This window comes from Neolamprologus brichardi, chromosome 12 (assembly GCF_056152115.1).
Source record: "Neolamprologus brichardi isolate AB-2024 chromosome 12, ASM5615211v1, whole genome shotgun sequence".
NCBI lineage: Eukaryota > Metazoa > Chordata > Actinopteri > Cichliformes > Cichlidae > Neolamprologus > Neolamprologus brichardi.
The window spans coordinates 12,232,552-12,360,119 of record NC_142115.1 but is presented as its reverse complement, the minus strand read 5'-3'; the positions used below and the strand labels follow the sequence as shown (position 1 = coordinate 12,360,119).

The 127,568-nt window shown below is 41.5% G+C and overlaps 2 protein-coding genes across 5 annotated transcripts; one reads left to right on the top strand and one right to left on the bottom strand.

Moving 5' to 3' along the window:
- Positions 1–28,517: 28,517 nt before the first annotated feature.
- On the top strand, positions 28,518–117,283 carry ncor2 (nuclear receptor corepressor 2). 4 transcript variants are annotated; one of them, XM_035913089.2, is made up of 46 exons: positions 28,518–28,758; positions 46,307–46,502; positions 47,205–47,320; positions 53,790–53,967; positions 57,951–58,133; positions 62,677–62,790; positions 68,482–68,538; positions 70,347–70,399; positions 74,234–74,300; positions 75,325–75,497; positions 75,697–75,790; positions 79,130–79,308; positions 79,980–80,034; positions 80,125–80,223; positions 81,867–82,006; positions 84,334–84,494; positions 85,724–85,786; positions 90,853–90,995; positions 91,124–91,262; positions 91,850–92,273; positions 95,034–95,154; positions 95,733–95,997; positions 97,051–97,215; positions 97,357–97,484; positions 97,613–97,712; positions 97,898–98,005; positions 98,450–98,553; positions 102,068–102,218; positions 102,355–102,504; positions 102,603–102,695; positions 103,230–103,435; positions 103,529–103,865; positions 104,040–104,231; positions 104,373–104,618; positions 105,276–105,410; positions 105,509–105,787; positions 105,879–106,059; positions 106,178–106,560; positions 108,445–108,563; positions 108,773–108,942; positions 109,084–109,218; positions 110,090–110,235; positions 110,338–110,391; positions 113,127–113,315; positions 113,974–114,153; positions 114,242–117,283. In XM_035913089.2, exons 2-46 carry the CDS (start codon positions 46,398–46,400, stop codon positions 114,442–114,444), a joined length of 7,083 nt encoding a protein of 2,360 aa, XP_035768982.2. In that variant the 5' UTR covers positions 28,518–28,758; positions 46,307–46,397; the 3' UTR covers positions 114,445–117,283. The 4 variants fall into 4 exon arrangements, with proteins under 4 accessions (XP_035768982.2, XP_035768980.2, XP_035768981.2 ...); XM_035913087.2 differs by having other exon boundaries at positions 104,370–104,618; XM_035913088.2 differs by having other exon boundaries at positions 97,895–98,005.
- A 1,660-nt stretch (positions 117,284–118,943) lies between these two features.
- On the bottom strand, positions 118,944–127,136 carry rflna (refilin A). The gene is made up of 4 exons (XM_006803162.2): positions 126,901–127,136; positions 126,442–126,784; positions 122,199–122,308; positions 118,944–122,095 (listed from the first exon to the last, which is right to left on the bottom strand). The coding sequence occupies exons 2-4, from the start codon at positions 126,658–126,660 to the stop codon at positions 121,762–121,764; spliced, it is 663 nt and encodes a 220-aa protein (XP_006803225.1). The 5' UTR covers positions 126,661–126,784; positions 126,901–127,136; the 3' UTR covers positions 118,944–121,761.
- Between the last annotated feature and the right edge of the window lie 432 nt (positions 127,137–127,568).

The following is a 127,568-nucleotide window of genomic DNA, read 5'->3' as shown; positions in this document are numbered from 1 at the left end:
TTTAAACCTACAGCCCTTAATGTTGTTCAGTTTCATCCGTTTACACACACATGGCATTGGAGCAGCAAACCCAAGAACGCTTTAGGATGCAGAGGAGTCAGACATCAAGTCACTGAAACCACAGCTGACCCCCTCTGATGTGTGCATCAGCTTCAAGTTAAACCACCGTTACGCCGCCTCATTTTGGTCCATATTGACATGATGGCATGACACAGTTGCTGCAAATTTCCCAGCTGCACATCCATGATGTGAATCACCTGTTTCACCACATCCCAATGTGCTCTATTGAACTGAGATAAGGTGACTGTGGAAGCCATTCAAGTACAAAGAAGTATTGTCATGTTCAAGAAACCAGTTTGAGATGAGCTTTGTGACCAGGCGCATTATCCCGCTGGAACCAGTCAACAGATGATGAGTACACTGGTCATAAAGGGATGGACATGGCCAGCAACAATACTCGGGTAGGCTGTTACATTTGACTGCGCAAAACAAAATATACTCCACACCATTACACCACCAGTAGCTTCAACTATTGATCCATGCTTTCATGCTGTTCATGCCAAATTCTGACTCTGCCATCCAAATCTTATTAGACCAGGCAACACTTTTCCAATCTTCTTTTGTACGATTTTGAATGGTAGCTTCAGTTTCTTGTTCTTAGCTGACAGGTGTGGCACCGGGTGTGGTCTTCTGCTGCTTCAAGGTTTGATGCAGCAAGGTTTGATTGCCTTCCTCTTAGCTTGAAGCGGTCTGGTCGTGAACTCTGAGATCAACAAATCATTTTCACCCAGAGAACTGCTGCGCACTGTGGAGTGCTCCCAGCAGATGAGCAGTGTGTGAAATACTCAGAGCATTCTCCCCTTTCCTGATGCTCAGTTTAAACTTCAGCAGGTGGTCTTAACCTTGTGTACGTGCACTGACTGAACTGGGCTGAACTTTAAGTTGAAATGTTTACTGTAACAAACTCTTTTGTCACGCATCTATTAACAAAAAAAATATGTTACACTAAACCCCCCTGAGTACAAAGAGATGGATAAAAGTTTTGCTTCTTGGCATGAATTTGTGAGCAATCAGTGTTGGACTTCCTGCCTGTTTGCACGCCGACTTTCTGAATTAAGAAAATTGGAAGGTTGCTGCAAATTTGCTTCCAAAAGTGGTGCAAATGCAGATTTGTGATTGTCCAGAAGGGGTCGCTGGTGTATCAGAATCGCCTTGTCTGCTTTCCGAAGGAGGCCCCACTACTACTACAGATTTTCCAGCTCAGTGATATTTCCCATCTGCTCCTCAGTGCACGCCCTGCCTCTTTCACTGGCACTCGGTGGCCGGCCCGCATTCACCGCTAAACGAGTGAGACAAGAGAGGTGAGGTGGAAGAAAGGACTCAGAGATGAACAGATGGACAGAGCTGGTTTCTTTTGGCCAGGACGTCATTCCATCCCTGAGCCCCACCTCTGTCATTGATACTAGTAAAATGCGTCCTTTTTCTCGTATATCCGCGGTGTTTAAATACATGAATGCAGAAAAAGATCTGCTCACCTGTTATTTAAATGGCAGTTTACAGCAGACAGAGGCAGCAGTGAAACTTCATACCCCCCCCACAAAAAAAAAAAAAAAAAATGGAGAGCATTTCTACTGTGATTTTAAACCAAAGAAACAACAGGCGCTTTGTGATCCGGGCAATGAGAGTGACACATTTCCAGTAGCAGGCTGTGCTTCCAGAGAGCCCTCACAGCAGCAGGTTGTTGTTTTGATATTTTCATTCCCAATGAGAAAGTCATGCATTTAGGAGGAGGAGGGTGCGGTATAAGCAGTGTGGCGTAAAGGCTGCTGCGTGGTGTGAGTCGCTTTTATCTTCCTGCTCAGACACTAGCCGCCCACCAAGTGAGTGTTTACCTCAGCCGGGTCTTTAAAGCCTCTGAAGAGTGTCAAATACGCGAGGGAGAAATGAGGGCTGCTCTTGCACTATTGTGTGTGGCTCTCCCCTGAAGCATGTGGAAAAGCAGAGGAGCCCATTTGAGTGACAGCCTCTGGAAAACCGGGATGATACAACGATTACATGTGTTGACACAGCTCCAGTGAAGAGATCAACATGGCAAACGGCTTTGTTGTTGCCTAAGAAACAAGCAGAGCTGAAGGCAACGCGTGCACAAGCAAGCTCAGCAGGCCTGTACGGAGGGCCAAGGCTGCCTAAATAAATGGCCAAACGCTTAAATAAAAGGAGACATTACAAAGCTGCGTGAGCGTGAAACAACCCATCTTCAAATGATATTCTTGTTTGCTTTTGCCTACGATTGAGATACTTTCACATTTACTTTCCGATGTTATTGGTTTGATGAGTTGGTGTATTTATTTATATACTAGTTCCCCTTCCCCTCTCTCTCACACACATACGCACACACATACACAGACACACACTCGTATTCTTTTTACAGTTCTTCCGGTACGCAGCTGAGAACTGTCAGTCAAACTGGGTCATGGGTTCAGCTTTGCACCTGTTGGTTGATCAAAACAGGATCACAACACAAGCGGTTGCCTCATTGCGGGAAGTTGCTAAAGAAGCGAGGTTAAACAGCCCAACTGAAAATAACGCCGTCAATCAGTACAGTGGAACGGAAATGTAAGCTAATAGGGGAATTTTCGCAAAAGCCAATAAATAAATATACAAGAAAATGAAGACAGAGCTGACTCGTCTATTCGTTATGAGTGCACAGAGTGACAGATAAATAGAGAGAGTATGGCAGTTTCTGTCCTCTGTGAATGAGTGTGGGGATAAAAAAAAGAAAGAGATCAGGTATTAGGGAGTCCTTGGGAGCAAGCTCTGCCTCACCCTGCAGATGATAAAAGTCCAAATCCCCCCCCCTCTCTCTGATATGTTCTGGCCAGCCGCTGATCACACAGCCCCGGGGGCTCGGCGCTAATGATGCTCCTTCAATGATGCTGATGATCACCGCCGCTGGAAAAGAAGCAGGCCATCTATACTGAAAGGTTGCCATGGCAACCAACTGTGACCCCCTTTAGTGCAAATCACAGGGCTGGTGGAACAATGGTTTATGTAGCACACACTGGCAACGCAGCCCTCTAAGCTCCTCAGACACGTCTCGCTTCGGGCTTTTATTTTATTTATGCTTTTCCTTTAAATAGATGCATCACATTAGGAACATGTCAGACCGTGCTGTCCAAATGCTGCTCATGTGCCCTTGAGCATGGTATTTGACCTTTTGTCGCTGCTGCTGTGGAGCTTTTCGGCAAACGGTGGAACTTCGACACTTCGCAGGTTTAAAAAAAGAAAGCCTTTTAGCGTCTCATGAATAGCATTGAAAGCCAGCCGTTTCGATCCATACTAATAAACATTAAAGCTGATATCAGAGGTGATTTCTGTGAAGTCCTCCCCTCTGTAACGAGACAGCTTCACTCCGTTTAGTCATCTCCCCGTGCTCCTTAAGCCTCCTACAACCCGTGAGACTCCTGAGGCCAAAGCAGGACAGGCCTATTACTCTAACTGATGAGTCACAGGTCTGCTGGCTGATTTCACTGAATTGCAGTGAGGCGGTGGGGGTGGTGGTGTTGGAGGTGGTGGTGGTGGTGGGGGCGGGGGCATGTGCCGGTGGTAATTGCTCTGCATGTAAGATGCAGCGAGAGAGAGCTCACCGGAGCTGACACGCTCCACTTCCCTCACCACAGTGATAGGAAGTGTCATTCAGCACTTTGAAAACATACCACGTAGATCCACAATATAAGTCTGCCACTCTCTGCTCCCACCTCCCACTCATTTCCTCTGAATCTCTCCCTCTCTGTCTCCCTGGGCTTCTCTTTCTTACCTCCGTGCCTCTCGCCTCTTTCTCTCTGTCTGCTCCTGTCAGCCCACTACGCTCGGCTGCTCTCATCTTCCACGCAAATGTCTTGTGGCATGACAGTCATGTAAGCGAGTGGCTGTGAACCACAAAGATGATCTCTGTCTTCTCTCCGAGCCTCGGCGATAACCTTGGCTGAAGTGTGGCCCCTACCCTTCCTTTCCAGCTCCGGCATTTAATGCGCGAAATGCCTGCCATCTGCCTGTCGTTCCTGCGCGCGTGTGCGTACATGCGGCTTGCGTGCCACACCTAGGTCCGTACATTTCGGACGCTGCTGATACGATTATTGTTGTTTTATTTTTCAAGTAGACCCGAGACACATAGCATTTGCAAGTGACAGTTAAAGTACAGACTCTCGGCTTTAATTTGAGGTTATTCCCATCCAAATTGCAGGAAGGGTTTTGGAATTACAACTCTTTAATATGTGGCCCCGTCTTTTTCAAGAGCTCGAATGTAATTGAGCAATTTACTGAAAAGCTTTTTCCTGGAGTGAGGCTCTTTTTCTTTTAGAAATTTGCTCAGGAGCAGGACTCTTTGGACAGATAACACTAAAATTTAAGATACCAGAATGATGGAAGACAAAAAAATGTAGGAAAAGTAAAAGACGTGTAAAAAACATTAGTGGAGATATGATGCATTAGCAAGTGGAGTGACACTGGGTCACTGGTGTTTATAGATGATGTGACAGAAGACAGCAGCAGCTGGATCATTTCTGCAGTTTATAGATATTCACATTTAGTAAAAGATTACTAGTCAATCAGCTGATCTCAGTCCAGCTGATTAAGGCAAAACTAAATGCAGAAAGGCCCACGATCTGAAAGGTGGAAACCCATTCTCTGCTGATGTCCTGACCAAGTTTGAAATAAAACACCTAATTTCTGACTGTACAACTGCATTTGAGATCCTAAAAATAAAAGGAAAGTCTTCCAGTGTCATTTGCACTTTTACTTTGGAGTTTCTCATTTCCAGGCACGCTGGCAATGTCCACCTCCTCAATCAGAGCACAAAACATAATGTCCCCTGTCAGTATTCATGTGCAGAACCGTAGGCTGTCAGTTCTTCCATATCGTGATATAGTTTCTGAATTTCACGAGCAATGTGGAGGATTTAGCCTACAGCCTCTCATACTGAGAAATACAGCGTGTCATATTGGCCCATTTTTGATCACAGATTGTAACAGATTATACCCCAGCTATTAAGAATTTTATATTTAGAAGAAAGACAGGCTGAGTATTTTTAGTTTTAGCCTTGGCGTGCTTAAAATAATGTTTAAAAGACTATTTCCGCTAACATGAGTGAAACTGGCGAATGCTCGTACGACGGCTGCGAAGCCAGAAATGTAACTGGCTTCGAGGGGAACGGGGAGGACCGTATCCAGTCCGAGGGGAGACGACGAGCTCCTTCTCTTCTTCCTGGCCTCTGTGGAGCGCAGCCCAAAGCGGCTAATGTTTAAACCACCCAGTTGTCTTAGTGGAACCACAGCGCAGAGCCTCGTGGTGGTCTGGGATAGGGAGAGAGATAGAGCAGTGTTTGGGAGGGGGATGGGTGCATTGGAAAGGGAGATGATGTGAAGAACATCTACCACACACACACACACCATCCCTGCGTCTGCACCCCCTCTCATCCGCTCTGCATGAACCCCCTAAACAAACTCACACACATGCTGAAAGATGAATGTCCAACAAATGGAGGCAAGAGGTGAGTGAGGGCCGTATGAGAGGCAGCCCCCCCGTCTGAGAGCCAGTAATCAAGGGGGCCCAGTCGGCGGGGCCAAGGGGGTTATGGGTGGAACGGGGTGACTGCTGCTGAGGTGGGGGCAGTCGCTGTCTCACTAGGATGTTATTTATTGGCTTACTTTGAATCTCCTGCTGCCGCCTGCAGTCTCTGTCACACCCACTGATCTTGTCCCCCCACCCCCACCATGGATGGTCCTGTAGGTCGTTCTCTACCTCTCTTCCCCACATGAAGTATATTGTTCAAAAGCCTTCTGCTAAATACCAAGGAATCAAGAGTTATCTACCTTATGTGAACATAATTCCACCTCCACAGCAGCTGAGATCGAGTACCAGCCACCAGCGATGAAGATGGATGTATAAAGAGCATCACCTCTTACCGTGTAATATCCTTGGGTGAAAGTTTAGATACTTTTCAGCAACTCACAGAAACCTATCATCCGGAGAAATGCCATTAAAGATGGCATTTTGAAATAAACCGTCAAAACCACAGAGAAATGTAGAACACAATGCGCCCGCCTTAAGGTCAGACCTACGGGGAAATTACTCCCAGGAAAAAAACACTTTAAGGTTTGTCGTAACTCCAAAGACAGAGTAATATGCACTGCTGTGAAGAACTAAGTACCTCCCATGATTCAGTGGCTTGTTGCTTCAGTTCATTGACATTTGCAGGCATTTGTTTATGCACAGCTCTCTTAAGATCCCGCTACAGCATTTCAGTCCGGCTGACGTCAGTGAAACATCTTGACGCTATAGACTTGCTGCTGTGCTTGGGATCATTGTCCTGTTGCGTGACCCAATTTGGGCCAAGCTTTATCTGTGAGACAGCTGTCCTCACATTTGACCCTACATTATTTTGGTGTACAGAGGAGTCGACTCAATGACTGCACGGTGCTCCGGCAAAACAAGCCCAAATCCTCACCCGTCCACCGCCGTGCTGACAGCTGGTATGAGGCGCTTGCGCTACTTTGTTGTTTGTTCGTAGCTGAGCTGCAATGTTCCTCTTAGAAAGAAGAAGCTTCCTCCTGGCAACCCTTCCAAACAAGCCACACTTATTCAGCCTCTTTCTAATTTCACTGTCATGGAGTCTGTGATGTAGCTCTTGGGGTTTTTGTTTGGGTTTTTTTTGCATTTTCTGCGAGCATTGCACAGTCTGACCTCGGGGTCAGTTTGCTGGGACCTGCATTCCTGGAAAGATTGCGACACTGTCGTAGCACAAACCGTTTATTTATTTACATATTCTTTTTCTGTGGAGGAAGCAATAGAATGTGTGATCTATCTACAAATGTGAGTCACAGGAACTTTTTGAATATAAAGGACAAAAAAAAAGATTCAGTAATTTAATCTATTCCTTTACTTTTTGGGAAACCTTATGCGTTTCATTCTACCGCCGATGGCTCGATTTGTGTTTGTATAATTTATTTGTTCCATTTTTCCCTGAAGATTTTTTTTCAAGTTTACAAATCTTTTTTCTGCTTTCCAATTCTCCAGTGTGACTGGGCAAAGTGCTATGAACTCCAGCTGTGTTTACACACCTTGTATGACCCCTCCATTTGATCTGTACTTTGAGGAAAATACAAGACCACGTGAAAGGAAATAATCATCAAGAACTTCTTATTTCTGTGTTTTGTTCCCATGTTAAAAACCCAGTAAAATTAAGTTATCAGCTAAAACTTATAAATATGAGGTGCTCTGCAGAGGTTAGGGCTCTGATCATGAACCAGCTTCTCTGTTAAATGCATAAAACGCCCCTATATACACCCATTTGTATATTTGACCTGTTATCTGAACAACCAAAGTGCAAAGTACCACAAGTCACAAACAAGAGATCAGACATGGCAGCTTTTGTTTTAGAAAAAATAACCCTAACTGTGCTTTAGCTTTTCTTTCTGCCTCTCTGTTGGAGGCAGTGAATGTATATTAGAGGGATCCCAGAAGCTACAAAAATAATCTTCTCCCACACAGACGTGCCCAAGATGCTGGCACAGGAAACTGCAATTTGGCAGAAACGATCCCACGCAATTTGTTTGCCTCCTGTGGCTCTTAATCGCGGGAGGTGACTGTTAGCGCAGTCGCTTCACAGCACAGAAGGTTCAAACCTCCTGGTCAGCTTTCTCCTTACTGTGTGGAGTCTGCGTGTTCTGCTTTCAGCCTGTGTGGGTTTCCTCCAGCTGCTCTGGCTTCCTCCCACAATCCAAAGACACGCTCTCCAGGTCAACCGATGATTCTAAATTGACTTTAGGTGTGGATAAAGTGTCTGTGCTTGTCTGTCTCTCTGTGTTGGATGGAGGTAGTATTAGGGATGGGCAGGTGGTCACTGCGTTACTTTTGCTGATGTTTTCCGCTACAATCCTGCAGCACATTTTCTGCGTCTGCACAAAATCTTGCACCATCAGACGTATGAGGGAAAACCTGTAGACCGACTGATGGTGCAGGATAAAAAATCAGGAAATCACAATGAGTGTCTGTGCAAAAATGTGGTAATCAATCTGCACTCAACAGAGCAACAGACCAACTGATCAATACACCCACTGAAAAAAGCCACGCCACAAGCTGAAAACCACAGCACACAGCGTCAGTGTGCTGGTGTGAATGTGACCAGTAACCCACTGTAGGACTTTGGGGTGTCCTAAAACAAAGCATCATATTTATGGCATATTTCCTCCAAATATTCCAGATATTTGATAAAAATTACCCGTTTTATTTATTAGGGTTGCTATTTCAGCCAGGTAACGTCACTACTGGTTTCTTCATAGGCTGCTCGTTCATATAACCTGCACTACCTGTATTCATTTCTACATTAATTAAACTGAACAAATAAAATTAGCCATTCCTTTCCAGTTCCTGTGCTCGGTACATGACAGATCTTTTCTTTCAGTGGAATTTTTTGTGTGGAATGATTGGAATGCCCCCAGCGTGATAGGAAACATGTGTGTTAGATGAAGCAGTTGTCTGATTTTGGTTGTTGGGAGATAATGAGATAATGGGATTCACAGTCACGTGGAGCGTACAGTACAGTGGATTACGGATGCATGATCCAAAAACACACATTCCAGTCGCAAACACTTGTGAAACTTAACACAGCGAGTTTGAGCAATGCAAAGGAACAGGAGCTATTAATCTGAGGATTGTTATTCTGGTCTGGCAGGAGCCACAATCCCCCCTTCCACTGCCTCCACCCTCAACCTCCTGGACAGCTACCATACTGAGGATTTGGGAATCCAGACAAACTATACCTTATAACATTCCTGTTTCAAAATAGCTGCAAGCCTTGCACATGCAGCCAAAGTGCTTCAGGCTAGGGGGGAGGGGGGGTTGCCTTTAAGCTGCAACAGATTAACAACCAGCAGCGATTTTTTTAAGCCACACAGATGCAGGGACTCTAGTGATGGCAATTCCAGTCAGCTTTGGTCCAGACTGAAATATCTCAGCATAGAGTACCACATTTTTTTCCTTCTCTGTTTCTATTTATATCATTTCTCTTCCGCTGAGGATAAATTCCCTGGTGATCCCTGGATTTTTTTTTCTGGGACACCATTAGCAGATCCAGCTCAAGATCAATGAAATATCTCAAAGTACCAGATGGATGTGTTCTAAACGCATTCATGGTTATCAGATGGTGCATCCTGGTGATTTTGGAGCTAATAATCACTGATGAGAATTCATAAAAAGCAATAATGGCCATCACATCCTCACTTCTCCAGCTGCACGCACTCTGCTTGAATCATTGCACATCACCTCACTGCAGAGGTCCTTTTTGAGTTTAAACGTGCTGCTGTGTTCCAGTATTATAGCTGATCCATAATGCACTCGTTCATCACTCATTGCCGTTGTTGTGAGGCAGAGGCTGCACTGCTTCAGCAGGAACTGCTGCGGCGCCCGCAACTTCCAGCCTGCGAGCACGTCGATAACGAGCGGCGTGCCTCGCTGACAGAATCGTTTACTGCCCGGAGGGGTTGGAGACGAAAGTGGAGTGTGCATGCCTGCCTCTAACCTACTTAAAGCCTCTCGCTGCACAAATGGAAGTGTTGATAAGCAACATGAGATCTCCTGGTGAATTCCTCCCTGCAAGTAGACTGACCAGAATAAATGTGTGAGATTAATGCCAGAGGAAGCACTGATGCGGTTGCTGTGCATGGCTGTGTGTGTGTGTTTGCCTTTTTCTTTGCTTGTGTCAGCATGTAAGTGTAGGATAATATTTAGCAAGTGTATCATATTTCAGGGGTATTCAGTGCATCGCGCGGGCCAAAAGCTGTGCGCAGTTCCTCTCTCCACATATACGGACGGCTGTTATGTAAAACTAAAAAGTGTGCAGGTATGAGAAAGAAATAGAAACAGGGAGGGGGAATGCTGTCCGTCCAGGGCGTGTACTCCTGCTGTCAGCTGAGGAGCTATAGCATAGTTTCAGCTCCTTAATTCTATTTGCCTCTCAGGGGAACCTCCCCCCAAACCTCTGACACACATTTTTAAAGAGCTTTGTTGGGCAATTGGAGGAGGGAGATTGGAGGTGGTGTTTGTGGTGGTGGGTGGGGGAGGGGGGCAGTGTACTTCCAGCTCTTACTGAGCTGAGTCTGGAGAAGACATAAATCACACACGCACAGACACACGTACGTGCACGAGTCATGCTGCTTCATGAGGAGATGGAGTCCAGTATCTTGGTCAGGGGCCTCGTTCCTTGCCTGAAATGTTGGAAAGGGGTGGAAAGCAAAAAAAGGAAAAAGAAGAAGAAGAAGAAGAAGAAGAAGAGGGAATGGAGAGAAGAGCAAGACATCTTGTCATCTTCTGGGTGCTGTTACTGGGTGTTGTGGTTTCCAGGACTGGGTTACAGTTTTTCCTGTGTGTATAATTACAAGGACACGGTGATTACTATGCTTATGTATTTATCTCAATCATGCAGAGAGGGGGGTATATTTTGGTCGCTCCTTTTCTTCATCTTCTGTTTTTTTAAAGCTCAACTTGAACTTGGTTTTCTCGTGACTTTTATACAGTTAGCTGTTTCCCAACATCCACCCTGCTTTGATTCCCTGCCTGTAGATTTTAGTCAGGAATCTCAGATGTTCATTTAGTACAGTCCAAGTTTTTTTTTTTTTTAAATTTATCAAAGCTTCAATTTACAAAGCTGAAGCCAGCAGCTCTGTGGAGGACCCGTGACCTATACCAGCAGCAAAGCAAAACCAACACTAATCGGGTAATTGGCATCCTTTTATGCCCTGCTGCCGATGAGCCACACTTTGCTCATAACCTGCCAGAGTTGTTCCCACACTTTACAAAAAGACAATAGAGCATGTAAGCATGGTATTATTCTTCAGAATTAAAACTATTACCCAAAAGTGTCTATAAACCCTGTATTTACATTAAAAACATGTAACGCTACAAATCTCAAAGGATACCTAAAAACCCCAATCATGTTTCCCACCCAGCCTCCTCCTCAGTCTCTCCCAGAGCCTTTAAATAGTGTTCAGACCCACAGGGACACATTTGCCTGAACACCCTGGAGAAGACAAAGGAGAAAACAGGTGAGCGGTTGTGACACCACAAACCCACTTGCAGTAAATCAGCACCCATTTTTGCAATCATTGCACAAATAAATTGCCCTCATTTTTCTACGTGATAATCAGTTATAGTTGTGATTAATACTGTCTCGTTGTATTACAGCATCTGCTCACCATGCACTAAGCAGAGACAGAATCACACAATTTGTTAAACTTTACAGCAAATAAGCAATAAATATTTAAGAGTTTCTAAATGTGCAAATGTATTTCCAAACGTGCAAAGATCTCGTCATACCCGAGACAAAAATAGAAATTGCTGTAAATGAGTGATGAAGCGTCTTCATTACACCTATCTGAGAATAAGAGGGTCATGTTTTGGTCCTATAGAATTATATGCATGCAGCACTAAATCCATAACCTAAATCAGGTATAGAACTGACTGTATTAGCTCTGACTCTAATCTAACAAATGCTTTTAGAGTGTTTACCCTTCAGCGAGATAGTTGAGCTTCTTCTTCAGCAGACACAGAAGCTATTTACACACACCACCTATTTCCCTCCCACAGCCATTTCTGCGCTGCGCAGCGCCCCTCTTGTCTCGACACTCTGTCATAACTGTCAGCCTTGCATTACTAAGTGCACCTACACAACCACCGTGCGGGCGTTTCAGCATCACTTTGCTGAGAAATACTGATTATTACAAGCAGGGTATCCCAAAGTTTCAATGATTTAAGTGCCGAGGAGCTAGCACAGGACTGCGGGCCAGACAGGAAAAATGCACACGCAGACACCTGTCATTAGTGTTTGCAATGTTTCTGTTCAGGACGTTATGTTAGTAAGGGTGATAATTGTGCTTATTTAGTAATATATGTCTCAACGCCAGCTTTGTTTGGCAGTGTTAGGGAGGCTTATTATGCTGTGGAGGCTATAACAGGAGAGAAATGCTCCTGCAGGTCTCGTTCTGAGCTGCCAAATCATAGCATGACATGAACTGTGGCTATAATAAATTATTCTTTCTGTGTCATGCTCGAAGGCTTCATTAAAAAAAAAGAAGCGCGACTGCTCCTTAAACTATTTAAGGGGTGAACTAAGTTTATATCTTAAAAATCCTGCTACTGTGGATGACCGCTGTGTAATCTGGTGTGGCTTGCATGCACTGCATTAGGAATAACACTAAATTGAACTTTTTTCCCTTTATAGAGGCACAGCTAAATTTTTTATTGAAAGGACTAGAAGTGAGGACCTGTGTCCAAACCTCCAAATCTTAAAAAGCTTAAAAAGGACAAACGGTGATGGAGTAAATAATATGCCTCTTGAAGTACACAACAGTAGTTAAATACCTCAAGGCCACACAAGCGTGCAGGTCCATTATGTTTTTTTAAAAGGATATTTGCGGGTGATATCTAATTCCAGTGTGATACCGAGAACAAGCTTGAGGTAAGCCATTTTTCCAAACGTCTAGAAGGCAATAGAGGCCGACTTGGCCTCTCCTCGTTGTTTAAACAATCTAGTATCTGCTCAAATATTCATATTTAAATCTTAACTGGGCCTCATGATGTTTTATCGGTTTGGCACACTGTGGAAAAAGCTGCTCGTTCTCAGTTAACACGGCACACCCACAGTCCTACTTTTCATAATAGGGCGCTCATCGCTGGAGGAGTTCCTTTTACTTTCACTTTTCTTTAGTGGAGCAAAAAATGTAACCAGACTCTAACATCTGTGACGAGGGGGGGTCTTAGAGACATTCAGTCACTCGCCTATATAGTTTGAATTATCCTCCTCTTCGCTTTCCCTTTGCCCACAGGTTTGATCTTCCTTTCATGCTCGCTGCGTAGCCCAGGGGAATCCTTTATGCATCCTTGAGCTCCATGTTATAATAGATGTGGCTGCTCAGAGTTAGTGGTTTGGCCTAATATTGAACTTTTCTTGCGCTTCCCCCACGTGTGGGAAAGAAACCTTGACCATCACACTGGTGTAATGGATTGGTTTAATATTGGAGAAAACTAATTTCTTCTTTCTTTTTTTAATACAGACACTACATTTCAATCCTGGAAGATGCCACCTCAAGAGACTCGCACCTATTCAGATGAGAAAAAGAAACCACATGTGGTAAATATTTATTTGATGTTGGTGATCCAATCACAGCTGCGGAAAAGTGCTTTTCATGCTGTATTTTTCAAAAATTGATCGCATTGAGTCAATCCCTTTTTGAGTCATTTTTGGCAAAAGTGACTATTATATTTCCTTTATTTATCTGGGTAAAAAGTGTCACTGACATTAAAAATGAATTTTCAAGAGTGATGCGGCCAAGATGGCAGCAGAAATTGCAACAATAGTAACATCAGTGTTCTATAAAGATATTTTTTAATGGGCCAGAAAAGACTGATTTGATTCTAAAGTAGGTACAATGACACAGAGTCATAAAGATGCTGCAAAACAAGTCATTTTTCATTTTATATCTAATCACTTTATAAATTCTGTTGACTATAGCCTAGTTCTTATTATAAGGAAAAATATTGCACTAATAAAAACACATAGAAACATCAGAAATCCCTCTTTGGCAGTTGATAGCTTTTTGGCACAACACTGGCCCACTTGTCAACCAATCAGCATTCAACCAACGCACGGCGTCATCCACATCGAGCAATGTGCAGTTGGGACTTTGGAGGACTGCATGGCAGTTGGCTGAAAAACGCTTTCTGTAAGCTGTCCGTAGGCAGATACCTCTGCAAACACACACAATCACAGTACCATAAATGAAGCATCAGCCACAAGCCAACAGACCAGCCCTCTGAAACCACTGCGAAGAAACACTGGAGGGGAAAAGTGAAGCGACTATTGTGGGGGAGGTGAAGTGAGGAGGAGAAAGAGCATATTTGGTCTTAGCTGCAGTAGCTGATTCTAGACGGGTATAAATCACTGGTCTTTATATGTTAAGCTTTGATCTTTTTATTCAGTCTTTTTTTTTATAACTTATTCAGATTTACTCTTGGCGAACGGGGGATTTATTCTGATTGGGCTGGTTTCTTCCTGCCTCTAGTATTTTCATAGCAGTCCACACTTCACATTTATTACTAATATCACTCTGCAGTTGCCGAAACAGGATGTTAGTTATTCCATTATTCGGTTTACTGGATTAAATATCACATGAAATAACTTCACGGGGTGAAGTAAACACAATCCAAATGATTTCCTCAATTGCCGTTCAGTGTTTGCACACCAGTGGACTCATTTGTAACTGCGTAACCAAAACATTCATCTGCTCACTTCCAGCTCGGTTTATCACACTTACACAATTGTTAATTGTTGTTTGCTCACAGTGCTGGAGCCTCAGCAGAATCGTTAGCTCCTTTCAGCGCTGTGCTGAGCAGATACTTCAGCTCGTTTCAGCATTTAAACTTAAACTGATACTGTGTAGAGCTTTGCCAGATGTGACACAGGCATCAGTGGTGTCCAGAGGAGGAATCCTGCCGGTGAATTTACTCTTTTGAATGTTTTTTCTCTTTCTTTCAACAACTGTTGGATGGATTAATACAGCAATAATCAGTTGACAACAAACTTCAAGTTTTACAAACAAAAATACTAGATACTAGATTTTCTAAAAGGGTCAGAACTGGGGAATAGAAGCAATGGCTCAGTTCATAAGGTCTGACCAAATGCATAATGTGGGAGCCCATGTAAGACTTTAAAACTACTATGTTTTTAAAAGTATTCTTGCTTTTATTAGAACAGTGGAGAGCAGCGTGAAGGATGAAGAGGAAGGAGACATGCAACAGGGAGCCACAGGTCAGACTTGAACCCAGGCTGCTGTTATAAGGCATAGGAGCAGATGCTCAACCACTGAGCTAAACTAAGGTAGGCCCTAAAATAATACATACAGAGAAAAAACCCAACAATCATATTATCCCTATGAGCAGGCACTTGGGCGACAGTGGGAAGGAAAAACTCCCTTAACAGGAAGAAACCTCCAACAGAACCAGGCTCAGGGAGGGGCGGGGCCATCTGCCACAACCGGTTGGGGTGAGAGAAGGAAGACAGGATAAAAGACATGCTGTGAAAGAGAGACAGAGATTAAAAACAATATGATTCAGTGCAGAGAGGTCTATTAACACATAGTGAGTGAGAAAGGTGACTAAAGAAGAAACACTCATCATGGGAATCATGGGAATCCCCCAGCAGCCTACACCTATTGCAGCATAACTAAGGGAGTATTCAGGGTCACCTGATCCAGCCTTAATTATATGCTTTAGCAAAAAGGAAAGTTTTAAGCCAATTTGTCTCCTAAATCCAAACTAGAAGCTGGCTCCATAGAGAGGGGCCTCAAAACTGAAGGCTCTGCCTCCCATTCTACTTTTAAATATTCTAGGAACAACAACTAAGCCCGCAGTGTGAGAGAGAACTGCTCTAATGGAGTAATATGGTACTATAAGGTCATTAAGATAAGATGTGGTCTGATTATTCTAGACCTTGTATGTGAGGAGCAGGATTGTGAATCAAATTCTGGATTTAACAGGGAGCCAATGGAGGGAAATAAATATAGGAGAAATCTGCTCTCTCTTTCTAGTTCCTGTCAGTACTCTTGCTGCAGAATTTTGGATTAACTGAAGGTTTTGGGGGGAGTTTTTAGGACATCCTGATAATAATGAGTGACAGTAGTCCAGCCTAGAAGTATGCAAAAATGCATGCATTTCCTTCTAATGATGCTGCCTAGAGGAAACATGTATAATGTAAACAGATCGGGTCCTAGCAGGGAACCCTGTGGAACTCCATAATTAACCTTAGTCCGTGCAGATGAATCTCCATTCATATGGAGATTCATATCGGTTGTCATAACTCCCAAGGAGGCAAGAAAAACTTCAAATCAACCATTTTTCACACCTCAGTTTGTTTGCAGCCTTTAAACCTTAGGCATGGACTAAGAAGAATTTTAAAACATTTTTCTCCTTTACAGAGGAATTGTATAAATGATACCAAAATGTCAGAAAAAAGACACCGCCTGAGACAAAAAGATCACCCCAGCACTCCTCAGTGCGATTATTTTGAAGCTCTCAAAAGAGCATTTAAGCATTTTATCAAGGAAAAACAACATCTGGAGAACATGGTTGAACAAAAGCAAGCGGAGGAAACTCAAGTGACAGAGAAGCCCAGAGAAATGCAGTGCAAACTCCAAAACATGGAAGAAATACATCAAGAGACGCAGTGCAAGCTCCTCAACATGGAGAAGAAAAACAAAGGGCTGCAAGTTATGTTTAATGAAGCGCTCCCAAGAAATACACAACTGCAAAAAGAAAGGGAACAACAGGAGACAACAAACACAGAACTGTAGTGAAAGCTTAAAGAAAAACACCAAGGGATCCAGTGCAAGCTCATCACACGGAGAAGAAAAATGAAGACCTGCGAGGGATTTTTGATGATGTGCGCCAAAGAAATGCATCACTGCTGAAAGACAAGCAACAACTGGAAACATGTTCTCCAAGACTTTGAGAAGAAAAATACAGAATTACCAGTATTTTACAACAAAGCAAAAGACAAAAACACTGAAATTGATGACGAAAAACAAGAATATATCAACAAAAATGCAGAACAAAATCCAAGCAATGGTGAGCAAAAGACTTGCAAAGACTGTATAACCAAGTACAGCACACAAACACTGAAATGGAAGAGGAGAAGCAACAATAAAAGAAAAAACACAAAGACCTCCAGTGTACGTTTCACGAACTGCAGACATCAAGAGTTACTGGCCATCCATGACAAAGTAGAACAAAAAAAAACAACCAAATGCACAAGAAAAAGAAAGTTTAAGAAGAAAAATAGAAAAAAAAGAAAGAATAATTCACCTTAGTTGGACAATTGGACATAAATGGCGATTGTGGCTCAAGAGTTGGGAGTTCGCCTTGTAATCAGAAGGTTGCCGGTTCGAGCCCCGGCTCAGACAGTCTCGGTCGTTGTGTCCTTAGGCAAGACACTTCACCTACCGCCTACTGGTGGTGGCCAGAAGGGCCGATGGCGCGATATGGCAGCCTCGCTTCTGTCAGTCTGCCCCAGGGCAGCTGTGGCTACAACTGTAGCTTGCCTCCACCAGTGTGAGAGTGAATGGGTGGATGACTGGACGTGTAAAAGCGCTTTGGGGTCCCTAGGCGGGACTAGTAAAAGCGCTATACAAATACAGGCCATTTACCATAAATAAAGTTTCACTTTAACCATTTGCCTTCATTTTATGAAGAAATGTATGCGTTAGTGTTGACAAAAACAGGAAGGGGGTCAGTTGGAGCTACATATGAAGGCCTGCGATGTGTGGGGGGCTTTCACAATATGAGGAATAATTCCATAGATTGTGAAATTAATTCAGAATTAGTCTGTAGACCATGGATCTTTGAAACACGTACCATCGCATGCATAAGAAAACTATGGATAAGAAAACCCCAAACACACAAAATGGAAGAATTATTCAAAGTTGGCGTATATTAACTTAAAATCTGACGCACACCTCCAACACACTCTACATGTGTTAGAATGTTTTGGTTTGAGTGAACGTTTAAACACATTTTCTTGGTTGCAGCTGGTGGTTAAATGAGAATGAATAGAAATGCAGACGTAGACGGATGATGAAAAAATGACCCAAAGTGGATGTTTTTCACTGTAACTGAGCAAAAACCATGAAAAACAGGATTCGTCTCTAAAAGCTTCTACCTGACATCTGGGTGTCTCCTGAAAAGCAGTAAAAAATCAAAAAACAAAACAAAAAACATCATTGCCTCTTCATCTCAATGTCTAAAAAAACTCTCCTAATAGTACTTTTAGACCTAACAGAAGCTTTTGATACTGTCAATCATTCTATTCTTTTATCTTGTCTTGAACAGTGCGTGGGCATTAGAGTAGCTCTTGACTGGTTTAAATCCTCTCTGACTGACAGAAGTTTCTCTGTTAAAAGTGGTGAGCTTTCTTCTTCTGTGGCTTCTCTCTCCTGTGGCGTACCTCAGGGTTCCATTTTGGGCGCTTTTAGGTTTTCTTTTTTATATATTGCCCAGGCTGTCAAGTTTTTAGAAATTTTGATCTTTTCATTGTTTTGCTGATGACACCTAGATTTGTTTTCTATCAGGTAGCCGGCATAGTATAGCGAGGATGGGAGTGATGTGGAGTTTTGAAAGAGCTGAAGGTGAGAGATTGACTCCTGATTGAGACCAAATTATTGAGGAAATAGTCCAAATGTGACAAGATAAAGCCATGGTAGCTGTAGCTCAGGAGGTAGAGCAGGTCACCTACTGATCAGAAGGTCGGTGGTTCGATCCCTGGTTCCTCCTTCTGTCAAGTATCCTTGGGCAAGATACTAACCCCAACTTGCTCTCCGATGCATCCATCGGAGTATGAATGTCGTTAGAAAGCACTAACTGTAGATAAAGTGCTTGTGAGAATGGGTATGATTGGGTGAGTGAGGCATGTTGTATAGAGTGCTTTGAGTACTCCGTGAGAGTAGAAAAGCGCTATATAAGAATCAGTCCATTTACCATGGCTTCTTTAAACATCTGCTTGAAGAAAATTTAAACTTTTGCAACATTTCTTAATTGGGGAAAGCATGATTATCCAACCTTTGCAATTTGGAACTGCAGAAAATAACCCGCTGCTCTGCCTTTACCTGAATATGATATGTTTGGTAACCCTCTTGACTTTTCATCCATCCACTAAATTTCTTAACCATTTATCCAATTCAGGCTTATTGTGTGCTAGAGCCTATAGCAGTTTTTGTAGAGTGAAAGGAGGGCCACACCCCAGACAGGTTGCCAGTCTATTGAAGGGCTGAACAAAAACGCACACACACACAGATACACACACACACACACAGATGCACACACAGTTCTGCGGCCTCCCCTCCAAGGCGCACAGAGCCATAAATCCTGTCACAGTTCCCAGACAAGTCTGGCCTTTGCTTGTCTTCTCTGTCACTCTGACTCATCCAGTGTACACAAAACTGGGGAGCCCGGACTTCGGCAGCTCTGTCTTCTCCTAATGTCAGTGGGGAACGTGTGCAAGAGAATGTAAATATTTGATTAAATATGTATAAGCTGGGGCGATGACAGTCCTTTGGGTAGATCCTGTGCATCTGTGAATGCATTCAAGCGAGCAGCTTGATCAGAGCAATATGAGGAGAAAGGAGAGAGAACGGATTGACATTTCTCCTGCTAGAGCAAACACTGATGGGGCGATATGCGCGAGATAGCATATTTACATTTTACAGCCTTTGAGACTGAGTATAAAACGTCAGTCAACATTTAGTCACTGAGCCCGCTGATTCTCACTGAAGAAAATGTTTGCGCTCGGGAAATTATCTAATTTGCCCGTTGCACGACGGAGTCTTGTGCATGATATTCTTGGGATGACTTGAACATGTGCAAGGTGTTAACCAGTTCTTGGATCATCCAGCGGCGGCTGACACTACCTCAAAAGAGCGTCATTAATTAACATGCCATTATCAGAGCTGAATGCTGGCTGGGGGAGATTAATGCTGAAAGGAGCTGCTAGTGGATTAAAGGTCACATCCTGTATGTTAATCAGCCAGCACCCCTGACCCCTGGAAGGAAACACAGTAGAATGGGCACATTATTGCCACCTGGCTGGGCACCAATCATTACCGGGATCAAAATGGGGGCCGTTGCTCTGGGCAGACACAGACAGTGAATGGATGGGATGTAGAGGTGCAAAAGAAAGGCTTTGTCATTATTAGGCCCTTTGCCCAATAATGACAGGAGAGATACAAATCTGCAAGTGTGAGATTATGGTTGAAATGTTGCACTTGCAGTGGTTGAGTCAATCCTTTATGTAGAGCAAAGGTCACAGAGTGCAGTGCTGCTCCCAGGCAGCAAGTAGAACTGGTGTTGTGAAGTTACACAGCTGCACTGAGGCATGAGTTCAAGTTTAGGATATCACTATCACAGAGTTTTGGTTTTCTTTTCTCCAAACAATAGAATCAGTGTGCATCTTACACATAATCTTTGGTGTATATGGCGTAGTTTTTTTCCCCACTCCTTTACAGTCTCTATGGACACAAACACACAAAGACCCTGTTCAAGTCTGCTACTAACACATTGCATCCTCAGTGTGAAAAAGCCTTGAGGACTTTCCAAGGTGGATGGATTAATTTCTGGGTGTTCAAGAGAGAACGCCAGCAGGCTGGATTGGCTCTTCTATATCATATTTCTGCAGCCCACACACACACACACGCACACCTCCCACTCTCCCACATCTGACACGAATCTCTCAGATCGGATGTGACTCACTAGCTCTGGCAGTGTAAGACTAAATTCTTCTTCTGTTACTCTCTCCTATAATGTCCACTCAGCTCTTTCCACTGCCTTTATTTTATTTTTTTACTCTTGTAGTCACCCACAGCAGACTTCGCATAGTTTTACAGGAATTTACACACAGTCAAAGCGAGGCCTTCACTATATTTGTATGAATGCCATTCAAAGAAGCTGTGGTGTATTTCATTATATCATCAAATCCCTAAATCTATTAAATCCCTTTTCATTTACCAGAAGATGACAAAAGGCGTTTCGGCAGAAAGACACTTGAGGGTCTTTGCTAAAGGACAAAAATTCAGGTCATGTGGAAAAAGGAATACTCGAAGTGGATGCTCAGGGAGCGACGTAGATGCTTACAGAGCAGCAGCTATTCTCAGAGGACCCGGTATTCCTGCATCAACGCTTTCCACGATGCAAGGCTTGGTTCAATGCTCGTTTGATGGACTATTTTCCCTCCTTCCTAAGCAGGGCTGTGTACATTTTGACCTTGATGTCAGCACAACCAAACAGAAGCTGCTGAATAGGATATCACCCTCTTCCTCAAGGACGCATATAGCAACATCCTCCTTTGTGTGTGTGTGTATTCATCTATTCTGTGCACATTGTTCCTTGCAAAGTACTGCTCAGATGTTTGGTTTGGTTTTGGTTTTATTCTTATATCATATGTGAGCATGTTTGTCTTTTTTTAAATACATACAACAGCACAGGACATGGACATGACACGTTGGAAGGGGGATAAATGGTGGTGGTGGGGGGTAGTAAGATTTAAGTAAAATCAAATGACATAAGAATGCAGTATCAAGAACAACAATAAACATTATCCTGATATATATGTTTATCTACACATATATACCCACAAATATAAAAATGCAAAGCTGCAAACATACCGATATATATAACAGATTTACATACATACATATGTGCCTGCTTATATAGGGACACACATCTGTTTACACACGGATACAGATGCATGTGTTTGGATATGCATATCGATACTGAACTTCAAGTTGTGAATGTTAGACAGAAAGCGCTTCTATGAGTTAATGAGACATGTGAATGCTCAAAAGCGTTATATAAGGAGCATTACATTAATATGCAGCAGTTAAGCTTTCTTGCTTTAGCTTTTTTGACCCAAACCAATTTTTTTTTTTATTTATTTATTTTTTTTTTTACCAAAATGTCATAAATCTCACTGAAGAGAAATCTTACAAACCTTTATGGTTCTTTAAATCCATAGTGCCACCATCAGGTTAAGCTTTCCATTTCCACTTTAGTTTATGACCAGATATCTGTAAAATATATGCTTTGGGCTTTTTACTAATTAGCACATATTAGCATCCTAACACACAAGATGGCAAACATGACTCCATAACATTAACAGGAGTTTTGTTTGCCAGTATTAACATTTAGTTTAAAGCACCATTGTGCATTAGCATAACCTCAGTGCCACTAGCGTGGTTATAGACTGATAATAGTGCTGCATGCATTTGTTTCCACTGTACTATTAAATAAAGTGAACTTCCACCTAACCATGCAGTTCCTCACTGCTAAATATAGAACAGTTTTTATATATTTTCATATGTTGAGCATTAGTTAACGCAGTGTTGTTGTTTTCTTTCCAATTTCACCACTCAAAGTTCCTCTTAGAGCTGGTGAAGCTACAAAATAAAACTTCGCTAAAACATTGTACACTACCTACCCTGAATGACCAACAAGCTAATGTAACAGAAGGGCTAAAGGCTGGCAGGTACTAAAACCTGAGGGGAAACAAAAAGAGTAAGTACTGAGTATTACCCTTTTTCTACATTAGCTCTGTGAATGCCACTGTTGCTAATGTTACTGGTGTAAATAGTAGACTGTTTGCTGAGACATTAACAGCGATATTAAGTTACAGACTGAGGTTAACATACTCGGCATCAAAGCTGTGTTTACTGTTTGCTAGCTGCTGAGAACACCTCACAGATGCTTGTTTTCCAATCAGTTTGAAAGCAAAAAAAACATTCATTTTTCAGCATGTCTAACAGTCCGGTAAGATCTGAGCGTTGAGGAATATATCTTTATCTCTTTTGTTTTGTTCAAGCCAAACAAGCCAAAAGTAAAAAATGAAAAATTAAAAGAAGAAAATAAACAAAGATGCAGGGAGGCACGTTATAGGCACCTACAGATGGGAGTGGAACTGTTAAATCTGTGTAGCTGTGTGGAGCAGCTAGCTCAGTCTTCCACTGGCCTGTCAGGGCCTGAGTCCTGCTGCATTTCCCAGAGGAGCTACATCTGCATGTCTGGAGAACGGTGTCTGTTAAAAGAAATGCCCCCTAAGGCTCACTGTATATTACAACACAGAGGTGGTAGAGTAATACGACAGATAAAAGTGTTCAGGGGTGAAATTCAGTCAGCTTCATTCTCTGAAAAGTTAGAGTTGCTTTCCCACTGCAAATACCTCATGCCAACAGAACGCGACCCTGGAGAAGTTCTCTTAGGGCAATTGTGAATTCTTGACTTGACACAAGGAGTGAAGTCCTCAATTTTGTGATCAAAGTCCAACGTTTACTTAGCTGACACTGGAGCAGCTGAGAGAGAGAGAAAGAGAGAGAGAGAGAGAGGGAAAAAAAGGGGGACTTCACAAGGATTTCATTCTGTGTCTCTGTGGTTTGAGTGTCGAGCTTCCTCCTTTTCAGCCACACTGCTAAAAAGCTACTCCCTCAGGGCGACTTACTCAGCCTGCACAGACACTGCCACTATCTTGTGATCTCCCTGCAAAAAGCACATGAAAGATATACAAACACGCACACAGACACACACACTCACATGCACAGAGTGAGGGATGTGTGTCAGAGATTACTTCAGTCGCAGTATCTACTATTGCATTCTATTCTTATCTCTCCGCTGTTATCAACTCCCTCTAGACCGTAAGCACTGTTAACATTTCACCTCATTTCTAGTGTAAAACACTTCCAGGACTTATTTTCGTTGTCACGCGGCGTGTTTTAATTCCAAAAACTCTCTGTTAGACTAAAGAACTGTTTGCTGTGGCTTCACATTTTCAGTCCAACCTTTTGGGATCACTTTCAAAATCCCAGCACTGTTTATGGTACAGCACGATCTCGGGCATGAATGAACCTGTACTCTTCCAGTTTATCACCGGCATTGCTTATGAATTAGGTGAACCTTATCAATCATTTACGAGCCTCTCTGTGCTGTCATTTTCTTAGATCATAGCTCCCAGCGTCGTCTCGCTCAAAGAGTGTACGTTTGCACCTCACCGTCGACATGCAAGAAAAGATCCAAGCTGCTCCATGTGACCATGTGGGAAATGCCAAAAGAGTCAATTTCCAGCATGCTTACAATCATGAGTTGGAACAATGTGCTGAGTAGTATTCTGTGCTGTATATTGAGCACCACCACCACCACCCGCACAGCTCACTGAAGTAACCCATCCCCCAGCTGAGACATTTATGTGACTACATTACAGCAACGTCCCATCCCCCCACTAAGTGAGCTTTTCTGAGCAGGTCCCTGGGGTGGGTGTCAGTGTGGAAAGCAGACCTTTTTCCCTGTCCATGGGATGTTATTGATGAGGTAAGGTAATGGATCCCCCTGCTGTGCTCACAGGGCCACTGAAGATAAATCAGACAGTGGGTAAGACCCAACCAGCCATTCCACCTATCTCCACACTGAACTGCCATTTCATTAGCTTTATTTATGGGGGTTTTGCACTCTTCTGAAACCCTCCCCTCTCTGTCCTCCCACTGAAAATGCTGCTATTTCGCTTCGTCCTTTAGTGCTATGGCAACCTATATACACCCCCACCCCATTCTTCCTCTTCTTCTTTTTTTTTTCCATCAAAATGGTAGTATTTGACCTCCCACACATTTTTCCTAGAACTAGTGCTAGCCTCAGTCTAGTTTATGTAAAAGTCAGCCTACAGCCTGTTATCTCACAGTGGACAAAGGGCTGGAATGGAAAGTGAAGGACATCATGGGCTTTTTACATTAGATCCAAGTCTATAGAGCTCAGCATTTCCTGCAGAGCTGTATTTGAGTTGGCTGATCAGCAGCAATTCACCTCTGGGCTTACAGCTCTCCGTGTAACAACAACAACAAAATAAAAAAGCAGCCACTTGAGTAAGAAAAGAAATTCGTTTTTGGAGCTTGCTGGAAAGGACTAGTTGAACTCATGTCATCATCACAGATCAAATGTAATATTATGTTTTTTTCTGTCAGAAAATGTGTCCAAAATTGGAAAGCAGGCACAATTCACTGCTCGAGCTGAATGAGCTCACTTCTACGCCCATGCCAGCAGAATATGACACTGATTCTTTGTAGCTTTTTCATCACTATTGCTTCTTAACTGCCAAGGTTTATATCACAACTTTGATAGCACGCTTAGGAAAGTCCACAGCATCAGGAGCCGATTGCATCTGTACAAAGCATCAGTGTTATCGCTGTTCGTCCTATCTGTTGATTGTAATGCATCCAATCAGAGGGCTGCTATCTATGCTGACTGATATTTCTGACGAGCTTTACAAATGCCAAACCTCCATCCATATGCAAATGTATAATATATGCTAAACCATGTGTCTATCTACCTATGTACTGAAAATGCAGTGAATCATCACACATCCTCCTCACATCAGTTTTCCATTGAATTTTTTTTTTTTTTTTAACTTCCTTTCATGGTGAACACTGATCTCATGACAGTCCTTCTGGAACATGTCCATACAAGGTCCACTTTAGTGTACTCCACATGAATCCATGCAACCTGACAGATGGTTGACTGAGCTAAGCTCCTGCAATTTTTGACTCGAGCCCAGTTCCATCGGTTGACTTGGACATTGGACAAGTGTGAATATGCCTGTCACACCCACACCAGCCAGAGGAAATTCAAGTATGATTTGTCACATGAAAGCAGAGTGTGCATCATATAGATGTGTTTTTACATATATCTCTATCTATCTATCTATCTATCTATCTATCTATCTATCTATCTATCTATCTATCTATCTATCTATCTATCAAGAGAGAGAGAGAGAGAGAGAGAGAGAGAGAGAGAGAGAGAGAGAGAGAGAGAGAGAGAGAGAGAGAGAGAGAGAGATGGTTATTTCAGTCAGGGGTTGAAATCACATTTCTGCCTTGCACAGATTTAAACTTGTACTCCAAACCAATATCTGTGATTTCGTTTTTTTAAAGCTGCTAAATTACATGGATGCATGATGTAACAAAGACACAGAGCACTATCCAACTTTGTATTACATGTGGGCAAGGCTGGAAAGATTCCTATTATGTCTCAGCAGTGAGATTTAGTATACACATGATCTTGATAAAAGGCAGGAAAAGAAAAAAAAAGAGAGAGAAAAAAGTGTTTGCTGGCTGTCGGCCAGGTGTGGACAGACTCAGGAAGTTAAGCCGGAATTCCAACAATGCAGGCAGTCGTTAGAGTCTTCAGCGAAGGTGCTGCCATTTCTGCTCTCAGTGCTGTCTTTGTTGTGGCGGCGAGGAGGCAGTTAGGTGAAATGCTGTGGCTGTGAATGCATTTCAGCCCTCGCTCTGAATTGTAAAAACCGCGAGTGACGTGTGAATGATACAAAGCAAACAGTGGCATTAAAATCAGGCTCCTCTCTCGCGCCAGCGTCCAGGGGGGAAAGATAATTTTCCCAGGCTGTTTGACTCGAGCCCAGTCGTGACAATAATAAATGCCGGCGGTGACAGGATGAATTATGCCTCAGCTAAAAATGTACATCACAGCAATAGGAAGAAGCTGGCATGTAATTACACCGGAGATATAAATAGCGACACATGCCTCAAAGTATCCATCACCTTCATCTAGAAATCACATTAGAAATGGTACACTCGATTTCAATTAGAGATGTTTTTTTGTATTTGTTTTTATTTCTATTTATTAGAACAGACACATTCCCAGATTAACTGTATTTGAATCCAATTAGTTTAAGCCTAAGTGAACATTCCTTAAATACTACCCATGAATGCACTAAAAAAAATACAAATGCCAGAGTCTAATAATGTGTTTCTAATCGGCCACGGGTTTTTGAAGGATGGCACCATGCGGCATGAGAGTATTTGAATTTGTAATCAAAGCTGATCATTCAGAAAGGGGAGCTCCATTAATCTGGCAGACTCCGGATGGCGGCCCATCTTTTAAGAAGTGCTGTTTTGATGAGGATTTTCCCTCCAGCCTCTTCTCACTTCTAAAAGGCTTTCTACGCTGCTGCTGTTTTCACCTTGTGTGTCTCTGCGTGCCAGCGATGCAAAATGTGCTTCTGGATACACCAACTGTAGCAGTCTGTGTACAAATGATGTCACCGTGACAATGTCACACAAGTGCAAGATACACAACTTTACAGGTGTGCAGTTGAGATTAAAAAGCAGGTCAGCTCATACTGCTGATGGTCTGATCTAAAAGAAAGAAGAACTGCACATTACACCCCCGGCTTCTGCTTCATTCATTTGTTATATGTGTAACTCCTTATTTGCAGAAATTTATCTGGTGATAGAAAGATGTGGGCTGAGAACTCAGTTGAGTTGTGGCTGTTGTAATGCCATCACAGGATGGTGCTTAGTTGATGTTTTATTTCGTAGCGATTATGGATGTCTGCAGTGCATCTGCCAGCTGATTGCCTTTAAAATCTCCAAAGTCTGCTTAGTTCATGCTCTCACCCCTGGTGGTGCCTTTCATGTGGGCTCTGGATCTACTGAAGCAATCCTTTAGTTGCACGAATAACTTGTAGAAAAGATACCCCAGAGGATTCAAAAGTGAGCTGCTGAATTTGCTTTGCATTCAGGAAAAAGCGCACCCTGTCCAGATTTATCAGTTGTGAGAATTTGGAGAGAAAGGCAAAGAGAGTGTTGTGTCCATTTGGCCTTTGTCTGGAGCTTTGTTTAACATTATGAGGAGTCTGGCTGCAGATAAAACACAGCTGTTGACATCAAAACTGGCAAGTGAGAAACATTTGCACTTTATCAACAAGCTGATAAATTGGGCATTGCAGATCTGGGAGAGATTGTTCAGACAAACGGCTGGGTCCAGAAAACCCAGCTGAAATAAACAGTTATCTCTCCTGCTCTGTGATGGCTGAATGAAGAGATGGTGGTTATACTGATGGCTAGAGGGGGTCTCCCAAACCGCAGAGCAGAAAGAAAAACACAGGGAAGAAAGAAGAAAGGAGGAAAAAAAAAACAATCCCAACTGACATCATAGGAAAGGCTGCTGCTTAAATTTAGGGCGAGATAAAGCCTGGCTGGAGTGTGCCAGATAGTTATATGGCAAATACAGGTTGCCAAGGACTTGTCCAAGTGAAATAACACAATAAATAATCATAAAATTAACTGAAACTTACTACCATAGACTGTAAAAACCAGGATTACGTTTCAGCAGATTTTTTTTTTAATGAGCCCAGCTGATTGAAAAACAACAACAACAACAACAAAAAAAAAAACACAAGGCAGCCAGACATTTTCCACAAAATCCTCTCTGTGACTCAAGTAGATGCAGCATGGGTGGTGACTTTAGAAGCCAGTGTGAAGTAGAGAAAGCAGTTTCAGATCATTTGCAAGGCACCGGCTTCAGCAGAGTCATCAACTCAGTTCACAGCATGGCATGTTGTGATCTCCCGAATACTATCCTTCAATGTTAAGTCAGTGTATTCACAGCTTGTACTTCTCCATGGGAATCAAGCAGCACAGATGTAGACTTCCTGGAGTTTTAATGCTTGGGTTGACCCCCTTTTTTTGGAGGCTCTGGGTTCATAAAGGAGCAGGGAGGGGTGTAGCTGGAGAGGGCCAGTGCGTTTGAGTCTAATGTGTACCAATAAGTCCAGGATAAGACAGAAATTCTTGTGGACTGTTTGTAGAGTGTGTTAGATTATGATGGAAATTTAAGCAGCTGCACTGTGTATGCTTTATACATATATATTTGTTAATCACCTAAATAGCACACCTACAAATCTATTTGGAAAATTAATCATAACATTTTATTTACCAATGAAAATGAGTCATGCCAAATTACTATCATTTTGAATATGCTGTGGGCATGGGAAATGTGCAGTGCTTTGAGTAAAGAGGAGGAGCGAGAGAGCTTATGGACCTATTGAGAAAGACAGAGGCGGTTCAGCCCTGCTATGGTCTCAGCAGCAGCAGCAGCTCAGGGAGTAGTACTAGACCACTGTGTTGTGCAGGAACAGGCACGACGTATCTGAAAACCGCTAGCGGATTAAATGAAAACGAAAACTACTCTTTCATGTGGATTAATCCCGGGGAGAGACGTTCAGTCGAAGCAAGAAGACCTTTAAGCGAAATTAGACCGAGTGACGAGGATTGGGACGTTAGTCACAGTGCGATAACAACACCGAATGATTTCTTTTGCCCCGCCGCTAAGGTTAGTTAGCTTTCATTGCTCGCTGTCCATTGGTTTGGGGGGGGGGGTGGGGGGTCTGTTCTGCTGTTGGATGACGGGGTCCGGCTATTCTTTGGAGGAGAAACAGCAGTATTGACCTTTTCGGGTCTCTATGCTGTGCTATAGTTACACGGTCTCCGTCAGACCTGTATGAAATTAAATGTTTTAGCGGTGTTCGGCTAGCTGGTTACCCATCTTGCCACAGTAGTGCTAGTTGGCTGGTTATTCCCAGCTAGTTAATTATTGTATAAATCCGGAACACGTGCTACATGGCTAGGCTAGGCTAGGCTGGCTAATGGCTAACCAGGGCTAGCTTCCCAAGCTAGCTGTCAGAATGACCGAGTAGCCAGCGCCAGTTTTATTCAGCTGAATTAATCATACACTGGTGGTGATTCGTTACTGACGCTATTCCACACACAACACGACCAATATCCGACAATATTAGTGATTGTCAACTTTTTACTATACGGTACCAGAAAATGGGTTCAAGCTAAGTCATTTAGCCTGCTAACTTGGCTATGCACAATAGCGCCCGGTTTGCGTTTGTAAACACTGGTTGTACATGAAGTGAACGTAATGCGCTGAATCGGCTTTAGCGGGGACGCATTGGTTTGTTGTCAGATGGCTGATAAGCTATATTTGGCGTGCAGTAGGTTTGTAAGCAGCTTGATGTCAAGTCTCTAAAAACAAAAGTAAAGAGGGACTGTAGGGAGTTTGCGTTAGTGTTTGGCTTCTCAACATTGCTGCTGAGTGAGTATACTTGCTGGAGTTGGACTGGGGGTTTTGGACCTCTGTGTATTTTCCGGTAAACTGCATTCCTGTCTCTACAGTCAGTCTATGTAATGATAGTCCGTCATAAAAACATTCAAATTTTAGTGGTTCTAAGTAGTTAATCGCTATTGAGACACATCTGTTAATTCTGGTTAAATCTGTTAATTCTGCAAAGACTGAAAACACTTTGGTTGGATACCTAAGGTAGTGAGTTACAAATAGTTTAAAAGACGTTTTCCTAATATTGAATGCTAGGGAGGACGTTCAGCTCGATGGTGTCCTTGTTGTCTAAAGTTATTTGTTCTATAGTGTATATCTTCAACTCTTGTAACACGTACTGTAGATAAAAGCCGATTATCAGCAATCAAATAATAGTCATTTGTCTTGTGAAATTTGTGTTGCTGTGATTGTTCCCTAAGAAACACAAACTCATATTTTGTCTCATATCTTACTTTTATGTGCCTACGTTTGAAACGTGTGCGAACACACAATTGCGAACATACATAGTGGTATGGTAATGTATATTTAAAAACTTGCAAACCTTAAACTGTAACTGTCTGGGTATCTGGGATTAAATGATGTATTTACTGATCTGTCCTCTCTGGTTATAAAACAGGGTTTTCCCCTGGATATAGTTTGACTAAGTTGGTAAGCCACTTTGATGCACTTTATCACGGATGACCAAAGAGTCAATGCATTTCCCTCTTTCCATTAGTACATAGATTATGCACGTCACCAATGATAAAAATAGTGATCTGTGGTAAGACCACAGGTTTGTAGCAGAGCTAAAAAAGTTGGACAACAATATGATGAGTGTGTTTGTGTAATACCTTATCACAAATGAATGAAATGTGTTTCACTCAAAATCAATCAGTATTAAATGCAATCCATGTGTTTATTTTGCATGTCTTATAGCTATTCCAGTGCTTTATAACACTTGTGTGATAGGTTATGCTAAACAACTGATTGCTTTAGATTACTTCCTGTCAACTGAAACATCTAACTTTATCAGCAGGAAGTTTTCCCATTAAACATCTGGTACAGTGCACAAGTCAAATTGGGACAAATTTCCATAATATCTAAAGATAGTTGGAAGATAAATAAAGGGAAAAACCCTCTGATTTCTTTTTCACTCTGATATTTATACATCAGATCCCACCCCTCCCCCAACACTAGCATGGTTTAACCAGCCATTAACCACCTACTGCTCCACATTGCTAATTAGCATAAGGAACATGAGCACATGGGTAGTTAGGCTATTATGATGTATGTGTGTGTGTTACTGAAGCTATTTTTATACACATGCTCTTTATAGCAACAAGGAGGGTGTTTTGTTACTGAAAATGGCTAATCAGCTGTTTAGTTTAATGCCATTTTCACCACCAACGTTGGCTAATGTACAAATAATGTTCCTGCAGTTACCAGTAATGATGAAGCAATCCCTCAGTTTCTCCGCCATAGCTTTTATGTAATCTTGTGATTGTCTCATTCATGTAGTCATCCTTGTTTGTCTGCATTTACATTCATGTATTGGATTGAAGCCCACGCTGTTGTTAAAGTAATGACAGTAATGGCTGTGACAGCAGGTCGGGTGGGGGAAATATTGCGCCGGTACTGCGTCATGACACCGTAATATGTTATTCCGGGGGCTTCAAGCTAAGTATTATTAGAAACAAATATCATTTTCCTAAGCTTCAGCCCTCAATTTTTCTGGACAGCTGCATATTAAAATCGGTTGGACTGGACATTAAATGTGCTCTAGTACAAATTCTGTGTGATGTTTGATTGCGCAGGTTGTTTAGCTTATTTAGTACATTAATGTAAAATCACTCGATATTACAAGCAGTTATAGTACTTGTAGACACTTGGTGTGTGATCAGGCAGGCTGAAAAGCTTTTAAACCTCCTAATAATCCATAATGCACTCAAAATCAAAAATCAAATTCTGATGTGAATCCTCAAAATTGGAGTCTGTATTGCATAGTGTCAGGATTGTAAAGAGTTAAATCTGAGTGAGGCGATATCTCCCCCTTTTCCAGAAGGGTAATGGGGGCAGGAGATAATCCCGTGCTCTGCATGGAGCCTCAGGGAGACCGTTACACTGCTAGTTCAATTTCTTCTCTTATTAAGAAACACAACAGAGTTATGAAACCAGAAAGGGGAAGTTCTTGCTCATTTCATTTTATTTCATTGTGAAAGATGAATCCTTACAGTAAATTCTTGTGGGAAGACAAAGCACATTGCATCGTCATAAATCAAAGATTTCCATTAAAATTCCAAATGTCTTTCTTTCATAATAATAAATGTCACAAGTTCTTTATTTTTTATTTATGTCACCATTAGCTGCCTCTGGTATAGCAGGTAATCTTCCACAAACAACAAAATATACCATATACAGGAAGAGCATGTGCAACACATCTAACTCTTGTAACTAAAATCGTATTCTAGATGAGTTAAAAATGGTGTTATAGTCAGAGTAATGTGAGCATTTGCAGTACATGCATAGTAAAAGACTGCCTCAAATTTGATTACATTTTTTTCTTTTTTTGCATTTGTTACATTTGAACTGTCAGATCAGTCTTGAATACACTCCAGACAAATACATGGTCAGCTGGACACCCGATAACAAACTAATGTTCTGTTATACTACTTTGAAGTCAACTTGTTCATGCGTAGATGTTGCAATGTACTGTAAATTTTCTATAGATTTTGCATGGTTACCCCCCTAAATAAACAAACAAAAAACATGAACATCCACATGGATCTTTGCAATCAAATGTATGATGTATGATGTAGAAAGTATATAATGAATGATAGAGACTTGGGTGTAGTGCCTAAGCATGTTTTTAATTTGGGGAAAGAAATATTAAATATTTGCCAAAACACCTCAACTGGGTGTTTTGGCAAATAGGCAACACCATGGTGGATATGGTGAACCCAAGTGAAGCGATGCAGAATACCTTTTTGTAACTCAAATCACGACGCGTGTTTAAAAGATTTACAGACCTAACCACGTCTCATTACAGGCTTTGCCTTTTCCTATGCTATCATCATAAATAAGAATGTTTTTAATGGCTTGCTGGTTAAATATATGCTACACTGGCTCACTGTTCCTTCTCGTGGTACATATTTGAATTACAGGAAAGTACGGCCTGGTTATAGTCCAATTTTAGTTGATATTTCTTCAGCACAGTGCACACAAGTTTTGAACTGAAGTCATAGCGGTTGTTTCTTCACATTCTGATAGTGGATTTAGCACAGCATGCATATTAGGCAAAATAACATCTGTCTATATACATCCTAACTGCTAGCTTTATATGCTGTATGTCTTCAGACTTGACCAATCCTTGTAAAAATGAAGAAATGTACAGATATGTATTCATGCACATGTATGAATGTATGTAGGTAGGCAAATGTAATTTTTCTTGATTCGGACTCAGTTGAGTGTCCTTGGTGCTCTATAAGGATTTTATTTGGATTTTAGAAATGGTATTTGTAGTATGGGAACAACACTTGCCTTGTACTTGCTTTTTGTTGGCCAGTGTCAAACCATGCATATACATTCTTAATCATATGTTAACAGCTTACTAGATCTGGTGACATTTGTCCACATGCAATCCAACTCATCTGTCTGCTCGGTGTGTCAGGGCTGTAAGCCATTGTTTTATATCAGCTAAAGCCTTGGTTCAAATCTCTACCCGAATCTTGGCTATTGACAAGCCAGTTGGATGGGGAATTAAATCACAAGTTCACATGGTTTCTTACCCTCATAATGCAGCAAATCCAAGCAGATGTGACTTTTCCAACACTTAGCACTTGACACAGCAAATTAAATGTTTATTTACTCTAACTGCTGCACAAACAGAGTGATTATAGGGAAACGACACAAGTTTAGTACGTGGTGCACTTCATGAACCCTCAAGTTTACATGTGGAAACCTAAGAGAGAAATATGAGGCAGTCTCTGTAAAACTGCCTCACAGGCTCTTTCCCTCCTCCAACCCAGTTTCCTTCTCACTGGATGAGTAAGTGCAGCTGTCTAGCATTTCTTGCTCACTAGTGGACTGCACCTGGTAGGTTTTGTGTGTGGAGAATGTTATGCATGACTCAGTGTGATAGAATATTATGATCAAGCACAGCTGGTCTGTTGCTCTGCTTCAGATTACAATCTAAGTGCTATTGAACTGGACAATGGTACCACCCCAGCTCTAGTGGCTACATGGGGGGGCCGAAGTTAGGCAGCTGTGCTATTTTTTTTTTTATTATTATTATTTTTTTTGTGATTGCAAATGGAAAAACTTGTTGTGACGTGTTGTTCAAAGAAAATGTCTCTGATATTGGTTATCCTGCAGCTTCAGATTTCTGCCCTAATCATCTAAGTAATCTAATTTTAACATTTAGGCAGTTATAGAGAGGAGGAGGTTGGGCATGTTCGGTCTGCTGACCTTGGGGTTGAAAGCGTATGGAGGTCAGACTGATTCTGTGTCCATCACCTTGCAAAGTTTAAAAACGGGAGATCTATTCTTCAATCAGGAATTTGTGTTGCTTGAGAAATAACCTGTAAAATTCCTCATATGTATAAACATTGAAAACTGATTGCCTATCTTGTTATAGTAGACTTTTTTTTTTTTACACTCTTTAGGGTGTTCATGTTGACCTTTATTGTAAAGTAGTCTATCAGGTTTTTAAACAATACCTTATTTTTTGGCTGTTTGGCTTTTGTATGTTTGTGTTGCATACAAAGTACTTCCAGAATAATTTTGTGGTAAATAGGCTGTAGATAATGTTGACAGTTGGTATGGCGCTCTATCACTGCGTTAATGCACTACCTGTTCCTGTCAATTACAAAAACTGTATAAACAGCAGTCTAAACTGCTACTATTGTTTGTATTCATGTTGTGGCAGTATGCATTTCTAGTGGGGTTTTTTGGTATGTGGAAGAACACGTTTTATAAGCCCACGCTTTATCGTAAAACACTTGAATCTTAGGTTAGTAACAAGAATTTTTTTTTTTGAGCACCAAACTTCACTTCCTTTTGTTACAATTATCTATTACAGGAATCGTGGTATCTTTTCCTTTTTTAGGTTAGCTTGCTCCTTTTTATTAAATGTCACGAGTTTCTCTTTTAGTCGGTGACTTTGAAGATTAGATGTGACTGCGTTTTAAATACGAGAGAATATGATCAAATGTTTAATGTTGAGCTACTTAATTTACACTTTTTCATCGATACAATTACGAAGATAATTAAATGGTCAGAAGAAAAGATACTTAGCACTTCTTATTGTGTTGTAAAACACCATCTCAAAACCTCTTGTGATACACCTGCGTTTGGATGCTGTTATTAGAAGGTAGTCATTTATTATTCATAAGGTGTTCTGTTTTGATTTCCCTAGCTATGAAATATTCTTGCTATTAAAACCAGTCACCCATATTTAAACGCTATAAAAGAGAGCCAGACAGCGGATTAGCAAAGATTAGAAATGGCTCTGTGGTAAGTGATTCACTTGACTCAGTTACGCAACACAGATGACAGCATGGTAAAGGGCATTACTCTTGTTTGTGTGTAGGCTACCAGTGTGGGTAGTGTTGCATTTGCCTCTCTGATTAGCCCAAGTTTTCTACTAGGAGTGTGTTACAGCATTGCTATTTGTTTTTTCCCCCCCTATTAAAGGATGTTAGTTAGCCAAGCTGAGAGTTGATGAACACATATCAGCTGTATTTCACTGTAGAAGTGAGAGGTATGAAAGTGTAATTACTGGTTGCGTGTGCTTGTGTGAGAGGACTGAACTCCTGTCTTGACATGTACCTTGGATCCATGACAGTGCAGTTTGGAACAAATTAGTCCTTTTGAATGTGTCTGTACATCAAGCTGTTGATATGACATCTGGTCTTTGCTTTGTAATGTTTGGATTTATTCCCTGCTTAAATGGTTCCCTGACTTTAATTAATTCAAGCTTGTGTGTCATATTTGGGAGCAGTGTATTGTTTGTGCCATCTGTGTCAATACTGGAGGCATGTATGGACTTTAGTATTTGGCAATACATGCACGCTGTCAGTGTACACGCATAAACACCTTGTCATGCACAACTGGAAGTTCTATGAAGCTGCTATCATGAGGGGCAAAAAGGCACTCGGGTTGCATGCTGCCATACTGAAGAACATTTCAAAGTTCTTGAATAATTAAGCAGCAGTGCGGGGGACGTAGGTCAGCTCAGCAGACAAGTGCACTCCTCAGTTTTATTTCCTGCTGCTTAGAATTGAGAGCTGAATGTCAGGTGGACTTTAAAGAGCCAATGGAGAATAAAGGGAGATTCATAAGTTAAAGCTTCATGTTATCATGTCCCACACAGCTGGGAAATAACTTTGTGTGTCAGTAACAGATAAATGATATTTTGTACTCTAACAGTAATGGCCATACAACAATTTCTGCATAAAATGTAAACTGTTACATGAACAATTCCTTATCTTTACTTTGTGAACTTTACCAGACAAGTTATGAAGGCGGAGTTCGAGTATTGTTGTGCATTTTCTGACATTTCTGACCTGAATGAATAAGGTTTATCTAGACAACTTGAATTTATATTATTTAGTTCAGATTTTTGTATTTGCCTGACTTGTAGTGCATTTGCATAACTGTTAATTTTACAAGTATACTCAAAGAATAAATGAACAATATAATTTAGCATTGTGATAGAGAACTTGAGTTGTTTCCAGTGGTTTTACTTACCTACTTACCATTGAATATCCTCCATAGGCCAGTTTTGGGTAATAAAATCCAGAATGTATGTGATAATACAACAGTCGGAAGCGAAAGAAAGTACCTTTAAATCTCGGACATAATGCAGACACTTAGCAGAAGATGTAATCATTTAGCTTTGTCAATATACAAACTAAAACATGGCTTTACATAGCTTCCAGGTAGGAAACGTCAAGCCAAATTTGAAGTGCCTTTGGCCTATTTTCTATCTGAATGCCACCAGATGGTGATAGCTGTGGTTGCAAAAAGACGTGTTTCTATGGAAGTATATGAGGAAAAGCCTTCGTATTTGACTTAGTAAACGATTTCCTGCTGAGTTTATGGTCTCAGTCTCTCATTTTGTCAGTCGTACTAGAAATTGGGTTTATTTTGTAAATCTTGGTCACACTGTTTTGAAGAGTAGAATTATTTGTGGTATACTTATTGGGTGGTGACTTCTGCTTCACAAGCCGTCAACCAGCCAGCAAGTGGTTTCACAATCAAAAACTCCCCTGCCTGTCACATCTGAATTTTGAAACCAAGATGGCGACAGCAGAAATGCCAATCTTGAGGGTTCAAAACTAGACTTTAGCTTGGTTAGTGAGCTTCACTTTTAAAGACACAAAAGCTGCTAATTAGTGCTACAAGACTATTAAAATGCTACACATGCAGGGGAGCAGTCTAGTTCAGTAGCTTGAATTGTCAGAGGTGAGGCCTTGGGACAGACATTGGTTTTTGTGGCCTTTCCTAGCACACCTGTCAGTCAAAGAAGCCGTACAGATATCCAGCTACCATGTATTTAGTTGCTTTACAAGGGGAGAAATAGTCCTAGAGACCTAAGTTGCTTTTGTACTGGACTCTAAACATGCTATTCAGTTGTGCATTTTCAGTGGACTCTTTTGCGGCCAGTCTCAAGCCTCAGCACAGTATTTATTGGTACAGGGATGTCTGAATCACCACCATAGGTGTATGATTGTGGCCACCATTTTATCCATTTGACTGTCAGCCTGTTTTTTCTTGATGTCTATTATAATTCCATTCCCCAATATGACATATGGAGCGAAGGATTTGATTAGTTTGTTGGTCGTGTATATGGTGTTACAGGTTTTAGGAACAGCTTCCACAAACGGGTCACACTGCGTATATGTTGGATTAGAAGCTCGAAAAAGTTCTCTAAATTTTTTAGACTGTATTGAGTTCAGTGTGTATCAATGTTTACTTTCTAACCAGTTTCCTCAATATTTTGCATTCTCACTTTGTGGTTTCATTTGTTTTGTATGTAGGCGTATTCCCGTAAACTCATTCTTAGATGCTTATTAAGATTTTTGTTGATTCTTCATAATGGAGTTACCAGAGAAATTACGTAAATTTTGCTTCCCTGGCGTCAGCATGTGTGAGTGAGCAGAAGGGGAGTATCTTTTAGATCCTCAAGAGTGTTTTGGTTGAGTGGCTTTGCTTGCATGATTACAGGGAGTCATAGTTGGCAGTGTGTGAAGGCCTGTGTTCTACACTGGGCAGCAGGGAGGGGGCAGGGCGAGCCTTATGTAATTTCACACAATGTCGCTGAAGCGGCCAGTAGCCAGGGAACAGGCAGGAAATCCAATAATGGCTCTACTGTACACCATAGACACAGCTGGATGACCACATCTGGATTTTCAGGACAGCCAATCGCTGGTTCTGTTAGTCTCTCACCTCCTCCTGGCTAGTCAGATTAGTCCATTTTAAAGTCTGTGTTGAAATGGTGACAATGATGCGTGTAGTCTATTGCAAAATACAAATGCATTTCTTCTTCTTCTTCTTCTTCACATTCTTTTTACCTTATGTCTGATACAGCTATCCTAGTGGATTATTCAGAGTAGTTATATATTTTTCTTTTGGTTGTTTACTGTGGGTATAATAGTAGGTGAATCATAGTTGTTGTTTTTTTAAACTACACATTTATACTAATAGCTTCAGCATACCAGTCTCATAGAAGTTTCCCTTAAAGGTGTGCAGCAGAGCATCTCCCAAAGCTAAACTACTAAAATGGTTTCAAACCTAAGTTTTATCTGCGTATAAGGTAAAAAAGTTAAAAGATGAGTCATGCAGTCAGCTGACTCATCTTACAAAGGTAGATAAACTGTGATGTGTCATTAATTTAATTTCTGCTGTCTATCTTTTAGAGCTTCTGAAACTGCCTTGTTTTTCCTCTGTAGCCTGCGGTCTGTTGATCTGATTGGCTAAAGCCTGTGGTAGACATGGCCAAGATATTTTTGAAAGTACGTACCCCTTTTCCAAACAGCTCTCAGGGATGACTTCCTTGATGGTTCTCTGTAGCAAACCTAGCAAATCTAGTGCTTCACTTAGCTTTTGGGCTGTGGCCTTGTGTAGGGTCCAACCCTAAATTGGCAGCAATACTGAACCCTAATACCCACCAAATCTAAAAGTTTTAAGATTTATGAGAGTTCTGTAATTGGCTTTTCTTATGAGAACACAGTACTGGCTCACATCTGGGCACTACAGCCTGAAATAGACATCTAAGCAGCATTAATGTTAATAAGTGTAAAATATATGTGATGCATATGCAACAAATTAGGTGACCTACTTTTGACACATTTCTTTTCAGTGCACAGAATATAAAGGCTTTTAAGCATAGTATTGCATTGTATGGCAAGCATTATTTTTCTACTTTTCTTGTCAAACTAAATGGCACAGTAGGTTTGTGTTTTAAAGGACCTTATTTGGGTAGCATTACATTGGTTATTTTACCTAATAAGAGTCATATCAGTGAAGCTTCCTGTGCTGTTTATACTTGAATACTTCCACTTTCATTTTCAGTCACAGCGTCTGAAATAGCTTTGTTGTTGTTTTTTTTTTTTTTCTTTTTTTACTCGTGTCTCATGGCTGCAGGTGTCTTTGTTTCTAATCATGCTGCTGTTAGTGTGATAGGCAGTGCTGTTCCGTCAGATTTAAAATGAAAGGTCTGACAGGCTGTGGTTAAGGGTCATTGTACCTCTTTCTATCAAGGCAAATTACAGCTGTGTCAAAGTTGACTGTGGGTGTTCACACTTTTTGCACAATGTCTTCAGTTGCTGACTGTGTGTTGTGACCGCAGATTTCCTTTGTGAAAGTCAAGCAGGGGTAGGCTGCAGTGTTTGGGTAACTAGGGTAACTGCTTTCCTATGTGGCAGCTAGCAGTGTTATCATTAGGAAAGCTTCTAGCATCCTTGCACCTATTGCCAGATTTAGATCGAGTACATTCAAAAATAAAACACAGATTCTGGCCTGATTTTCAGATATTTGAATGTTGACATCTTTGTATGTTATCTCTAGATTAACCAAATTTGCCACAGTGTGCGAAGTATACTTCACCTCTTAGCCTTTTTGGTCCCAGCGCTTTTTAAAATAGACACAGAAAGCCAACATTAGTGTAAGTTTAACCTTATTTCAAGCTGAAAACTCTGAGCAGTCTTTCTGTTTTGATGATATAGGAGGGCTTCACATACGTGTTGGTCTGGGTGTTAGTGATAGATGGATATATCTTCATATCCCCATATTCATTACTAGTCCAAACATATTGCGATTTGCCAATTCTGATGCACATTTCAAAGCCTAAATGCTGAACACACAAGAAATCTGTTTTTGACAATTTAAGCCACACTGGTGACTGCTTTGACGTGGTGTCTAATAGTTTGGAGCAGTAGTTAAGTAAATGTAAAATTCCTAATAAAAACCTAGCAGGTATTAATAAGTTTGGGTGAGTCTACTGTTGCGTAAAAAAGGGAATATTTTTCATTGGCGCGCTGTTCCTCGTGCTGCCTAAAAATAATTGAAAGGCTACTGATGTAGTACTTGTCACCTTATGAAAGCAACACCAGTGATTGTCTAACTAATGAGAACCGCACCAGCCTGAGTCTCCAGCTCTCATATTTAATTAATGCATTAGCACACCAGGCAAATACCCTCTTCATTGGCCAGATGCCGCTGATCATCGCATATCACACGGGTTGTCTGTTGGCACAAATCGTGCCTGTGTTCTTTTTAAAAAACATTTTTTATGGCTGTGTCTTAGATTAAATATGTACTCACAATAAAGATATCTTGCATCATGACCTCTTTACAGCATTGATTTTTATGTCGTCATCCTACTTTTTAATGGCAGCAGTCTGCCTTGTCGTCATTGTTTTGATATTTCAGCCTGGCAGTAGAAATGCTGGTGCACTTTGGTTTGGATCTTTAAGTGTTTTTGTTCTGAGATTAACTGAAAGGTATTTACAATCACCTTCTCTCTTTTTCTTCTTTTTCATTTTACCTTTTGTTGTACGTCTTCTTCTTGGCATTTCTGTTCATGACACGGGCCGATCAGAATGAATTATTTAAACAGTGAAACAAGGCAAAGTCATGTCTGGGAAACATCAGTGTCAAGAGAAACCTTTTTTTGTCTTTAAATATAAAACGAAGTTGGTGAGCTCACTTGGAAATAGTGTAATGATTTCCACTGTATCATCTTTGGATGGGCATTGACCTTCTTTATGTCTTTTGACCTTAAAAGATCTATTTGGGCCTAATTATTAGGCTTCAGTGGATTAATTGCAAGGGCTCTGTTTCTGTGCTAAATTTCAGTGGATGGGGAACGAGGAAAAATGTTGGAGTAGAGCTGCATGAATGTGCAAGACTATGCTAAAGTTTCTCCAGATTTAGCTATAGGACTGCAGGTTGCTTCCCCCCCCCCCCCCCCCCCCCAAAAAAAAAAAATAAAAATAGGAGCACCAGGGTTGAAAAATATGAAATCATGTTATGACTACCACAAGATGTTAAGGGTGTCCAGTGACATTAACCAGACCTGTCTCAGATCACCTGATATGTCTGGGCAGTTCGTACATCTGAAATGTATTTTGCCCATAACCATTTGGTGCTATATAAAGAAACAGAAAGTTGCACAGGAAGTGCAAAGATGTGTGAACAGACTGCTTTTTCTCCTCTCACTGGATCAGCTGCAGTCTGGTAAAGACTGAAAAAATACATGGACACACTCAGGTTAAAGTCCTGTTGAAACACAAGCTTACACCACTTGTAAATGTTAATACAGGAGTTTACCAAGACTGTAGGAGAGTGTGCTTTCAGTACCTGTAAGAAATCTTCTGCCATGTAGATAAAATGTTTTTTTTAGGTTAATGTGTAAGAGAATCTACTGTGTAACGGTAATCGAATTGGTTTAAAATTAACAAAAATGACACATAATGCAAGCAACTTTTTTTTTCTTCAAGGGGCAACAAGCAACAATTGGAACATCTGGATGTTGGATGAGATCACCAGAATCAAAGACAAAAACAAATTGATGCAGTGGCCACCAGGGCTGTTCAATATAACAATATATATATCGGATGACGATATAAAAACGTCTATTGTTTCATTTTACGCTATCGTTTTTGTGGTGTCACAAAATAAACTGTTTACGGCACCGTTTTGATGGTCACTGTAGTGGCTATATTCATTTCTTAAAGTTCTCTCTTTCTCTTATATTTAATATAACCACACTACCGATGAACAAGCACCTGTTTTTATGCGTTGTCGTTAGCAATAACGTCGGTAAAACCATCGCCTGCAATATCTTTCCCAGAACAAACACCAATTGCAAATAACATACTAAAAATAAACCTGAAAAATCTGTTTAAAACAACGTACTATGTTGCAAAGAGTGAACTACCAGTGGCACAATTTAGCAGTCTTTGTGCAAGACTTCAAAAAGCAAATGGCCTAGATGTTGGTTCCACTTGCCTCTTACCCGTGACTTCAGTGGAAATTTCAAATTCAGGATCTGACACAGACTGATTCATGTTCTACACAGTTCTTACAAGTTCATAGAAATTTCTGTTCAATTAGAACCAAGTATTTGAGTTGATGATTGTAATTTTTATACAATGTTGTAATTTGTTTTTCAACAATTTTTTTGATTAATGTTTTGTTTCCTTTACAATATTATACTTTAATGTATAATATTGTAAAGGAAACAAAACATCAATCAAAAAATTGCTCTTTTTTATTCGGGCTACTTAAATTTATTTTGGGCTACCAAAAACTGAAGAGTCTCTGCCCGAAGGGCTACCAGGGATTTTGAAATTTTGCGAGCCCTGGGACGATAGATGTCTTCTATCAGGATATGAGATTTTGGTCATATCGCACAGCCCTAGTGGCCACATTTTTCCTGTCACTTAGCTGAATGCTGCTTTCACTTGCATCTCTTTAAAATACAGGAAGGTCCCAGAGAGGCACTCTCTGGGTGTCTGAGCCGGGTAGTGAGTATAGCAGCCTCACCTACTTGTTATTTGCAAGTGGCAGCCAATCACAAGAAAGTTGGCATAAAGGAAGGGGTAAGGGAGCTAAAATGGCCTGTTTGAGATGGTGGATGAACTGAGGGGATACACTAAGACCCAGTTTAGGATAAACACAGATTACCTTGAACTGTAAATCATGCAAAGCTACTTCAGTTCAGAATAAACACATGGAGCTGGTAGTGAGCTAACTAGGTCTCTGCTAGGGATACAATTACAGCGCTGTATCTTTACATGGCAAATAGTTGTTTGCTTCTATTTTAGTATTCACAATCATGTATATAAAAAAATCCTTTAATTTTCTCAGGAATGAGGACAATAAATTGTGCTCAAGCTACAAAGTCTGAGCACACCGAGATTTGAATAACTGTTTATATCAGTAGAATGAAACTGTTGTTTGAAGTCTGCCTTCTGCTCCACTTGAAGACTGCAAGCCGTCTGTGTGCTCTGTGCTAGTATTTCCACAGCCATTCCTAAAATGGAGAGGGAGGGTGGGGTGTGTGGGGGTAAGAGGATGAAATATTGGCTTGCACTGCTGAAGGTTGAGGCCCACTCTACTATGTGGAAAAGAAGAGAGTAAAAAGAGAGTGGGGAAGGAAGGCACGCTAGAGCGAGAGAGTGAGGTGACTGAGTTCATTTGCAGCATTGGAAGCAAGCCAACGACTTGCCTGTGGGTGTCTGTAGCAGTGCCAGTGCATGTGTTTAGCCCGTCGCCTGGAAGGCACCTTTCGCTTCAGAGTGGATGTCAAAGATCACTCATTGTGTTGGTTCTCTCATCTTGATTGAGGTTTTTTGTTCTCTGCCGATCTTGTGACTGCCTGCAGACTTGTTTTCTCACTTCTCAGGGGAATCTCTCTGAACACGACAGTCATCAAAGAGAGGTTTCTGCGTGGGTAGGCTCATCTCACCCCGTTTAAGTCTTTCTGGCCTCTTTTTTTTTTACCTTTTATTTTGAATAGTACACATTATGTCAATACAGCAATAGTGTCTTAAATTATTTAAGGGTTTCTGCTAAAGGACTTTCCCTCTGTGGTCTGTTTACTCAAGTCTGTCTGACCAAACAATGAGTGTGCACTAGTTTTGTGAAAATATTTGAAGCCACAGTTTAGACTGCGAGACACAAAGGCACAGTCTCTAGTTGGTGTGAGACTCTGAGCAGTGTTTTCCCATCTTGTGGCCTCTATGAGCCTATGTTTACAGAGCTCCTCTGTTTCTTACAGTCAGAGCCATGTTCAGCCTTTCGTAATAGAGCCCTTTGCGTAACTGAAATCAAGTGACACTTTGTGTTTGCGACAGTTGAACAGGAAGGAAGGGTAGATAGTGCCCCTCTTTGTGCTGGGGAAAAAAAGACTCAAAATCATAGTCAGACAATGGAGACTGGCACAATAGTACTCTGCCCAAAGTAGTGCTGTGATTTGGTCACTGGTTCATTGTGCTATAAAAAGTTCTACTTTATTACCAGTTGCAAAGATTATTACTCAGCCTGTCCCAGCTGAGAGACTTGAAAGGAGCTCACTATGAGGAACTATAGCCAGTCGTTGCGGTTTGTCATGTGATGTCATGGCCACAATACTCAAGAGTTGTTCGCCATATTGGATGTGATACAACCACCAGCTGCTAGGGAACAACATGTATTCCCCGACTGGTTGGCAGTGGTTACTGAAGGCTTCTGGCTGTTGCTGGATTAAATCTATTGCTGCACCAAGTGATTCATTTGGTTGCTTGCAGATTGCAGTGGTTGACTGTAGTTTTTAATGTTTGTCTGCCATTACTTGCTAACCTGCCAGCTTTTCTGGAGCAGCCCGGCACAATAATGTTGCCACTTTCTGGAAAATAGGAAACATTAATTTTTCGTTGTAGAGCTAAACAGCATATAAATTTTCCTTATTATCTATTCTTTAATAATTTAAATCTAAAATTAGTCTAATCTCAGTGAAGGCAAAGTGCTTCTCTTTCTATTACTCAAATTAATATTCCAGCACTAAAGAAATTAAGTACTGCTGCTCAGTTAACAGCCAGTAGCAGTAGTTAAGGCTCGATCTGTTAATACAGTATTGGAAATAGAGGGGTTCCACATAGGATATAGGGCATGTCTTTCATATGTGTGTCATCAATAAAATTGGGAAGTAACCAAATGAAACAAGAGTAGTTTGTAGTTTCTATTCATTAATTTATCAAATCACTAAACATGGTTGCATATTAAAGTATGAATACGTAGTTGGTATTGCTTATTTCATATGTTTAATAACTACTTATGTTTAAGTGTTTTTGCATAGCGTTTTTTAGACTAAAGGAAGAAACTATGTGTCCTATCTTGTCGTCAAGCAGTGAAATGCATTTGGACTTGTTTTGAGCGTTTGGCTCAGTGACAGTGGCTTTCCCATTCAGTTTACAAAATTGCAGTGCACTTAAAGCACTTTGCTATCTTGTCAAGATTTCGATCAGTGCCCCTGTTGAGTGCCCATATTTCACCATGCCTCTTGTTGTGTGCCACACACAGCACTGAAACATGAGCTATGAGAGGGAGGCGTCATTAGCCAAAGCCCTGCAGAAATGGCAGGAGGCCTAATTTCTCTGCTGGCAGAAGTCACAGGGACACATGTCGCAGGCACTAGTCCATCCACTACTACTACTAGCAAAGCAGGCTTGTAAGTCTGCCTGAGAATGGCGGTGAACATCATGTGGAGAGTGAAATCTCACAAATAAGACTATAAATGTATCCATCCATCCCATTGAGAAACAAATTTCATATATATATTTTTTCTTTAATTTTTATAGTGCAAATATGTTTTCCAACATCTGCTATAATTTGCATGGTCGCTGTAATGAGGACAGGGCAGTTATTCCCTCTTTTTTATGGGGTTTTAAACCCAATTACAGGGTTGCAGCCAGTGCATTGCAAGTACTGCGTGCTGCCACCATTTCTGAGTATTTGCATTGCAGTTAGCATGTCATTAGATGATTCTTTTTTTTCTTTACCTTGCAAAGTAATTTTAACTTATTCTTCTGTATGTCTGTCCTTGTGATTAACACCTGTTACCTTTAAGTAACAAATTCTCTTCACTTCCTTCCTTGTTGCAGGAGGTGCCTGAGGTCCACATATATGTTCATAATGATAACATATATAATATATTAATAATTAAAGTTGTCTCAGGCCTATGTGACAGACCTACCTATACCTCATTCTGTAGGTAGAGATGTGTTACACTCAGGGCTGTTTTTACTTGTATGTCCACTTTTTTGGTCCATATATGCCATACTCCTTGTGGATGTGACCACTCTGGTTTACATAATGTCATCTGCAGTTAAAATCTAGTGGCCTGACTCCTGAGACCTACATCTCTATCTGGAAATGAGTTATTTATGTTGGTCCTAAAACCCCATCGCGCTCGAAGTATTTTTACTGGCTGGTTGCTTGTCTTGGCCGGTGTTGTCTGCAAGTCCTCCGTGTGTGGACAGTGGGCCATTCAGTAGGCTGTGAATGAGAGGTTGGGTCTAGCAGGTGCAAGGATTCTCACTTCTTTACTAAGGGTGGAGCAGCTGTGGTAGGGATGTGATGACATTCTAAGATCTCTAGTTTTTCTGGATGTACTAGCCAGAAAGCATCAAAGAGCTGTGCTTACAGCCAGTTTTGTGATTATTCTGTTATTGAGAGCAATTCCACTGGCCTAACTTTCAAAACATCTAATCTTTTTTCTTTTCTTTTCTCATAGGTTGCAGGCTAAAAGAAACGGCTGATAATGTGCAGCATCTGCTCTACAGCAACACCCACTTCCTGCCTGTAGAGGAAGCGGCTGTGCCAGCATGTCCTCTCATCCACAGACTGTGCCGCCGGGCCGGAGGACGGTGGACACACGGCACCTGCCAAACCCCGCCACTCTACCACTGCAGCTGCAACGGGCACACACGGTAAGGGGCCTTACACACAATGATTTTAATGGAATCACTTGTGTTGCCTTTTTGTTTTGTAGGGAAAAACATTTGAAAGATGAAAACTGTAGTTGTGGCTTGGCTGTTCCTACTTGGATATTTGGTAAACAGGATTTAGTCAGATCTACTGGAAAGGGCTTAACCCCAAAGACCCCATAGGTGTTTTTCCAGATTACACTGGCGTAACCTGAAAATGGTCGCCTCATTAGATGTTTGAGTTGAAAGTTCATGTTTTTGTTGTGGAGTCGGCATCAAGGCCTTCCGCATGATTTCCACCCACATCTCCTAATTATCAAGATTATGTTCTTCCACGCATCATCGACAAAGCTGTCTGTGCTTGAAAGAAGAGGCCTCTGGCTGACGTAAAAGTTCATTCACTGACCTTTAGTGTTTGCAAGGCTTTTTTTTTCACTTGAATGACAGGAAGATCCAAGACTTTAGGCCACCATTAGTTTAACCCTGCTGCTCCTTTATGTCATCATATTCATTGGACAATGAAAGTTGATGGAATGTGTGACATCTCGCCAACTGACAGAGAGCTTAAGATAAAAGATAAGACATTACAGGAGAACCAAGGCAGGAGATTTTTTGGGGGGAGGTATTTGTGGTTTTCTAACACTAACACTACGTGGTGTTCTAATGAGAATGGAGTTTCTATAAGATTTGTTGTCTCTGTTGTAGGACGTCGGACTGGTTGACTACCCCTCTCATCATAGCAGGGAATACAATCCCCACCTCACCCAGCCCCATCGTCGTCGACCTTCTTTGCTTTCAGAGTTCCAGCCTGGAAGTGAAAGGTAAGGGTACCTTCTTCATGAATATGGTCTATCCCCTCACGAGGAACACATTTCTCTAATTTTGAAACCTACCAGAGAAGATTTCTCTTGGTCTTTTTTTTTTTTATTTTATTTTTTAAATTGCGTGAGGTCACTGATTGCAATTAAATGTATATGTAGATATAAAATTGGTGTCAGTGAAGGCCCAACAATGTCTACTACAAAAAATATTTTAGGTTAACATAATTATAGCTTTTACTGAACAAAAAAAATGCTATTGATGTATTGTTACAGATCATTTCAGCATCTGCCACTGCTTTAGTTTTATTAGTGACACCATATTTTTATACTAGATGCACATTTCAATTTTAAAAAAAAAAGGAACAAAAGTAATTCATCCTTAATAGTGTAATTTTAGAAATGTGGGACTTTGAGCTGTAGTAGTAGATGAAAGTCAGAGACTTTGTGGTGAATGGGGAAGATGTCACACATCAAAGGAGCGGCCTTTTAGGCCGCCAGCTCTGGATATTGGATGGATGATGCTTATGTGGCATTGCCAAATTTGATGAATTTGTTCTTGTTGATTGCTAGCCACAGCCACATAGAGGCTTCTTGCAGACAGGATTTTTTATGCAGTATTATTCTGTTAAAGCCTGTGCCTGTTAACCCTCCCCCAGTTTAATCCTTATGTAATTGGCATCTGCAGCCGTTCTTCTGTAATGTTGTGTTAAACTGCTCTGCTGGGCAATGAAGCTTGCAGAGGTGTTTTTTAAAAAAAAAAAAAAAAAAAAAAAAAGCTTTTCCAATCGACCAAACAGTAAATCGGCCAAAGAACTGTATGAGTAGTACCTTGTCAATGCAGATGCAGGTCTTGTACCTGCTAATGGTCTTTATTTATATACCCAATCTCTTTTTGAGGATGAAACTTGATGAGCACTTATAAATAATTTATGTGCATGATATGAATTTTGCATGACGCACAGAGGAAGTCACAAGAATTTTTTTCCTCCTTCAGTTGTTTGGCAGATTTTCTTGCATGTATTAAAACATGCATGGAATACAAAATGTAGGCAGACTTTACTAGAAATCAGCTGACAGATATTACATGCACAGTAAGTCAGGAGTAGGCTGGGGTCTGTCTTTCAGTATATAAATCATCTTGTGTGTCTGACATGGCAGACAGCAGATGGCAAAATGATTCTGTAGCACTGTGGGGCTGTGGCATATTTTTTATTTTTATTTTTGGCTTATTTAAATGTCAGTCTGCTAGCATTATGGTCTTCACTGTATAACAGAGAGCTGTGCACTGGCCCCATTTAACAGTTATTAGCTTAGCCCGCAGAGCGGGAACATTGGGTCATGGTTTGATAAACAGATAAACACTGCACAGTTTGAATGCTTCCCACTAGCTTCTGATTTTCTGACTCTTCATTCAATCACTTGGCAGTCTCTCTGAGTTGACTCACTTGTGCCTTCTGCAGCTTTTACAGTGGCAATGAATTATGTTTTTAAGCACATAAAATAACCTTCATATGAGAAGGAGAGATTACAGACAGGTAGCCCACATTTCTTTGTAGAAGCTGAAATAAACTGGTGGTCTTGCTGGCAGGCGTCTGGGGGTGGGGAAGCTTTCAGCTGAATATTTCAGGGCTTCAGCATTCCTTTAGAGATCTCAGAATTCAGACTGAAGCTCATTCAGAGTGTGAATAGTGTAATTCTGGCCTTTGGAATCCTTCAGTCTATTCTCTTCTGTGTGCTTGTCTTTTCACAAGTCTCGGTAATTCTGCACACCATGTTTCCATTTGTAGCAAGCTCGGGGAGAAAATGTGAGCACTAATATGGCCTTTAGAAACTGTGCCATTCTGCAGAGATCTGTCATACTGAGAAACAGTTTGACAGATCAATGTTTTCTCTTTAATAATCTGGACTGAAGGCAGGAGGAAATGTGCTATTTTAACCTAATTACAGGTCAGAAACCATTGCAGTGTGTAATCACTTGTGAACCACTATGGTAGTTGTTTGTTTCACCTTCCTTTTTTACTCCTTGCAGTATCTCACTCACTCCCCCTCTTCCCGTCTGTGTGAGATCATCCCAGCTTCTTGAGAAAGGGAGCGAATACATTTTCTAGCAAGCATAACAAGATACTGAAACCACTTAACACTTTATTTTCTGGACAGAACAGAGTGTCTAAACGTGTCTGGTGCAAGAATGGAAAATTAGTTTGCACCATAGCCTGCATTATTGTTGAATTATTCTGTGAAAGTAATCGGAGTCTTTTGGGGATATGGGTAGGTGCAGTTTGGCAGTGTTCGTAGTCTTTTTAAATGAATCCTTTGTATTGCTGCTCTTTGAATGCCTAGACATCCCAGTCTTTCTTTCATTCAAATGTGTTGCATTTGTAATTGCAATGCAGTCTTTTTTGATTAAGGCCTTTAATGTGCTGAATTACTTTACATACATTATTTAATTTGATTGTTCTGCCTCTACCTGCATTTCACACATCGATTTCCTAGAAACAGATCTTTTAAGTATTTGAATAAATGTGGTTGCTACGATATTTTGTAAATATTCTCCAGTATTTTTGGCCACTGGGCAACTTTATTCCGTAATGTGAACAGAAAAGTAGATGGCTTGCACATTTTTGAATGAAGTTTTTGAGCTCCACCCGCCGTCCCCACTCTACTGTGCATAATCTCACTTTCATTCATCCCAGCTGTGGTGCATTTAGCCAGGAGTCAGTCAGTCTCTCTCTCTCTCTCTCTCTCTCTCTCTCTCTCTCTCTCTCTCTCTCTCTCTCTCTCTCTCTCTCTCTCTCTCTCTCTCTCTCTCTCTCTCTCTCTCAGCCTTTCCTGCACCGTGCACAGCTGCGTAGCTGCTCCTCTGGGGAGCAACGAAGAGATTGGCAGCCACACAAACGCTGTAGTGCTTTCACAACAACAGGCAGCGATCAGCATACACGATCTCTGTTCTTGGCATAATGGGGCCTAAGCCAGTAAGAAAGTAATGGAGCTGTTGTGGGGTGTTGTGTTGCCCCTTCCCTGTCTCTGCCATACACTCTCAGCCCTTACCTCCATGCACATCTTTCTCCTATCCTCCAGACAAATCCTCCCTAGTGAACAGATTATTCTGCACGCTCACATGGGAGAGAGGGAGAAAGAAAGAGAAGAGAAGAAAAGGACAGGGGGAGAGACGGAGAGAGAAGGGGGTGGGCTGGAGAGTTTGATGTGATTATGTAAGTGCCAGTCCTCTATGGAGATGAGGAAGTATTCGACTGAATGAGTGAGAAAATTGTGTCCGGGGGAGAAATCGCACACCATCTGGGTAATATTTTTATGACCCGATTCCAAAAAAAATTATCCAAAACAATTTATATATATATATATATATATATATATATATATATATATATATATATATATATATATATATATATATATATATATATATATATAAAATAAAATATTTGATTATGTTAATGTCTTGATTGTTACACCACCCCTCCAGACAGTGATGGGCTACATGTTCTTTAGCACATAAAGAAACCTCACACTAGGCCATTGTGGGTCTGGACCAGCAATTATGGTTGTGTTTTCCCTCTTCTCTTCAGAAGCTACTTCCATTTTGACACTGGCAGCAAAGTCACTGACATTCTGGCATCTGCCTTCATGGCAGATTTGAGAAAACTGCTCCCCTAGTAAGAACAGAGATCCATTTACAACCGGCCTAATAAAATTTCCCACATCTAAGTAGCGAGTGCAGTTAACATGTGGAAACTGTCATTTGACTGCACACCAAGGCCCCTTTTTTTACTGGTTTCCCCAGTGTACTAATGAATTTAATGAATGCGAAAAGTGTGATTTATACTGCCACTGCACATGCAGCATATCATGATTAGATTGCGCCACATTGTCTCTTAGTGTAAGTAAGGCTCAAACATCCAGTGCCATTGTACTGTTGGTGTGCAGTATGGGGAGTGTCATAGTTTCCTCGGAAGCTTTAAACAAAGCCTTTCATGACTTAAAGTGTGTGGCCACTGCATACAAACCCCCACAAAAGACCTTCGGTATATGCTGCTGTAAATGTTAGTGTTACAGTGAGTCACCATTTCCAATTTTCTTCCTTCCTTATTTTTTCCACTTTCCAGTCCTGGGTAACCAATTGCATGCTGCCATATTACAACAACAAAAAAGGCAGTCAGTGATTATTTGATGATGATTCGGTTTGAACCAAGCCAAGCCTGCTGATGCTTGTGTCAGCCTTGAACACAAGGATTTAGGACAGCCTGATCTCAGGCTGTAACTGTCAACTTGTTTACACGTGTCTTTTTTGTTACATGTGGTCTGTATAAATGGGATTTAATTAGGTCATCATGATAAAACAAGCCTGCTCTGAGTCTTGTCTCTAGCCCACAGGATTAGTGTTCTCCCAAATTTGTTAACTGATGGCATCATTTTTGACCACGGACCACATCTCTCTTAAATGTCATTTTTATTTCCAAAAACGTGAAGCGGAAAACAACAAAACAGGAGTGTCAACGCTTCAGGGTGAGCTGAGGCTAAAATAATAAACAAAAACTAAGCTAAGCTCCAATGCCTGTGTACATTAACTCACAGAAAAAGAAAAGAAAACACCACTTCATTCTCAATACTTATACTTAGGCGTTCAGGGAAGCAAGTGAGTCTCTCTCGCCATTGGTTCTGTGGGCTCTGTGTATAGGGTGGGTTCACAGGCTGGAACTGGTCACCCAGGAGCTGTACATCAGCACACCAATCACAGATGAGCACCTGCACAGTCGAATTGCCATACATCTGCAATGTTAACAGTTTCCATAATGCAGTGCGTTGTTCGGAAACTAAAACAAAGGCAACAGTTGTAACACTGCAAAATGAGATTGTTAAGCATTCCAACACTGGCTCTAAAACCTGCCTATAATGTTGCCATAAGATGGTCTGGTTTCATTCTGCAAGTATAAGGGGGCAAACTGGCATTTCCATGCAATCTATTTCTGATTATACAGCAATTAACTGTGACAAATCAGTGAAAATCACATGTGTTGCTGTTTACATAGAAGTAAATTCACATTTTAACTATTACATTTGGTTAGCAACCTTCCTTTTATATAAGAACTTGAATACAGAACACAACCAGCTGGCAGCCAGTGGAGTCGAGTCCCCACAAGTTGTGCTTATTGATAAAGACTCATTCAGACTGATGATGATGAATACAGAATGTTTGCATTCTGTATTTATAAATTAGATGGCAATTATTTTCATACCTTTGCAGTTACTCTAGAGAGTTTCAGTCAGTCCAGTTTGGACTGTAACTGAAGCTTGAAGTTCTCTTCTTCCATGGCTTACTAACATGCGGGGTTCAGTGCTGGGTCTGTTATTTCGTTTTGTTTTCTGTTTTCTTGTGTTATGTGTTATTGTGGGCGCTTTACATTGCAATATGAAGTGCTTTAAGGCAACAGTTGTTAGGATTTGGTGTCTTAAAAATTAAATTGAATTGAATTTTCTTTATTTTCTTCTTTAGTGGGTATCATGAGTATTGTTGCACAGATTGTGGACATTGTTTACTGGGTTAGATGACCCATCTTTCTCATATTCAAGAGAAAATGGCGTAGGCAGACTAACATGTTCTAGGGAGCAAGCTCATATTACCCTTATTTTATACATACTTTACATTGGTCTCAGTGGATTATAGAATTTATTTCAAAACACTTGTATACAGACCACTAAATGGTCTAGCTCCAGCTTTGGGCCGATGTGTAGTCGGTGCCATTTAATGTAAATTCTCTGCGTCTGCATGATCACAAAACATGGGCAAGCTTCTGGATTGTTCAACATGGACCCTCACGCTCAGTCTATTTATAAAATTTACATCAGTTGAACCCAAGTGGATGTGGGAATTATAATGAGGTTTTAAAACTGAAGAGTAGCGGGACAGAGCCTTCACTCAGTGGCAGCTATGGAGTAGTCTTTCACTCTGGTTATATGACTGCCAACTTTGTAAGTTTTTTTAAAAGGAGAGCAAGAGATTCTGTTTGATATTAACTGCCTTTAATTGTTTACTGTAGTTCTATTTCATTCCGTGGTTTTGTCTTGCTACTATATTTTAATTATCTGGTATAGAGCAGGTTTTATTGTGTCTCTCTCCAGTAGTTGTATTTATTTTTATACTGTTCTGTTGTAGAGCACTTTGAGTTAATGTCTGTGCAAATTACCCTTATAAATAAGCTGTACTCACTTAACACAAAACCAACAAGGCACTAAGTCACCAAGACATCTTTAAGTGCCCTTTCGTATGTGGCACCTGGACTTTAACAGTATCATTGGTCCTGTGCGTTTCAAGATGGAGTCACCATGTCTGTGCAAGAACAAGATATCAAGGAAATGTTGCTTTTCATCAGTATCTGTTTTTTTCCTTCTATAACATTTTGTACTTTTTCTTATCTGCTGCATTTGTTTTTTTTTTTTTTGTCTTTTGCAGAGGACAGGAGCAGCATATCCGCTATGAGCACATCTACCTAACAGAGCCCACTGGCCAATCAGAGGTGGAGTATGCAGAAATCAAAAGACCTCGTTTAGAGATGGGACCAGAGTCTGTGATGAGGCCTTCATCCCACCGCCCGCCATTGCCTCTGGGAGGGCCTGAGGACATGACAAAGGTCAGTAGTTGGTATGAAGTACAGTAAAAGTGCCAGCAAGTGAATGAAAACAAAAAACATTCGTCCTTGACTTTGCTGCTAATAACAATAGAAGAAAGCCATGCTAAATGCAAAATACAGGGCTAGATGTACAACAAAGTTTTTCAATTAACACAATCAGTATTTTGGGAGGTTGCTGTATTACCAAAATGATATTCAACAATTATGATTAATCATGTAAAAATGGTAAGTTTTCCTTGAAAAATAACACACACGCAAAAAAATCATCCTAGAAATCTGTTTTTTATTTGCCTCCTTCAGAGCCCCAGAGGATGTTATTAGACACACAGCCGAGGTTGTAGAGAGAGATTCAGCATTGTAGCTAAGCTGGCTCTCTGTGAGCAGCAGTAGGAAGACTAAGGGAGTTGTGAAACAGCAATTAATAAATAATAGAGCTGACCTAGATTTCAAAAGACTGAGCACAAAACTGTGTGAACTACAGATCAAAACGACTTGCTTGTGTGTAGAGCTGCTGATGAGGAGGTGTTCCTGATTTTACACAGAGTGCTTCAAACTGCCAGGGGAGGCAGCCAGCCAAGGAATGGTAAATAGATACAACAATAACAGACGGCGCAGGGGAAAAAAGACATAGACTCTTAGGCTAGCAGGGAAACATTCAGGAATGCCAGCAATTCCCCCTTAGAGCGGCAAGGGCTGGAAACCCATTATGTAAGTGATGTCAGATGCAGTCACTGTGTGGAACAAGTGCACCTAATGATACTGAGTTAGAAAGGGAGATGCGGCTGAAATGAGGCAAAGGGCAGATGTAGGGAGATGCAGATAAAGGGTAATAGAGGAAAATAAGAGTAAAAGACTAACCGTAAAAAGGGAGTAGGCCAGTAGTATCAGTAGTAGCAGACAAAGCTGATGGTTGCAGCATGACTCACATGGACTGAGAATCAGAGGGACAAAGGCAGCATGTTACAGTAAACCATTGTTCAATCATCCTTTGTGGTTTTGGAGCATAAGAGTGAGACATTAGGAGAAATCATCTTTACAGGGGTGATCTCAGAGTTTACTGGCCTTATATGGCTTAAAAATGAGCATTGCTGTTGATGTTATGAAATATTTATGGAACTGAAGGAATTCACATGTGACAAAGCTGACTAATGCACTTTCCCCTCTCTCGCTCTCTCTCCCGTCTTTAAAAAAATCTGAATGACAGCCATTCTCTCCTGGCAGATTAACGCCGGTCTCCCGTTGGTGCCAAAGTTGTGTATAATACAGAAGTGCACTGCGTGTGCTGTGGTTTTCCCATTGAGAGCATTCAGTGACTTGAGGTCTCGACAGTACATGGGAAGGAAAAACAGTGTCATTGCTCCACATGATATTTTTCAAAGGCATACTGGGTATTGGTATTGGGTAAATTTGTTTGAGTATTTTCTTATAAGGTTTCTGCTGCTGTTGCGTGTGTACAATCCTTTTATTCTGAGGTCTATCACAGAAAGCAGTAATATGTTGGTTAGATTGACGCACTTTTGATAACCGGGATTGCTTTGAAGGAGGAGGGAATGATATGATTTGGCTTTTGCACATGTGGTGGCATTAGTAGGATTGTGTTTGTGGGCTGTACCATACTCTAATCCTTGCTAGCATCTGTGAATGAATAGAGTGGTTAGTTGTTAGGGCATCCAATTAAACCAAGTGCTGTTTGGCATTGGTGTTATATTAGGTGCAAAGTATTATAATGACATTCACCTTTGACATATGTGAAAGTCATGTTTCAGTCACATCGGTTTCAGTAGGTTGACTCTAGCACTTTCTCAATCTAGAATTGAGAAAGTGAACCCTGAACTTAGCATGAGAACAGGATGTCTAAGGCCTCACATCATGCTGAAGAGTGTGAAACGGTTAAGCTATAACCTATACTGGGCTTGGCTTAGCGATTGAACTATGACGTTTTCACACAATGTCAAAGGTCTAGGAACTCTTGACGTACCGCTTAACCAAACAAAGGATAGCGTAGGGAGCAAAATCAGAGGGAGAAGTCGATTTGAAAAATGTGTAGTGGTTTAAACTTCATAGTTTTGTCATATCATCAAATCCCATCTGGATAAACAAGGTTTCTAACTCAACTATTTAGTTTGCAGCTGTTGAAAGTTATTATAGTTGAGAGATGTTTTTTGGACAACATGAGTATGTCCTGTAGTTTACTGCTAAATATGGTGAGTGCTTTGTTAGGGCTATCCTAGGATTTCATCATTAAGAACAGCGCCTCAGCATCCTCTGGCACTGACATTTTCAGTCACAGCAGATCTGCAGGGCTGTAATGCCACCTGCCTGGTCCAGATTAGCCTACTTACGTAACCTTCATTTCAAACGTTTAAAAATAACACAATACAAAACCCAAGCTGGATAAACACTAAAATGTGTGCATATATTCAGAAAGTAGGAACATTCACAAGCACACAGATCTTTGGCCCAATTGTTATTGAGAAATGACAGCAGCTGTTTTTTTTTCTTCCTCTAATAATTGTTGATGTATTTTAGACAGTAAAAAAATGCATTCCTCTTGTTCAGGCAGTTATAATGGTTTGAGTGTACAAGGGTGTTTGTCCACATAGCCAACACTTTGGTGTAGAGATCACACAATTTTTTTGTGTTTGTGTGCACAGAGAATAAAAGTACTGTAGAGATTTTTTTTTTTCCTCCCTGCTTCTCTCTTTTCCTTTGGCTGCAAAAAATGCCATGAATACTTGTATACAGTTCCAAGAGGCACGCATTAAGGACTGGTATTTCCATTACGGCAGAAAGCCAGAGGAGTAACAGTACGGAGGCTTGACATACTGTCTCTCTATATAGCAATAAACTAATATCATTAACGTAACACACTTAACTCTGTCAGTTCAGTGTCAAGTGGTTTTCTAGTGCAGTGACTTCAGACGAGCTTTCACAGTAGCTCGCTGCACTCAGCGCTGTGGGGTGCTAATATTAACTGCTTGTGCTGTTTGAAAGCCAATCTGTGGACTAAAAAAAGGAAACAGTGAGACCATGAGTGATCATGTAAACCTCCCACTGTAGCTTCAGCCGTTAGTCTAATATAAACAAAGTTGTGCGGGGGCATTGTCGAAAATGTAAGAGGGTGTTAGCAGATCTGGAAACAGCAGGCCAGCTTTTAAAGAAAATATGAATGCATAAAATAGTAAAAGTGAATTTTTCCTGATATGTTGAATTCATAAAAACTATTTTGGATACCGGTATAAAACAAGCAGAGAAACAATATTGTTATTGTTATACTGCTTGTCATCCATGCTTTTTATTTTTGATTATTTTCTTTTTAAGTGCTGGTGGGCGGCTACACACTGTTGCAATTCTGCAGCTGCTGTCGAGTTGAATTCCCGCAGTCCCTCTCTTTGTGTAGCCAAAGAGCTACAGAAATGGAAATGCAGGGCCACAAACGCTGCTCAGTTAATGGAGAGACCGCTGTATTTTTTTTTTTTTTTGACTGACTCACATCATTTCTACTTTGCTGGTTAATGAGTATTACCAGAATTTAAACCTCCCGCACACCCACTACCAATCTGATATCTCCCAAAGTGTCGTCACAGCAACAAAAATGGAGTGATTTTGTATTTTTAAACAGTCACTATTGTGCCTAAATCTGGTGAGAGAATCTGTGTGTTCACGGAGCCAATGTGTTGGCATTTATTCACTGGCATGTGCTATTGATGTAAAGGGTACACGCACTGTTTGGATGATGTTTCTTATAGAGTGGCCTTGAGAAATGGAAGGCGTGGGAGGAAACCTACAAGGTCGTTCTCTATGAAGAGCTTCTAGCAACAGCTTTTATGCTTGTTGTTTGTGAGGGCTCTTTTTTTCTGACCTTCTGGCTATAACATTGTATACACGTGTCACACTACAAAAACCCCCATTTGCTTCATTCTTACATCTTTTATATGTTTTACATCTAATCATGACACTGCGCTCTCTGTTGTGCTTTGTAGGATCGTGGAAGCGCCATTGGGAAGCTGGAGCCCATCTCCCCTGTAAGTCCTGTCCATATGGATCCTGACTTGGAGCTGGTTCCAGCTCGATTCTCCAAGGAAGAATTGATTCAGAACATGGACCGTGTGGACAGGGAGATCAGCATGGTGGAGCAGCAGATTTGCAAGCTTCGCAAAAAACAGGTGTGTGTATGTACAGTTCTGCTCTTAACTTTGAGGATATACTGGTTACAAAATGTTGCCATCTTATGAATGTACTAGCATCACAAAAGTGTTGTAAGCTGATTTTAATCAGTGGCAACACGTGTTCCAAGAATGTCTTTGCCAGCTAGATTGCAAAATAGTTTATCTTGTACAGCAATGAAGAAAAAGCTTCACATTCTTTCCTTTTCAGTCAGTATGATACATTTACGTCTCATATTGCAATCATTGTTACCTTCCTAGATTACAAAATATAGTTTCATTAAACATAAAATTAGACTGTAAATAATTATGCAGGGTTTCCCACAAAAGTGGATTCTGTTTGTGATGGTAACTGCGTGGTGGGTTGCCGTGTGCATGTCGCTCTTACCTGCTCTTCTAGCTCCCAAAACAGCATATTGGCTGCTGCCCTCTTCCTTTTCCTCCTCTTCATAACCTACTTCTTTCTTCATTAGCTATCTCTTTCTTTTGCTGCTCTGCTGCCACAGCAACCCTGGAAATATTTTAAGCACATTATGGTACATGATAATCACATGGGGCAGACATTTCTGCTTTCATTTAAAGAAAATTCTATAACCATTTAAAGATTTTGGGAAAACTCATTTTGAGTCTTTAAATTTTTTCAGTATCCATGTGAGTGTTAAACATTCCACACATAATCAGTTGTGTGGGTGAGATATTTTGTGCGTAGAAGTTCAGTGGAAACTGCTGTGATGTCATTCATGTGCAGTCATCCTGCATTCATGCTAATAAATCACACTGAAATTGGGTTTAAAAAAAAAAGTACTGAACTGTTTGTCGTGCTTGTAGAAGACGTTGCCAGCACTTGCATTCGCCTGTGTTGAGTTTTCTTAGTGTACCGTCGTGTTTGTTTGAAATAATTGGTTTTCCAGTGTGACTTTCCCTGCCAGGCTTCAGTTGGCATCAAAGCAATAAAGTCTTAAATAGTCTTTGCTGTGTTGTAATCACCACGTTTGAGCTTGTAGCTGCTTTTTGCTTGGTGTGCAGTGATCATATTCACAAACTACACCAGGCGTAGTTCTCTTCACTATTTAATTTGGGACAAAAGTAAGTTGAAAATGTATATGGAGCTATATATAACAGCTTCTCTGGGGGAGGAGTGAGACTATGGTGAGGTTTTGTGTTTGTCTGCACCACTTGTATGCTGACCACACCACTTCCCCTTTGGCTTCCTTCCATGATCAGTGATGAAATTGTATGGCCAAGCTTGTTCTTTTTTACTGAAACTGTTCCTTCAACATACATGTGATAGTTTGTGTGGGGTATGGTTTTAACCCTGTGAAAGTGTGTCACATGTACTCCCGGAGACACCTGCTGTAACAAGAGCTACCACAAAATAGGTTTGAGTACTTTGCCAGATGTTTATATGTTTGTTCTGTGGTTTCTGTTTATAGTAGCGTGTAAAAGCCTTTATTCACCGCTCACTTTTTCATATTTTGTTATGAAAATAGGAAAGATGTGTAGGATTATTGAAACATGAAAACATGCGTGGAAATTATATGACGCAAAGAGTTTGTACAACTCGAACAATCTTGAGGTACAAGTGGTATGACCACATTTATTCTTCAACATAGCCTGAACTCTTTTAGGCAGGCTTTCTACTTTAAGTAGTCTTCAGCAATAGTTCTCTAGGCTTCTTGAAGGACATTAAAAGCTCTTCTGTTGTGTTAAAATGATTTTGCATTGCTCTCCGGTTTCCTCCAATTTTTAAAAGGCACACTGCTGGGATATGCCGAACTTTTACTTAAGTTTTTTGTGCAAAAAATACAATTTTATATTTGACAAACTGGATACTGGTAACAAACTGACTAAATATGTTCTTAAAATTGGTTCTTTGCAAAGTTGTAGGTATGACACAATACTGGTTCATCCACTGAGTTCCTGGTTTATGCTTGAGTGATTCATAGGTCTGTGCTAAGTAGCAGGAGTGAAAAAGCAGCAAATTGAAAGACCCTCAGAAAGTCTGGAGAGCTATTGCTCAACAGTACTTTAATAAAAAAGAAATACAAGAAAGTCTGGGTTGGAAGGAAAAAATACAGAAATGAGAGTGGCTCAAAACATTTGCACAGTGCTCTAAGTAACGCAGTCAAGCTGACAGTAAAATGATGGCCCTGACATCAGAGATGAGGGTGGTCTGAGACCTCATTGGTGTCACCGCTGATGTAATCTCATCACAACATGTCCTGTAGTTTGTCCTGTTTTTGCCACACTATTGCCGTAAAATTTGCTGGCATGAACAACACGACTGCTGAAACTGAGAACTGCCTCCTTTCTCTCTTTTTTTCCCCAAATTACCACAAGAACCAAAATGAAGCCAGCTATTGGATTTCAACCTTGGTGTCGAACCTTTTTAAATGATGGAGAATCTAAACTCAGCTGCTCGCCAGCATAAATCAAGATCCCTCCCCTCATCATCGTCGCTTAATACACACAGTATTTTTTATGGATATTTTTACAGTCCGGCTCTCTTCGAGCATTAAAACATCTGGACTAATTAGGTGGCATGCTAAAACTTTATTAAAAGGTTTTGGCAGAGTTGGTGAATGGGTGGCGGTTAAGGTTTAGGTTACAGCCAGCATGATTCATGTCAGCCAAGCTCAGGATGGCTGTTTTATTTTATTTTACTTCATGGTGGGTTTGAACAGGGAAGGGGGCTCTCTGTGGGGATGTCTGTTTGCCTCACCAGATTCTTATCCAGGGCTATAATGGCAAAAGATGATCCATCTTATACTCCTCTCAAGTAGATCCTCTGGAGGCTGCCTTTCCCCCCCCTTTCTGAAGCCCCTGTCAGGAGATCAGAAGGAGGAGTGGGGAGGGGAACGTGGCTGACTTAACTGGTAGATACGTTGTATGGTCAGCAGCACTTGGTCTATTCTTCCAGATAACTAGTTATAGCGGAGTACACTTCTCCAGTTTCTGTCTCCACCTTTCAGACCCATAGACTGAATCTTATGGAAATAAGGTAGACAGGAAGTAAGATCTCAGCTCTCTTTTGTGTCTTTTATAGACTTGTCACCTCTTTGGGAAGGTGTCAAAAATGTTAGTTTCCTGCCTGCTGTAATAAGAGAGAAACATGTTTTTCCTTTCAGTACGTACTTAATTCTGTTAGATTTGTGCTGATAGTTTTGTGATATTTGTCAATGTATTTCATGCTCAGTGTTTGAAATGCACATTTTCTTTTTAGCTAGAGGTGGATAGCTCTATTATTACTGTAAAGGGGGGGGGGGGGGTAGTTGGGTCTTACATTTACCTGATTGAGACTTTTGATGCTTTTTAAGTTGAGTTTCTTATAAGTATCAGACTATACTTGCTGCTGAATTAGATTTTTGTCAAGCTTTTACTGAAAGTCTGTCCTTGGGTCTGACTCTTTCAATTAGCGATTGAAAAGAAGCAGTAAATTAAATGCAACAGTCCTTGTAATCAGATTTTTCTCCACCTTGCGTCTCATCTGTTGATACAAGTTTAATTTGGATACTTGTTCTTGTGGTTTAGTAATTCAGAGTTTAAGCACTACCTAACATATCTCAGAAGGACGACAGAAAACTAAATTGTGATTGGATAATTTAATCAGGTAATTTTAAGTATTTGGAGTTTAAGAACAGGCTAACAGTTAATTTCTTGCTAACTAGCAAATCACTGTTAGACACAGACTTGGATGACTGGCACTGCTGAATAATAAGAAGGAAAACGGTTGTTCATAGGTCGATTCTACATATGCAGCATGTCCTATTTAAAAATGAATGTGTTAAGCTCCAGCTTTCTGTGTAGTGTTTTAAGTGTCTAAAAGTGTTTTAATAGGTTTAAGCTCATCGTTGCCTTCCGTTTTCAAAGTCAGAAGGAAGTGGCTGTGTCCACATGCTGCATGTTGGTGTCATAAAGTGTGGGCGGATTAATTATCCTGACTGGTACATTTAGCCTCTTCCACATATGGGTAGAATGCACAGTTCGAATAGCAGTCCCCCTTTGGTTGCATTTACACTTTGCTTTTCCATTTATTATTTCTGCTTTTCTTTCTATAAACTGGTTAGCTTCTTTCTGAATGCCAAAATGCTCCACAGTAGTTTCCTTAATCCTCTGGTTCTGTAGTGTAATCACAAGTAAAGCTTGGTCACCTGCCAAGATGACTAGTAGGTTAAAGAACTTCCTCTGTTCCAGTATTTGTCTGGTGTTGTTTTTCCACATGTTCATGTCATTATTTCTCTCTTTTCTGTCCGTCTCTGTCTCTCTTTTTTAGTCAATGGATGTTCAAGCTACACACCAGGCATTGGCTCTGTTTACAAGCTGTTTTGGTAACTCTTTGATTAACTAGACCCTGGGGAGCTAATGGCTATTACAGTAAATAGGACAGTTAATGCTGTCCCTGTTGGAGAGCTAGAGAAGGACAGCTGATCTAATGCACACTGTCTAACCTCACAGCAGAAACCTGTGAGCTGCAGGTCTTCCTTGAAGTCCAGGGCCCTATTTTAAGCATTAACTGTCATCTTTGTTTACACGCACGTTACAGCAACAGCTGGAGGAGGAGGCCGCAAAGCCCCATGAGCCAGAGCGACCCATCTCGCCACCACCAAGTGAGGCCAAGCACCGCAGCCTGGTGCAGATCATCTATGATGAGAACAGGGTCAGTGGAATACACACGCACACACACCTTGCATTTGAAATAGTTTCACTTCATTTTGACTATATTTATCGGCACAAGTAAATAATAGTGGAGGAGGGCAACCGTTTCCTCATGTTTGGGTGGTTTTTGGCTGGTGCACAATAAGCCCCTAAATTAAGTTGTGCTGTCCTCAGAACATTCTCTGATGTGTGATGTATGCTAATTTTGTTCTAATGTCAGAGATGAGAAGCTGCTCAGAGTTTGAAAATAGTTTCTGTAAGCTAATCTAAATTGCACAGCAGGTGTAGCTTTAAAGAAACCGCATAACATACAAGTAGTCTATAGTATTTTTGTGATTTTCATTAATACACTTACACCATAATCATGGTTTGTGTTGCTCATGGTGGGTTTATACAGTCTGCAAGAATGTTTCTTTTTCTTTTCATTGTGATCTGTTGTTTTTAAATACCTTATTTGATTAAATTCTTGAAAAAAAGCCCAACCCTAAATTGTGTAACAGAGACGGTGAGTGTCACAGATGCGTCTCCTACCTGTTCTCTAGTCTTTAATGTCAGGCAAGGCAGAACGACTTCCTAAAGGTCAGCATATCAAGTATGATGAATCACAGGTGTACGCATGCAAAAAACCCCAAACAAACAAAAAACATACACATATCAGGAAATTATATAAATGCACTTGTGTCTTTTATGCTGGTCTGTTTATGCAAATTCTCAATTCTTTCCAAAAAGAAAAATGAAGAAAAAATAAAAAATTCCTTAGAAAATCTGGCCAGTCTTATTTATTTATTTATTTATTTAAAAAGTCCAAATCAAGGCAATAATTATGTGCTGCAGAGAATGTTGTGTACAGAAGTCTATATTTGAAGTGATTCTCTGTGCTCTCGGTCCCTCTAGTGGTCGGAAGGAGGTGTGCACCTCCTTTTCTTTTATTATTATTTATTTATTTTTTTAATAACGCGGCCTTTTAAGAAGGGAAGTCCTCCTTTCATTTCACTGTGCCCCCAGATTCAGGAAAAGAAGCTGGATTTAGGAACAGGTAAACAACTACTTGTTTGCTAACAAAGCAAATTTCAATATTGTCAACATTTCTGGCACATTCAAGGCACCAAAAATGAAGAATTGATCGCAAAGGTGTAAAGTTTTAACCCTGATTAAATGTCATTCAAAAAAACCCAAACTAAACCAAAACAAAAAACCCAGTTCAGGGACACTTTTTTTTCTATCTTTGCTTGTTTTGAATCATCATGGGCATGTCAGTGTAGGGTCATCCATCCTGTGTTAGTCCGTGTTTGGAGGCTCCAGTAGCACAAAGTGACGTGTTGGTCATAGCCTACGTCTTTTACAGCTACGTTTTATGTCCTTGCCTTTGGCTAAAGGCAGTATGTCGGACCGTTACACAAAAAACAAACCGACAAATCTTGGTATTGTGTGTCCGAATCTGACTGCAGAGCAGAACATTTTTGCGTCATTTGTTTGCCTTCAGGTTTTGTTTTTGTGCAGAAGCTTGGTTTTTAGAGAACAATCATTTTCTGCTAGTTCATGGCCACAAATGGCATTGAAAGCCCTTTTAGGAGAGCTGGGGTTGTCCTTCACAACTATTACTGTCATCAGGCACAGCCGACTCAAAGCATTTCTGCGAAATAGCAGGACATTGCTTAAGAGTTATCTGGATGTGTACAAATGGCTGACTTGTAGCGTTACCTCTGTAACACTTCCCACTTCCCTCTCACTGACTTGATGTACTTTGGCCTACAGCCGACCCTCCAACTTGCTTTTGCTTCACCCTCCCTTTCTAAAAAAAAAAAAAAAAGTATTTCTAGTTTTATATTTGTTCTCCCTCTCTATGAAGGAGTGTTAGGGCCATATTAAGAAATTATTCTATGTTTTGAGAATAAAGTCAAAATTTTGCAATTGATGTCAAAATACTATTTTAGCTAAAAAGTGGAAATGCACAGATTCCAGACAGCTTCTATACCCTCTACAAAATGCCTGGTGTTGATGATTTAGTAAAACAGATTGGACAGCTGTCTTATCTTGTGATACAACATGCATCCTTTTTATTGCACAAGGGTGTGACCATTGATATTCTTGCTATTTCATATTTTACAAATCAAGCCAAATTTTTAATTCTGGCTTATTTCCCTTCTGGCCAGGTGCAGCTTTCTGCACCATCTTTTCAGTGTCTTTATACTGTGTTTATGTGCTAAAAGAGAAATTTCCTTGTAACTAAAATGGAAAATGATGTAAGATTTCACTAACTCAACTACACAAGGCATTGTTTAGAGGGTATAGGAGCCGTGGCAGTTTGTCTTGAAACTGGAATCTCCACACTTCGACTTTTTTCTCAAAAGAGAATTTCCCTTTTATTCAAGATAATAATTAAAATATAAAGATGATGATCTTAGAAAACTGAAATTTAACATAATACAGTAAGATATTAAATGAATCCAGGTATTGTGATCTGAGGCAGTAAAGATATCATGCTCAGAGAAAACAGTTTTTTCTAGCTTGGTTTGAAATACTACATGTGAATGAGTGTAAACTCTACTCAGCCCAGAGGTGATAATACACTTGAAGGTGTACGGTAGCTTCTAGAAATGCCAGGAAATCTTAGAATAACTTGTACAGCCCCATCTTTTTTTGCAGACAACAGTTAACAGTAAATGGCCTGTTCTAGATAGAAATCATTTACGCCTGGCAACATCTGACTCAACGGCTCCTGGAGCGTGTATATATATATATTTTAATGCACTCAAACTTCTCAAAGCACACCGGGCTGTGGAGACCTATTGTTGTGTGGAAGTTAGAGCTTGTGCACCCTAATCTTTTAAAGCAAACGATATATCCTCACATGTTTGCTTGTTTTTAGAGGTTGCAAAATAACTTGCATCCTTTATGTCCCTCAGCTTTGGTGCTATACCCAATTTAAAACAAAAATAATCACTGGTAGGTGTGTGCTGAACACCACCTTGAATATGTATTTTAACATGTCGCCACACACAGGTGTGTGTATTTAAGCATCTGTCTATTATTACTTCAGCCTTCGTGTACCCTTTTGAGCTCATGTCTTTGTGTTGTCATTTGTTCCCGCTACGCTCTGCATCACCAGCTTTCTCATGCAGGGTTACAGCCTCATTTCTGCTGACAGCCCTTTATCAAACTCTGGGGAAGGCTTAGCTCAGTTTCACTCTTCTCATATTTAGAACACGGACACAAAACACAACAGGAAAAAAGATCCTGTGTTACACTGGCTTATCAAAATTGCATTGAGCTATTCTAAATTCTTTCATTATTCTGTGTTAAGTTTGACCTCTAGGCTTTGTTATCTTTTCGTATCTGTTTTTTATTTTTATTTTTCCCCCCTAATGGGAGTTTCACAGGTTTTGTGATTGTAGTCACATCACAAAAAAAACCCCCCAAAACAAAAAAGCACACTGTTGTAGTTTTAGTTTGAGCTTATGACCTGCTGGAGAAAATAGTTGATTTACAACTGCGCAGACCTTAAGTCCAGTGTGCTACCACAGGGGAGTGTGATTGAAATAATAGAACCAGCTTCTCTGCTTCGGTTGCGTGATGGGCTATGTGTGGTAGACATGGATCGAGAGAGCAGTTATAAAAAGCATTGTCCCTCCCTCATGAAATAAGCAGAATAGTCTTGTCTGCTCCCCCTCCTCACTCTTTATCTCTGAACATGCAATTTCAAGTATTTTCATCTGAATGTGTGTTTCAAGCAGTTTGAGGTCAGAAATCATGCAGTCTTGTTCTCAAATTTGCTTAAAGTGTCACAGCCAGGAAATGAATATAAATCCTTGAGTCTCCCAATTCCCCTGAGGATGAAAGGCTGCTTTTAATAATTGCTGCTCATTAACTGCTTCTGTAGTGAGCAAGCTCTCTGAGGCAACACTCTGCAGCCTGTTACACCTACTCACTGGTGACGAGCAACAGGAATGAGGAAAAACTCTAATCAGACTGAAGGAAGAATAATAACATTCCGATACAGTATTTGCATTTCAAAGATATGTATGCTGTGCATATGTAAAGCATCAGTGCTTTTGCTTGCATTCATAGGAGGAAATGCACGGTAGTTTTAAAGGTAGGAGCTGTGTCATTTGGATTCCCTCTCAGGTGACCTACTTGTCAGCCTGTGTTGACTGAAGCTGAGCTGTGCTGAGCTTCTCTGGGGTCTCACTTTCAAGTCTGTTTGCATGAATCTTGTATAAACTTAGGAGAAGGTCCCCAAACACCTCCTTTGTTACCTCTACAGTGAAGAAACATGGTGGGAGGTGAAGCGTGTAGGCTTCATCACACACCCACCCACTTCTCCCACATGCTCCTCTCCATCCACCACCCTTCTTTGTTTTATACTGCCATCCTGTCTGTAATAGCCCTTTCCCATTAGTACCTACTTAGGGTTTTCCATTACGTGATAACACCTGATACCATATATGCTTTTTTTGGGTACCTACTCGACCGCGGTTCCAAGCGATCCAGGGCGACTGGAAAATATGACATCGAAAAACTGTGTGCCACCAATTGGCTAGTCAGAGGCATCACACGATGAGTTATTAGAGCTTCTGCTTCACGAAAATTGAAACCGCCATTTTTAAAACCAGGCGACAAGGGAAATGGCTACACGGAAACAACACGGTGGACACGAGCCGCCCTAGTTGTCGTGTTCATGTCGCGTACAAATGACGTCACGGGACGTTCGCACGCGTTGCTATAAAGACCCCACGCCACCTTAGGCGGTAGTCGATTGTAATGGAAAACAAGTCGAGACGGGTCGTACCACTTCAAGTCGCGTTGAGGTAGTACTAATGGAAAAAGAGCTGAAGCCCAGGCAGTTTAGATTGATCATTGAGGAAAATGAACTGAGATGTGAAACGGAGCGTGCAGCGTGCCACCAAGGAGGGTCTGTTTGATTAAGCTTACATAGTGGAATAAAGAAAAGCCTGAAAAAGCACTGAGAGGAGCAGTCTGGGCCACTGCTTTCAACATTTGTCTAGTGGAGGGAGCTAAATATAAATTTATGGAGGAGCACAGCAGCACACAGGACACCCCGAGATGGGGGTGTGTGGTTTTTTTTTTTTTTGTTTGTTTGTTTGTTTTTTGTCCCCCCCCCTCCTTTTTTTTCTTTTTTTTAACTGCCCAGCTTCATGCCCCAAAACCCCTCCTCTCTTGTTTTATGGTCCCTGGACCAGGAATTTTGTTTTTTAAGGGGTTGATGGCTGTAGGTAGCTCGGGGTGAGAGCTTTCTCTGTCTTTCATCAGATGTCTCTTATTAGATAAGTACCAAAGCCTTGTAGCCCCCACTCCTCCTTGTTCCTTGTGTTTTTTTTCTCTTCTTTTTTTCTGCTCTTTCTCTCCCACTCATTTTTTGTTCCACTCCCACTTGCTTTCCTGCCCGCCTGCTCTTCCTCTCTTACCTCTCTGCTCAGGGGTGGTGAGTAATCTTTTATTTTTTTATCTGAGCGAGAGAGAGAGAAAGGGGAGAGGGTGCTGAGGCAAGGAGCTGCGGCCCAGCTTCAGTTAAAAGCTCTAATAATAGTCAACGCATCCATCTCTCCATCCAGCCGGCAAGCAGTGGTGTAGCCTTAGTGATCAAGTTAGCATGTTCATTGCGTTGCCGTGGTGATGGCAGAGGTGCAGGCGGCCGGCTAATGTTCTACTTGTGTTTATCTTTGCTCACTAGAAAAAGGCAGAAGAAGCTCACAGGATACTGGAGGGACTGGGACCCAGGGTAGAGCTGGTGAGTAGAGACTTTATTTTATCTCACAAGTCAGTTTTTGCATTTCCCTTTCCTCCACCCCCCGTGTTTTTTCACAAGGTCACATTAGAAGGATAAAGGATGCTTAGGGAAGAGGAACAAGCCTGATCACATCATGACCTCAGTTCTTAGGTTAAAGATAATGAAGTGAAAACATTTGTGTGCTATCTTAAAGCTCAATTAGGTGGTATGTTAAATAGTTAATTTTAAATAAAATGACTCGCATGTTGCTTGTTCTAGCAGTCGTATTGAAATGAGTACTTCTGCTCCTTTATACATTTCTAGACTACTGTGTTTTTCTTCATCTACATCCTGATATACTATGTGTGTCCATCTGGCTGTCCATACATCTTACTCCCACATGCATAGTAGCACACTGAGTGTGTCCACTTGGCTTTTTAAGTTTTTTTTATTTTTTTATTTTTTTAAATGAGCCTATTCAAGAGCCTACGCAAAATACTATCCCTATTTTGTCAACGCATCCATCTCTCCATCCGCCTTGAGGCGACTTTTGTTGTGATTTGGCGCTATATAAATAAAATTGAATTGAATCGAATAGTTTATTTGTTTTATGAGTGAGTTCGCTGGATTGAATTATATCATGTTATCGGTCTTCTGTCAGTCACAACTTTGTGTCAGTCTTGCTAACCTCTTGAAACCCTTAAATAATAAATTTCTAAAAGCTGATATTGCATAGATCCCAAAACTGCAACTTTCATCACGCGCTGAACAAAATTCACTGAACCAGCAACAAAAGAAGACCGAAATTATATTTCACTTTTAAAAACTGTAACATGAATTCAGCCTTACCTTTGCTTTTTATACCAAAACTTTAAAAATCGTGGCTATGTCTCATTTCCTGAAAATCTCCCACAATGCCTCAGACCGTTTCCTGCCAAAACGTTGCCATTTTCCGACAGTTACAAAGATTGAATTTAACAATGGTAAGTGTTGTGCTTTTTGCATTCACTTGTATTTCTCGCCCTGCAATTTCTGATTGGTGGGGTTGATGTAAACGTTGTGATGTTACTGTGATCCTACTGGCTCAAATGATTAAAAGGAGGGGTCAGTCATGCAAATCGGCCAATAGAAGCCAAAGTTACTGCCCCTCAGAATTTTCAGGCCCACAGACTATCCATTACATTCATGGAAGGCCCATTATGCACGTGTATGTGGGTAATTCTTCAGAAAATATTCAAATACAAGAAATCTTTAGGCATGTAAAGAAAGTTAATGTTGTTAATACCTGTCAATTTTCACTCACTGTGCCAAATTGCAATACGCCTGGCTATGTCTTCACTAAAACCTCTGCAACTTTTCTCAGTTTCACTCCGCAGCATTGCAACTATTGCACACATAATATCCATATGGTGATTCATGATTTTCTGGAGTTTTGTATACTACAGCATATTTTCAAAGGTCTTTTTTTCATATTTTCTTAAAAATATATATCCTCAGTTACTTTTGACACCTATATTTACACCTCTGATAAGGTCTCACAAATTTTTAGCTTTGTTTTGATACTAAGATTGTTTATCCAGAGTGTATGCAGAGAAATACTATATTTATTTTGGACATGTTATTTTTGAGCAGTAACCTCAGGAAAAACCCTGCGGTTTAAGAGGTTAACTCTTGGTCATATTTTATTTTATTTTATTTTTTTGCTGTAAGGTGAGAGTCATATTCATGACACGTTGGAAGAAAAGTGAGATATGACCTTTGTTTTATCTGTTATACAGTTGGAAAAAAATGGCTTTCTGTTCATCAGCTTTTTTCCCCCTCCAATCCAGCCTCTGTACAACCAGCCATCTGATACCAAGCAGTACCATGAAAACATCAAAATGTGAGTTTGTCATTATATATGCCTACACACTCTCATCACTAAGTCTTTTATACACAAACACTAAAATACAGGTGTAACATATTGAATATGTTAACTGACATGGGACCTCCTGTGGGATAAATGTCACTTTAGAGCTCTTAATGGACATGTTTTTATATAAATTAATTACAAACGGATGTATTTAAAGATGTACACCGATTAGCCAAAGCCCTAAACCCACTGACAGATTAAGTTTTTTGTGTCAGTGTTGTGGTTTTTGTCCTTTGTTTTAAAAAAAAAAAAAAAAAAAAAAAAAAAAATCGCACCTGTCAAGCAATAGAATAAATTAAGCTGCGAGTGAACACAAAGAGGGAGGAGAAAAAGGCAGCTTTAAAGATCCAAGTGATTTTGGCAAAGACCGCCCACTGAAAGTGGGTCAACAACTGGTGAATTAGCGATAAGGTCATTGGTAGTCAGTGTGTGTTGATGCACATGGGATTGAAGAACTGCTGCTGTTGACCTCTGTCCTAAATGGTGAACATCGGTGAAAGAACTGGATCCTTCAACAGTGCAGGGTGTTCTCTTCTAAATAATGATTTCTTTTACATCATGTGGATGTTTAGGGCCACTTTTTCCCAAATTAGCGAAGAGATTGGAAGGAGAAGACCTGGTGAAAACAGTGTTCATCTGGGAAAACTGGATTTTACTTTAACCTACCAAAACATTAGATGCTTTCAGACCAGAAAAACGTATACATTGTTCTAATTACCTAATATCCCTTTTTTGTGTCTGTGTGTGTCGGCACTTTAAGAAACACAGACGATAGTCTTGCTTCTAGCACAGCACAAACCTTTGACCTACCTAAGTGTATGGTTGGTTTTGATTCAAGAAGTTGATCTTCTTGAATCAAAACTAACCATACACAGCCCTCTGGCAGAAACCTGTGTTTAAAAAAACAAAAACAAAGAACAAAAGTCAGTTTTATGGTATGGAGGAAATGGAGTGCAAATTCACTTGTCAAGAGAGATGTAAAAACATTTGCTTGCATTTCCTGTCAGCTTGCAGCCTGTGGTAACCACACACAGCAACACAATGTACTGAGAAAAATTATGAAGCTGAATCCGGATTACAAGAAAGTCAAAAGGCCACAGAGACCAAAGCGGAGGAATATAAGTTGCGATGGTTGACTGGTTCCTGTCTTTAGTGTTGACTGGCATATACTGGTAATGTAGGCACAAAGGATTTGTTATTCAAGCTTTTGGAAACCATCATCAGTGGCACCAGGACCTGCAGTTTGCTGGTAGAGACATCTGTTAAGGGTTAATGATACTTGATACCTTTATACTTGGTAACATATAAAGAAAATAGTTCTTTTTGTTCAAATTATGTTCAAATTGAGTGCTTTAAACCATGGACGTAGTGTCAATTCATACTTCTCCTTTCCAGATATATTATTATGAAACATAACACACAACTCCAATCATAGTGTTCTCTGTCCTGTTGTTGTAGTTGTTGCCTTACCAGCTGCTAACTGGTTAACATTTCACCCTGCTGATCTCACTGCAAAGGGTCTCCTTTGCAACTTATCGGATATTAAGGATCTGCTGCTAAAGTCCTGGGGAGTCACCCCCCTTGGCAGGCCAGAACTGCTTCAGCAGCACAAGGAAGAGGTGCAGAAGACTCAGGAGCTAGTTTTAATGTTGCGACTGATTGATGTGTAATCAGTGTATACAAGGAATTTGAAACCTGATAGTAAAACGTTAAGAGCAACAACACCTACATAATGTAAATGAGGTCTACACAAGGCAACTCCTGTTATATTCTGTTAACTTAGCCTTTGTTTTTGTTTTTATTATAATTCCTGCGATTGAAACTTGGTAACCTTAGCAGCCATTAATCCCTGCATTGGTTTTATATTGCCTCAGTGTGAGAAACTAGCTGCTTTCCACCACATCCCATATTTCAACTATCCTTTACCCATTGGCAGACCACAAACAATGGCATTTCAGAGGGGGATGTGAGATAAGCTAAGTAGTGAGACTTGATGGAATTAATGTGTGTAACAATGGGGAGGCTAAGGGGTTAAAAAGACAAGCAAGCACAAAAAAATGCCTACTGGAATAAGAGAGGAGCAGAAAGTATACAATCCTGTGTGGCACTGCCATGTCTGTCAATATAGCTTATGTCCATCTGTAATCTTTTAAGGACTGTAATTCACAGTGAGGCACATCAAACGACTCTGGGAGGGTGTAGTGGCTCGCCTGCACTGTTGGTACTGTAGTTTGGGCAGTGGCGCACCACAAGATGTGTCTGACCTCTTACCCGCACACCGCTGTCTTCACCCCTTTTGATCCTTTCATCGTTTGATCAGTATTATTGCCTCAAAGCAATTAACTGAAAACTGTCTTCACTCTCTTCGTGTTTATGTTATTAAATACCAGTGTGTCGCTTTGAGCCTGCACAATTGACTCCTTTGTTTTGTTAACTGGTTTGATAACCTTGGTATTCATGTTGGGATAGGCGACTAGTAGTATCTCTGTGGATCTCTGTCTCCATCCTAGTTCATCATCTCAGTGTATCATCACACAGTAGTAGTGTCACAAAGGGCATTTACAGATATCCTTTTTGTATGCAGTTTACTGTAACGGCAAATTCTAATTATGAGATTTGAAAAGTTTTTTTTTTCTTAGTGTGGTGGCACCACTGTAGAACATCTGTCACAATTTTGCATATAATGCATCTTTCAGCCATCATGTTTTAGAGGTATAATGCCAAATTACAGTGTTCTCCAATAGCTCAGAAATGGCACCGGCTTACAGCAGGACAAAGGAAACAGTTGTAAGTGTTCAGGGCTGCTAATCTTTCCTTTTGCCATCTGGTGTCTAGAGGACAAAGCCATCTCTGTCCTTAAAGAGCTTAATCTATCAGTCCTGTTTTTGCCATAGTGAGTTAGTTCTCATCCATTATAGGCCACATGTGTGGACATCTACACTATCTAGCTGGATTTGGCAGCTTTTATCTTTCCTCAACCCTGCTGCAAAGCCACAGCTCAACATGTGTCTGTGTTTGTATGTGTGTGTGCATGGGAGTGTTTTTGTAGGTTGGGGGTTGAGGCTCTGTAGATCTGACTTGGTTTTGGTACTACAGATAAAAAGTTGGGAATGCGAGCAGGGCCATCGTCAGCATTTATATCTCTGCTTACTGAATGCTATCGTGCTATCTTTAAATTTTCACAAGAGTCATACACCCCTGTTAGCCCACTTCCTAGTTTTCCGTCCTTGTCCATGACCTGAAGGACCCTGCGGCTCAGCTGAAGTGACTAATGTAGAATAAGATTACATTAATCAGTGGGGAACGTGACCTTACAAGTGACAGATTAAGTGTCAGGAATAAAACTCTGTCTTGCAGCAAAGAGAGACAAACTGAGTGGCTGCCTAAGGAGATTACTGGCCCTGACCTTTATTTGAAGCTCTGTGGCTGGCTGTTCCCAACACAGACAAGTTTTATAAGTTTGGCTCCCTCGCTGTCCTTTCCACCCAGAAGCAAGTTTGAGTTTATCGAGCGGTGGCATACAAGGACAGGCATTGTTTGTGTTTATGTGAGTGTGTGAGAGTCTGAGAGAGTGTGTGTATGTATGTGGTTATTTTTGTATTGAGAAAAGAAGTGCCGCACAGAAGCTCCTGAAATAATAGAAAATGTACCTGAGGATCTTGAGGACATCATAGGCTTGGCTCCATTATGTGAGAGAAATATGATGAAAGCCAGAGCAGTGTCTGACAATGATTGGATCCCCCTCACATGTTCTCACCTTATTCTTTTATTCCCATCCTTCTGCCCTCTGTTTTCTCCTCTTAGAAACCAGGCGATGAGGAAGAAGCTCATCTTATACTTCAAAAGGAGAAATCATGCTCGTAAGCAGTGGGTAAGTATAGAACTTCACATTTTTGACTCTCTGCTGGCCTTAGCCCGTGACGGATGACTAGTATGAAAGTGGGCCAGCTGCTCCTTGAAGTGCGTGGCCATTTTAGGCATACCAAAAAAAAAAAAAGGGCTGTGGGTATGATCTGCTGTTGGTACTTGCACTGTGCTCCTGGGAAACAATTGCTTTCAAAACCAACCAAAAAAATAACCTATGTTGTCATCTGAAAGTATAATTTTGAATTCACTGTACACTGTAATGAGCAGTGTACAGGGTTACCCAATGCTCCAGCCTGCCAGGGCCTGAGTAAGACTGAGCTAAAGAGCATGACTATAAATAAAGCTGAGATCAATGGGGTGAGTTCTGATGCTAGAGCCAGGCAGCCATTGTAAAATCAACTGACTTGACAGGAAATCATTATTTTTTACTGACATTTGCGTGTATCCAAAAGTAAAAAATATATGATGAGAAAGTAGCATCTAATCTCTCAGTCGGTGCCAGAGGAACTCTATCACAGCATATTCTGTATTGTAAGTTGATGTAAGAAAAAAAAAAAATGGTTCAAATGCAGCACCTCATCAGTGTCACGGTGTCCACTCTTCTCAAAGCGAGGAGCTCCTTGTGGGCAAAGTGAAGGGAGACGTTACATTGTAATTTATGAGCCCGCCGAGGGTCGTGTCTCCACCAGGGTTAATGGCCTGCTTTACAGCCTGCCTGTGAGGATGCTGGGAAAACAGTCTGCCGGAGATTTGACTCGAGGCTAGACTCCTCGTAGAATACCAACACGTCACTTTGCCCCCTCTGAACACACAGGGGTGCATGGTAGGATACACCCAGGAGACGTAATGTGAAAAATCATTTTGTTCTTTGAGGGTTGCCGTGTGTTTTAAGGTTTCCTGTCAAATCTTCAGGAAATGCATCTTCTCAAACGTAATACTCCTCCTAGTTCAAATCCAATATGGCATAAGGATCATATTTAAATAGATCCACATTAGACTGAGCTCGTTTTGTTTCTGTGATCCTTCAGGAACAGAAGTTTTGCCAGCGCTATGACCAGCTAATGGAGGCTTGGGAGAAGAAGGTGGAGCGCATTGAAAACAACCCACGGCGCAGAGCCAAGGAAAGCAAGGTGCGGGAGTACTACGAGAAACAGTTCCCAGAGATCCGCAAGCAAAGAGAGCTGCAGGAGCGAATGCAGAGGTGGGATGATTTGTTTTCCCTACCCCCATAACAGACACTGTTAATGTAACAGACTCAATCAGTTTGATTTGTTGCCTTATTACTGCTGCTCTTGTAAAGCGTTAATGTGGATTTGTTTCATCATGTGATGTAGGTAGCTCACTGCCAGCAGTGTGTGGGTAGATTTGAATGAACGGGTCTTCTTTTTTTCTTTTTGTAGCCGTGTTGGGCAGCGAGGGGGTGGGCTGACCTCATCTGCAGCTCGCAGTGAACATGAAGTCTCTGAAATCATTGATGGAATATCTGAGCATGAGGTAAGCTCTTCTCTTAAAGTGGCTTAGCCCCTAGACTTGGTCTTCATGTGCATCTTGTATTTGTAAGTTCTCCCCACTCAGTTTGGAGAAATGTGATATGCCTTAATATGTAAATCTGTATATGTGAGCGTTCACCTATTTCGTATTAAATATGTGAAGTTTGTGAGCTTAAAAATTGTCTATATGTTAATTGCTGCTGGTTTAAAGGCAAGTGCAGCTCAGGCCAAATATTGATGTGTAGCATTTTAGATTCACTGCACTTTGGATGTTTTTTATTGCTCTTTTTTTGGTTACACCTGCAGTTACTGGTGGCAGTACTGATACCAGTTTAATGCTGCACCTCACACAGTTATAGGTGTAAAAAGAGAAAAAAGGACCAGAAAATCTGTCAGTAATTGGCGTTTCCCATCATCATGCTGAACAATCATAATTTTTTTTTGTTTTGTTTGTTTTTTGAAACACACGACGTGAGTCTTTGAACAAAAACTGTAAAAGTGAAAGCTGGTTACCTTGCTAAGAAGTCAGAGGTGTGCTGTTGCCTGCAGCACTTCATCTGAACAGATCACTAGCAGTTCCTCCTTGTTTCTTTACTTTCTTCTCTGTCATAATTCAAACTGATTCACTGACAGAGCAGTGCCAGAGATGCTGACATAAACAATGCATTTTCTCTGACTTCAATATAAGTCAACTTGTGTTTTGTTAGGTGAATTTAAATGTGAAAATGCTACAGTGGGAAATGTTTGGTTTGCTTCGGCTATGATAGTCTTGTCATCAGCTTTCCAGTGACTGGAGGTTGCATGTCTAATCGACTGACAATAAATAATTGCGACATTGTCAGGAATAAATACATCTTTAGAGTCCTGACTTCGGTTCAGGAGATGAAGCTTGTAGTGAGGAAGAGGATGACGCTTTATCCAGATGCCAGGCGCGCTGTCTTTCTTTGTATTTTCACTTTTTTGGCAGGCATGAATAAAAATTTGCCTTCATGGCACTTTTCTCCTCTACCTTTGGTGTACTTTGTATGTGACCAGTCTCTAGCCACATGGATAAATGCAGTTAAGCAGAATGACAATGTTCATCACAGCCACCATATTCAAGGTACCAGGGTAACATGTCAGATTCCACAAACCCACACCCGCTATTTTTAACCTCGTAAGCCCCAAAGGGGTTTCTGAGCTTCCTGCTCGAAAATGCAATGCCCAAATTTAATTGATTATTTCTCCACAATTACAAACTCTGTCCTTACAATCTTGGTATCAAAATAAAGCTAACACTTGTGAAATTTCATCAGAGGTGTAAATATTGAAGCAGATATTACTGTGTCAAAGTTACCGAGACTGGAACACAGAAAAAGTAAGTAGATTTTATCCTCGCCTTTTTTTTTTTTTTTTTTTTTTTTTTTTTTACATTTCTTAGCATATAACACTTTTAAAAAATATGCCTCCGTTCACATTTCATTCCAGAAATCCAGTAACCAACATATAAACATCATCTGTGCAAAGATTTATGTTTCTAAAGTGAAACAGTGGAAAAATTACAGCACTGTCAATACATGAATATCCAGACGCTGTACAAAAATGTCCAATTTCGGCACACAATTGGAGACTATACCATTGGAATTTTTTTATGTATTAAAGAGCAGAAATTAATTAATTTTATTAACAGGCCTAAAATGCTTTTAAAAAAAATATTTTTGAAGAATTGACCACACATTTACATGGTAATGGCCCTTTTCTGCAGTGCGCATAGAGCGTTTGATTGGCCTCTGGCCCTTTAAACTCTGTTTAAAGGGCCAGAGCTGTAACTTTGGTTTCCTTTGGTCAATTTGCATGATTGGCACCTCTTTTTAACTGTTTGAGCCAATAGGATCACAGTAACAATGTCACCTTCACATCACTTCAACCAATCTAGAAGATAACCAGCCTTTCTTTAGCCTGATACATGAAGTCTGAAGAAATTCTTGTTCGGTTTTGTTTGTTTAGCGGACTTCTGCGCATTTACGTAACTGCTCGTTTAATCATGGCTTGTTTTCGGTGTGTTTGGCGGTTGTAGAAATGGTTTATATGACATTTTAGCTGAGATTCAGAGGTTTCTGTGGATACCACACATGTCTGGACTTAAATTTCTCACCCGTGTTATAACCAATTAAACGTGATCTCCTTCTTTTTGCCCCGGTACCCGGGGCGTGGGGCTTAAGTGGTTAAAAAAAACAACCAACTATACTTTTGAGGCCACCACAACCCAGAAGCTAGCACAGCTGCTTTCAGCTGGAATGCTCTCAAAGGCTTTAGGAGTTTCTGGCAGTTTCTACTGGCTCTCTCACTGGTAGTCTTACCTCGTTTCTCTTTGCTTTATGTGCTGTGTAATCTGCACAGTTGACCCATAGCCTTAGCTACAGTAATCATAGTTCTTGCCCGTTACACTCTGTGTAATTGTTCTGCGATGAATCGAAACCTTCAGGCAGAGAATGGGGAACTTTAGCATGGACTTCAAAATCACAGCCGAGTAACTGCCTGGATATTGGCAGGTTTTGGAAAGAATTTTAGCATTAAAAATATTTTGACAGACAAGTGTTGTGGGGCATTTAAAGTACAAAAGATAATAATTACTCCAGTTGAAATGAAATTCAGTTCTCAAAGTGTATTTTCAAATTGAAAATATAGTCACTGAAAATATCACAGACCAGTCACAGAGGAGAAAAGTGCCAAGAATGCAAATTTTAATTAATGTCTGCACCTTCAGACTCACGATATGAAGGATCACACCTATGTTTTATCATCTGAGACAAGGTCCCCCTCACCAAAGAAGTGAAAACACAAAGGAAAGACACAACGAGACTGGCATATAGATAAAACGTTATCCTCCTCCTCATCACAAGCTTCATCTACTAAACTGAAGTCTGGACTCTAACACACAAAAATATGCACAAAGACTCGTACTTATTCCTGACAGTGTCATGATTACTTATTGTCAGTCGATTAGACTGCAAACCTTCAGTCTTTGGAAAGCTGACGACAAGACAGTGCTTTTCATTTACAAACCAGTCCTGAGGTTTTGGTTCTTTGTTACGTTGCAAATAATTGAGTGATGGGAAATAAGTCTGTGAAGGAGAGCTGCTATTAGACCTAGCATAACAGAGCCTGCTGAGTCACCAAATCACACTGAAATTCTGTGCTTGTTTTCCAAATGCTTCAAACATCATGTGCTATCACACGACTTTTTAAGAGAGTGCATGTCTGCATTAGCACTAGGCTGTATGTCTCTCTGGAGACCAGCCCCCTCACTCCAGGATGTTGATTTCTCTGTCTTGTGTGGGTTTGTGGCACGCGTGGACACTAGAACACAGAGAAGCAAATGCGACAGCTGGCAGTCATCCCTCCTATGCTGTTTGACGCTGAGCAGCAACGCATCAAGTTCATCAACATGAATGGGTTGATGGGCGACCCCATGAAGGTGTACAAGGACCGGCAGGTTATGAATATGTGGAGCGATCAAGAGAAGGACACGTTCAGAGAGAAGTAAGCTCCTTTCCTTTGATAATAACACATCTAGAAACAGAAGCTGTTGGACACCCACAGCACAGCATATGACCAGACTGTTGGTTTTCCTTCATCTTTACAGGTTTATTCTGTTTTCAGATGCTGTATTAACTTTCAGTTCAGCTCTTACTTTCATAAAATTTCCTGAGATTTGCTTTTTATATAACATGGCGAACTGCGCCTTTTACTCCCTGTGAAACATGTGTGACCGAGAAAGGGTCAGGGAGTTGTTGGTAAGGAAGTGAATCTTCCTCTTTCGTGAGAATTGAGAAGAGGCGTTTCAGGCAGCCAAATCAAACCCGTGCTGTAAAATCGTCAACTTTAAAGTTTGGCCCCACACAAACTTCAGCTTCTTCTTCTAACAATTCTGATCTAAAAGAAATACTAAGTAACTGGTTTATTTATTTATTGAAATATTTATTTATGTAATAGATTTTATATTTAAAGCAGTGTTTTTGTTTTTCTCCTTTTTTCTGTTATTTTTGTTTTTGTTTTTTTTTAAGGTAAGCTGAGTCATAAATTCTCATTTTCTTTCTTTGTGATCGCTGACGTCATCCCACCCCCAGGCACTCTCTTCGTGGTATTTTGTGACATTCCAGAAATTACCATTATTTTGGATTCATTCTGTTGCCTTTGTTGTGCTTCCACAGGTTCATCCAGCACCCCAAAAACTTTGGTCTGATTGCGTCTTTTCTAGAGAGAAAGGTATACTTTTTTTCTCCCTCTCCTCTCCTTTGTTTTTGTGTCATTCCCTTTTTTCAAGGCATAAGAAATGACATTTGTTTGATGTTTCAGACGGTGGCAGAGTGTGTGCTCTTTTACTACCTGACCAAAAAGAATGAGAACTACAAGAACATTGTGCGAAGGAACTACCGACGCAGAGGAAGAAGCCAGGTATTTTCATCTTTGAGGCTTACACTTCTGATAGATTCTCTGCATTGTGATTGAATTGAGATAAGATTGTTTTTGTGTAGAGCACATGGGGTACTTTATGTGTAAATATGGCACACTGAAAGACTTAAGTCCCTTTAAAATCAACTCAGAATGAGGCTGATAATGTCTGTTGTAAACACGATCATCATCTCACCGTGTTAAACCATTTTTCTGTAGTTGGGTGACGTTATTCCTGTTCCAAATGAACTCTGTTCTAATGTATCTAACCTCAGGTGCTAACTTCATGGTGGCACTAATGAAATGGCACATGTAGGGCGACCTTTTCGTATGTTTATGAGCAAACTATGTCATCTTTCCTGAAGAAACTGCTCATTACCAGGCACTTTGCGGCCATATCTCTTGATTAGCAGCTAGCATTTACAGCTCACAGTCACAGAGGGAGGTATCTGCAGAGGAGGAACAGAAAGTGCATTGCTATACATCAGGATTGCTCCAAATGGTAACACATTATTTTTGGGGAAAGGAGAAAATATAATAGGAAACGACTTAATATAAATGTTAATGTCTTTCTAGCTTCACAGAGTCCAATCTTTTCCTAAGTATTGTAGTGTTGTGTTGAGATCATTATTAATTTCACAGAGCGGGAGAGGACATTAGGGATGCTGTGCAAATGGAGAAAAAAGAATTAGCTTCTCTGTGTGAAAGGTGCATTTTTAAATTTGCTCTTCTCCCTCCCTAACAACAAATGCTAAGTAAGATTTTGCCAATTGTTGTTTGGTTGTCAGGAGCTACTGAAAATATGTCTATATTACAGAGATACACATTGTTTACATGGTTTGAGTGAGCATTTGCTCAGAATGATACTGCAAATACCTCAGAAAGAGAATATGAGATCTTAATTCTTGATGAAGAATTGATGATGAATCATTGTTAAGCAGTATTTATGGTTTTAGGTCGAGCTGCGTGTCAGTGCTGTGAACTCTAACCATAAAAGCCCAGACAGGCAGGAAACTGCTGAGGAAGTGGTTCTGGGTGCTTCAGGAGCAAGAAATGTGCTGCTGTAATTTCGGAACTTTCGCATCCTCTTTGGTTTTGCCTATGCTAAAATTGAAGCTGCGTAAATCTTCATTTAGGTAAAGTGAGATGCATTTGAAAAAACAATAAAAGAAAGCAAGGTTTTAGAAATGAGGAAGAGTGGAATTCCTTTTTTTTTGGTTTCATATTCTATGTTTAAAAAAAACAAGAAAAAAACACCACCACCACAAAAGCCAGCCTGACACCGTCGGCTGGAAAGTCTCAGACTTGAGTTCTGCCACCAAAATTGCTAAGTCATTCGCTGTTTGGAAGCAAGCAGAACATGCATGAAATCTGAGAAGATAAATTGTGGTTTGTAATGCTAGAAAGATACTGGAGTAACCTACTCAAGTAAAGCTGTTAACCACCAACTGCTTCTTTTTATATTAATCTGATGGGCAGGATGCACAGGATTTTGACAAAATCTGAATGCCTCTGCGTTTGCACACTGAAGCGTGTGCGTCAAAGATGTGCAAATTGCAGGAGATTTTTGGGTTGTTTGTCTTTGCCAAACTACTTGGGATTATCTTTGTAATACGGCACCTCATTGTTGTGTTTTTTCCTCACAGCACGGTCAGCAGCAGCAGCAGCAGCAGCAACAACAAGTGAACCGGAACAGCCAGGAAGACAAGGAGAAGGAGGAGAAAGAGAAGGAGGCAGAGCGGGATGAAGAGAAAAATGACACTGAAGACAAGGAAGATGGAATGAAGTGAGTTGCCATTAATAAAAAAAAAAAAACAAAACAAAAAGAAGTCAAAACTATCCAAGCAAGCTTTAGCACTGGGAGCTTTAAATTTGAGAGCACACTGACAGCTCAAAGAAAAGATGGAGTTGAGTGGGTGAACCCATACAGCTGGAGTCATTTTTCTTACTTGATCTTTTTCTCCAAGTCGCAATTTTTCGAATTGTTCCATGTCAGGATGCAGGAAATGGAGTAGGGGTAATTTTTGGCTATTGGGAGTTGATCTGGAAATGCAATCATTCTGTAACCCTTGAGCTCTTTCTCCCTCACCTCCAGCCAGACTTTCCACCTACAGCAATTTTGAGCTTCCATTTGCTCTCCCTAGTAGAGCAGCTGTTTTCCTGTTTACGTTCATCCCTTTGCAAATAGCACAAAGTCTCATTTTTAAAACTCTGTGCTTATTTTGTTAGTCTGAGTTGTTTTTGGTGAGGAAAATAAGCAGTGTAATTAACCTAGCTGGGTGCAGTGTTGAAGGAGGGGGTGTTTTTAGGCACGGTGCCACTGAATGAGGCAGAAACAGCAGGAATTTCATTGCATTCTGTTGCCTGAAAATTATTAGATAAATCCAGCCCTCTGCGCGTGTATTTAGGCACTATATTATGTTGTCAGCTGAGAGTGTACACTCGAGCAGTTTCAAGCAATGGTAGGTCATATTTGCAGATGTGTCAGACTGCAGGAGGATGATGATGATGAAGCGTTGCCGGGTGCCTGACTGCTTGAGGCGAGGCCAGGGGACTCCGTGACTCCCAGCATACCCCGCTGCCTGCCTGTCACCCCTGGCACAGCTGGCTTGCCTATATTTAGTGTGCCACCAGCTCCCCTCAGCAAGATTAATGGAGCTGGGGGAAGATGAATGGAGGAGCAGAAGGTTCAAATTCAGTGGCTGTCTCCTGGCATGCCATTGTGCAGACACTCAATAAATTATCCTGGAAATAAAAAGAATGGAAAAAGCAGCGTCTGCATACATGTTCAAATTTTTGATTTGAAGTTTGTTTCATTCTGAGGTATTTTTGCCCATCCTAGGGCTGTACGATATGACCAAAATCCGATATAAGAATTCTATCGTCTGATAACGATATAAATCACAAAAATGTAACATTTTCTGTAAATTCTGTGGATCTCGGGCAGCTCGACTTGCGTGAAGTGTTTCCAGCTGCGCGTCATGTAGCTGTAGTCAAGTGTTTTAACAGATGCATGAAACGATACATTTTTAGACATAAGTTGTAACGGCTGCCGTTTTCTTTGAGTATTTATTACACGGCGTGCTGCGGGGAAAAGCCTGTTCTAACGTTTGAGTCTAAGGTTTATTTTTTAGCACCTGGCAGCTCTTTTTTATTTCTCATCCGTAAATAATCTGCTCTTTCACGTGGTTCAGTTTATTTTGAAAAGTCTCAGCAGGATCTTGAGCTTTATTGTGAAAGGTTTATGTGGAACACAAACAAGCGGACACGCGATGGTGTTACCGTCGTCGTTGCTAACCAAAATGCAAAAAAACAGGCGCTTGTCCGTCTGTAATGTGGTTATATAAAATATAAGAGAAAGAGAGAACTTTAAGAAATGAATATAGCAACTAAGGTGACCATCAAAACGATGAAAAAAATATTGTTGTGAACAGTTTATTTTGCGACCCACGAAACAAACGATAGCGTAAAATGAAACGATAGACTCCGATATATATCGTTATATCGAACAGCCCTAGCCCATCCTCATTTGGACAAACATGTCCGTGTCCAAATGAGGATGGGCCTGGGAGGATTGGGACAGTATACCCACGCAAGTAATTGCATCAGGCATATAAGGTCATTATTTTTGCATATCAGAAAACAGTCCATTAGTTTCATTTACCTGTTTCTCTGTCCACATATTGAACAGCTCCTGTTTGTTCGATATTTGCATCCTATCATTTGCATTATTTTTTGTTTTTTCAGAAATTATTATAGTCCCAATAAATATTAAATAAAATTTATATCTCTGATAAATATTTGGAACCACTTTTGTTTTTTTAATCTTGAGTCATCATTTTGTGATGCAGAACTTTGCCTGCACAAAACTCACCACAGATCTTGCTTGTAGTCTGATCTTCTGCAATAAAACACTTGATTTCAGTTTCAGACTAAAGCCATTATGCTGTTGAATCGTACCCCCACCCCACGTGTGTTTTGTTTTTTTCTTTAAAAGACTATTATCAGTGCCTCACAGTGCTACCCAGAAATTAATGTCCCGTTTAATAGACCTGACCATTCAGCAACCCGGTGCATTCTCTTGCTGACTCTGTTGACATTTTCCAAATACAGGGACGACACCTCTGGAGAAGATGCAGAGGACAAAGAGCCTCCCGTGGCTATCAAGGGTCGACGAACAGCCAATAGCCAGGGACGCCGCAAGGGCCGTATAACCCGCTCTATGACCAGCGAAGCAGAGGAGACCTCAGCACCGCCACTCAACAATGAGCTCGGTCAGTATCTCTTGCATTGCAGCAAATTGGTGCAGATTTCTCCTCTCTCTTCTTTCAGTGTTAAAAAAACAAATGATCATATGACTTAAGCCACGCTGAACTCTGTAGCCTTAGAAAACAATGTAGGTAAACGGCATGGTAAAATTGCTATTGGACTTATATACAGATGTAAAGACATACGTTATTACAAAATCATTCTAAATTAACCCTATAATTTTTAACTAGATGTAAAAAATTAAGATGGCATGCAGGAATAAATTGTGTGCATTTGTTAACAGCAATTGAACAAGAGAGAATCTTTACAGATAAATATTTGCCATCATCACTCAGCACTGAGTTTGGTCACCTTTGATCTAGTTGTGGCCTTTGGTTCCGTACCACAAGAGTGCACTGTTGATCCTTTGTCTGTTATTCGTGTTGTCTTATTCAGTCTTAAACTCATTACTTTTGCCTCACTGTCACTCAAACAGCATAAAAAGAAATCGTAATGGGTGTAAAATGTGGCAGCATTAGGTACGCACACAAAATCCTATTGGCAAAAGATGAACTATTAATAAAGGACTGTGTGTCAGCACTGTCCCCCTGCTTAGCTCTGTTTCATGTTCTAACAGATGGTGTGTAAACTGTGCACACACAGACAAACTAGCTTCAGGCTAGGATGGCATTTTTGATGTTTCAGCATTTGTGCATACATGCTGCAGGTGTAGTCACAAAGAATCCCCTGGTGACTCGGACTGTAGGGGCTCTCAGTCAGCGGCCACACCCCTGCCACTGTTTGCTCCCTTGCTAGCAGAAGGGCTAGCTGGCCCAATGTGCCCTTCACAGGTCCGTATAGAGGACACGTGAGCACAGACTCCTGCTGCGCTGTCCTGTCATGGAAGGCCAGGGACAGCCTGGCTTATGGCCTGTGCAGCGAAAGAAGCCAGTTGTTTTGTCTATAATCATTAACTGACTTCTCTCCTTGGATTTCCTGCTTCCACCATCTAAAACAAACAGTCCCCAGCGACCCATGCTGCAGTGCTTCACTAGCAAGCAGTTCAAGCCACCCTCCCCCTCTTATTGTTTTTTCTTCTTCTTTAATTTCTCTCTGTCTTTCTTCTCGTCAGTCACTCCCTAACAGACATAGTGACAACTGCCCACTCCCCCTCCCCCTCCTCCCGCCTTCTCTAACTTGGTGGTTCTCCTTTTTTTGTGTTTTTTTTGTGTTTTTTTTTTTTTTTTTTAAACAGCCAATCTTGAAATGAATGAGAGCTCTCGCTGGACTGAAGAAGAGATGGAAACTGCCAAAAAAGGTAAGAGACCTTTCTTTTCTCATGTGAAGTAGTTTTATTGCAGGTTTTATGTATTATAATAAACTCGTCAACGCAAAGAATACTTATCAGCTTCAAGCTCTGTTCGAAAGCATAGACAAGTGATGTGGCTGTGACTTCCTGTTGGTGTGGTAGCAACCACCACGTGCTGCTAGGTTATGTCTATGCATGTGTATGTCAGTCTGCCTGAACGGAGTCTGCTGCTTTTTGGAGCTGTTTCCCTGTGTCTCTGGGTCAAGGCAAGCCTGTCTTTTATCAAGGAGGCTGTAAAGTCTGCCCCTTATCAACCAACCCCTGCGAATGCGGCAGTCATTAACTTGGGCTGTTTATTGTCTCTCACTGAAGATTACTGGCTGATTCATAAAGGTCACTGACATTCTGTCAGTTTTCCTTGCACCTGCACTCTCTGAGTATGCTTTTAAAGTTTTTTTTTTGTTTCGTTTTTTTTAATATGCAGTACATTACCCTCATTTGCTGATTCAATGAGCTCTTTACCTGCAGTAATGTTTACTATGCTTTAAAGACACGTTTACATATCGCAAGAAAAGGTGAGTGTGTGTGTGTGTGTTGGCAGTGACATTGCATATAAAGATCTTTCTTCACTCTTCACAATAAATGTGTCCTTTTTTGATAACTTCTAAAATAGTGGGCAAAGTTGATCAACTACCTCTTTGTAGTGCTAGGTCTTCTGCACATGATTCACTGGGTTTCACAAGGCGGCTGCTTTGTGGTAATTTATAGGTGATGTGTCATTGTGCTTTGTGCGACTGGCAGGCCTGTTTTTGAATGTTTTGAACAGCAGATGAGGTGCCTTGCAAACAACTATCAGAATCTCCAGTGTGATATTAAAATCCCATTTAGTCTGCACCTGCTTTGTGTCCCGTCTCCTGCAAATTGGTACTTGGGTGTTTGTGCAGGTTTGTGTGTTAAGAGGTTATTTTGTGATAACTGGCACTAGCCTGGCTCGAACACGGTCCTGTGTAGTAATCCTGGTTAATGTCTTCAGTTCCATTCTCCTGCTGTAGGATTAGTGGGGCACTCCATCCAAGAGGATTAGCCTGGCAGCTCTGTGGGAGCGGGGCTTCTGTGAAGGGCTTATGTAACCACAACCACAGAACCCCAGCTACAGTACCAAGGGCTGAGGAGGAGGTCGTTTTATCATCAGTTCTAGCAACAACCCCCACACCTGTCAAAAGGGATTCCCTTTCCAAGAATTCAGACATTCCAAGATCACAGCCTCCGTCCTCCCATTTCCTCAGTTGCGCTTTAGTTTTGAATAAGCTTGTCAAGGTGCTTTTCCGCAGCAGGTGCTTGACATGTATATGTTTTAAAGAGGTTTAGGTGTCCCGATGCTAATGTGTTTATCCCTTTGAGCTAACCAGATCTGAATAATGGCATTTATAGTGTCTGGCTGGGCCTCACCATTCCTGCGTGGCAGTGCCAGCCAGCAGTGCCTTTGAGGAAGGCATGGCCACACTTGGAGATGGATCACCCTTGTCTTCCCCAGTCAAAGATTGGCACCTCAAACAAGGGATGAGCAGGCTTTGTAACTCTGTCTTAAACCCACCACCCTACGCCTACGTGAATGTGGGCAAATGCAAGTAATGTGTAGCAAAGGCTATGCCTGTGTGTGCTGGAGTGCGTACCAGTCTTGGCCAGCATTTATGTAAGTGTGCTAATCTGCCAGGCTTCGCTTGGGTGCGGGCAGCCAGGCAGCTGGATAATAGGCCCAGCTCTGCATGCTGGAAGAACCCATTTAAAGGAGCAGCAGGTAGAGAATGCCATATTATCTTTTCTCCCTTTCTCCTCCGCCGTTGCTCCAACTCTGTCTCTCGTTCTGTCTCTCGGTTGGGAAGATGGCAACAGCCCAGATTGGCAAGAGCTGTGGAAGATTTGGCAAGCGCCTCTTTCCCCCACTCACTTTCTCTCTCCTCTCACTGTGTGTTGTTATAAACTGGAGAGGTCACATTCAAGATGAAAAGCAGGTCAGTCAGGAAAAATGTGAAAGCCTTTATGCTTTCTCATGGTATCAACATCAACTCCCTCTCTCACCCCTGCTGCCCCCACTCTTCTCTCTGTGCTTACTCTCCACTTCTGTATCCTTTCCCTTTCTCCATTGTCTCTCTGGCTCAGTGGCTCTGCTTTCTCTGTGTTTCCTCACTTTCTCCAGACTGCTCTCTCTCTCTCTCTCTCTCTCTGCTCTCTGTTTACTCTTGGACTGCCCGAGTGTATGTTTGTGTCTGTGTGCTAGAGTATTAACGAGAGAGAGAGAGAGAGAGTTTGTACTCACTCATGCGGTTGTGTGTGCGTGTGTGCGTGTGTGCGTGTGTGCGTGTGTGTGTATGTGCATGCCGCGGTGCCTGCTGGCAGAGTGAGGTAGGGGGAGGGACAGACCGACGGAAAGAGGGAGGGAGGGAAAAAAAGAGAGATAGAGGAGAGATCAGATGAGGAGAGAGAGGCTGAGCACATAGAACCGCCCCACAGTCCCACTTTCCTGTGGAAGTCTTCCCAGACGACCGCCATTGGGGAGAGGAGCGACTGAGAAGAACAGAGCAGCACTCACCGAAGCACAGGGAGGACAGAGGGAGAGGGAAAAGGAGGGGAGAGGCCAGGAGCATGTGCTGGTTTAGAGTATGTCAACCTGACACCGGCTCATGTATCGAGCCAGCTGGCAAGAAGAACACCGAGACTGAGCTGTTTTCATCTCCTCTGCTCTGGATCCGGAAGGCCCAGCCCTGAACAGCTTCCCTGCTGGCCCTCGAGAGATCAGACCGTCTGATAGCGTTATCCAGAGCAGGGGCACGAGACGACGACCAGAGCGACAGGCATGTGACAGACAGGAATAACCACTTTCTGGCCGCACCAGGTGTTGATTGGACTTTATCTGGGAGGAGCTAAAGAAAATACGATGTCCTGATTGGGTGTGAGGCTACCACCTGTTTCAGTATTCTTACAGCTGATTGGATGTATGCTACATGTGTGTTGCTCTGAGCAACTGAGGCCCTGAGCCAACTATAACTTATTGGGATTGTGCTTTGTGTGCTTGCGTGTGGCGGATCAAACTGGATATAGCTAGAGGTCATCACAAAGTGACCTTTGACCTTCAGTAAATAAATTGAACTCTTTAGCACTTCAGCTTAACTGCTTGCTGCAAAGAGTTAATCTAACTTCTATAAATGTGCTTATTCTTATGCCACCGTTGTTTCAGGGTTGGTGTGAAGGCATATATTTTTGTGTGTACTCTTATCAGTTTCGAGGGTGTATGACTTGTAGGGCAGTCCACCCCCACCCACCCACCCACCCACCGACTTTAAAAGGTTATTAGGTATCAGCAGTCACGTGTCTCAGTCCTCATGGAGCGAGTCAGGCCAACCAGTCTTTTCTTCCTGGGAGAAGCTTTTCTAGCAATACCTTTGGTGGCAGCAATGAATATTTCAGCTGAAAAACCTCTTCCACTTTAACAGTTTCAAGGTGCGCTGCCACTTTTAGACTCCAGAAGCTCAGACATGAAGATCACCCAAGCTTGTTATGGCAGGTCTTTTTATAATAGTATTAATAAATTCTCAGCCGGACAGTGAATATTATAGGTCTATGCACTTTTTCTGCATGATTCATAGCTTTGCTAGCCCTTTTAGCTAGAGATCTTTTTTAAAAAAATTACATTTGCACACTGTATGTGTGACACAGTACTTATGTAGGTGCTAATGTTAATACAATTGCAACTATTGTGCGAGTGAAACACGACTGTGCAGTTTAAAAAAAAAAAAAAAACTTTTTCATATTTAGGTGGCATTTTATGTGTCCTAATATCAGTGTTATAAGTATCTCTGTACACAAAGTCTTATGAAACATTTCCAGGAAATGAGACTTGTAAACAACTAATAGATCAGTTTTTATTGCAGATATCACTTAGTAATGGTCTTCACTAACTACTCAATCCAGTGTTGGTATCAGATTCAGGCTTTCAGATTATTATGAGAGCTGAACTGACGGGGCTGTAAACAGCTGTCCTTTCCTCTCCTTTGGCTCGCAGCTCTGCGTGTCGTCCTACTACCTCCATTAAGCGATGAGATGCAGAGACCTCTGAACCCATGGCCAAGGTTATCCCAAGACGTGTTGGCTCTGTGCCTGTTAATAACACCCCTCCCACCCACCAGCCCCCAGCAACCTTTTGAGAGCTGTCCTGTTGCCAGGACCTGTCAGGCTGGCACAGGAAACAAGTGGGTGGTGTAAGCTAAGCCTCTTACAACACACTGTTAATGAGCTGCCTTTTAGCTAACAGCAGACTCTGGGAGGGGGGCGCTGGAGCAAATTCTATGCTATCTGTATTTCCCATTTACTTGTCTTTATGCACTGAATGCTCTCTGCATATCTTACTATAGCACACATACACACTTTATGTGTGGGTCCCTACATTCTTGTGTGTTTCATGACAGGTTGATCTATCACAGCTCTGGCCCAGCGGGTGTCTGTAGACTCTTGTGTAAGGCCCAATCATGTGCTTGACTGAGTAAAGGACTTGGGTTTCTTGGAAGTGGGTCACATCAAAGTCAGTTAGAATATGACACACAGTGACCCCAGTGGAGTGAGTTAGTGATGTCATTGGTTTGACTGGCGGTTTACCTACCACTAGCACTTCCCTCTCCTTTTTGCTTTATCAGTCTCTCTCTTTCTTTCACTCTCTGTCTGTACTTTGGAAATCTATGTTAACAAGCCATGGTGCTCCTGGCAGAGTGGAACAGTGTCTCTGTTACACTGTGGGTAAAACTCCCAGGCTGTGCCGCAGTTTAGACAGCTGTATAGAGACAGATGTTCCTGGCTATTGATTTACAATGGCAACGCTGTACACTTGAAGAGATTAGAGATGGCATTGATAGTATATAAGCCAAAATAACCATTAAATTTACAATCGTCACAAGCAGTGCACTTTGCACAGCTTACATATTTTACAGCTGCAGAGAGAATAGCAGGTCATCAAGGGCCACATCCACACGTCTGTCTCTGTATGTCTATCCTAATCCCTCTGTCTGTCCATCTGTTAATTCTAGGCCTTCTCCAGTATGGTAGGAATTGGTCCGCCATCGCTAAGATGGTGGGATCAAAGACCGTGTCACAGTGCAAGAACTTCTACTTCAACTACAAGAAGAGGCAGAAACTGGATGAAATTCTGCAGCAGCATAAAATGAAATCGGTAATCAAAATGACATCCGCAAGCTTTTAAGAAAAAAAAAAAATAATAATAATTTTATACTTTGTGTAATGTTATACTGTAAGATTGCTTCTGTTGAGGCTTTTTTTTTTTTGCTTATTTTCACCCAGGAGAAGGAACGAAAGGCCCGTCGTAGAGGCAAAGCCTCACAGAATGAGGAAACTAATGCCCCATATCCAGCAGAGGAGGAGGAGATGGAGGGTTCAGGAGCCAGCTGCAATGAAGAAGAAGCCCCCGAGGATGGAGAAGGTATATCAATCCTTATGCCTTGATTTTAAGCCTTCTATTTTGTCTACAAAGTTGTTTGTATTGCATTGAATGTTCAGGACAACTACAACCTAACTACAAACTAGACTGCATACATAGACTTAATAACTCTCTTACAGTTTAGTCATTAATGGTTGTAAATGTAGAATTTATGCCAGAGTTCTTTTTTTAAATTGAATTTTATTCTACACAAACTTTATAAAGTGGCATCGTTTCATATGACAGAAAAAAGTGTTTGAGCAGCTCACGTTGGCTTAAAGAATCATGGTCTACAAATGGGAAAATGATCATGAAACGTTGCTGTAGTTTGTTGACAGAAGTGTACTGCGTAGACTGTACTTCCTCAATAGAGCACTGAAGTCCTGGGGGCTTTCATCCATTATTCCAATTGGTTTTGTTTTCCCCTTATTGTACAGTGAAACCTGATTAGGCAGAAGACTGGCACTGCGAAGAATCTTCTTTAGCAGAAAGAGATAAGAGGAAAAATGGAAGAAAAAAGGTGAAGGAGATAAAACATTTATAGTACAAACCTCTAATTTGTTTCCTTTTGAACCCTGTGTCCCTGCCAGGTGGAGCCAATAACAGCTCTGACACGGAGAGCCTGCCCTCGCCGCACTCGTCTGAGGACAGCAAGGCTAAAGAGGAAGCCTCAGGCAAGGCAAAGGGCAGCTCAAACACTGGCGACAAGGAGGACCTCGCAGACACAAGTCAGGCAGGGGATGAGAAACCTCCAGTCAAGGAAGATGCAGATTCCATTAAACAGGAGATTAAGACTGAAACAGGGGAGCCCAACAGAGACCAGCTGCAGCCAACACCGCCCAGTGATGCCACAGATGCAAAACCTCCCACTGCAGGCACAGAGGAAGTCAAGAGCTCCAACAAGAACTCCAAGAAGGACCATGCGGCCAAAACTTGCTCCCATGGAGACAGTGACTCTAGTGCCACTTGCAGTGCTGATGAGGTGGAGGAGCCGGACAACACAGATAAGAACAGGTGAGGGTTCGTAGCAATGGATATAGTGGATAATGGTAAATGGTAATTTCCCATTTGTTTAAATTAAAGCAACAATTTTATACAGGCACAACATTAAAACTGTGACCCGTGAAGTGAATATGATGGATCCTCTCTCTACAATGCAGTATTCTCTTTCATCGCATTTGTTTCATGACTATGGAGTAATGCCTCCTCCCTGACCTCATCAGAAGCTGAAATACTATTACGCCACCTGCTATAGGCTTTCTCAGTGACACCCACATAATGGGGTGTGACATAGCGTGAGATGTCATTCAAAAACCTCTTCTCTCTTCTCACGGAAGCCTGTTGGCAGCTGTCCTTTGGGTACTAAGCTAACGGCTCTAGCCGTACCCTATTAGGTAGCAATACTGTATAAAAAAAGTAGCACTACTTTTTAGTCTGTGCTACCCAAAGAACAGCAGTATTCTTCCCTGCAAGTTAGTTTGGTGGCTGTTTAGCCGATTGTCAGGCCCACCAGCATGGCCATGGCTAACAACCTGAGTGAAGTTGGAAATCTGTCTCTCTGCAGCAACAAGAGCTCTCTCTGGGATACACACCCAGTTTGTGTGGCATGTGTAGACTCCTGAGGCTGCCTTGACCTCCCCCCAAATCCATTGTATTCCTTTATGACACAAACTGTGCCACTGCAGGCTCACTCACCAGGCTAACCTGCAGGGCAGTGTCCCTTTGGTGTGTGAGGCAGCTTTGCCACAGGGAAAAGTGCTAATACCTAAGGACTTTTATGCAGAATCACACTCTGAGCCAGTAGCTAATTCTTTCCCATCACTGGTGGCAGACTGACGATGTGAGGGCTTTTCTCTATTAGAGCTATCCTGGGAAGCGACGCTAACAATGATGGAGATGAGTCAGCTGATTCAGAACTCCTGTTTTCTAACTATAATTTCCAACTCCCTCACTACCAACTAAACCTTCATTGCTGTCTACCTTATAGCGCAACATACAGGACATGTGCAAGCACACAGCTGCTAAGATCAACATCCCTTCAGAAGAGGGTAAGATAGCTAAACCAGATACCACTATGTGGGAAGAAATATTTGTTACATCCGACAATGTCCTCCAGTTCCAGAAAGTGGGAATATAGGCTACTGGGAAAGCCATGGGGCTAATGGTTCTTGTGGGGTGGGCATGCTGGCTTGGGCTCCCCAACCTGATGACAAAGGAAAAAGGATTTCCTTGACACCTCTGTCATCTGCCAAGGCCTCTTGGTTGCAGCACAGGCAGTGTCTCCCCCAGCATTGCATTTTCAGGATTCCCAAAGTACCAGCCCCTCAGGCTGCAGCTGTTCTCAAGAATAGGGACATTTGAGGTTTTGATGAGGTCATGCAGGAGGCCCATAGTGAGAACCATCAGCACTAATCAGAGGACCAGGCTTATAGCCATAACCCTGAGTTTTACAGGGACATCTTTTCCCTGGTATTTATGTGGTTATTACTTTTACTGCTATTTACCACCCACCTAACATTGTTTCAGATCAACAAAAATGGCTGTACCTTAATGTCCTCCAACAGAAAGCAAAAAACATATCAGAAAACCATCTCGAGAATATAAGAAATACCTCTGGACAGTGAGCCTGTCTCCAAACTCTACAGACAATGATGCTATCAAACATCTGTTGCATATGAAAGTATGAGGCACAGTAGCCTAATACCACAGCAGCACCCAAGCACTCCAATATCACCAATGCCATGCAGTCATAAGATACCGACAATGATGCCATGTTCAAGCTCCAAAGGCCTCAGAGCTGTTCTGGCATAATAGGGACCTACACAGTATTAGGCAGTTTGAGTGCTGATCAGTGTATCCCTTCCCTACTTTATTTCCCCTGTTTACATCGTTATACCAGTTTGAGAGCTTTGTTGTAAAAAATCTTCTGGTTTTTGAGTTTTCTTGGGTATCTTACATTTCTGTTCTGACACAGCAGACATAAGAACACAAAGCAGTGAGGGCTTTGAAGTGGTAGTAGTTGCCTAGCTACACTGTACAGCATTGAAGCCATATTTGGCAAGCTGTTTGTGTGTTCATGTACCACAGGTTGCACTTTTCTATTAGCCAAGGATTTTATTTGCACATCAGTATGAAAATAGGTAGATATAGATATATAAATATACATATAGATATAGATAGATATATCTATAGATATATAGAGAGATAGATAGATATATTATTATATCTATAGATATATAGAGAGATAGATATATCTAAATAAAAATATATATAAAAAATAAAACATGTCGTATGTGTCTGTGAATGAGGCCGCTAGAGATTGGTGTCAGAGTGCGTAGGAGAACTGATTAGTCGTGTTTGCACGGTATTTGTTCAGTTTTTTCCATGACAGCAGACTGCATGTACTGGCAGAGCTCAGGGAAATGCTGCCCTCTGCCAAGGCAAACAAATGGGGGAGGGTTGGGGGGTGGGGGGGGGGGGGGGGGAGAGTGTGTGTGTGTGTGTGTGTGTGTGTGTGTGTGTGGGGGGGGGGGGGTGCATGTGTGGTTCTGTGCATCGATTTGTGTGTTTAACTGTAATTCAGAGTCTGTTGTGTTTTTTGACAGATGTGTAATACATCAATATGAATCTTTACTTTTTTTCCCATGGTCTCGGGCTATGTCAGCACACATCCTACTACATGAGTGGGTGGAAAAACTAAACAAGTGATTTTGTATGCTCTTCTTTTCAACCTCTTCTTTACTCCCACTAACTTATTTCTGTTCGTCTGTGTAGAATGTTGTCTCCACGGCCAAGCCTACTGAACTACACTCATGATGGGGTCATATCATCCCCACTACAGAAGCCCATGGATCTGAAACAGCTGAAACAGAGAGCAGCTGCTATACCACCTATTGTGAGTTGCTAATTTTAAAGTTGCTAGCTTTAGTTCTTGTTTTAAACAGTTACAGATCTTTTTTTATGTATTTATTTATTTATTTATTTATTTAATATGACTCATGCAGAACTACTTTGCTAGAATCCAAGAATACACATATGGACTTGATAATGAGCATTGTTATTGTGTCCCTATAAACCTTTATGTCCCTTTTTAAGTGAAGAGCATCTTGGCTTTTCCAGCCTTTGAAAGGGTCTTAGCCACATAAAACTGATGTACTCACACACTCACAATCTTTCATTACAGTTGTGAATCCTATCAAAGTCTCTCTGCTTACAAGGCTAACACCATAGTAGGTGAAATTGTTAAGTCATAACCGTATAAGATAAGCCAACCAGATGGATGATAACGAGAAATGAGATAATGACCATTAGGGAAACCTTAGCTTGTCAAGAAATAAGAGATGCGTCTTAGCTAACATGCTTATCAGATATTTTATGTGGCTAACCATATGTCAGCTCCTGGATAGGAGTGGACTTGTGTTATATGTGTGGCACATATGTAACTCTGTTATTTTCTTGTCGCCCTGTGTGCAGATGCAAGAAGCCTCGGTGCAGGGGGGTCAGCAGAGTGGGAAGGCATTACTGCCTCCCCACGCTTTGGCACTGTACCAGCAACAGATCACCATGGCTCATGGGGAGTCCTCTCAGGAGGTCAAGCTGCAACAACAGCAGCAGCAGTTTCCAGGCCAGCCAGGCAAACAGCAGCCTTATACCCCACAGGCAGACAGAGACAGGGAGGCTCTGCACAGCAACAGCCCACGTGTTCGCCCGCGCAGCCCCTCTGCCGGCGAAAAGGATGGTATGCACACCTCCATCACAACAGAAACTTCTCTTATTGCCTAGAAACTATATTTACCTGCTAAAGTTGCAAACACAGAAGTTCTTCACAGTTTTAGGTTTTCAGCTTGGATCCTTTTTATCACTGTTCTGTATGACCTTAGTGTCACTCCACTGCAGGGTGTACAGCTTGGTGTTTTATAAAAACAAGATTAGAGGATTAATGAAATGATTTTTTTTAAATGAGGTTAATGAAAATGCAGCACAACATGCTGTTCTAGTTGCATTTGATCTAGTTTTACTTTGTTGGTCCTTGCTACATCCTGTAACCTTGAGTCTGTGTACTCTAGTGTTTAGGGCATTGAAGTGTTTCTGGGACACTCATGGAGAGGGAACTGATAAATGATCTGGTATTGCTATTGACCCAAAAGGGAATACAGTCTGGTTCAGTGCAGTTACTGTAAGCTTGTTGAATGGACTTTTAAAGGTCCACACAAAGAGAGGTCTTTTATAACCAGCATGTGCACGGCAGCTGTGAACTCCAAAGTCCTTTTTCATTCATTTATGCTAACATAAGGACAGATATAAACATGTATTCCAGCTTATATTTATTGATATTTTTCAGCATTTAATCACAGTGTGGGGGAAGTAATAGTTACAAGTAAGCGCTTGTGGGGATTTAAAAAATTGAGGATTTGGTGATTGTAAAAATGCTGTGAGGATTTAATGATCTGTGGTGTGCTTATGTCCATTCAGAGCAATGAGAAGCAGTTGCTGCTCCTCCTGCAGGGATTAAGTAGGTTCATCCATTGCCTTTTAACTTGTCCTCAGCTGGATTTCACTTTAAATATTAGCACTGGGCTGGTGTGATTGTATTAAGTAAGGGTATTAATTCAGTAGCGTGTCACTCTGTCTGGGAAGTAGCATGAGATATTCTTTGTAATTCTTATGACGACAGTGATGAAGGTGTGGAAAGTAGTGTGTTCGTAATGGCCAAAGGACAACTTCTTGGATTAGTGGATAACCACTTGTGTTGTTACCTGGTCCTGACTCTCCTTGTGTGTCACTGTTGCAGAAAAGCCCCCAGCATTCTCTCCACACAGTGAAGTTAAGAAGCAGGCGCTGGGCCCTGATGACCCGAGGACCTCTAACTTGGGGCGCTCAGTTCTATCCCCTTACCCTGTGTCCCCACGAGACATGGCCAAGAGCACTCATGACCAGCACCTGCTCCACTTCAACTGTGAGCATTCTCTTTACATAATCTTTTATCTGTACTGTGAGAACATTTAGCAAATCCGTGTCTACTTAACTTGCTTTTTTAAGCCTTTTTCTAAAGATCAGTTGCTCAAATCTCATTCTCACAATCTCATCCATCTGTCAGCGTTCCAGCCATCAGGCCACCCCTCACTGCCGCAGGACAGCGGAAGGCTAGCAGCAGTGAGACCGCTCACAATGCCAGAGCCTCCACCTCTCATTTCCTCCTCCAAGCCAGGAGGCTCTATCACACAGGTACAGCACCACACCAATAACATTAAGTAGACATAGTTTGAGAGTAGAAATCATGTAATTGTTTTGATCAGTGATCCTACATATTGTTCTTATGACCATGTACATTTTTTAAAAAATTAAATAAACAGGGCACGCCAGTACAGCTGCACAGCCCAGCTCATGGGTTGGACCATGGGAAGATGCCCTCCGCACCGATGGGGGTGCCTTGGATGGATCAGAGGAAAGGGGGTGAGTAAATCTGGCTGAGGGGATTAATACTCTTTCTCATCATTGTGCCCTGCCCCTCTCAGCAAGGTCTGTCTTCAAAATGAGATTTTACTTTCAATGAGACTTTTACCTGGATAAATAAAGGATAATAAAATTGTCCCTATTCATTTCGTTCTCTTTTCTCTCTGTAATCTAATATATAGCAGGTGGTTTTCCAATAGTAAAGCAGGAACAGCTGTCCCCTCACAGCTCGTCCTCCCAAGCTGATAACCTGTCAGCCCAAGGGCCATCTCATGATAGTGCTGCTGGACGTGGTGGGTGCTCTGTCTTTTCCCACTGTTTTACTGCCACACTGAGTACAAGCAATAAGCCATAGATTCTGAACAAAGTCAAATCATGACTTGCTTTTTATTCCAACACACCAAATTGGAGTGACTTTTCTAAATGTACTGAATGTAACCTAGGCTAGACTTTCAATCTCTCTCTGTCTAGCCATTCATCTATCTGTTTATTATAAAGTCAGTGGGTAGTTGAGTTCACTGATGTTGGGAAAATGTGAAGATTAGGAGAAACGGCCCAAATCTGTATGTGCAGAAGTGATTGTACTCGGTGATGCTTCAACTTTTTCTTTTCGGGTGGTCTTGCAAAACATTTTCAAATATTTATTTCCAGTTAAATGCATTCCTCTTTTTTACTCTTAATGTGACTTTACATGTTGGATTATAGTGACAGCGGTCTCTCTCTTACTGTCCTTAAAGCGTCTATTTCAGCTGTTCAGGGGGGTAGTATCACTAAAGGCATCCCAGGGACCAGACTGCATCCTGATTCCCCAATTCCCTATCGAGGCGGCTCCATTACTCAGGTGAGTGCTGACCGCTGAAGTAGTCCTTGGTCATTTTAATAAAGCTGCTATACTGGAGTTAAAAATGCTCTAGTTTAAAGTTCAAAATTGGTACAAAAGTAGAGAGACAAACTCTATTCAGAAAATAACAACAGGTTTATTTGTATTTTCCAAAGAATTTTACTCATATGAAGGTCCTTGTTGTTTCCACTGAAAATACTCATAGGCTGTTGGTTTGATGATGTAACCTACAGATAATCCCTGACCACTGTTACAACTCTCGTTGCAACAGTCTCCCATATGTACAGTTTGTTGGGTGGGGCAATCCTCGTGTTTGTTAATAATATTCTGCTGACTCTGTTCTAGTTTGAGTTGTGCATTACAACACAACTGGAAAACGGTTCTCTTCCCCTTTTCGAGGAACCTCCGAGCAACCTTTCTAATTCACTGAACACGCTTATAAATAATTCCCCAGTATGCAGGTTTAGAAGTGACCTGCTTTTATGTTTGACATCATAACTAGCACGTATGGCTAGGATCTAAATCAAATCAGTTTCTTAAGTCAAGCTTAAAAGTTCATTTTTGTTCCTAAGTGAAGATATAAGGAGAGTGCTTTTCAAGCAGCGCTACTCCTGTGCAGTCCTCCAAAATCTCAACTGCACATTGCTCGACATAGATGACACTGTGCATTGGTTGAATGCCGATTTGTTAATAAACAGGCTGGGAAAGGGAAAGGAGTGACAGCAGAGATCTCGAGAAAATCAAAGATTAAAAAAAAAAAAAAACAACATGAAAAGCAAAGACGGCTTCTGCAGGAGTCTTTGTATGTTAAAACTTTGCTCTTCCTTCTGACTGATGGGCCAACAACAGCCCACGGTCTTGTTATATCACACATTTTTGACACTGCCTCCATCTAGCAAGGTGCTTGCTGGCTCCAACTCTATTCCAACCACATGATTGATGTCATTGACCCTTTCGTGTTATATCTCAAAACATGAATTGGCTTTTATTGACTTGAACCTCCTAGGACCTGGCGTCCACATAGGTGGCCATCACATTTTGGGTTATTTAGACCAAAATACTGAATTTTGCTCTACAAGGGCCTGATATCCACTTACGAGGACATTATACTGCTACTGTTCTATCAAGATTTTAATATATGTGGCTCTCATTTTTCTTAAAAACAAAAATAAGGCAAAAAAAAAAAAAAATCTGGTAATTCTTTGTTTTTACATTCATCGGGCCCCAATATGTCCAAATATCAATGAGAAATTAAAAAAGCATGTAGTGGAAGAGTTCGGGTCTTAGGAGGTTAATATTGACCATGTCTCATATTTCTGTAGGGGAGAATTTTTTTGCAATAATTATCTTTATTGTTTTATTGCCCAGCCCTAGCTCACCATTTCCCCTTGTAATACTGAACTGAAACTAACACTGTTAAATTAAGTCAAGGTTCATAGTGACAGCAGCATGTACAGCTCATACACTGACGGGCCACGCATTGTTAGAAGTACTTCATTGGTTCATTTTGATGCCGTCACTGGTTTCTGCTCATAAAGTTGAAGGCTTTATGTCTTTATACCTGTTTAAAATCGCCACAGTCAATTTTAGCAGCCTTCATGCGTCAGAGCTTTGTCCTTTTGATGGAAACGAGAGCAGCAGACCTGGTTAGAGGTCATAAGGCTGGTGGATTTCCGTGGTGCTGTGACATAACTGCAGCTCTGGGTGGCCCCATCACCTTAGCAACAGGTACACAATGTACCGCATCTGTTCCCTCTTTACTTTATCTATTTACTCTAGACGTGGGCAAAACCAGTCATTGATATGCCCACTGTAATATCACATCCAGCTGCCATACTGGCTTCTATCTGCTGTTGTGGATTAGTAAAAGGAGAGATAACTGAAAGTGTAACATCTCTATTGTTAGAGGGATACCTTTTTAGTGTGCAGGCTACCATTCAGTGCACAAATCCATATAGCATTGATGACTTTTCTTAAAGGGTAGGTGCGGGTAACTTAAGTCAGCGCCATCTGATCCTATAATAAGAAACCATGCTAGTCTGGCCTCGTCCTTCCTCGGTGTCTTCTTGGAAAAGCTGCAAGCAACACAGTAACAATTAGAGCAGGGTGATATGACCAAAAATATTTATCACGATATACATTTGAAAATTTGCGATGACGATATAATTGACACTAGACAAAATATTTTACAACTCCACAACTTTATTAGTGCAAAAAACCCCATCAATGTATTTTCACTTAAACAAGCAGCTGTTTTTTATGTGCATTAAAGTTATATAAAAATGTAACAGTGGAAATGCAAATTCCTTGCTGACAGTTTAACCAAAAGGCATTTCCAGTGGAAATTGGCTGACATATCCTCAGCATAACCTTGTATAATATCCACAAAACTTAAAAACAGGTTATACACACACAATACGGTAATATTATGTTGAAGCACAGTACGTATCACTCCGCGAGGCGCCTGCATACGATAGCCGTAATGCTCCGACAATCCATCAAGCGGTGGGGCTTTGTAGCTTAGCAAAGTCGTACTAAAACATTTGACAGATTTTCGAGCGCCGTGTACCACATAAAATTGTTTCGAGGTCAGTAAACACAACCAGAATTCATACATAAGGCACACGGGATTATAAGGGGCACTGTCGATTTTCAGAAAAATTAAAGGATTGATTTTAAGTGTGCCGTATTTTCCAAACAACACGGTAATAACGACGGCCCGCTAGCATGCTCTACCAAAAATAGTGCTTTATTGTTTATCTGACGGACGAAAGCTAAACCAGTCCCACACCACTGAAATTGCAGCATTTTTAAAAACCAATTCTGGTTCATCCGTTTCATTTAACGATCCACTTTCGCTCTTCTCATTCTGCGTCGCCGCCATGTGCGTATGTAAACATAGACACTGCGCATGCGCGTTTTACCCATATTCTATCGCGATATGTCATTTTCCTATCGTTGCCCAAAATTACACTGGTATTACCGTGAACGGTATGATATAGCCCAGCCCTAGTAACAATGTTCCCTAAGCTACTACTTTTCATGTCCACTTTAGTGACGTGACTCAAGTTGTGTGAGTGGGTTCACTTGATGGTTCCTCTGAAATGTTTAACCTCAAGCTGTACTTATTTTTAACTCAGTGTTTTCCTTCTTTGACATAGTTGAGTCTGATTAGACTCAAGAACAGTCAGCTTAAATTTCCATAGATGTTTGTTCACTTGTTTTTCTTGTTTGTTTGTTTTAATTAGTGGAGTAATTGTAAATGACAGTTTAACACTCGTGATATAAAGTCTGTAATTTCCGTAACATTTTTTGTTATGACGTTGGCACTGTTTAGTTTTACCGAAATGAGGATTGTTAACCAAGTCTGCTTGTAGTCAAGGTTATCTGCGGTCAGGCTTCACTGTCATTTGCATATCAAAATCCTAATCAGACTTTTTTTTTTTTTTATTCTCTGCTACAACACACTGATGGTACAACGTACAGGTCTCATTTCTTCTTTTTGTTTCCACAGGGGACGCCGGCTGATTCGCTGTATAAGGGAACCATAGCACGACTAATGACTGAGGACAGTGCCAGCCGAGTTGAGAGGGAGCGCGATGAGGCCCTGTCTAAAGGACATGTGCTCTATGAGGGCATTAGTGGGCACATTCTTACATATGATCGTAAGTAGGACTTGGCCGTATTGTCCTACTTTTTGCTATGTTGCTTTTAGTTAATCTTAGAAATAATATTGATTCAAATTGCACATACCTTAAGAAATACTGTCAGTATATTTACTGAGATCTTTGTCATTTATAGGCTCAGCATCTCAGACTCCTAAAGATGAGGGCCGAGGTGGAGGGCAGTCTGGGGAAATCCTGGGCCTCAAGCGTCCTTATGATGTAATGGAAGGAGGCATCTCGAGGGGACTGCCTATGAGGGAATCGTTGTCGGCTGCCAACTGTGAAGGTAACAAATGACATATAGAGGTTTGACTTTGTTTATTTATGAAATAACTCACCATAGTCTTACACCTTACCATTCCCTCCTTGGTACCTCCACCTCAGGACTGATTGGACGAGCCATGCCTCATGATAGTGACAGTCCCCACCATGCCTCTTACAAGGACTCTCATCACATCCGTGGTTCCATCTCACAAGGTAGCAAGTGGTTTACTTCCAACGAGATTTTATTTTGAATTCTCATTTCATCCTGGTGAAGTACTTAAAAAATGTCCTCAAGCAGAACATACATTAAAGGAGAATGTTAATGCAGCCTGTGTTTTTGGCGACCCCAGAAAAGACTGATGCTGCTTTACCAGTCACCATTGGTTTTGTGAAGGTGCATGGTTAAAGGCGTAACAGGTTATTGATTGATGTAGTCCGTGTTCTCATTTCATCTGACTCCACTCCCAGAGCTCCCTCCAGTGAACTGAAAGCCAAATTTTTCTGTTGTTTCTTCCTTTACAAGAAATGGATAGTGCTAGCTGACCTGAAGTTATTTGCCTAAAGAGCAGCAAATTAAGCAGATCTCGAACCCCAGATTGTTCAGCTAAGCTTATAAAACGTTTGTGGCTGTCGCTCATGTTTCTTTATCCTTCGGCTCACTTCTGGCTAAATTATGAAAAGAAATGAGAACACTAGGCTTCCTGCTCTTGTTTGAAGATTAATAATATTCATATATTAACATTTCAGGTATACCTCGTCATCTAGATCAGGATAGCTACATGAGGAGGGAACCTAAACAGATGAAAAGAGAGAGCCCCCCACCTCGTGGGCCTGGCTCTTTGTCTGATTCTATGAAAGGCCGAGAGACGATAGTGAAGGAGGCTGGGCGCTCTATCCACCTCATTCCCAGGGAAGAGCTCCGACAGCCTGGAAAGGAGGGCATCATTGTACAGGTACACACTAAAGATAATGCTATTGACATATGTAGAGACAATCAAACACTTCATGCTTGCTAACTGAGTTAATTCCCATTGTGGTCTCTGAAGGGAGCATCCATGAAGCAGGAGGTGGCTAGTTCAGGGAAACGTCATGATGTCCGCTCCATCATGGGCAGTCCCTACCACGGTACACAGTCACACCTGGAGATGCGTACTGAGAGAAGCCGATATGAAGACGCACCTAAAGGGCGCCCCAGTGCAGTGGTCAGTACAGCTAGCCCCATATCGCGCTCTTCTCCACTAACGCTGGGGTCAGAGCAGGGTGGCAAAGCCCATCACAGCCCAGTGGGCTACGATGATAAAGGAGCCTTAAGGACACCTTACCCTGGATCCTCACATCGTAGCTCCCCACTGTCCAGGGAGGCAGGTCAAAGGCAGCATGAGGGTAAGTATATCACATGCTAAAACGATTGAGAGTTTGTAATTTAAACGAAAAAAGAACCAAGAAGTATATGAAAATGCATAAATCGTGTATATGTGTGACAGGCATGTAAGAGAGTTGTTCTGTACTAAAGATTATTCTGTTTCCTTGTATTTTTTTTGTTTTTTTTCCCACCAGTTTCCAGTAAGAATCTGACTCAGGAGCGTAAAGCCACACCAACCCCCAGAGAGATGACTACCACCAAATCACCACTTTCCACTCTTCCAGATCAGCAGACCCTGTTTCCGGGTCTGGGACCTGAAATGTACCGTCACATTTCCTTAGCTTTTGATCCTGCTGCGCTGGGTCGTAGTATCCCAATCGACTCAGGTACTGTGTCCATTATAGTGTGTACATATTGCCCCCATCCTCATTAGAGAACAGTTTAATCATCTGCAAGGCATTTGTGTGATAATGTGATTGTTGTTGAGTGACTTCCTGACAGATCATCTTCTTGTTTATACACAGCAGCATACTACTTGCATAGGCCCCTCGCTTCCGGTGCTCCATACTCTCCCCACTACCCCTACATCATCCGTGGCTTTCCTGACACCGCCGCCCTGGAGAACCGGCAGACGCTGCTCAACGACTATATCACTTCTCAGCAGATGCATCAGTGGCCTGCAGCTGCTGCCATGGCTGCACAGCGCTCATCTGACATCATGAGGGGCATTCCATCACGTGACCAGGCTGTCCCCCTGCCCTACCCTCCTCGGGGTAAGGCTAATACTCAGTCACTAACTGAAAGTGCAGTCAAGTGTGCTGCACCTGCACTACGAATACAAATAGGAGTATGAAACAACAGCAGGGTGGTTGTTATTAATAGAAGCACCTGCAAGCCAAAATTTAATGTTAGTGCTGTTCATGCTCTGAGTTATTTAAATCAATTTGGTGGACAGTTTATTTATAGTCAGCTGGTGTGTAGTAATAAAGCAGCATTTGATTTTGTCATCACACTCTGTGGGAGAGTCTTATTTTCCTTTATTATGGCATTTTCCACAATTTTCCTACAAAAACAAATAAATATAATAGAAAAAAACTGAACTGAAAATTTGTCATGTAGGATGATTGAGGGAGCTGCCAGTCAGATTATTTTCCAATATAACGCATTGAAGGAACACATCTTGACTCATTTATTACTTTGTCTTAGAACACTAGAGCAGAATCTATTAAGTTAAAGGGTTTATGTTTTAGTCATTTGCTTCTGCTTTCCCATTTATCTGTCAGAAATATAGAATTTCACATAGTCAGTCCATCATTTCAGATTTAATAAATATAAATATCACATTCCCTCATAAAACATTTGCATCACTGTTGACAGCCTCTCATTACTTTTTATGCCCTGTAATCAGCTGACCCTTCTCTGTCCTCTAGGGATCATCGATCTTTCTCAGGTATCACACATACTGGTCCCTCCCTCTCCAGGGACAGTGGATCGCATCCCTTACATCCCTGGGACGAGCACCGGCTTCCCTGGCAGACCTTACACCACCTCTCCCATCTCACCCGGTACAGTTCATTTCACTCAAGCAGACTCGCACAATAAATATGTTGCACTCTTTTTATTTCTAAAGTTCTCTTTCTCTCCCTTTTTTTTGCATGTGCAGTTGGCTCCTCACACATGAGCAAAATGCAAGGCACGGCCTCATCTTTAGAGCGTGAAAGAGATCGTGAACGTGACAGGGAGAGGGAGCGTGAAAGTGAGAGGGAACGGGAAAAGGAGAGGGAGCGCGAACGGGACCGTCAGAGAGATCGGGAAAAGGAAAGGGAGCGCGAGAGGGACCGCGAAAGGCAAAGGGACCGGGAGAGAGAGAGGGATCGAGAGCGTGAGAGAGACAAGGGCGGCTCTATTGGAAATGTGGAGCATGCCCCCATCTGGCGACCAGGTGTGGAGAATATGTTGTTCTTCATTTCTATTTAAGTTACGAATCTAGTTTGGAATTTGCAAAGTTATACGAGTCTGTTTCTGCTACTTAGGTACAGAGCACAGCTTGTCAAGCAGCAGCAGCAGCGTAAGACCTGCGTCCCAGCCTCACAGCCACCAGCACTCCCCAGTGTCGCCTCGTACCCAGGAAAACGTCCAACAGAGGCCAAGTGTCCTGCACACTGGGGGGAAAAGTCTTTCTGTCAACGAACACTCCGGCTCATCTGTGTTACGGTAAACTGAACTTTAACACAGAAAATTTGAATAAACAGATAAAAAGTTGTATGCTGTTTTTGTTTGTTTGTTTTTATAAATAAAATTCGCTTTTTTAAATGTGTGTTTGCTTTGTTAGGTCCATGCCCTCAGGGTCATCCCACTACCAAGGTTACCCTAGCCATCTCCAAAGGACAGGTGTGCTTTCTGAGGCCTACTCAACTGCCATGGATTTAAATGCACCCAAAGAGCAGAGTCGCGATGCAGGCAAAAACAGGGGAGGTCTACCCAAACATTATCAGGACCAGCATGGCCCATCCAGTAAATCTGACCCCAAGCTGTCCAGCCCCAGCCCAGGTGGACTATACCCCGGGTCTTATACCTCTGCTTCAGGCCGTCCCCAGCACCTACTGCCTCTGCAGTCAGACAACCCTCCTGGCCGTGGAGAAAGCGGTACACCTAGTAGGGAAAAGACTCAAAACAAACCGATGTCCATTCAGGAACAAGAGCTCCGATCACTCGGTAAGACTACCATGACTGCGGCCAACTTCATAAACGCGATTATTATGCGTCAAATTTCTTGTGAAACGGGGATGCCAGAGATGGGCTCGCTTGTTGCCAGCAGCGCCACTGATGGTAAGACGCTCTGGATCCCAGGGGTCCCCCCTCATCACCCAGACCCACTCCCCCATCAGTCTGTGGCCTATTGCACGCTGTGGTGGTTGGCATTATAAGATCAGCATAATTCATTTACATTTTTTGTTTCAATGCTGTAGTTTTATTTTTGCCTTTTTTCCCAGTTTCTCCCTTTTATAGACTTAAAGTCCACCAAGGGTGCCCTCTGGAAAGCCTTACTTCTAGCTTTTCCAAATTGGACATTACTTGTTTAGATTACATTTTAAAAAGAATTTGGAGCTTGAATGAGTTTTGATAGTGTTTTTGTGAAAACTTGATTTTTCCAAGAAGATCCTAGGTGTCCTTTAAGGTAGCTAAAGCTGGTGGGACATTTAGGTTGAGCATCCTTTGCTGCTTATGTTCATTTTATTTCCTAAGAGGATGTGACTTGAATTTAACATGTGGCACCCTCCTCCCTGCCATTCGGCTGCTTACGTTAAGAAAATATTTCACCACAGACAGTTAGATCATCAGAGTAGTATTTTTATACCCTCTGTTCAGTAAGACTGCTGTAATTCAAACATATGTAACTCAGATGAAAAAGAACATTGAAATAGAAAATTGGTCTGATAGTTTCATTAAACAGGAAAAGCATTACCATCCACCAAACTCACTCCCTGGGGTCCCAGAGTGCACCAGTGTTGCAGAGAAGGCAGGTGGGAAGGGGAAGTAACACGGCAAAGACCGGAGACACTTTCAGCGAATCAGGGGGAGGGGGTACTACAGCTTCTGGCCTTCCAAATCTGTGCATGTTCCTGTTTTACTGCTCACTGTAATCTATGCTGATTTATTTAGGTTTTCTTTTTTTTGGATGTTGCGAGCTAATGTACTCGAGAAGCATGCTTCTAGATGACAACACTAGGATGATGTTGTTCACAAAACAGTAGATGGATCCACAGAGAGAAATACAGGTGCTTATAAAGCTGCTGCTGAAATGAACCCAGAGTCTCTCATGTGTTTTCTAGCTAACAACAAAAGGCAGAGCTTGCTGTCCCCACAGGATCACTCGTTCCCTCTCTGGGATTCACAGAGTCAATCCTGGTCCCCTCTTTCAACTTACATCATCCTCTGAAATGAATAATGTAGTGTAAGAGTTGTGTAACAAAAACACGTAGCGAGATATGACACACAAGGGACACAAAGTCTTGAAATCCATGTGCTGTAGTGCTCTCGAGAGCTTATAGGGAGAATGTTTTAGACCCTCGACTGAATGGAGTTTCTGGAGTTACGTTTTGTACTCCAGTATGATAGTAATAGCCTATTTCTATTCATAACATGCAGTACACACTTTTTAAGTTCCTCAAGTGATATAAAGGAGGATGTAAAAGTGTCTTTTTGAACTTCTTCATTTCAGTTACTGATGCAAAACCTGTCAATTTTAGCACCATTTCTGGTCAAAGATGAGTTTGCCAAGGCTGTATGCAAAGTGTGCACTGAAAATATCTTGAGCAGCTCTTCACACTTACTCATATTTAGATATATTCTTCTTCTTACTTTTCTTTTTTTTTTTCCAAAGCTTGCACCTTGAGCCTACAAAAGTCTGGATGAGTGTAGAGACATCTCAGGAAAAAAAATGCATGTTTTCTTTAGGACATTCCAAAGGTTTGGAATTATGTCACCTTAACCTGAAAATCCAAACTCATTTTTAAAATGTGTGGGTGTGCTTTTTGCCTGTCTCTGTGTGTGTGTGTGTGCGCGTGTGCGTGCGTGTTTTCTGGATTTGACTCTTAGCTATGACACACGGTCTTTACCGTTCTCCATCTGAAGAGAGACTGTCTCCAGGCCAGCAGCCCCAGTCCCCTTGTGTCAAAGGCAGCCAAAGGGTGGTCACTCTGGCACAGCACATCAGCGTAAGCCCTCTCAACTACTGCATAAAACAATCTAATAATTAGAAGTGCTTTATAAAAGAAGTTGGCGTTTGTATTAAAGCAAATGCATGCATGTCAAATGTGTTTAGTTTTCTTTAGAGTAAAATAAAATCCTTACACACGGGTCTCCTGATAGTTTATCTCAGACAGTCTTGTGTAATGTCTGATGTTGATAATCTTCACCCAAACAGGAGGTGATAACTAAAGACTACAGGCAGAGCCAGCAGCAAAGCTACCACGGTTCTCCTGTCCTGGACTTGACCCGTCCACCCAGTGCCTCCCAGCCCCCTCCCACTTCACAGGAGTCTGCTCAGGGGACCCGCTATGCCGAGGGACCTGGTGGAGAACGCAACAGAGACCGGTAGGAATCTCTGTTGGGTACAATTAGTGCATCTAACCTTTTATCTCATCTTAAAATCTTATATAAGTGATAAAAAGATTTTTATGTCATAGAATATATGTAATGGATAATCAGAGTTATGATATTCATGCTGTTTTCCAGATCTCCACCTCAGCCTAAAACATCACCTGTCAGTGTTTCTATTGACGGCATCGAACCGGTGTCTCCTGTTGGAGCCAACTCTGAACCTGAAGTCCAGAGAGGAGCCTCCTACCCCAGCGAGCAGGGAGAGCAAGGGTAAGTTTGGATTTGGGTTGGAGCAGCAGCATGAAAATCAAGAGTCCACTCCAAAAAGTCCATTATGAGCACAGTTTATTTACATTTAGCACCACTAATTAGATTATTTCACTGAGCAAATTCTGTAACACAATGCCAAAATTTAGGTCCTGGTCATGAAATACTAGCCTACTGTTTTATGCTTGCATATATACTGTACCTGTCACATGTGTATGTGAGGTTTAGTCATGTTTAAAGGACAGTGACAGACTCTGACATTGGATTGTGGTTTCTGGAGTTTCTGCTCCAGATAACAGAGTTGCTTCTGGGTTAATAAACCTACTTTTTATTTTCTTCAGTCAGAGAAATAGGAAACTTTAATGATTGTGTATCTGTTTGGTAGCCTCGTTGCACTGGAAAGGTTTTTACAACCGAAGTGGGTGGCACGATTGTCACGTAATCCTCTGGGCCATAAATTGTGATTGCCAGGTTTCAGCATTTATTAACAACTGATTGTGCTGCGTTTTATCTCTAAGGTAGGAGAAAGGAGGAGCTTTAATGTCAATAAAGAGCATCCGCTCCTTGATAAGGTGGCATGACCTGATGCCTTGAATGTAGCACCTTAAGTGTTTAGGAAATTCTCAGTATAGAAGGCAGGTACCACAGCTGAGTACAAAAAATGTGGGCTTGCCTTGTCGTCACAGCAGTGCACACCAGTAGATAGTTGGATAAATGAGTGTTTTTTGTTGTTGTTGTTGTTTTGGATTTTTTTGCAATTTTAAAATGATGAAGCCCTTATATTTACATGTGTGCTTATTAAATTGCCTGGTCACAGGAGTCGGGTTAGTTTGTCTGTGTGCATGTTGACATCATAGTACTTTCTCTTCTACAGGATGGGTTCCCACTCTCCTCCAAATGCCTCCCAGCCTCCTGCCTTCTTCAGCAAACTGACTGAGAGCAACTCTGCTATTGTGAAATCAAAGAAACAGGAAATCATCAAGAAGATGATTTCAGTAGTGGGAAGTGAAACTGATTTCAGTAAGTCTGACATCAGGACTGGTCTTACCAAGTGCTCAGTAGTAAACAATGTTATTCTAATTTAAATGGAGCGTAAATAAGATACCCTGTTTACACTTTCAGATGCTGGTCAGCCTGGAACAGAAATCTTCAATATGCCAGCATCTACAACTGCAGGTAATCATTTAAGCCACATTGCTATTAATAAACAGCAGAACAATGAGCGAACGTTTAGGCCGAGATACCTGTGCCTTCTTGATAATAATGGATCGGCAGCTTTACCTAAGAATTGCATAACTGGCATCATCTCCAAACAAAAATAACTTTGCATTTTCATAAAGTCAAACATTCAAAATGTAACTTGCGCTTGATCTTCCTTTGTGTGGTTAATACAGGCTCTGCAAGAGACAGATGCTACATGAGTGTGAAGTAAAATAAATGTAGAAAGAAATCAGTCATGTTGATATTGTTGACCAAGTGCAGAAATTTCATTTTAGCTCTGTTTTGTTTGAAAATCCAGTCTTTGTACTTACACAACTACACCACATTTGATTTAGGTTTAAGAAGATTGACGTCCACCACCTTGGCAGACTTTAATCTGTCATGCATCACATCTATCAGCTGCTCACTGGGGAACAGTGCTAGCTGCATGTTTTCAAGTTCTGCTCAAGTGTGCTGCAGGAGCAGTGTAGGCTTGACTTGGTCTCCTACTTGTTAGATATGAGAAAATATATGAGAGCATCTATACATGTTACCTTTACAGTTTAAATTCCTCCTTCAGTCTCACCATCGGTGAGGAAGCGTTAGCTAACAATCCATTTCTGTGTGCAGACACAAAGCTCTGATTTGAATGCTAGCTTTGGCTAATTACCAACCATAGTACTTAAGACTGTATCAGCAAACTGTGCTCTTGGAGACTTGTACTGTTACGCAAAGTCAGTTTTGTGTACTTTGGCACATCACAACCGTGCAAGAGGCAGCCACAAAAGCTTGAAGACGTGCAGTTTAATGCACCGCTAGAATCAGTCAAAGATGGGTGTGGTTGGAATGGGCACATGTCTGAGAGCATTGTGGGTGGTGGTGGGCTCCATTTCTCTGTGAGACGATCATCTTCTGCAGTTTTATGCTAGCCTGTGAATTCCTCTGTTGCTTAAATTTGAATTTAAACACATAGTTTTCATATAACTGGGCTGGCAATTATGACTCTGTTTACTGTTTCTGAAAGTGTTTAACAAAACAAACAAAAAAAAATCCTGAGTTTTTTTTTGTTTGCTTGTTTTTGCCATAGCTGCAGTTTGCAACTGAAACAGTAGTGGACTGAATGAATATGTATTTGCCGTAGTTTCCCTTTCAGAGCACAATATTTAGGAAGGAGATGATTTAAACTAACCACACAAAACACTTTACTGCATCAATCTTTAACGCCAGGGGAGGAAAGCATGTCTTAGTTTGTGCCTGACATAGCTGTGATATATGACACTAGGAGTGCTAATTTATTTGGGATGCAAGTGGGAGATGTTGGCAGTATTGTAGGCATAGGTGGATTGTTCAAGAGTGTGTTGCTTTTGCTTTGGCTCGATCCTGCAGAACGTTTAGACCTGATCCTCACACATTTCTGCTGTGTAAAAAGGCTGGTATCTTAATGTAACTGAGCCAAGCTTGAAGTGAGCTGTTAGGAGGAAAACATTACCTGATACAAGAAGTATACATGACAGAGATGTATTACAGGCAGCAAAGGTACTTTTAGCAGTAACAGAGTTCAGGTTTTGTCATATTTCTACAGAATTCAGTGCATAAAGAAAACCTTGAGTCAGCACACCTTCATGTATATATACTTCTCTCTAGTAATCAGTCATAGCATATTCAGATTTTGCTGAACTCCAAATAGTACCTGTCAGGTTGTGACAGAAGAGCACGCTTTTATATCAGGGCAAATATTTCTTCGGCTGTCGATCTCTGATCTAAATTGCCGTGCTGTTACTGAAGAGGAACACATGCTTGAAATCTGCGCTTATACTCTGTGTGCATTCCTCGCTCTCTCAGCCAGTCTTCTAGATTTTGCAAATCTATCACAAATTTAAAAGGATGCTTTGATTCTGGAGTAATTTTTTGCACTAATTTTGTTCTCTTAGTCAGTTTGGTTCCAAACAGTGCATCTCCTGCCATTTCCTAAATACATTTTTAAGGTTTTTTTTTTGTCTTTTAATCTTGACGATAAAGAACAAGTTTAGTAAGTCCATTATAAATCTAAAACCAGGACAGAGTTGGAAATTGGCTTTAGTAAACGCTGAGTGGAGTTATCTGGTTTCTCCACAGTCCTCTGCGTTCTAATACAGGTGCTAACAAGTGTGAACTGAAGCTGCTCAGTGGTTTTAAATTTAACAGGTGTTTTGCATAGTGGCCTACACCAAGGCTTTGATTGCTCTTTCAGTAACGAAGGTTCTTGTTGCCAGAACATTTATTTTTAACTTAACCTGGTTTCACTGCCTCTGCTGATGTGCGGTCTCTGTGTGTGTGTGTGTGTGTGTGTGTGTGTGTGTGTGTGTGTGTGTGTGTGTGTGTGTGTGTGTGTGTGTGTGTGTGTGTGTGTGTGTGTGTGTGTGTGTGTGTGTGTGTGTGTGTGTGTGTGTGTGTGTGTGGAAGAGGCTGCAGCTCAACCATTTTTTTTATTTATTTATTCACTCAATGCTACATCTGTAACTGAATTTAAGTACAAGTGTGAAACACTCAGGCTGGTGTACACCAACAAGTAGAAATCCTGCATTTTTTGATATCTGACTCTATTCACTGCTGATGCTCTTCGTCCTCCCTAACAGCATTTTTATATTTTTTTACTTTTCTGACCATTTTGCATCTCACTGTTGTGATTTTCGGCCAACTATTAACCTTTATAATGATCTCTTCTTTCACAGGACCTGTAAACGTCCGCCATAACCCAGCCCCAGAAACGCCTGGAAACTCAATAGGCCTGGAGGCCATTATAAGAAAGGCTTTGATGGGCAATTATGATCAATCTGAGGAGCGCTCTCCATCCAACGCTGCTACCCCGCTGAGCTCCGGTTTGTCTGCAGAGGGGCGAGTTGAAGACTCTTTGTCACAAGGTGCCAACACTTAAGAAACCTTCATACGTTATCTGGTTTGGATTTGAATCCAAAGGTTCAAATTTTACACCTACACTATATTTTTATAGAATTTGCATCCATGCCATCTGATCAATGGCACCTTGCACTGTCCTTGTATCATTTCTATTTATGGAGTGGTGTTTCTACAGATGTCTCCATTTTAATAATTTGTCTAACATGCTTCTCATCTGTAGTAATAAATATTATCAGTTAGCTGAATTATATGATCTGTTGTACAACTGTGCCGAAATGTATTTTTGGGGTAAAGCAAGTTTTAAGTCATAATGGAAGCACTATGGAGTTCTGTTCTCTATTTGTTGCCTAAAAGTTACGAAATCAACTGGCTGATTCAGCATACACATCACACACGTCGATGCTCTCGTCATTATCAATACACTGGTTGCAACCCAAGAATAGAGCAGCGATGCTTGGTAATTTTCCTGAAATGACACAGTTTAGCTCTGTCTGTAATCTTGTTTACATAGATGAAACCTGCTCCTGAGTACGTTAGGCGTTACTGATGTGTTGCTGTGACAAACAGAACCATACACATAAACATTAAGGTGGCTCAGAATAAGCATCTTTAAACGGAGTATACTGTAGACTCAAATTGGCGCTTGATCTCCTTTGTTTGCAGGAGGCGCAAAGTCCTCGAAGGGTAGTGGACGCTCTAATGGGCGCAAGGCAAAGTCTCCAGGACCAGGGCTTTCAGGAGGTGAGAGACCTTCCTCAGTGTCCTCGGTCCACTCAGAGGGAGACTGCAACAGGCGAACCCCGCTCACTAACCGTGTCTGGGAGGACCGGCCTTTGTCTGCAGGTATAAACCTTTGTGACACTGATTTCATGAGATCCTGTAGGACCAGTGTGAACACTTGCTAACAACTCTTTGGTTTTGCTCTCTGCAGGTTCAACACCAACTCCGTTTCCATGCAACCCGCTGATCATGCGTTACCCCAGCGGACCAATGCCTGCTCATTCACCCTCCTCTGGCCAACAAGGGAGCCAGGGACCAGGGTCTGGACCCGGACAGGGTCGCCCCTCCTGGGGGGAGGAGGAGCACAAACCTCTGCTTGTGTCTCAATACGAGACCCTGTCCGACAGCGAGTGACTGGAAATGCCAGATTTAACAGGACCTGCGTGCGGTCACTCACCTCCACAAACACGGCATCCGCAGACCTTCCCACACCATTCCAACACGTATTTCCTCCATCGGTCATCGAGAATGGATCGCGTCCTCCTCTCATGCACCTGATACGCCAAACAGCGACGAAGTGGAGCACTGCTGAACCCCCCGTGCATGCATGTGTGCACGCACGTGTATGTATGTTTGCGCTTACATGTTATGCATTCACTCCAGGACTGCTCCAAAGGACAAATCACTTTTTCTTTTTTTTTGTTTTTTCTTCTTAATTTACTACTTTTCCTCACTGGCCTTATCGATATACACACACATGGACCTCCACCCTTTGCGGGTATCCTGGTCTAATGTTTTTACACTTGTGTGGAAGGGACTGAGATTGTGTCGTTGGTCCGGTCAGGAGGCCGATGACTGCTGCTCTAGTGACAGATGATTTGACCTGAGAGCAGCGGCATGCACACGGAGGACCCTCTCGTATTTCTTCATGGTGAACTCCAGGTGCATGTGGCTTGAGCACTGCTACCACTACAAGAACACAGGCGAGGGTGGACAGGAGGAGAATCGACGTGTTTGTTTTTTCCTTGGGTTTTTTTCTTTTTTGTTGGTTTTGTTTTTTTTACTTTAAATTCTGTCAGTCCAGTCCTGTGTTTGGTGAGCTGAGACCTTTAGTACATTTTGATGGTGAACTTTTGATGGTGTCATTTTGTTGTAAGGATGTATCTTTTTTGCGGGGGGGCAGGCAGAGATTGTTATGTGGGTGGGTCATATCATTGGTTTACAGGGTAAACATGCTGTTCATTGCTGATGTCGTCACGTAGTGGGGAGGGCCCTGGAGAAAAGGCAAAGCCCTAGTTTGACTTCAGGAATCCATGTGCGGAGAGATGATTTGCCAGATGGATGGCACTGAGACAAGTGACACTCTCACTGTTTTTTGTTTTTTGTTTTTTATATATATTAACCATGTCTGTGTTTGTTGAAACGTTTTTTTGGATATTAAGCACTTAGTTGTCAATCTGTTCACAATGGCATTTAAGAAATTGTTTCCTGTGTCAGGTGGGAAAAAAATAATGGACCCAAGAACTGCGTAGAAAATCCCACTGTGGAGGTCTCCTTCAACATCTGCTCATTTTGTTCTTTGGTCTTGCCACCTCTATTGTGTAGCTCCCCTGCACTCAAAGCGACAATCACATTTCGGTGATCGATGACTTAAGCCGCTTCGAGCCAGTTTGCAGACCAAACTTAAAGCTGCTTAAAGGCGAATTCCACAGCATCACTCGAGTTTCCTTACATTAAAAAAGGTGACTTTAAAGAATTAAAAAAGAAGCCATCCTTCTATGACTCTTGGTCCATGGCAGCGTCGGGTTCCTCTGGCCTGCTAGAATCCCGTCTCGAAGCTGTCGTGACGATCTGACCTCTGACCTTTTGCTGCCCAAAAGAGGCGCTAAGACTCCTCATCCAGGCAGATTTTGTACAGTTATGAGATATTCTTAGTGTTAAGTGCCATTTATTTTACAATATACAGTACTGAAGTTATCAAGTGACGCACAATTTTTCTTTTTAGCCCCCACATGCCGGGATTTATACTGTCCACACAGGGAAATGTAAAACAAGAAACAAACAAAAAAATAAACAAATGAAACATCTTTTTTTCCTCCCTTCCCAATCCATCACTGCCTTAGCTTTTAAATGTTTCACTCATTAGATTTGTACACTAAACAAGACAAAACTGTGTCAAATGACGGCTTACCTGGGCCTGCATCAGACGCTTTCTTAAACAACAGAGACCTATGACAAATTAATTCAAGTGTACTTCATTGCAGCTCCTGAGTTTGTACGAGTCAGAGGAGGTGGAGGGGTGAGGCGTTCAGAAGCATCCTGGTAGTTTTTACACGACAATATCTCACAATTTTAGCACATTTTCGTGCAGCGTTTTAAAGGTCACCCTAACTCTGTAAATTGATGTGAAAGCTTCTGTTTTTCCTTCCCCGCCTGGGACTGGGAAGCAGCGGCAGTAAGCTCGTGATACTCGCAACACAAACATGACTGTTATAGGACTACCTCCTCTCCCTCCTTCATCCTACCTGTTGACGGTGAAGCATCTAGCTGGCCTTACCTGCAAAAAGCTCATCTCAGCTGTGTTTGAGGTCTCTTTCTTTTCTTTCTTTTAGTTTTTATTTTAAAGTTTTTTTTCTGTCAAGACTGATGGATGGTTTATTTCATCAGGCACGGCAGAAACACAGTCTCTGCGTGTATATCACTTATCCACTGATGAATTTTAAGAATGTGACGCTAAACAGACTAAGCCATATCCAGCTGTTCCCTGACTAATACGTTTTGGTTTTTTTAAGTATACTAAAAATGAATTTTAACATTTATCCATTTTGTTTTTTGTTCTCACTGTTTGTTCAGTGCACGCCTGTTTCATTTGAAACCAGATTAATCATTCAAACCTAAAAGGACAAAGGTGATTGCTGATGGTGTTCCCTGGACTGTCCAGTGGTGGGGGGGTGGGGGGAGGGGTGGGGGATTGACAAACAACACATTGTTCAACCATTTTGTGCATTTTTTTTTTTTATTATAACCCACTGTATAATAGCAAGGATTGTATATACAACTGAAGAGATGTAAATATTTATGTGGCTTGCTTCGAGGTTGGTATTACAAAAAAAGAAAGAAGAAATATTCACATGGTTAAATTCTACATGCCCACCAGCAAGCTTTGTGGATAGCAGTGTAAAAATGAAAAACAAAAGAGACACTGCCTTAATGTTTAAATAAAAAGCTTATTGCCATTCATGGTCTCAGTCTTGTTATTTATTGGCAGGGGCTTTGATTGAGGGGCTGCCATTTTCCATTTGTTCTTATTACTGGAGCCTAAAGTAATGGCGGTTGATTTACAGCAGGGGGCGGTACAAGCAAATATTTCAGTTGCATGTTGAATGTCTTGTTGTGTAAGAGTTTTTTTTTCTTCTTTCTTAAACGGAAGAATTGAAGAAAATGGGTCGACCTGCATTTTTAATTATTTTAATGTTGCAGCTACAAAGTAAAGCTGCTTCATGTGCTCTGCGGAGATTTTGCTGAATTCTACAAACCCCGATAAAACCTAAAATCAACCGAGCAGTAGAATGCAATTTCACTTTGTAATCTTATGATATATAAGATTTGAGAGTCCGTAAGCATCAGCAGCACAGTTCCAGTTCAATCTGCCGTATAATTATTAGGACTGACAGAAGAGACTGTGGTCAGCTGCAGCTCAAACTGGTGCTGCTGCTGGTGGTGTTAAGATGCGATAAATCACTTCTTTTACATCACACAGCAAAGCCATCCTGAGCATTGCTGGCCGTTCCCATCCCTTTATGACCACAGTGTGCACATCTTCTTTTGTCAAAGCTCACATCATCTCAAACTGGTTTCTTGAATGTGAAAACAAGCTCACTTTACTGAAATGGCCTCTCCAATCAGATTTCAATCCACCTTTGGGATGTGGGTGGGGCAGGGGATTCTCATCGTGGATGTGCAGCCCACAAATCTTCAACTATGTGATGCCCTCACGTCAAAATGAACTAAATCTCTGAGGAATGTTTCCAGCACCTCGATGGGGGACTTAAAATTGATAACATATCAAATTTGAGATAAAGTTTGAAGTTTCACAATAAAGTGAGAGTATATTTACCTGCTTGTGGTTTTCCTATTTTGTCAGCCATCCAAAATGGCTCAGATATGGTGGGGCAATATTAATGTGTATATCTGGTCATGCTGTCACTACAACAAGCCTCTAGTCACAATGATAGTTTTTCTTTTACTGAGGTGCAGCTACAAAGTAGTTCCTACAGGAAGCTGACACTAAAAGGTTATCTAAGCCATTTTCACGTCTCTGACGTTTTGAGCACCATGAAGCGAGCTGATAATAATTACATTGTATTCAAGAGGAAGCAGACATTTCCACAACTATTGATGTCTACAAAAGTAGAACACACACTAGAAACAAATAGAGGAAAAGCTGTATTCTAACATTAATTTTGGAGTGAGCCTTCCCTTTTGGTGGTTTGTTTAAAAATAACTGTACAGTTTGGATTAACACACTAAAAGAAAAAGCTTTTTATAGATGAGGTCCTAAATGTGAAAGTGCGGTCAGGCCCCGGTTGCTGCCTCGCCGCGGGAAAGACGGATGAGGCGCCGAATGATGATGTGGGCTGCAGCAGACTCCCATCCAAAAACCCGCACCAACACTGGCAGCAGCAGCTTATGTTATTTTTGCTGCAGTCTGATATTTAAAACCAGCCGAGGATGAACATGCGGAACGATCGCCACCTTGATTTACAGCCTCTGCTCTTGGACAACGATTTAAAAACATTAACATTACACTCTGCCTGATGGACAGGCCTCGACTCTATTTTAATGCGGTACAGTCTGTCAAATAGAAACACCTGTTTCCCGTGATCTCAGATGAGCAACAAAAACAACAGAAGTAAGGTTTGGGAACTGCTTGTCTTTTATTCCATCAGGATAATCATCTTTTGTTTTAAATTACTTTCTTCGATCAGAATAACAACAATGATTGGCGTACAAAAATAGAAAGAGAATTGCGAAGTGCCTCGATACCACATATACAACAGGAAAATATTTTACAGTAACAAAATCAAGTGTTAGAAAACATACAAAGGATCTCACATAAAGCCACCAAAGTATTACACTCGACACTGGTCGACTGTCTCTCATCATCCTCTGACATTTCACAGGCCGTCTCTGACATTTCTCGCACCATCTGCACGTTGCAAAACTCGTAACATCTTCCCGAGGAGCTTTGTTTTGTAGAAAAAAAACGTCTCCTGAACAATTTCCTCAGCCGCTCTCTATTTTTTTCTTTGAAAGAGCAGATCTTCTTGTCTCGTCTCTTCTCGCTCTTTATATTTGTTTCTTCCTCTCTAAACCCCCTCCCCCCATCTTACAGTACTAATGCACTGCCTCGGCTTCGTGCACGCCTTACTTTTCCGTTTGACACTTAACCCGGAGGCTATTTCAAACTGTGAAAATACAAGAAAACCTCAACTGACGATCAACAACACACACCGACAATGACTTAAAATTGATACCTAAGAAAATTTGAGGTAAAGTCTGAAGTTTCAATATTTGCCATGTTCAATAATTAAAACATGTACATATATTTATATTAGACACACATAAAGAAATAGACGAAACCCTCAATGGAGAAATGTGGCGTGGGTTCACTGCTTCACTTTTGTGAGTTTTTATGCTACCGTGGATCTGAAAAAAAGGAAATGCTCAGTTTATTCTAGACTCGCCTAGTTAAGTAGATTTTATTAAATAAAGTCTGCACATCAGTGACTTAACAGAGATTGGATTACACAGGCTAGTTTTTACTAAATATCTGATAAACAGAAACAGTGCTCTGTTTTCTTAATTAAATGTTACTTTAGCTTAGAGCCCGACTGATACCGGATTTTTAAGACTGATACCAATATCGGGTGATTTAAATATCAGATATCCCGATTTATCGGCCAATAATTTTTTTCTTCTCAGACACAGAACTTGAAAATTCACCGATTTCCTTTCCCCCCAACTTTTCACATTTTTTCTGTGTAGTTATTTATTTACTTGTCTGCTGACTGCTCACATCAGCTGGTTGTGGAGTTTGATCCAGTGCGCTGCCTGGAGGGAAGCTGCAGACATAGTTTGCCCTCTGGTGGACAAACTGTGCAACAACACCCACAACATGAGTTAAACTTAAGGGTGTTTCTCCCGTTTCTTCCTTGTTTTTCAAATGTGTTTATCACAGATAGGTCTGCTAATATCAGCTGACAGTATTGGCAGGACTCTAGTTTAGCTTGTTGTGTAAGACTGGCTTTTTGGAAGTTATGCTACAAGTTGTGATTCAACATCAAAGATTAAATCGATTCTTCTTATTATTATTATTATTAAAAGTATGGACGGTTTTACTCGCTAAGGTATTCCTCAATCTTTAAATGAAATCACTTAACGAGTTGTCTCCACTGAATGTGGAGCAGTGTTGGCAATAACACGAGGAACAGTTAAAACAGATGTAAGATCACTGCACAGAGTGAATTTGGAAAAGCTTCTTGTTTTGTGTTTGTTTTGTAGGCCTAACAGAGAAGCAGATGAGTCAGCGCCACTGTACAGTTTGTTCTGTACCGAGAATTATGACGGGGGAGTGTTACATACTTCCCTCTGATTGTTAAAAGTGAAATGTTTGAAAAAGACAGGGAAAAAAAGGAAATCACTGTTGAAGGTCCTGACCTCAGTTATACTGGAACTACAGGTGATGTGGTCCTTTACCCACACTTTAATTCACTTTTTAAGCATTAAACTCTTAATTTATTGCTAATTTATTTAATCATTTTTGTTTTGCAGCCCTTCAGCACCTCCTAGAGAGCAAACAAGGACCAGTTACCGAAACTGCATCGTTGACTGCGCTCACCAACGCGTTCGTTTTAAATGAACAGCTGTCGTGGTCCGACACAGTTAAATATAATGCTACAGAGAGTTTTTACGGAGATCCCATGTCTCCTCATATATCCTCTCTAACTGTGTTGTTTTGATAAAAGACTCTAGCCTTAGCTCTCTCGATCAAACTGCACAAGCTTGAATTGAAAGTGTCCAATGATAAGCGAGTGCGCTGCCTCAGTGTGCAGTCTCACTCAAAATGCTCTTTGGTCCGAATTTTCATACGCAGTCCTGAAATTCCCCCGTGTCGTGCCAAAAGCCCTCGGAGAGAACTGTGATATATAGAAAACAAGTGCAATAAAGCCATTATTTAGAAAGCTTTACATTGTGTGTGACTGATTTTTCAAAGGCTCGGCTGAAATCCAAAACACGAGTCATTCTTGATTTTTCTCTATATACACAGATATCTACATTCTGATCATTGCCATCACTGAGGTTGCAAAGGAACCCGAAGTAGTGCGAAGGCCACTTGTCAGCATTGTAATTAAATAAGACATTAACCACCGAAGCGCAGCTTTGAGCTGCCAGAAACCCAGCGCCCTTCTTTTTAGAGACTGCAACAGTAGAAAATCTAAATATAATCAGGTTATTAAATGCCACTGCAGTTTCTTCCATGGCCAGTAAAGGTGAACAGAGCAGGGTTTTCATGGAGTCCAGATATTGCTTGAAGTATTTCCCTCTCAGTGTGGGCCTTTGTGAGTTTTTTTTGTCCTTGAAATAAAAAAAAAGAAGAAAAAAAGAGAAAAGAACCAGGACGATCACCAAATAGCTTTTGTTCCTGTGCAGGCTGATGCAGTCCAGACCCTACAGGTCCTCTGTGTAGATGATGCAGGGACTAGTATCCTCACTTGACTCCAGTTTCACTGTGGAGACATACCAACGGCGGGAGCCTGTGGCGTTGTAGTTGAGCGTGGTGCGGTAAGTGTTCTTGGCATGTTTCGGGTAGATTATGGTGGTGCTCTGGTAGCTGACGGGCCTCTGCCGGGGCTCCAGGTACACCTGGGTTTTGTAGCTCCTCCAGGTGCAGTTCCGCACCGCCACCACCGTCTCGCTGAAGGACGTAGCCGTGGGAACAGGGGTGCAAAACACCCGGTCGCGATAGTGCTTGTCGGAGTCGTACTTGACCTCAGAGTTACACCTGAAAACGACAAAGTGGCTGTTAGGAAACTCACGTGAAGTGGATCAATAAAGAGATGAAAGAGGATGCAAAAACAGTGCCTCATCTTTACATGCGCCCTTACTTGATTTCCTTCTCTGGTTTGGGGTTGACCTCGATGCTTTCTCCAAAGAACACGGGGTGCATGCGAGTCTTTGGGTCGGTTCCCGTGGAGTTCAGCAGCAGGTAGGGCAGCTGTGCAGAGAAAACACAGGTTACAATCTCACATATAAGCAAACAATCATCCCAGTTAAGAAATCCCAAAAGAGCCAGTTCAAATCACTGGAGTCCCCACCCTGTTTCTTCTCAACCTCGCAACAACTCGCCTTTTTAAAGGTACAGGCCAGTACTACAACAATTAGACCAGAAAGACAACAACACTTTCACTCTCCAGCCTGTCTTTATCAACAGGAAAAGCTGTAAAACGTGTTAAAATACATTTAAAAGTTCAAAACCGTAGCCCTCCTTTTCCTGCTCTTATGTTCCAACATCCCAGCACTAAGGAGGTTAACACACCCACACCACTGCTGGTAGAGATGCAGCGTGTTACTCAATGTGCTTTTTAAAAAATGAGTTTAGATTATAAAAGGTTAGCTGCACTACCTCGCATGCATTAATTATGTTGATTGAAGACATTTTCTTTTGATCCATTAACAAATTTGTCCCCATATCCTCCTGAAGCTAAAGCTGACTTCTTACTGAAGTCAAAAACGCTCCAATCAATACCTGTACAGTTTATACAGGCTATATGTTACTACGCAGGGTTGTTCACGTTGTTATGACATGTAGATTACAGATGCTCTATCAACACTTCTCTTCCAAATATCACGCAGGGCTAAAATTTGGGGATTATTTGGTTTTGTTGTATAATTTGTCTGTTGAAGCTCTGATTGTGACTTGACCTCTGACCTACAAGACTGGCCCCCTCTGGAGCCTTCAGTGGACACAAAAGCTGGTACAGCAACAATGCAACGAACCCTTTTCTGTACACGTGCGATTAAAACTCTAACCCTGTCCGAATCAAACCACTCCACAACCGCAGCTCTGCTCCCTCTCACATTACACAGGAGAAGCTGTCACATGCTGCGGTTTGGACTGCACATGCCGCTACAGGGGACGAGCGAGAGAAGGCCAAGGGCGCTGCAGATCACCGCGAGAAGCTCGTCTTACCTACAGCCTACCATCATTGCCGCGCGGGGCCGTCTCTACGACGGCGCCGCGCTTCAACAGCTGCCACGCAGCAGCGAACAAAAAGCCGAACTTCAGCCTGGTTCGTTTTTTCTGCTCTGTGACCTGGAAACACCGCGCGAGGGTCTGATTGTCTTTCCACCGCTGCTCCAGCGTGGAGAGCATTCCAGGTATTTCGCAGCAGACGGTGTGCTCTGGCAATGTCTGCAAAGCAAACAGTCGTGAATGGAGGGGAGGCCTCCTTCAGGCGCCGTATCCCCGAGCACGTACACACAGCACAGCACCCCCCCCCCACCACCACCACCACCACCACCCCCCCACTGGAAGCACATATTCACGTAAAATTCACAGAAATAGTGTGCAACTGAGTAACCCACACAATGCAGAGCTATGGAGAGAAACGCCAAACCAAACACAGACTTCCAGCTGTAGGCTGTTTGTTGCAGCAAAGTCTGTGTTTGTGTGGATGTTATCCAAATATCAATAGTATTGATACCAGTGCTGGTATTGGTATCGGACTGATACTAGCCCAGTAGGATCGATACTTTGTTTCTACCTTCTGAAGCCCAGATTCTACTTGGCTGCGGACACAGACACGGACAGCTGGAGAGCTGACAGCCGAGTAGTCTCCAAAAACATCCAGTTTCAAAATGCATGTTGTCTAAACTAATTATTATGAAATGTAAATAACTGCATTGTCCTAAAATCATGACACGCTGCTCTCCTTTACATAAGCTACCTTTATAGATTTGAAGTATTGGTATTAGTATCGACACTGACCCTGTATTCACTTGCTATCTGATCGATACCAAAATTTGCTGAATTGCACAGCAGTAGAGGCATTAGAGCAGAGCCAGGCTCATCAGTATCCCACAGCAAGCCAAATGTAAGAAAAAGTCATCTGTCTCCTTCCTGTCCTTCCTGTCTAATCCACCAGCAGCTGGAGTCACCTCCTTGAACTGGACACGTCCACAACCTCTGAAATACACGCGATTACACGACCACGCATGTGCTTTTCATGCATCCTGTCGCTCCTGTAAATCTCTTCACACATAAAAAGATGCAGATATAAGAATGATTATCCTGCATCTGCATGAATTTGAACCACGTTTGAAAACGGACGAAGCTGGCTGAGCATTTATCTGTGTTTAATTTGAGAAGTGAGAGGTCATCAAACACTTATGCAATGGCCTGAGGTCGCTTTAACGAGCCCCCCCCCTGCACCTCCGAAATAGAACCAGAGGATTATTCTTAGGTAGCATACAAAAACAACACAGAAATAGATTTGGAAGGAGTAAAAAGACAACAAACAAACAAAAATCGGCGCATTGGTACACCTCCCTTCATCCTGCCAGCAGATTTATACTCGGTAAACTTGGGGAAACTGTTTTTTAGATAGAAACATTTGACTCTTTTAATTCAAACAGGCCCACAGACAGAAGCGGGAGCAGCTCCTTTCTTTAAAAAAAGAAAAAGAAGAGGAAAAACCACAAAGTGGAGGAGTCACTCTAATCCGAACCTCCAGAGGATTAGATGATCGGGTTTTTTTTGCTTCACGTCCCAGCACACACCAGTGTCGTGCACCTCCCAGGATGCAGCGCTGCATTTCTGAGGCCTCTTTCAAACACTTTAAAAGCCACCTCAGCCTGTGCAGACATGTTCTTAAGACTTTTGGAACTGGGAGTGACCTGGAAATGATTTTCAATCAAATCAGCCTCGTCATGTGATTCACTGCAGGACGTGCCAATGAAAAGCGTTTGCCTTGAAAGAAGAGACAATGCCTCATGTTATGTTGATTACCCAGCAAAAAAACTAAACAAAAAACAAAGTATTGCCTTAAACTGCAATGTCTGACTCATTTTGCACATTTGTTTATCATATAGGCAGGAAGACTGCTGCTAAGGCAGGAAGCTATTTAGGATTTTCAGATAAGACAAGAAACAGCAAAGATCAAAAAGGCTATATAAAGACAGAGTTTTTATTACTTCCACATTTAAACTCATTGTGAATAGCATTTAATGCAGAAAGATGCTGGCTTCCAGATGTCCAGATGTTTTTTTTTAGACTTCAGTGATCTTTTTGGTGATTTTTGAGGTTCTTGGATACCCTGCAACTTCATTTTGATGCTTCTAATTCTATTCTTTTTAAGGAGCTGGGCTTGTGAGTGTTCAGAGATTGAGCAGGACTAGCAAGACATGGACAAAAATATTAATATTAAGCAAGAGATCAAAGTCAGAGTAAAATAGCCAAATAAATGCGTGTTTGAAATGGACAGTTTTGCACCTGTAGGGGACTGTCTGTACATATTTGTGCTACTGACTTTTCTAAATCCCCCACCCCCCATGAGAATGCAACATGACAGACTGTGAAGGCTAATACTGCACATAGCTTTAGGATAACAAGCAAAACAGGTTGAAGTACCACCCTAAAAATCAACTAATTTGAACCAGCAGGTTTCAAAAAGAGGGCACAGACCTGCTGCTGATGGTTAATTTACAGGATCAAAAGTCTGGTTTTCTGTCTACAAATTCACAGTAGACTCTGAGTAAAAGCCTGATCCAAGCTTTTTCATATGCAAATCCTCAAATACCATTATCATTTTGATCACATTTGACTATTTACTGATCTGGTCAGCCTGCCACCTTCATTCATGCTGATGAAGTAACGGTGTTAATAAGTGTCATCGTTCTGAGGGAATTCTGGAAAGGACCCCTGGGAGTCCCTGGGCCCTAATTTCGTAACAGGGTTAGACTCAGGGCCCAGCTGATGCACGAGGCTGAAAAAATAAAAACGTTTTACTGTATTGTGGAGGGCCCAGTAGCAAGAGTGCAAATTCATAAGTTTGCAACTGAATTCCAGAAACACACACGCACTCATAGAGAAAGCGAGAGAGAGGTTCCAGATGTTGTGTGAGGGGGACTGATGTGAAATCTGTTTCTGGCCAAAAGCTAAAATGACTTTCAGGTTTTCAGTTTTTCTTCCTTCAGCGTCATTACTGAGGATGAACTCCTTTGTCATTTAATTCATTGTGTCACTGAAGCATCTGAGTGCAAAATTGGGCACAAAGAGCAGGAATAAGTGTCCGCTCTCCGCTCACACGGCGGTATTAAAACAATAAAGTGCAACAGTTTGTTTCTTACCAGTTTCCCTTCTCTGCTTTCCTTCTTATAATATCCATGATGGCTTTCGACGGGCGTCGTGCAGCTGCCCGAGCGCGACTCGATCAGAGCCGGAGAAAGTGAGCAGAAGGGCGGACTTGGACTCGGGGGCAAACCCGAATCTGGACTGTCGAGCAGACCTTCCCGGTTTTTTCCTTTGAGGCTGTCATCCATCGCTTGTAAATGTAGGTGCCCCACCATTTCTGGGACGGCTCAGTTATTTAAAAAAAGGAAGCCCAGTCGCACTCACAATACTTTTTTCTTTCCTTGAAGCGCTCCTGAGTCGAGCAGAAACAATCCTGTGCGAACTCTCTCAAGAAGACTTCTGCAAGTGAGGAAAAGAAGAAAAAAAATAATCAGGGAATGACATTTAACCATTGGCCACAGGCTTTGGACAAAACCCTCAGACTGATATCAGCTCAGCTTCAAACTTTACTGTACCTGCGCGGTGTCAAGTATCCGCTTTAATCCGGAAAGATATTCCAAATATGTGCGAAGAAGTCCGAAACAAACACACGGTAGCCACGGACTCAGCTCCAAAGTGAAATATTATGTGATTTATAATTTAAAAAAAACAACCAAATAAACAAAAACAACTACGTAGTAAAACTCGCGCAAAAAACAAAGGCACCGAGCTGCATGAGAGCTCCTCTGCTCTGACCGTGTGTTCCAGTATGTGTGCGCGCTCTTCACTGGAGAGCTCCCTCTTAATGATCCTGCCAGGCTTTTTTCGGCCCCCCCTCCGTACCTGGATCTAGTCCAGCCCTCATGATCTGGATCACTTCCATGTACAACCGACAGGGGCGAGCACATCCTCCCTGCTCCTCCCGTACAGTTTGGCTGGTGTGTTTTGCGAACCTGCTGACGCGCATTTAAGCAAATTATCTCATTTCCTGACTGCTGCAGTCGCCGATCTGCTTAGATATATTATAATTAGCAGGTAGGGACAAGTAATTAATCATCCGCTAGTAACGAGAACAGATGCTGTGATGGAGTCGTTTTATAATGTTGGCGAAGAAGAAAAAAATAAAAAGTAAAAAAGTATAATAAGCAAATTGTTCTGGCACTTGTTCAGCGTTTGCACTTGGTTATAGCTAATAATTAATTGT

Excerpts from the sequence above, each read along its gene's own strand:
- ncor2 (XM_006803161.2), top strand. The coding sequence starts at position 46,398 with ATGTCCTCTCATCCACAGACTGTGCCGCCGGGCCGGAGGACGGTGGAC. Across the intron at positions 91,263-91,849 it reads AGCCCCCGAGGATGGAGAAG|GTGGAGCCAATAACAGCTCT; the intron begins GTATATCAATCC and ends TGTCCCTGCCAG. Across the intron at positions 102,696-103,229 it reads CCGTGGTTCCATCTCACAAG|GTATACCTCGTCATCTAGAT; the intron begins GTAGCAAGTGGT and ends TTAACATTTCAG.
- rflna (XM_006803162.2), bottom strand. The coding sequence starts at position 126,660 with ATGGTGGGGCACCTACATTTACAAGCGATGGATGACAGCCTCAAAGGA. Across the intron at positions 122,309-126,441 it reads AAAGCAGAGAAGGGAAACTG|CTGCCCTACCTGCTGCTGAA; the intron begins GTAAGAAACAAA and ends TTCTCTGCACAG. Across the intron at positions 122,096-122,198 it reads AAACCAGAGAAGGAAATCAA|GTGTAACTCTGAGGTCAAGT; the intron begins GTAAGGGCGCAT and ends TGTCGTTTTCAG.